We start from the raw sequence: 104,503 nt of genomic DNA on the forward strand, positions 1-104,503 counted from the left end.
AAGTAACAACGTGGTCAATCTGAAGTAAAACATAACTACATATCTTCCATGTTTTAGACAATAGCGAGAAAGGTACTCTCCAAGAACAATCTTTTTAACTTTGAGAAAAATGGTTGACCCTTGTGTGTACTTCTTCTAACTCTTGCGAGGTAGGAAATAAGGATGCCTCAAAGCATCAGCAACACAATCAAATCATCCTACAAAATACAAAAAATGCATTTCAAGCCCAAAAACATCATATTTACAATCAATTGTATACAACTCTTTTGTCAATAAACTAGTATTGAGAAACAAGTTAAAAGATAAATTGCACTAAAATTTTCCATTTTATAAGATACATTGCCACTTCATTTGTCATCCAGAGTCTGGACATGTACTCCATCAAACATCGTACCCGTTCAAGGAAGATATATAAAAGCATATGATGCTCAGAAACTGCCATCACTATCGAAAGACATTTCTCTAAAGAAGGTTGTAAGCACCACTCAACTACCTTGGCTAAAAATAACCATATCCTATTAGTATAATTTAAAACGATCGCATAAGAATATTAGAAAGAAATAATATGCATTTACAGATGAGATTATAGTTATCGAGAAATTTTTTTTTTTTTTATAAATCTCAGAACCATGAAACCGGCATTTATATGCTTGCGAAGATAAACAGATAGTGGAAAGTATTAGGCAAATGATACCATATACTAGTTTATTAACATAATATAATAACATCCAAAAAAGTAGACAAGATCATTAGGCTAATTAAACAAAATTCTTTTACTTATGGTTGGTACAACCTTCCAAGAAGGATGGACTCCTCGTGCTGCCAATATGCCAATTATCAAGTGGATGAATCCAACAAATCATAGTTGTATCCTTACAAAGTAATAGCAGTAAAATTATACATCACTGCCATATTCCCTCCCACCCCCAATCCACCCCGCTGGCAGTTTATATATCAAGAGCAATGACATTCACATGCACAGCTCTCATCCCAACCCCAACCCCCTGACGTTCAGCCCACGCCATAGAACCATACTCCTAACCCTACACCCACAAGAATAAATAATAATGGTTGATCTTAACATGATAGCGACTAGTTAAAAACAATGCACCAAATGCAAGGTAGAATTTACTTATGTAGAATGTGTCACTAATTTGTCAACAGGAAATTCAATATGTATAATAACAATTACCCAAATATAATAATAATCTAAGCCAATGGGACCAAAAAGTAAAGCTTGGACCCAGCAAAGGCAGTCGATCAATGTCTTAAAAAATATCCAAAGTTTCAATTCTTGACCATCTTTTTTTGTATTCTATTAATTGAATTTTGTTTAATTAAGACTAAGTTTCGTAAAAACCCCTCCTTCTTTAAAATATCATGAACCTATAGGTTAGGAGTGTAAATGATATATTAATATTCGCAAGTTACTCGGATTTGATTCAAAAAAAACTTGAATTCGGTTCGATTATTGTCGAGTCGAACTCGAGCTCGAGTAGCTCGACTTATCGATCGAACCGAATTCGAATATTCTTATATCTGACTCGAGTAGTTCGCGAGTCTAATCAAACTTTTATATTTAAATATATTTTTATTATTTTAATTAATAAAATATTTTGAATCTGAGTCCGAGTTCGAATTCGAGCATGAATAATCGAGCTCTTGTCGAATATACGAATCGAGCTTATTTTTACATATTAATCGAGCGAGTTCGAGTAGCTCGAATTCGATCACGAATCGAGTTCGAACTTGAAAAATAAAACTCGATCGAGCTCGAGCCGAGTATCGAACCTCGAGTTGTGAGTCGAGCTCGAGGTCGAACTTCTCATTATTCGGCTCGGCTCGTTTACACTCCTACTATAAGCTAAGTTCCTTTTTTAAGGAAATAAAAAATAGCGAGAATACTTAAATAGGTTTAATTATTTATGGATCATAAAAACTCACTTTTTTTAATCAAATATCAATTACGATAACGATTTATTAGAATATATATAGTTAAATAAGAAGTTTTTTCAAAAATAAAATCATGTATCTGTAGAATTATAATGCATATAATTAGAATGTCAAAAAATCTATAAACCCAACAAATCAATTAGACAAATCAAATAACTCTCGTACTCTCATACCTCAAGTCAAATAACTCTCAAAATACTAACAAAAAATAAAAATAAATCCTTAGGCATTCTTTTATTGAGTGGTCTCTAACCTTTTTTTTTTTATTATTTGTCTCGTTTAGAATCGATTTGGATTCTTCATTTTGATCCGAGACAATTGAAAAGGGTATTCAAACAAGGCATTGACATCCTCACCAGGTTTTATATCCCTGTGGGTAATATTACGATCATGACAGGACTTCAGTGCTACCAACTGAGGAAATGAGAAGAGAAGCATAAATGAAGACAGGGTTAAAACAAGATAACAAAAGAAAATATTGTATAGTGGAGGAGGGACATAATTGGTAGATGAGAAACTTCTGGAAGAAAACAAATATAAGCCACAATTTCTACCAAGTTAAGATTTGAAACAAGTTATATTAAAGCTTGAGTTACAAATACAAAGCACTGTTCACTAAGTCGAGCCAGGAATTGAGGATCAGGAGTTTAAAATGAATAAAAGGTTTCTAGTACCATATGACTTGACAAAGTTTGTGACGACAGAAAGAGAGAAAGAAACTTACCAGTTACTCCCCATTTTATTAAATGAAAGAAAAAGAAACAGAAAGACAGCTTAAATTTAGAGGTTAAAGTGACTATTCCTTTATCCCTAACATTAGTTCATTTCAGGGGAATTTTTGAAGGATTTCGAATGAATGATAACACTTTTAACTTGGTGGGTTATCAATAACAAAATCATTATAGTTTAGAACTTAAATCTGAAATCAGCCACTTACTATATGCATCAAACAAGCTGTAAGGCTAAAAAATGACGAACATATGCTTCAACCATTTCATACACAATTCAATGAGTTAATGTGTAATTAAACATGCATACCAACTTCAAAAAAGAAGCAAATTGAACAATTAAACAGTATTAATAAGATATGAACAACAATACATTCTAGTGGCAAAATTCTTATCCATACTTGAAATTCTTCTCAAATATCTCCCAGTCTCCTAGTCCTCGAAGCATATAACCATGTTCTCTTCCAATAAGTAATATGAAAAGCATACCAATTAGCACATTGAATAATTTTCTAAAAGTTAGATAGGAAAACTAAAGAAACAAAGGAATCATTATATATCATTTTATTCCTATGACTTGCAGATACGGATATAGAACGTTTGATACGGTAAATCCTAAAACTTTATGATGGTATTCAACATTTCAACCACGACCAAATCTTTTCTTTAGTACATACCTGATAAAAGAAAAGTACAAGAGTGTCATCATGGTAAAATGATAATAAAGAACCGCCACTTTTCTTTCCTTTTTTTAACCCTTTCTTTTCTGATTGTAGAAACCCCAATCACTGTAAACATAAAAAATTGCACTTAAGTTCAAAGTTATCTATTGTTTGGATTAAAGAGAATAAAATTTGATCTCTAGGGGATTTTCGAGGAAACTCAAAGGGTCCTTAGAGCAATATGCCAAAAAGAGATTCCAATTTCCTCCACTTATGTTCTCCTAAAACTTTTAGGGAACATTCGGTACCCATTGTCCTCGCAGATGGAGAAATCTAGTGATCCTACCAGTACTGATTTTCTATCAACCTGTTAGGAACAAAATATGAAGATCAGGCTATTATCCTTAAAAAAATTCCATACCTTCTTTTAATGAAAAAAAGTCTCTAAATTGATGTAAACCCATATGTACGTATATGTGAATAAAAATAAATAAATGACAATATGTATGCGCGTATATATGAATATAAACATGTAAATATCTATTCTTTTATATTACGTGTATTTACATTAATTAAGGGTAATTTTGTCCAAAAGCCACTGCCAATGAGGTGATTTAACATTATTAAAATTTTGGAGGTGATGATGCATCTAAAGTCATTGATGGATGCAGAAGATCACAAAGGTAAAGCCAAATGGGGGAGGAATAGACCTCGAGTCTGGCACTGGATAATCCTCTGCCCCTTAACTTGAATTAGTATTATGGAAGGGTATGGATTCAAGCAAACCGAGGGAACTTGCGAAGCCCTTGATTTACACATTGATCATTAGTTCCCTCAACAGTCATCCCAAAGTTTAAGCATAAACTCCGATCATTGTAAGCATTTTTAGAGGTCCACCTAACAAAAGGTTTAAAGAAATAAAAAGTTTCTCCTACTGCAATATTGCACTATTACTATAAGGAACATTATGGAAGTCAGTATGCTCCAGTTCCTACCAAACGAATCGAACAGAAAATAACAATGGATCAAAGGATTAACAACCCATCCATCCGCTAAAAAGAAGAGAAAGAAAGAGTATTACATACCAAAGGTTGTTCAAAGGCATTAGGTAAAACCTGGGGTAGGTCATGCACATACTATTCCTGATCTTCCTTTTGAGTTTGAATTGTATCATCCATATCGTCATCAAGCTTCTCCGATTAATAAAAACGGCCATAACTGCACTGTTTTCCATGAACCTAGGTGGTAAAAGGCAAATAAAATCTTATACACAAACATTTCCTACACTATGCTGCAAGCTCTGACAATGGTGTTTCTGCATCTCAATCAATTTCAATGACTAGAAAGTCAAATTTCCTTAATGCCACAGACAAAATACATCTAAAGTCTAACAGAACAATAATGGCTAATGACAACTAAAAGGGGATTTTTTCAAGCTTCAAACAACTTGTAAGAGACTAATATTATTACGAAGCAAACGAAAATCACAGTCAGAGTCATAATAATTAGACTTTGAAGAGGAAAACAGGAGGAACCTAACCTATAGTTGGGCACGGTTTGAAATTTTGATAAAATCATAAAAATTCTTCCTTGCAAACCCTACGAGAAAATAAGAGCTGGAAGCCCCTCACTGGAGAGGGAAAGAAACACCACAAAAAATGAGAATGCGTGCTTAGATCTAAGTAGAGTTTCCCAAGTTTCTATTTAATGTTCTTTTCTTTTCTTTTCATATAATATATTTCCTTTAAAATGGAACGGCCCCAGTTCTTGCCACTATGGAGAGTGAATGCCAATATCAGAGCTCATAGCCATCAAAAATAGGACAAACACTTGCAATTTGCCAACTCCATAATTAACGGTAGTTCAGGGTCTTCACAACATTTGACTTGAAACGCCATTCAACTGGAGTGCCTATAAAGTATAAACGCCATTCAACGGGAGTTAAGCGTCTATGTCATGGTTTCCCCTCAACAAAGCTTCCTTCAGTATGTCGAAGTGAAAAGATTTTCTGGGACTGAAAACTTAAATCGGTACAAGCATTTAGACTTGGGATTAGATATGACCAGCAATAATCAACAGCTATATCCACATTTCTAAAACAAGGAATTTAAACGTAAAGATGTCCCGAGTTACAGATGACTTCATGCCTTACATGTGCTTTCTTTTTTCTTTTCTTAAACTCTACAGAATTACTAGTAAAAAAACTTCAATGTGAAACCTAAAAGCCCTAAAACAGAAAAAGAGAGGAAAATAGAGATACTTGGGAAGGGAATGTGGAGATGGAGCATGCAGCGCGATTTTGGATGTGCTTTCTTCAACGTGCAGTGGTGGAGGCGGCGGCACGTTAACGGGAACCGGATCCGGAAGATTCCAGCGAGTGGAGATTGAAACACTGCTTCTTTGTACACTTAAACACCACCTTCCATTGTAAAACCCTAAAAGCTCAATAAGGAAGCGTGAAGACGAGAAAAAATTCAAAACAGAAGCAGAGAAGAATATAGAGAAGAGAGCGGGCAAGGGAATATGGAGATCGGGCATGCAGAGAGTGGGATCTTACCTGTGTACATTAACCGGAATCGAGATCCGGAAGCTTCGAGCGAGGGCATTGTGGGGATCAAACCACTGCAGGTGCTTTGTACACCGTCAAACAGGTTGAAACACCGCCTTCCTTGTGCACCGCGAAGATGAACATAGTCCAGAAAATCCAGGAGGGAGTTGCGCCTAACGGTAACTTTGACCAAGTCAGCATATTGAAGCTCTCTTTTCTTTTCTTTTTTTCTTTTGGGCTTTTTGGCCCTTTGACATGATCACGAGCATATTGAAACGATTTTCTAAAGGTCCAACTCGGTTCCAATTTCCGGGCGCCGACTGTGAAGTTCGGTACCATTTTCCTTAGCCCATAAATTTGAAGTTAGGTCCAATATCAACAAATTAAAAAAAATTCATCATACTCTTTGAAAAATTATCAAATTCAATGTCGTGAAAATTTTAGACTCATCATGCGGGTTAGTGAGATAAAATTAACATATATTTTTTTAAGATATATTAAAAATATATTAAAAAATTAATTAAAAATTTATATTGATAATGTGTCAATTTTGTTTAAATTTTTTATTGATATTTTATGAGATAAATATTAAAAACTAAATTTTTTAATTTTTAATGTCAAATTATTGCACCTTATATAAACATACACACAAGAGAAGAGGACTTCAAAACAAAACTTCTAAAAATAATTTTGAAATTATGAAGAGAAAATTTTAATATAAAATTTTGTATACCAAAAAGAAAATGTTAACTGTGTATTTTTTACCAATTAAAATTAAAATTTTAAATGCATGCTTTTTAGCTTTTGTAGCCAAATATATATTTTACCATATAACATCTCTTTGCAAGGACAATACATTTTCAAATAAAAAAGCTTATTAACGTTTTATACAAAATATTCATCTTAAAAAATATTGGTGACTCTGACCGTTAATCTTTAAAGCCCAATATTCAACCCATGTACTTGGTACGCCTAGGAGTTAAAATTAAATTTTGTACAAATTATAAGATCGGATTATTTTTATTAATATTTTTATTATTTACCTATATTTAAATTTATCAAAAATCAAATTTTTTTCATTAAAATTAAGAATCTAATATTTTATTAACAAACCATCGACACTATCAATTATGAACAGATTATTATATAATTTAAATATGGATGAAGGCAATGGAAAGATAAAAAAAAAAAAAAAAAAAAGAGAATTTCTATTTGCACCCGAGTTTTTATCTTCATAGCTTTTTTTTATTAATCATTTTTAAGTGAAATATATATTTTTAAGATCAAAATAGGATATGTAATTTTTTTTACGAACTTAAATTTCATCATTTTTTTAATAAGTATTTTTTCTTTTTATATCAATTATCAATTGTAATTCTCTCAAATTTTTATTTAACCAAAAACTTTAGAAGAGAAAAAATATTTTAATAATTGAAATATATTATAATATTTAAATAATCGGTACCAAAGAGAAACATATTTATTTAAGAAAATATAAAATTTAAACTTATAAAAAATGCGTTTATTATATTAGTCTTAGTTTAGTTAGGGTCTCATTACTTTAACTTTTTTTTAATCAAAATAGTAAAATCATTTTTTATTAATTTTAAATTTTATTATTTTCTTTTAAATAATAACATTTTTCATTATGCAAATTAAAATATTTTTAATAAAATTCCGTTTCTATAATTTTTCTTAAAAGTTTTAAAATTTAACTTATTGGATTTTTATATTTAGTAAATGTTATAAATATAAATATTCGAAAAAATTTTAAGGGTGAAAAAGATAATTAAATAATTTTATTTAAAGATAATTTTTAAAAAAATAAAGACATCGAGGCTTGTGTAACAGGAATGTCAAAATCGAAAGAAGAAACAACTCTGCTAGCGACACATGTATTTCCTAAACGGATTATGTGAAGTACTTAAATTTTGCTTTTCGGATTTACAATTAGTCAGCATTTGCAATTGCCTCACTTAACGTTTCTCTTCATCAAATCAGAAGAAACCTAGGACGCACACGTTTTACATTTAACGAACTTTTAATTTTTTTCTACAGATGCTGACGCGTTCAGTACTATCTGTAATGAATAAGTCGCAAAGCTCTGTTCGGTAGTATTTTTTAATTTGAATTATCCCACAAATTAAAAAAATAAATTTATTAATCTCTAGATAATTATCTTATCGTGCAAATTGTTTTTTTTTTTCCAGAACAATGTAGAATGTTCGACTTATAAAAAATAAATATTAGAAGTGACCTGGCCCTTATTTCTTGGCATTAGCGAGGTTCTTCTGTATGGCTTTTTCGATATAGCAGCAGGATAACACATTTTTATCTCGAAACCAATAAAATAAATGAAATATTTGCCTTGTTTTTTTCGGGATTATAAGAATTAATTAAAATAAGATCGACTGTTTGCAACAGAAGTAGCCACTTTTCTTGCTGGTGAGAGCCCACTTGTCACAGTCGCCATAGTCGAGGAATGTGAGACGTGTCGCGTTGTGCATGCCACCGTGTCCAACATATCTTGTCTTCTCATTTTTTTAGTCTGTCAATTATTTCTCTTACTAACAAAACAGAATCGTCATTCTTCGCAACAAAATTTTGAACTTAAATTTTATCGTTGATTATTTATTAAAATTATTTTTTATATATAATTTATAATAATTTATTTTAAATTATTAAATATGATATATTTTATTTTAATTTAAAATTTTAAATAATTTATTTATTTTCAAATTTGTTTTACTAAAAAAAAAAAGAGAATCACGAATTATTACTAAATTAGAATGAGATTAAATATTGATTTCAGTAATAGTTTATTAAGCAAATTTTTGTGTAAAAAAAATTGTTAACAGCAAACGTGATCTAAGTTCTTTTAAAAGTTGAATATATACTCTTAAAATGTACAGATAATTTCATTTATAATTTTTTAGTACATATTTATAATTTTTAATCACAATTCATAATTCAAAATTATATATAATAAAAAAAGTAAATTTATTTGCAAACACATTCTGACAATTCGGATTGTGAGAAGTCGACAGACTTACTCAAAAAAAAGTTTTTTTGTCAAAACTAAAAAATCTAATAGTGATTTTCCGATTGATTTAGACCCCAATTATAAGTGGGGTTTATCATCCAATGACTTATAATTTAGATTACAATGGGATCTATTATTTTAAAAGGAAAAATATATGTATTAAAAAATGGGTCCCGTACCATGCCTCCACCATGCTCTCCTTATCCTTGAATTTCCAGAACTTTCTAAGGACCACACTTTCCCCAAATGAAGAAAGAGCTACAAATAAAGGATTCTTTTAACTTTTAAAATAAAAAATATTTTTTAACATCTTATATAGTTTCACCAAAATAAAATAATGATTCCATTTTATACATCTAGAACTTTCTAAATGATTTTTTTAATAAAGAAACTCGCAGTATACATATAAAGTTTAAACCATTTATTTCCTGGCTTCTTTAAATATGGGCGTGGGCGTGGGCGTGGGCGTGACAAAACTACCAAACTCTACTATAACGGTATAAACGACCTTCCTAAAGAGGAAACCTCCCCAGCAAAAAAAAAAAAAAAATCCGAAGTCACTTTGTTCTTTTTTTTATTTTTCTTTTCCTAATTTTCTGTTTCGCTTTCTATTTATAGTTGTATTGATACTCTTTGGATTCAGGTTCAATTTTTTTTTCTTCTTTAACGTCTTTGAGATCTTAGCTTGGAGTATATGAAGCTTCCCCTGTTTTCAAATTCCCACCGTTTCCTTTACTTTCTTCATTTAACCACTGTGCATTTGATCAAAACAAATCTTCAACAATAAACTTAGAAATTGTCAAAGCAAGAAATTGGATTCAATAACGAATCAAATCACATCGTATTCAATTCATAGAAGAAAAAAATATAGCAGGGTTTTTGAGCCATGAATCCATATTTTCCGGTAAAGGAAGAGTACCCGAGTTCAAGTTATTCACAGTCTGAAGATGACCCGCCAGTGACGATGATGCCGCCACAGCCGATGGAGGGTCTCCACGATTCAGGGCCACCGCCATTCCTAACTAAGACCTTTGACATGGTGGATGATGCTAATACTAACAACATAGTTTCTTGGAGCAGAGGAGGCAGCAGCTTTGTTGTATGGGATCCTCACTCGTTCTCCACTAATCTCCTCCCTAGATATTTCAAGCACAATAATTTCTCTAGTTTTGTTAGACAGCTCAATACTTATGTAAGTGTTCTTATATCTTAAATTATGTTTTCAATTTTGAATTTTCTGTTTTCCCAATTACCACATTTCTGAAAGATTAAAACAGGGGTACTTTGAAAGTTTGGGAATGATTTTGAGTAAAATATTCTTTTGGGTTTCTCTTAATTTCCCCACTTTTAGTAAATTTTCATTTTTTTCTGAGCATATTTATTTCATTATTTATTACTTGACGCTTGAGATTGTTCTTGGATGTTCTGGAATGTCACATGGCTTACAGATCATAAAAAGCCTATAAATCCATGCAAGTATTTTTTTATTCCGTTTTGGCAGAATGTTCTTTGAATCACTTTTCCGGGCTTTCCTCTCCATTATTTTCTGCATTTTAACTTTTGAGCAATCGGTAAGTAGTAGCTTTTAGTTCCACTTGGTTTTATATTGTTCTTTCAGCCCCAATGGTTCTTTCTGGAAGTGGGACCTTGCTCAATTATTTTTTTGGTGGCAAGACTAAGAAATAAAATATTCAGTTTGTTGTCTGCATACTCTTTTATCAAGTGCTTGATCAATTGTTAACTCAATCTGTCTCCATCACCAATGAAATTAAAACAAATTATTAGTCTGTCTCAAGTTTTTGATTGGTTATTGTGTTGATTTCATCGAGTCTGAAATTTTGGTAGTTGATAAATGATGGTAATGAATATGGAATTTTCTTTTTCCCGTAGAGTTTTAGAAAGATTGATCCAGACAAATGGGAATTTGCGAATGAAGGGTTTCTCAGGGGCCAGAAGCACATCATGAAGAGCATCAGGAGAAGAAAGACAACATCTCTGCCCCCACCATCTCAAGAAGCTCTTGGTCCTTGTGTTGAAGTTGGCAGGTTTGGACTAGATGGAGAAGTTGATCGTTTGAGGCGTGACAAGCAGGTTCTAATGATGGAATTAGTGAAGCTAAGACAGCAACAACAGAATACTCGAATCAATCTTCAGGCCATGGAAGAAAAGCTGAAAGGCACAGAAAAGAAGCAGCAGCAAATGATGTCTTTCTTGGCTAGAGCAATGCAGAATCCAGCTTTTATCCAGCAGCTAATGCAACAAAATGAGAAAAGAAAGGAGCTTGAAGAAGCCATGTCTAAGAAAAGGAGGCGGCCAATTGATCAACGACCTGATGGTGTAGATGCAGGTGAATCAAGTCGAGGTAGCGAGCAAACGAATCCTGTTAAAACTAAACCTCTAGCATTTGGTGATTATGGATACCAAGTAACTGAGTTGGAAGCACTTGCGCTGGAAATGCAAGGCTGTGGTAGGGCAAGAAGGGAGCAAGAGGAAGCACAATATGAGCCCGAACATCGAGAGAGTCATGACAAAGAACTCGATGAAGGGTTTTGGGAAGAATTATTGAATGATAGATTTGAAGGAGAGTTGGATATACTGGGAACTGAAGGAGGTGAAGATGAAGATGAGAATGTATTGGCTGAGCGGTTGGGTTATTTGGGTTCAAGTCCAAAGTAGAGAAAGTGAACATCTAGATTGAAGATTCTATAGCATAGCTACTTGTAAGCAGCAGTTCAGCAATTTCACTTTGGTGGAACGTCTTTCGCCTAGCACGTTTTGTTGTATTAGTTTATCTCTAACTTTTCTGCAAATGGGTCTTCAAAAAACAGTTAGGCCATGGCCTTCACTTCGCTTTGATGCTTTCTTGTTATTGGCAGGACAAGGGAATTACCTACCAAGAACTGTATCCGTGGAAATCTCTCATGTTACTGGTGTTTCAGACCCTTTTTTCTTCATCTACCATTCCATTTTTTCCCTTTTGTAAATCATTGCCGCTTATCTTTCTCTGTCTTTTGTAAGGTTGCAGCTGTAGATCAGAACCTGTGGTATTCACCGTCATGACTTGTTTCAAGGTTCTTGTTTTTTTAACCCCTTGAACAACGCCCATTGTACTCTGCAAAATGTATTTAATTCACTAATTGGCTGCCCTCTTGTAATTCTTTTCTTGGCCTTAAATGAGTGTAGATTGTTCTAAAGCTCTTGAAAATGGACAACATGTAGCTGCAAGTTGCAAGAAAACGTATTGGATCCAAAGATCACTTGGTAGTTCTTAATTTTTTTTTGTCGGTTCAGTTTTTCCTGTACTTAAGTTTGTCTCTTTCTTTCTTGTGAGACAGTAGTAGGATCCGTGGTCGGTGATAATGAACAACCATGAAGTGTTACATTTGTACCATGAAGATATATTATTGGCCATGGCAACTGGATTCTCATAATTCGCTATCTCTTTCACCAATTGCAGAGCTACCAACCGGGAATGTGCCGCTCTGCAAAACCAAACAAATGATTTCGTTGCTTGTTTTTGTTGACATTGCTTTCATCGTTGTCCTCCAGATGATGAATTCAAGAATTCCCTGATAAGCACCAGAGATTTTTTATATTTTGGTTGCTGTCTATTTCTTCAAAATTTAGATTTATAGAGTGAAAGGACTTGGTTTTCATCGGAAGCTATGAACACGATCATAAACTCAAAGCGACATTCATGTAGTTGTCAAATTTTCTCATTTTGTGGGGGAAATGACATGGAGAATCAGATCTTGGTTACTTCACAAGTCCATTGGAAACCCTAATTTGTTGGCTCTTGGAACATGAAAATTGGCTAAACATGAAGAGAAAAATTACTCCTTGCAATAAAAGATGGAAAAGAAAGTGGGTTGAAACATTAACAGACGACAGTGAAAGATCATGGCCATGGCTTTCAGCTTACTACAGTGAGTTATTGGTTTTTCAAGATTTAGATTTATAGTAATTGGTCCTCAGTCCTCATAATTTATTTTGAAAATAATTTTTGGGACACACAACTTTAAGAAAAAAATTTTTGTTAGGTCAACTTGATAATTATCATTACATTTGAATCATGGAATGACCAATAACATATCTATTTTGAAGAATATATTTTTTCTGGGAATAAGTTTCATATGATTTTTTTTTTTTATAATTAAAAATATTAAAAATATTGAAATTTAAATCTCGCAATTCACATTAACTTTATTTTATCATAAAATATCTTTAAAGAAATGCAAAACTTGCAATTAAATTGAGATTCCGCGAGCCCAACCCAACTTCCTTGTTTAGAATTTGGTTAAGCAAACTACAACTAAGGTCCATTGAAATGGGCTTTCTGTCTACAAATCCAAATAGGAACAAAAACAACCTTCTGAAATTATCAGGTGTCTCATTTCAAATACTAGCTGCTGGTGAAAGGATAGATATTCCCACTGAAATTGCGTCACACTTTTCTCCTTGTTCCCCCCCTTTTCAAGATTCTGCGAAGATGCATAAACCATTTCGAGCAGGATTTTGTCAAATTAGGGTGAGTAACATCTCTCTATTAACTTTCCACATTCCTGTTCCGTTAGATGCTACACTTGTCGTAAATCCATGAACTTTGGAATAAACGTCATTTTGAATAGTTGAAAGCTCACTGGTTTAGATTTTTTTTTCTTTTTCGTAGAAATTCAGTTGATTAAGTCAATGGATCACGTATCTCTTTTATGCTAATGCTTAAAATCCGAGAATGAATTTGTTCATTTTTTTTTTCAATATTGTATATGAGTCGCGATGAATTATTTTAATTGTGTTTGGCTATTAACGTGGCTTAAAATAACCTATTTAAAGATGCTTGAAAAAAATGTAAAGTTAACATAAAGAAATCATTTGTAGCTTTATTGAAATTTAATACAAGTTTAAACTAATGATCTATGGCTCGTAGTTGATGTGGGTTTGGTCAATCAGGAACAGGTTGATTTTATTGTATTTTCAATTCTTTTTAATGTAACTTTCTGTTTCACTCGCTATTATTCTTATCAGACCACCACCCTTGGAGGTCATATTTCAATTAAAAAAGTTGTAAATCAAATGTATCTGACTTAAGCATTTTGTTTATGAATGCAGGCCAACATCTGCTTGGATGATGCTGAATAAGAACCCGTCTGCTTAGGTATTTGTAGACTGTAGTGGTGGTTAATGTTCTATTGACAAGTGGGGTAATGCCTTATGAATGAAGCATGGGGTTCAGTTGCAGGACCCATTAAAAATCCTGCCAGTTAAAAGGTAAGCTGTTATTTCTTGAAACAAGTAATGTTAGGGCCACTTCACACATAAAATGATGAGAAATACTTCTGATTAGATAGCAACGTTTAACTTGCCAAACATGTAATCATTTATCAAATACATAGAAAAAGGTAAAGACTAAAAACATGGTTTTTTTCTATCAGTTCACATTTGGGATAATTAAATTGGGTCAATATTTAAATGATTCTAATCTTGTCAATCACATTGTGTTAATGAGTATCTGTTTTATGTCTTATAATTTAAACAAGTGGGTGGCTATATGGCCAACATGAGATTAACAGATGCTTGGGAAGTGCGTTTTTCTTTGTTTATAATAAGACATTGTCATATGGAGATAAAAGTGGTGTTGTAGTAAAATAAATTTTGGCCTAAGTTTATACTTGATAATGGTCTATCCTTAAGAGAAATTGGAGGGAGGTAAACATCCATAGAATAGTCATGTTTAATGGTCTAGAATAAGGAACCAAAACACAAAAATGAAGTGATGAGAAATTTGTTAGTGCATGAGTGACTAGAAATAATGTCAAGATAAGCTGTCCTTGCACTAGGAATGGTTGAACATATCAGTGTAGCTGACTAGATCTATGGAGTCATTTCATGGGATGATCATGTATAACTGGGGGAAATGTTTGACATGATATCTAGTTTTGGCTATTCTAGCTATAGTGGAAAAGGGGAGGTCAAAAATTATGAGAGTGCAGTAAAGAGAAATTGGCAAAATGAATGACCAGCTTAGTGCATATCTGCAAAATATGAGTTGTTTCTCTTGGCATAGAAGAAGAAAATATTAGAAGTTCCATTTGACACGCTTCTGACTGTTATTTAATCTCGTGTTTCATGGAATTTTAATTTTGCAAGTACATTTCACATTCAATGCATGTGGATATTTTCTTTCCCTTTCTTTTTTGTTTTGTTTTTTTATACTTAGAAAAAAAAAGAATTTTTGGAGAGAAAAAAAAAGATCAGAGAGAGAAAATAGGCTTCACAGAAAAAGTGCTCACTTGCATACATTGGCTGTTCTTTGACTGTTTTGAGCATCATATATGTGAGAGTTTGCAGTTGTATCCCTCTAATATGTAAAATAGGTTTTTTCATTTATGGAAGTGGATTTCATACTTCAATTGTTTAACTACTACCTGGTTAAACCCCTAAACTATCACAAAAGAATAATGCCTGCCATTTCTTTTAAAAAGTTGACAAAAAATTGCTGACAATTAAAGGCAGTTTGCGATCCAACCTATGCAATAATTGTTTCTATTTGATGGTCATGCAAGGTTGATGTGGCCTTACATTGATGCAAGTGGTTGACTTTTTCAGTAATGTGACAAATAATAATGTTTCTTTTGCAATTTCTTGATTTAGGTGTTGTTATTCGTTTAGCTAACTTCCCTGGGGATTCTTTGATGGTCTACATGAAAGATTAATTGTGTTAATCTTTTCTTCTTTTTGTTTGTTTTCTATATTTGTAACTTGTTTCTTAGTACTTTCATTTTCTCCTCTTTAATCTTTTTGTTCTTTTTTGGCACACCAAAGTTGCTTTTCTTTTTATATATTGATAATGGGGGAGGGGTTTCTTGGATTCGTACCAAGCTTACACATGCCTTTACAGAGCTTCATGTTGTCACTAGGTCAAGAAGTGGAAGGCAGCTCTTAAAATGAGAAGGCTGCAATATTCAAGCATAATTTGAATTAAATTGGTCACTTAAATGCGTGGCAAAATTTCCTTGGTACATAGGAGTATTCGCATCATGGTAACACCTGTCAAATGATGCTTCTCATTGCATAGACAAATTTTTGAAACCTTTTGATGGGTTTTGGAGACAATAATGAATGGGGCCTACTGCTGCTCTAAAATGCAAAACAAATAAGTGTCCAAATATTTTGAAATAGATTATCTAAATTTTCAGTTGTTGGATATATCTGGTGGAGCATCATATGATTTGATTAAGAGTGATAAGCTGTTTTGTATTCATCTGTGCTAACATAAGGTTGGTTCTTGCCTTGGCTACATTTTACCATTATAACCATATCACATGCATGGAGTCTCCAAATTTTGTCCATTCTATTCTTGTTATGCGGGCATTGGACTTCCATGGTCTTTTGGCTCTTGCGAATCTTAACCGGACTTACAATGACAGAGTCGTGCAGGAAAGAAGATTTAGCATCTCCGATTGAAGTGGGATGGATTACTCAACTTTATGAAGTTCAGAGTAATGTAAGCAGTTTAGTTGCCCTTTTCTTAATTGTACTATAAATTTTGCTTACCTTTGTTAGTGTTTTCATCACTTTCTAGAAGAGAAATCCTTTATATGTTAGGTGTGCAAAGGGGTTCTGTTCCTAGGTGCAATGCACGACATGTGATTTTTGTCTGGTGGGCTACCATCTGACAAGGCAATGTTTTTCTATGTCCATTAACCTGCAGCTAAGTTAAGAGAAACTAAAGAAGACACTGAGTCAAGGGCAAGAGGACCTTAGACAGCAGAGCAGAACTGTATGATGGCATTAATCTTGAATTCTTGGCCCTAACCTCACTAAGCAAGCATGTCACAAGCTCTAGTTGTGGTAGTTTGCAACTTCCTCTTATTCATTTAAGGAATTTTTTCGTTTTGATATGAATCCGATGGTGTCATTGCTTACTTATGCCTAAATGCATAAGTTGCACTATGGCAGGGTAAAAGTAAATGTGTGGTTTCCCATGGTTCAAGTCATTTTGTGGAACCAACCACTGCAGGAAGGTTAATTCTTCCAGTCTTACAAAGAAGTATCAGTAGAACGGTTCTAAACTCTTTTGGAAATTATGGGTTGGAGGAAAGCAAATACAAGTCAATAGCAGCCATTGAAATAATGTTGACAGAGTCCCACTCCCACACTGTAGTAAGTCTGCTACAATACTTTGGCAATGGCAGGTCAACTTGATGTATAAAGTTGACTTGAGCTTGGTCTCTTGCATTTTAATTGTTCCCTTTTAATAATGGCAAGGTCCTGCTTCTGCTCTCTCTTCTTATCCTATTCTCATCCGTGACTCTCAGTCGCCGAACAGAATATTATTCAGCACACAATGATTAAAATCTTATGTAGGTACCCCTTTTTCACGGTGTGCCAAGTTTCGCAGTAATGAGCTGACCCTAACGCAAAAAGAAAGGTGGAAAATCTCTAATTTCATGGTCAAGACAAAACAAGTCATCATCGTAGTTCAATCACAAGATCATTTTTAATTTTATTTTTCTTCTAATTTTGTTCATTTTAAAATCTTTCCGGTGGGGCTGTCCACAGGGAATATAGCGTGTTATCCAGGACCCATCCCATTGTCCTTATTGGCTCTATCCCATTCTAACCAAAGAGTTGAAGACAGAGAGAGGAGATGAAGAGGAATGCGATTTTTAAAAATGATGATTGGTTTGAAAAGTTCAAAAGTTTTTATTAGTAAAACATAATACAAATATAAAAATTTTCACACAGGTTATTCTAATCTTTTGACAATGTTACAATCATTTATGCTTGTTTGTGAGAGAATTCTTTTATGGGTGGATAGGATTGAGAATGAGTAAAGTGAGGAATTGAGGAATTTTAATTAGATATATTTAATTCAGTCCGAGTCGAACTCAGTTCTCGCCCATTATCTCCTTAATTCAAAAGCCTAGCAGTAGTATAGGTAAGTTGTTGGAATTTGAAAGACGTTCAACTAGTAATATTCGTACCAAAGGATTTTGCACTTAATTCTAACCCAAAGAGATTAAGAAATGTATAACTTACTGTTTCTATGCTAAAACACAAGAGATGAATTATAATAACGGTTTATGAATCAGTTACTATCGACATTCACTGTCATCCTTAAAAACATGTTTTAATACCTCTGAACATGTTTGATAGGTGAAAGCAGGTGCCATCAATGTCGTTGCTAGACATGGTAATCATAGAACCAAGCTAGAGATGGCCTAATCAAGTTTGACTGGTTATAGCAAGACTGCAATTCAGAATAGGAGATTTGTTTTTTTTTTTTTTTTCTTTTTCTAACATTCTTATTTGAGTATCTCGTCCAACATATAACACTACTATGCCTTACGGGTAACAATGCTTGTGTGTTTTTTTTTTACACTTATTGGATAGTCAAATAAATAGCTGAGTTTGGGTAACAGAATCTTGATAAGATAAGAGGACACAGAAGAAAATGATAACAAAATTTCCCGCAAAACAAAGAAAATGACCCAAAAATTTGGTCCACCACTGCAAATAAATACTTTTTTTGTGGCCTTGCGGGGCAAGAGAGCCAAAACTGCATGCGAGAATCTAGTAATAGAAGAACCCGTGAATAAGGGCATGGGCCCCCTTGGAGGGTTAGCTATTCTTTCCCAATTCCCTCAACAGAGAAAAGAAAATACAGTAGTAAATCAGAATCAGCAACTTGCATTGCCAATTGAAAGACTGTAATTTGATGGCTAGCATAACTTTGCATTAGTACTTGAATAGCTTGAAAAGGTAAAATATTTGATATTTGTTTTGTTGGGATTTTGCCCAATGGCCATGAGCATGTGCCAATCCCAAATTGGTAGGATCTTTTTGTTTTCCGCTTAATTAAGACCAAAACACAGACTTTGAATTAGTCTAATTGGTTTGTTACCGGCATTAATGTTTTAAGGTACTTGTTTGCAGTCAAGATGTTAAAATCGAATCTTACATTCAAACAAAGTTAGGTTTGCAAAAGACTATGAACTAATTAATATTAGATCAGTGACCACCTCATTTAACTTTTTGTATTCTATCAGTTCACAATTTTATACAAGTCACCAAAATGGGGCTTCCATTTGTGTTTTTTTTTTTTATTATTATTATTATATATCTATCTATTTATCTTTTTTCTCGTTGAATTACCGGTCACAAAGCTCAAAGAGTAATCTTTCTTTCCTTATTTTTTTTTCTTCTTTTATTGTTTTATTACGACACGGAACTTTTTGGCCAACTTGCACAAAGAAAATCAAATCTTGATATATAACATGTGCTTGTTAATTTATATCTTACTAATTAAACAATTTTACGTCAGCCTAAAACTTGAGATAATCTTTCATATTTATTGCAACTGATTTATTATTATTATTTTTACAAAAAAAAATTGCACTCTGAAGATAAGTAAAGAGATTATGAATGTTTGAATTTGAATTTCAAATTTATTGAATATCATTTTTTAAGAATAATTATATAAATTAATTATGTTAAGTTTTAATTTAATTTATTTATTATTTAAGTTTGAATTTTTTGTTCATATGAAAATGTATTGGAATGGGGAGATGATATATAGTTTTTTGGTAAATGGTGGTAAAAGAATACACGTACGCCAAGCAACACGAAAGACTTTCCTGTCTTAAAGGGTGAATAAATGAAGCATAAATCTCATCTTATCCAAACAGAAAAGGAGTATGAATCTCACTCAAATGCCAAAATGATTCAATAGATTTTGGATTTCAGAACAACCCCGGCCCATCACATAGGATTCCAAAGTACTCACAATATTTGCAAGAACAACAACATAAATATTTAGGTGATATATATATATATATATATATATATCATATTGTTTGTTGTCCCAGAGGGTCTCTCCAAATGCAAAAATGGGTGTCCTTCTCTTTGCCCCCTTCAGCCCTCTGCATCATCAATCATCATCAGGCGTTAGGACTAAAGAGCTGCCAATGCCTTGCCCTCTAAAGAAAGGGAATCCCACTCATATTTTTACGTGCAATTACTATTATATCCATCAATGGTACAAAAAAACCTAAGAGACCAACTGATTTAGACAAATGAAGGGGGTAGAATCGTCAATTTGAGGCCATCTCCCCATGCTTTACATTTGGGTTTGGAATAAATAAAGTTATATAAAGAGGGGAGAAAAAGAAGAGAGGCCTTCCAAATTCCCCTTGGTGGGGTTTGCTTGAGCACTTTCACTACAGACTAGGGATGTGAGAGAATAATAATACTAACAAAAGAAAGAGAGACAGAAAGGGGATAAAAATCATCAAACACATGTATAGTGGAATGTAAAAGATGTTCATTAAGATTCCAAAACCCAATCCAAATTTTGAACGGACGACGTTAATAGCTACTATATTAACTAGAAGTTGTGTGTAATTTTAATCATCGAAAACTGATCATTTTTATTTTTTTTTTTGGTATTAATTGGTGGACATGATGCAAGAAACAGATACTTTAATTATGAATGTAAAAGAACATAATCTAAAGCTTAATAACATAAGACAAAAATATTGATAGATGAGTTGAAGATTGTTGGACAAGTAAAACCACATATTTCTCAAATAATGTAATGTTGGAACATCTTAGATTGCTTTTTTACATTTACCATTCAAGTAATCAATTAGCTTCTAATAATGTTTGGTTTTACAAGCTGATGAGAGTCAATCAATTGATCAATCATGGTAGTTGTGGGGGTGTTAGAAAAGGTTGAGAGACTCAAGAGAAGGGCTATATCTCTAACTAGGCCTTTGCCTTTACCACCCCCAAAAGCTTAATTTTTAAGCTTCTAATTCTTCAAAGTACTGATCATCTAGTGGTAAGCAAAGCAATCCCTACTTTTTATATTATCATTCCATTCAAAACAAAAGCCTTTTAGGGTTTGGGTGTTTTATAACAGGAACAAAGGAAAAGACAGAAAGTGCCAACGTCAGAGTTCAAAAGAAATTATTATTAAAATAATAATGGAGTGATTTTTTTTTTTTTCTGAATCAAGTGGGCCGGGATACTTCCTAGTTCTTGCTTTGAGCTTCGTCCTCTTACATTTGTAGAATTCCTAGTTTTTTATGTGGGTTTCTTAGCCTTTTTTCTCACCTGGAATTTTGTTTATTTATTTCAATTTTTTTTTAGGTCTAATTTACCACCCCTTCTCTCCTTAGTCTGCCATTGTAATCATCACCTTCTGTACTCTATTATCTACAGGGATACTGTTGCTGAAACCTTCTCTCTTCTCTCTCTCTCTCTCTCTGAATCTATCTGTGAATCTTGATATACATATAAATGGATAGAAAGGAGAGGGTTATTGGGTAGTGGAGAGGTTTAGAGAAAAAGCCATCTTATTGTCTGTATTTTCCTCATGTTTTGATTGCATGGGGGGAGAGCTTCTCACTTCTCACCTCTTGATGGTTTTCTAAGAGATAGATTGGAAAGATATATATATATATATATATATATATATGTGAATTGCGTTGCAGAGTTGTTCAGACAAGCAATCCATGGCTAGATAGCGACTTGGAGAATAACCCATCATCATCACCTCTTCACGAGATTTTGCTTTTGCATCCAATGAATGATGCCTTTCTGTATCTATATGTCACTGCCACCTGTTTATTAACAAAGCTGTGTTTAGTTTGTGTCTAGAGCCCTTTGCTACTCTCTTTCTTCTTGTTTCTTTCAAAGGTGCAAAGTGGTCACTCTTGAACAAGAGCTAATAATAAAGTGGAACAAGATATCAAACAAACAAAGAGAGATCGGACTAATCTTTTGGGGTTCTCTCTTGTTTTATTTTCTTGGAGTTTTCTTCTTCGCAGGCATGTTTCCTGCAGCTCTGTCCAATTCTAATTCTTTGTCCGAGGAAGCTAGTGTTTCTTCTGGCACAAGAGTTCGAGACTTTGGTGGCGTAAATCCTATCGTTTCAACCATTTCCCCTCAGCAGCAGCCACAAAAAATTAAGAAGAAGCGAAGCCTTCCTGGGAACCCAGGTTAGACTTTGTTCCCACCTCTTGCAAATTTCTATTAGATTATTCTAGTTTAATTTCAATTTTTTTGGTCTTTAACTGTTTGATGCTGTTACAGACCCAGATGCTGAAGTGATTGCTTTATCTCCAAAGACGCTATTGGCTACCAACAGATTTGTATGTGAGATCTGTAACAAAGGTTTCCAGAGAGATCAGAACCTTCAGCTTCATAAAAGAGGCCATAACCTTCCATGGAAGCTGAAGCAAAGAAACGGCAAAGAGGTCAAAAAGAAAGCCTATGTTTGCCCTGAGCCTACATGTGTCCACCACCATCCTTCAAGGGCTTTAGGTGATCTTACTGGCATCAAGAAACACTATAGCAGAAAACATGGAGAGAAAAAGTGGAAGTGTGAGAAATGCTCAAAGATCTATGCTGTTCAATCAGATTGGAAGGCTCACTCTAAGACCTGTGGAACAAGAGAATACAGATGTGATTGTGGTACCCTTTTCTCGAGGTAAATTTGGTTCCTTTCTTTTTCTCCTAAGAAAAAAATAATAATTGAGATGTTTGATCCTTTTTTTTATCTTTTCTATAGCTTTCTGTTTTGTCTCAGCTTTCCAACCTTCCCTTCTTTATAAATTTTGATGTTTCTTTTCTTTGCTATTCATCACTTTGGACTCTAATGGGGGATTAATAAACTCTTGGTTTTTAGTTCAAAGGGGGAAGCCTTGTGTCTTTAGGGCCGTTCTTGTTTTATGTTTAGTGGGGTTTTTGTTTTTAGTTGTTCTCTTACACAATAGTGGTAAGCTATGAATCGAATATATCTGGAACTTAAATGCAGTGACAGGTTTCGTTTCGTCCAATTGGACACCATTAATTCAAGTGTCTGTTACTGGTGAACTTGAGAAAGGAACTGAAAGCAATACCTCCGAAACCTGAACCAGCTGCCATGTTCATATCTGAAAAAAAATAATAATAATGATAATGAACAGTCATCATACTGTAGTTTTTTTTTTTTTAATACTTGAGACTGCCGGATCATTATGTAGTTTTTGATCGTATTGTTCACGATTCAATAGCTATTAAGCTTGATTGCTTTCTCTTGTCTTGCGTTATTATGCTAGCGTTTTGTACTTTTCTTTATCGTATTCTCCTTTTTTCCTCAACCTTTTGGGATTTTATATTTGGACAAAATTTTCATGCAATATATATGCCATTATTAAGTTACAGAGAATGCTGAAACTTCATCATGATATAAAAACTGATAAATCTGCAAAAATATCTGTGTCCGCTTTTGTCTTTCCTTTTTCCTCTCCATCAGTTAGATTTTTGTTTCAATTGCATATCTTTCTTACATGCATGAAGCTCAAGTTTCAAAAACTAACATTATCCTTCATAATTTACCAAATTCTTGAATATTCGAGCCATCTTTGCATGCATAGACATCAATTAACTGTCGTCATGCCTCTCTCTCTCTCTCTCTCTCTCTCTCTCCCCTTTACATTTGACCAACAAAGATATATAGTTTCTCCTTTGTTTTTCGTTTTTCTGGAAACTTTATGACATTATTAAGTCTATCCAATGCGAATATTGTTCCTTCCATGCATTCTCTCTTTAATTTGTCAAAATCCCACATTCATTGATTTCTTTTTGTTTCAATTTCAATATGAATTTTCTCAATTCCTTGCTTAATGCAATTAATTATTTAATTTGTAAACTTCCTTGTGAAACCAACAGGAAGGACAGCTTCATAACTCACAGAGCATTTTGCGATGCATTAGCTGAAGAAAGTGCAAGACTCTCAGCCAACCAACTTGCCTCCGCCGCCACAAATCCAGCTGTGATTCATCATTTACCTTCCCATCCCAACCCCAACCCCAACCTATCTTCTCTTTTCCCTTTCCAAACCCATCTCTCTCTCAACCCATGGGTCGGCCCTACTCAAACCTCTAACCCTAACCCTAATAACACTCTTCATGTCAAGCCTGAGTCTCACCATTTCTCACCATTCTTCCAAGAACCACCGCCCCCACCTCCGAAGGCCCTGATCACATCACCCTTCCAAAACCTCCACGTCAGCAACAATCCTCCCTCCAATGCTGCCACACCGGCCACTCCTCACTTGTCAGCCACTGCACTCCTTCAAAAGGCTGCCACCGTAGGTGCAACCGCCACGCAGATAAACAACAACAACAACATGGCAAGTCATGTCTCCCCGGATTTCTTGGGTTTCGCGGCTGGAAACCTGGTCACGTGGCAGAAGAGCAGCGATCATTTCACCAGGGACTTTCTAGGTTTGACGGGAGACCATCACCATCATGGTGGTGGCAATGGAAATGTTAACGTTAGCTTGAACGTGAGGGACGTGCTAACCTACGCCCAGGGAGTGGAGTTGCAGCACTTTGAGAGAGACCAGTCACTGTTGAAGCCCCAAGGTATTGGATTCACTGAGCCTGCCTCGGAAACATGGGGTGATTGTTGAAGGGAAATAAAAAAGGAAAAATGATAAAAAAAAAAAAAAAACTAGTGATTAAAAAGAGTAAAATAAAAATTTAGAGACACCTCTTTTACAATGACAACAATGCGCTTCTTTATATTAGCAAAAAAATGAAAGAAAATGTTGGAAGAAAACAGACAGAAGAGAGCTAGAAGGGCCATGATATAATCCTATAGAGTAGCTAGTCACCCTCTCCTCTTCACAATTTTTTTTTTTGTAATTTTAGTTTAAATTTCCAAAAAAAAAAAAGTAGTTTAGTAGTTTGCTTGCATTTTGTTTAAATTAATCTTGACTCTTTTAATTTTTGGAGTGGTGTCCAATGGTAGAAAGTCATGAGGAATTTTCCTAAGAGAAATTATATTTCCATTTTGGTTGTGCATATAAGTCTTCTTGACTTATAGCTATAGGTGAGAGGTGGATGGTAGTGGCATTGTTGTATTTTTGCAAAGGGAAAAAAGTCACATGCAAATCATATATATATATATATATATATATATATATGTAAGTACCTCTCAAATTTTCCCTTGTGGTAATTAATGTCCTATCTTTTTCATGAATCATGACCGCTATTTAACAAGAATTACAATTTTCTATTAAATACAATATAATTCGAGGGAAGTAATAAAGCTAAAAGATAATTTTCCCCCTTTTTTTATTTTTTTTAAATTACCACACTCTTTATTCTTTCATAATTAATTAAGTTGCATTGCTAGCTATATATGAGAGATGGACTCCTCGAAAGAATATATACCTAGTGGAGAAAAGGGAGAAATGGTTATGAATTACCCATGAAGAAGTTTGAACTTTGAGGTGTTTCTTTTACTATAAACAGAAAAAATTAAATGAATCTCCTCTCCTAATTAACCTCCCCTTTCTAACAGTATCTTTCTTTACACAGTTGATCCTAAGTTGACCGTTCCTACACATTGTCTTTGAAATTTTGAGATTAAAAAATTGGTTAATCCCCCTTCAGCCATGGATTTGAATGAAGGTCCCTCAAGCTTATTATATTCCAATTTCTTTGTAGCAACAAATAATTGTAATTTCTATTCAAGGCTTAACATGATCAGTGTTGTGGAATTATTATTAAATCCAAACTTCATTTATTCCAAGAGCAAGTTTTAAAGTTAGGGATTAAAATACTCTTCCATAAGGATGAATTATGAAGAAAGAAGAAAGATATGCCTTCTTTATTTAAGAAACCAAGGTTACTATTTACAAGCAATTTCTACTTTCATGGCCTATATATATGTACATGCAAATTCCCTCAAGTAGTCATAAATTTTCAAATCCAGATAAAGTGGAAAAGAAAAAATTAGAATCCAATAGGAAATATTCTTTAAAGCTCTTTGAGAGCAAGTGAAAGAATGGATTATAAACATGGTTTCTGAAATGCAGTGTATGTGCTCAAGGAGAAAAAGAGAGGAAGGGAAAGAATATTCATTCCTTCATGATCAGCCATTCAGTTTTGCTTTGCTGCTGCATGTGATGATGCGAGTATTCTCCTCTCAATGACGATGACCCTACACGTTTCGTGCTTGTCATGCAGGCAATAGAATTACCATTGTACCCTCGTTTGCACCAACGGAACTAACACGTGAACTAAACCAAAACATCTTCCATGGATGCTAATTGAAGGGCTGCTTCTGAAATTTCTAATTCTCTAATATAACGGCCTAAATGGATGTACACTTCCCTCTATTTTTAGTTTCGTTATTATAAATACAAAAGGAAAATGATCTTGAAGAAATCAAGCTACATCTTTAAAAAAACCCTATAAATGATGTAGTACCACTCAACATGAATCACAAGTACCAAGATATTTTAAAATTTTGAAGTGCCCGTGATTCTGAATATATATATACATATATATATATATGTATGTATGTAACTAATTAATTAATGCAGGTCTTCCACACATGTATGCGGTCCATCCTAAACTACTAATTTAGAAGCATGCATGGAATGATCAACAAATCTTATTAATAATATTTTACTTTCATGGAATGTTATTAATTTTTATAGAGTTTAATATTCCATTGTTCAAAAAAAAAAAAATCTTAACAATCACTATAATTCAAAACTCTCCCTCAAAAGTAAAATCAACACTCAGCAAGGTAAGAGCTCTTGTCTTTTTTTATTTTGGAAATTGCATTTGAAACGTTAGGGTCCGATTCCAAAGGAGGTCCAATGGAAGATCATCTACCTCTGGAGAAAAAGTTAAAGAAAGAGAACTCTAAAAGAGGGAAAATAAAATAAACTGCTCGCCATAATTGATCATTATCTATTCTCTTGACTAACACAAAATAAATTGAAACCCGAAAGAGAAACCCTTTTTTTTCCAATTTGAACATCATTGACAACCAGACCAGATCATATGATATGCGATAGTTTATTTACAAATTCAATCACATCACTTCTTTTTTCTTTCGAATTCCACCTAAAGATTGATGCGTAATCAATTTCCAAGAAATTCTTTTTCCCCAATCGCTTATCTTTTGGGATACTAAGCAAGAAATTGGATAATACTATATACCGAAGAAGTTATGTAGCCTTTTTCTAAAGAAAGTGGGGGAGGGGGAGGGGCGCTGTAATACCTGTTGTAAGCGTGAGTGAAAAGGCATAGTGAGTTGGCGGTGTCCGTGAAAATGTGCTGGTGTGTTGGTGGTCCATGATACATATATTATAGTGGTACTAAACCAAAAGGAAAAAGAGGAGCAAGAAAAAAAAAAGAACAGAGAAAAAATGTCAACGATTATGAAAATGATGCTGGACACAACTTTGAAATTTTGAATCAACAGCTCTTTTTTTTTTTTTTTTCTTGATGAGCCTTTTATCAATTTCTGTGCACGTCCCAATATTACGCCCAATTCCAAATAATACACCCAATCCATTCCATCAGCATGTTTGAAGGAGGTCTTACTTTTACAATCTGCTGTGTCTACACAAATAAGTTAGTATGAGTGAAGGGTAAGCATGAATGAAATTGATTAGGAGATCTAAATGCAGCAACTCAGTTTGAAAGAGAGTTGCTCAGCTCAACTTTGCTCAAGTAAAAAAAATGGTTTATGTGTCAATTGTTAGGAGATCAATCGAAGTCATTACCACCTTAGCTCTTAACAACTTTAACCAGCTAAAAAGAAAAAAGATTCCGATAAATCCTTGTTGGTATATGCAACGAGAGAGAGAGAGAAAGAGAAGGTAGCCTTGGGATTAATGAAAGTAGATGTTCAGTGCTCATGGGTATATCCAAGCTTTTAGAAAGTATGTGAGAGTTGCTGGGTTAAGGTACAATACATGATATACATGCCATTTGCCTACTAAAAAAGATTGCCTCTTTTTTATTATTATCTCCTGCACACAACCAGACAAACCAAAAGCTTCTCTTCTATTCCCTCTCTTTTCCCTTTCCTCTCTCAACAGCACTTGCATATTTCATCTTCCATCAGGGAATCTCATCTCAATAAACCTTACTTTTGCCCTCTTTTCTTCCCTTCCAATCCTAATAATTACCAAACCCTTCTTTTCTATGCTTTTCTTTTCTTTTACCTCCTGCTGCAAATCCCCATGGGAGCACCCTCTCTTCCACAAACAACCCCCCCCCCCCCCCCCCAGTATTAACATTCGCACTACAAATGAATAAATGAAATACATATTTTCATGGCTTCTGCATCCTAAATATTTTTAAAACAAACAAAGCATGTTTCTACCATGTTGTTTAAGCCAATAACTGTAAAAGCCCATTTTCATTAATACTTGCTATTTTCCTCTTTAAAAACTTTACAATTTAGTAATAGAAGCTTAGCAAAAGAAAGTTACAAGACACAGACTACAACAAAGAGATCAACAATCACGATATATAGATAGCATCCGCTATCCGCTATGAGTAGAACAGGTCCCCATTTACTCACCACTAATAGTCATTTCTAACAAAATCATAAAGGAAAGTCCCTAGCATCATGGCAATCTTAATGCCCATTTCAAACATCAAATAATGCAGGTTGGTGTTATTGTGTGCAGGTGGTTAACTTCTAGGAAGACTGCTGTCACCCTGCTTTTCTTCTCTTCAATGCACTTCAGGGTTCAATTAAGCACATATTTGTTTCAAGTTAATTATCATATCCCCATAATGCTTACCATTTTCATCTAGTTCATGTTCGAGATATTCTTTCCCTAAACATGTTTATGCTTGCCATATAGTCTTAATAAAACATTCAGGTAGGGCAATGGAAGAGCTTTGTAATTTAAATCATACAGCATCTAAGAATAACTGAGATATGCTGCACTATCCAAGGTTTGTAACGATTTATATTCTACAAAATTGTTGATAACACACATGTAAAAGCACTGATTGCGACAGAAAGCTTCTGAGATGAAACATGCATCAATTTACCATCTCCAGAACACCATGGGACCAATTCCTAAAGAAGAATGTGTCACAAGATGTCTCGCCCAACACACAGTTTTGGTACATTAAAATTCCCCCCCAAGTATTTATCCAACACATTTTTAAATGCCTGCAATATAAAAGTATAAGATTAAGAATGCAAAGTTTAGAAATTAATCTATGTTTTGAGTGTAATGCATCATAATTCAGCAAAAATTCATACATTTTGGATTGTCAATTTTCTCACAGCAAGATTCCAAAATCTTAAAAAGGATGCCCAGAAATATTATTGGGTAAGTTTGTAAAAATTTTACAGTCAACCTGCATGATGTTTATCTGTGCCCTTGTGCATACATAACCACAGTAAAACATGCTAAAGCAATGAAAATACATACCCACTGAGGAAATAATGATGGAAAAGAATAAAGAACAAAATGAAAAGAAGTGCAGCTATAAGGACAGTTAAAGACTCCTCTATTTTTTCTTTTTCTTTTTTTTTGGGGTGGGGGGGGGGGTGAAGGTCTTCAAAGGTGAACCGGATCAGAAAACTACAATGAAGTAATTTGAATTTTTAAATTGGATTCTTTCTGCACCTAAATAATACCTAATAGAATCGCAATTTTGATGACTAGGCATGGAAATAAACATTAACATGAATAGGCACAATGGTCCCAAGACCAACTTTATTTGAAATAATCCGAAGCAGTATAAGTTGAATCATGCAGTGGACAGGGTTTTCAACATTTTCCTCATAACTGAAAAAACTTAGCAAAAGAGATTACAGTTGCTGGAAGAATGGCAAGAATGAACCTATCTACTAACAAGTTTGAATCTCTTGCTGATGAAAAAAATGTGAAAACCAAAGAAAGAATATAATCAACCTTAAAAATAAATTTTTCATCCTTTGAGTAACTCCAATTAGGCCTGTCATAATAAACCACTGGATGTAAATTGATAGAATTTCCTACGACAAACCATTTAAAATTAAGCAAAATGTAGTTCAGGATGAAGATTGCATTTATTCCTCCAATCAGCTCAAACCACCCACCCCCTCTCTCCCACCAGCAGAAGAAAATTAAACTTAAGTATGTTGAACTTGAATTTGAACAGAAAGGCCTTTTTTTTTTTGTAGAAATATCTCATTGCAGATGACATCTCAAATCTCGGAAACCGTAAAATGATAACTACTTATATTCTGTTTTGAAAGAAAAGTTCTACAAGGTCAAAGCATCACCTGGCGTGCAAATGACTCTTTCCCATTTAGAATGGCATCCATCGCTGCAAATTGGTTATCAAATACACCATAGAAGACCTGGTAGAATTTGTTCCTGAAACCATGAATATGAATAACATAGTGACACCAAAAACCATTACATACATTAGAAAAGAAAAATCAAATCATAACCCAAGGAAAATTAAGAGGTACCGATGTTCTTCAGAGTTCTGCTTATCTATATCATCAAATTTTCGAGTAAGGACTTCTGCCCCCACTGGTGAAAGCAAGTGCAGTATTAAAGCTTCCAAAGTTCGGGGGAAGTTGTGCTGGAAAGTCATAGAACATGAATGGATAACTATTCCTTAATAAAAAAGTAAGAGATAAAAGAAAACAAGCAAAGAAAGCAAGGCAATTTAGAATAGTAAAAAGAACAACAGAAGGCGAGTCACAATAAAATTTGATAGGTAACCCATTCATCACGCTATTGTTTTAAGTTCATTCAAGCAGAATCCATTTCTCATATTTAATTTTCCACAACATGTGTTAGAATAGGACAGAAGGCTCACTTGAACAAGCACCAATTCAGTAGGTGACATTAAGATTCAACATAATTTCTTCAATTTTAAAATACAAATGCTAATATAGGAAGAATAGCTCAGGAAAATAGTTTTCAAGTTCAATAAAATTGAATATAGCATTAATAAAAAATCCAGGCACATACTTGAAAGTGTAATAATGTTTCAACAAGATTGCAAACTCACCGCCATGGCAAGAAACATATCCTGAAAGTTGCACGGTTCAAGGATCCAGAGAATTTTAGCTACTGGATCATCTTCTAAATGAAATATTTCAGTCATTAAAGTTTTATTTCGCTCATCTATCGCGTAACACATCAAACCATTTGTTGAAGTAGACAACACTGGTTTGTTCTGATCAGAAGCATTAACACGGTCTTGAACTAAAGCAACTAGTTTATGAAGAGCCTGGAGAGCATAAGGTTCCAATTCATGCAAAAGAAGGCTATGTTTTTGTTCCTTCCCTTTCAAATCCTTTCTCTGACTAGCCTGATCCAAGCTATGGTCTACTTGATCTGGTAAAAAAGTTATCAAGTTTAATTCACAAAGAATGGCTGCAAAACAATATCAACGGCATTCATTTCCTTATCAATTAAAAGAAAATCTAAAGGATAACGTGACCAAATAAAATATAAGATAGGTTTCTCAGCATATTTATCTTCTCTTGTTTTTGGTGAAAATTAGCATGCTTATCAGAAACTGACCTTTGTTACAAGGCAGCTCTGGTATATTCCTCTCCTGTCTCCACATAGCAGTAGAACCCTTGAGAAGTACTTGGTCCTGTCCTAGTTTCAAAAATTGAATACACAACACAGTGGTTGATGGACTTTTGGAAAATGAGGAGGGTAACAACTAAACAAGCAAAGACTATAGTACATTTCAATCCACAAAAACACAGAATAAGCGGTAAAACATAAGAATAATGCTGTTTATCGCATTAACCAAATTGCCTACTGCATCATCTATCCTGGTTCTAGTGCACACTAGTTCAAGGATCAATTTAGCAATAAGATATCAAAAGTTCACTGAAGATTTAACTTAAAAACTTTTATGAGGTAATTTGATATATGCCACTAAGAATTGATTAGATTAAAAAAAGTTCAGATATGCAGATGAAGAATTATATCTTCCACCAAAAACAATCCAGCTTCATTACAAGATATACCTACAAGATTTTCAACCCAAATTTCTACGAGAACAGTTTCTATTGAACTATTAATGCAAAGAAAAAGATCTGAAATTACAATTCCGGAGACTCATAAATAATAATTTGGATAGAAATCACAATCCAGAAAAAAGATTCACCAATAAGCATTTTTGTATCATAGAATGTTGAAATGACCAGACAAGAGAAGGAAATTTGGCCCAACCAAGAATTAAAAACATAACTGCAGCAAATAGCATAGCAGCATACATACCATTTCTCTGTCTGTCAATCTTCATATAACAGGTTCATTCCATGAGTAACAAAAACTCAAGTTAGCTTACAATATTAAAATTAGTGATTAACAAGTTCATTTTGATAGGCAGAAAGGATAATGATAAAAAAGCAGAAATATTTTAAAAGATGATGAACCACTATTACCTTCTAAGTATTCTGCGCAAATAATATGCATCCATGTGATCTGCCAGGCTGGACATTATGCTGGAGCACCACCAATAATTAACAGCAATTGTTAAATCATAGCTATCTACCTGGTGGAACCTGGCATCCATAGGAAACAAAAATCACCTATCACAATGCTGTACAAGAAACACCGTAGCCCCAACAAGAACATATTGTCATGAGGAAAAATAACTTCTAATGGTTAGTAAACCAAACAGGCAGTGAGGAACAATGCTAGCAACACTTAAGTTTTGACAGTGCAGTTACAAGTCAACCTGCACTCAATAAAATCATCAAAAAAAGACATTACCAGCTTCCCAAATCTTTTGTAAAGCCTAAAATTATCTTTCACAATATTTATTTTATCACTATGTCTTATGAACAGATGCCCTCACAGTATAAGTTTTGCTTGTTAACTACATCTTTTATGATTCACTAGAAAAGCTGTCAACAGAAAAGTCAACTGACACAGAAAGATACAGATATTGACTTGCACCACTGAACAACTTTGCTTTAAGGTTTGGTTTTCCTGTTTAAAATAGTGGCTATTGTCCAAAATCAAAGTGCTTAGGCATCAAAGTTTTCGGGTTGGTTCACCAATTCAACAATTCTCTTATGGACTGCAAATAATTTTCAAATGTGCAAACAACTGAAAGCAAGCAATTATCATAATATGGGGTACTCGGTCTTAAAAAATGAAACAATAGGAGAGGATGTTTTAAGTGACCCACAAGCCCGAGTTAACAGGAAAAAGCACATATCACATTTAGCTAGGAAGTATTGTTGAATGTACAGTCACTCACATCCTAGTCAGGATCACTCTTGCCTTCCATTTTCATTAAAAATTTATAAATTCCACATCAAATTCATTGCTGGAAATGTCTAACTTCTAGTCTCTAAATTCAAACTATAGATGCCAGACTGACAGCACTACATTGGATACATTCATAATCAAATCTAAGATCACAAAAGAACTTTAAAGAAGAGGGTAGATGCTCTCAGTAACTTATGACTAAGATGTATCAAACTTGAAGAGAGATAGAAATTACTTAGAGAAAGAAAGATAAAAAAAGAGAAAGTCAAGGGAAGCCTGCTAAAAATATTCTCATAAAAAAAAAGAGCTTAACCTTACCAGCCTTCAGGAATGAAAAGTGCATCACCTGCATGAAGAATAACCTTCTGAGAGTATTCCATGGAATATTGTGCTCTTGGATGAACTGAAAAATCAGGGTTTTCCAAAGCAACAGAACTGCCAAGAGAGTTTTATTTTTTGGTCAGAGCAAAGACAATTTTAAGGAAATCAAAAGTTTTCACATGCTAAGAATGTAAATTTGAAAGTCAATCATGTAGCCACCCAAGAATTGCAAAGTGTTTCTTTTCATAATCAGAATCACTCAAATGAAGAAAATAAAAGCAAAATTAGGTTTTTGATGCAGATAATGCAAAGTAGCATACCTATGGTTTGAGGCCTCCCCGTATATAGGCATGGGATATAACATGGGACTTGCAGAAGGGGGCCATAAAACAACTGCAAATCAGTATAATTCATCAAGAAACAACAACTGGTTAGGATGCTACTCATTGAATAAAGGCATGGATCAAGCAAGGAAGACAAGATCGGTTGAAGATCACAAACATGTTTTCTTATTTACAATCACAGACAAGTAAAGCGGACAACCAAGGAGACCAGAAAAAAAGAACCATCTCAGCTAGGGTTTATAGGTTTGTTGTATTTCTTTACAAAGTGAACCTAGAAATTACAAGTAAGAGAATGAAACTCAAAACACCAGCAAATATCCTCTATATGGCTGCGTTAAAAGGAATTGAAATTGTCACATCATCTTATGCCTTGCACACAAGCATTATTAATCTTTCCACTTTTCTGCCCAGAGTTATGCTTAAATTAAAATGAATTGAGTCTAGTCAAAACCCAAACATAAGCATTCATGATGTGGCTTGCAAAACTCCGTGGTGGAGATAACAAGATCAGACATAAGATGAAGGCTGTTTCTGATCAAATATCTTGATAGTTGAACACAAGAAATAAGAGCATTGGTGCAACATACAGATATGAAGAAGGATAACTAACTTATAGGATAAAAGAAGATCATGGATGTAAGAAACCTGAATTTTGCATCCAAAACCAATATATATCCAACTTCACATGATAAAGGGCAATTAAAATAGAGAAAACAGTTGCTAAGATGAAAGTTGCTCTCCAAGTTATGGACTAGATAAATACATCTCTCTCCACCAAAAATAAATAAATAAATCTGCTTAAAATCAATAAATTCATCTTGCTTCATGAAACAGATGAAAAGCATCAGTAAGGCATGAGGAAAAAGGTTCTTACACTTTCTTCCAAAATAATCCAAAAAAATAAAATTGAAAATTACAGCTGTCCTATATCCAAAGCTGAGAGTACATTGAGAGTTCAAATGTATACTGCAATGTATGATTTGATAAAAAGTATGATTCTACAGATTACATATGAGAACAACCATCCTAGAAAGCTGGCACAGAGATCCAAAATAACCAAGAAATCTATATATTTAATAGGTGAAAACAGAAAAGATAAAAAGATTCACCTTGTTTCCTTCCAGTAACTATACATAGGAGATTATGGTGAGGATCATAGTGAGCACTTGATCTAGCTTTGGCATTGTTCATCCACAAATTAATAGAAGATAGATTCTTTTCTTCCAAAATTGCAGGCTGCGCAAACCAAGCAATTGCAATCAGAATTTCCGTGCATAACTTGTTCTTGTTTAGTGAGCTAACTGGTAAACAACAAGTAGTGTTGGAAAGAAATAAGCAGACCAATTGCATGTCCTCCCTTAAAGTTTCCAGTTGAACCCTTTCTTCATTCTCAGCATTTATAATTGGAACCTGAACCAAGAATATCAAAATTCAAACATTACATTAATGCTTAAAAAGAAAAATGAAAATGAAGGATATGCAGTACCAAGTGAAAACCTATCTGATTTCAACAAATTAAATAAATGAAAACAAACAATCACAGAAAAAATACAAACAGAGATATCAGCAATCATAAAACTCTAGAGTTGCAACCTGTGCTAGGTAGATTTGTTGTGGAGCAGCATCTACAAATGGTGAACATCCTTGCTCTGTGTCAGATTCTCCTGGTTTATGCCCTTCCGAATTAGAATTAAAGCTGCAAGAATTGTCAACATTTTGCCTATGCTGTTTACAAAAGCCAATAAAAGTTGAAAATGGTAATGGAACCTGTAAACAAATGCAAAAACAAAAGGATCATGGTCCCGTCATCCAAGAGAGAAAACACATCATAGTACTCCATGTACAGAGAAAGTGAGAATTACCCTCTCATGGCTTCTAAGATCACCATAAAACACCGGTGCAGTTCTAGATAACATAGCCTCCACCATGAATGATCCTACCCGTTCCTATATTTATAACCATAAACAAGAAAAATAATAAAAGAAATAATTTAATTGAATAAATAAATTGCAAAATTCCACTCAGAAAAATAGAATCCAAAAAACTAAGTATCGAACATGTTTATCATGGTAATTCAAGAGCTCTTGCTTATTAATTAACTTATTTAAATGACTAATCATAGATGTAAATACAACAAATGTGAGATTATTGCCATTTTTTGGATTTTAAACCCACTTGCATCATTTTACACTAAACAATCTTTTAACTCGGAGGAAAATTAAAAAAACGAAACCAATATAAACAATTCCAGAGTTTTCTTAAAAGTTCATTACATAATTATAAAAGGAGAAGTAAGGGTTGAAGAGAAAACCTCCAAATAGTCGAGGCCGCCATTACAAGGATTCCACTTGGAAACAGCTTTCCAGTCCTTAACGCATCCAACGAACACCTTTAAAAACGAAAACAAATCAGTGAACTGCTATTGAATTTCAGCAAATGTCACTGTATAAATTAGCAAAAAATCAAACGGATGAAAAAAATGAAAGAGTTGAGAGAACAAAAGAGTACAGCGGGAACATTTCGAGATTCAATCTGAGAGGCAAACTGTGTAGCTGATGGAAGTTGATCGAATCTTTGGATTCGTAAAGAGTCTTCCATTTTTTCACTTTCTTGGTAAGAAACAAAACAAACTTTTTCACCCGAAGAAATCTCAAAGTTCGGCGTTACTAGCGTGAGCGGTGAACCGTTAGAGCTTTTGGGAGTCCAAGGGCTTTCTTCAGTATTTTACGTAAAAGGCGGCTCTATTTCAATGGGCTCACCAGATACGGCTTGTTAAAGACTTTCGGCTATTCTTTTTCTTAAAAAGGCCTCATTGGCCGAATCAGTTGCATGAAAATTTTTAATGGGCCGAATTGCAACTTTGATAGTACATTAAAATAGTATGTGAGTCCAAGATTACTTCATGAAGCTGTATACTTCTTCCTTCTCTCAAAGCTCTTGTGTCATCACTCTTGGATCTCGATTTATTTTTAAGCTTACCACACAATATCAACATAATCTATTGAAACCTATCTTAGATTTAGAGATTTAAAAAACGTTTTGGAGCTTCAAGTCTTTCAAAGCACCTAGCCCGGATGATCTCCACCCTTTTTTCTACCGTCATTACTGGAATATTGTGAAAGATAAGATTTGTGCCACTGTCAAACATATTTTCGAGGTGGCATCCATGCCAAAAAAGTTGAATGAGACATTGATCTCCTTGGTTCCCAAGTGTATTAATCCCGTTTGGATAGAGCAATTCAGGCCCATAAGCCTTTGTAACATACCTTATAAAGTTATCTCAAATATCATGGTTCAGAGACTAAGGCCTTTTTCTGGACAAGATGATTTCACTTTTCAAAGCTAGCTTTGTTTCTGGTAGAAACGGTTGTGATAACTGCATTATTATTCAGGAACTTGTCAACTCATTTAAAACTAAGAGAAGATGATTGGTACATATGATAGTCAAATTGGACCTAGAAAAAGCTTATGACAAGCTTGAATGGGGATTTATTAGGAAGGTGCTTACTCTTTTCAATCTACCAAAGTCCTGAATTTCCTTGATCATGAGTTGTGTCTCATCCTCATCTATTTTCATTTTGATGAATGGAGGAATGCTAAAAAAATTCAAGCCTTCAAGAGGTTTGGGACAAAGGGATCATTTATCCCTTTACCTCTTTATTTTATGTATGAAGTTTTTAAGTCTAAAAATTATTGAAGTTGTAGAATACCCTAAATGGCAACTTACTAAAAGTTCACAAAATGGCCATGTGCTTTCTCATGTCATATTTGCGGATGACATTATTATTCTAGGCAAAGCATAAGGAAAAACTACCAAGTCTACGCAGGAGGTTCTCATGGCATTCTGTGGTGAGTCTGGACAGACCATTAATCTGAAGAAATCTAGAGTTTTCTTTTCTGCCAACACTAGACAATACTATAAAAGGGATATTACTAACTTTTTGGGCATTAACGAAACCCTTGATCTCGAAAGATACTTGGGTTTCCCTATCCATAAAATGGAGAGTTAGTAAAAATGATTATGTTTTCATTGTTAACAAGGTTATAGCAAGGTTAGCTGGTTGGAAGACAAATCTATTTTCTCTTGCAAAAAGAATGGTGTTGATCAAGTCAACTATGAAAAGCATCCCCAGTTATTATATGCAATGTAGAGCCCTTCCAATTAGCATTTTAAATGAGTTGAACAGGGTTAACAGAGATTTTTTATGGAAGAAAATTGGGGATAATAAATGATTGCATCTACTTAACTGGAGTGAAGTGACCAAGAAAAAAAGTGAATGTGGACTGGGTTTGAGGGAGATTCGAGCTCAAAACCAAGCACAGTTAGCTAAGTTGGTTTGGAGATTTTTTCATCAAAATAATGATTTGTGGGTTAAAACACTGAAAAGGAAATATCTCCAAGAAAATGGCACTTTCAGAAAAGCTTCTAAAGTATCGACGACATGGAAAGCCATGAGATAGGCAGGTCCGATTATTGAAAAATGTATTGGCTGGGTCATTGGTGATGGCTCTTCTACGAGCTTTTGGCATGATAATTGGTTGGGGTATGGGAGTTTACGAAATACTGTTCACGGCCCTCTTAATTGGCTAAGGATGAAATTTTAACGAGCTAGTGTCCGAATGCATTAAAAAACAATCAACCTATTCCAATTTTTTTCAAACTCAATGCTGATGTTCTGGATAAGATAAATGCTATCCCTACTCAATTGGTGGGACAGGGATAAGATAGTATATACTGGTCTGCATCCTCTAGTGGGGTATTTCACTACCCGATTTGCTTATGACCTTGTTATAGGAACAAGTCTGAACGAGAATAAAGGTTAATGGGAATGGATTTGAAAGTTGCCTGCTTTGCTAAAAATTAAGTTTTTCATTTGGCAATGCATGCACTGTATCTTGCCTACATATAATGAGCTTGCTAGAAGAGGGTTTAACGTTCTGATTACTTGTGTGTTCTACATGCATGACCGAGAGAATTTGGAACACCTATTTTATAATTGCCAGTGGACCAGAAACATATGGGCTGCCTTACGAGGAGCCTCTTTGCCTTTATCCCATCAAATCCTAGACTATAGATAATAGATCAAACAAAATACTTTAAACAAGCACCGATCCATGCATAGTATCCCCTAGTACCTGTTGTTTATCCATATTCTAGAAAGATTTGGCTTGAAAGAAATAGAAGAAATTTTAGACTGAATGGTGAGACTGCTGACTTGGTGAAATTGACGACTGTGAAAGCTGCTGAATTCTTTGCAATGAACTAGAGAGGAGTTTGGACTCCGTTGCAATCCTTTGTGTCCATTAAATAGAACCCTCTGAATGAATGATGGTATAAATTAAACACAGATGGCTTGACATTGGGTAACTCTGGGAAAGCATGAGCTAGAGCCATTATTCGAGACAGTGAAGGAAAATGAATTTCTAGTTCCTTTAGATATATTTGGGTGTGTTCAAATATTTTGGTTGAATTGTGAGCTCTCAAATATTGATTATTTTTGGCAAAAAGATTCAATATCCACAAGTTGAAAATTGAACTCAATTCCACAACTGTTATCTCTATGATTAAGAATCATCAGGTGACTGATCCTGTGATACTCCCTCTGATCTCTGATTGCAGAAAGTTAATGGAATATCTTGAAGATTAACGCATGCTTCATGTGTTTAAGGAAGGGAATAGGTGTGCTGACGCCCTTGCCCAATTTCGTAGTAGCAATTGTTATAATAGTTTTAGTCATTACAAGGCTAATTATGTGGTGTTTAGTGAACCTCCTTCATTTGTTAAAGATTTAATCATCGCTAATGAAATTGGACAGACTATGTATCATACCATTTTATAATTAATTCATTCATGTTTCTTACAAAAAAAATAGTCTTTACTTTATATATTATCCTTTTCATTGAATAAATTTCACAAATAAATAATGTTTAGATGTTTACTGGATTGTTTATAAATTTATATTTGATCATTATTAATTTTATATATTTCTTTATATTTAGTCTATTATGTTTTAATCTGAAACTTACCTCAATTAATGCATTATTAATTTTATATTTTTTTCTTTATATTCAAAGTGTTTATGTTATAACTACCTCGAGATCACCCAACATTAATGCCAACGGAAACAAAAAATAATGATTTAAGTCTATGATAATTATGCCCTGCACGTGATTCAAACAAGTATTGCATCCTTTAGCAGTTGATGCAGCAAAAAACGCAGAGAAAATGCCACGTTACACATGACTTTTTTATGCTGATGACATCCACGGTCCACTAGAAGTTGGGCCTACCGGACAACAAATGCAGCTAACGAATGTTAGTAACTGCACTGAGACCACATCTTTTTTAATCATTTTAGTATAGTAACATTCAAAAAAATTTTTTTTTTACAAATTTATGTGAAAAAGAAATCGTATTCATATTCATATTCATATTCAAATCAAGTGTGAAACGAAACTGCATTATCAAAATCACTTCAAGGCTTCCTTAAATAAGTGTTGGTGGCCCAAATCGCAGGGCCCACCTATGTCAACTTTTTTCCTCTCAGGTTTATATGAATGCAATTAGTCAATGACATACCGATTAGCAAATAGCTCATTAGATAGATGGTGCCATGGTATTGGTACGTAGCAATAGAAATACAGCCAAATAGATTATGGTCAAATATGAAAATGTCAATCGAGATGTCATCATTTTGTTGATAAAATTAAAGAGCTAAAGGTAGGCCAATTCAAATACAAACATCATCTAATTTAAAAATTTGAATCTTTCAAGCCACCAGATTTGGAATTTGCGCAAATAATCAAAGAGGAATTGGAAAAAAAAACCAAAGTATGGAACATTCAAAACTCGAAGAAAAGTCAACAAGTGTGAAAAAGCTAAGAGCTAGTTTCTTGCTTCCTTTCCTCCGTATTGATACGCCTGCGACCTCGCGCTATCTCGTGTTCCAAAAATCAAACTCGTGGGCTCCACTTCCACGCGCTTTGTGATGTGGTGGGTTCTCCACACAGATATCTTTTTTCCTTCTAATAATATTTTTTTATTCAAATTTTGCCCCATCCATCATAATCTCCACGACGCAGATCCTTCTGTTTTTATTAGTATTCTATCTCGTTATGATTATTAAGGGTTTCATATTTATCTTTAAAACTTGAATTTATGTCATAGACAATAAAAATTCGACTAAAAAGGAAAGCTATAAAAAAAAATCATATTCATTGCCCGTGACCTACACGTGAATGTGGGTGCAATTGGGGGTAAATGACCTAATTCTAGCAAATATTTTTAATTCTTAAGTAGGACACAACCATGGGACTGGCCGGAGATTAGAATTCTGGAATTCATGCAATGAGCTGCGGGAAGACATGCTTTGTCTTAAGATTACTCGGTCCATTAAAAGAACGCCACATTTCCTCTCTAACACTTTAATTATTGATTTATTCAATGAGAAAAAAATGGGGAGGCCGCACTTCCTCTTAATTCATCGAATACATGCAACTTCTTTTGAAATATTAGTATCGTTGAACATTTTCTTATGAAATTTTAGAATATTTAACAAATTTTAGCAACTTCTTTTGAAAGATGAGTATCGTTGAACCTTTCCTCATGAAATTCTAGAATATTTAATATATTTTTAAGTAATACTTTTTAATACCATAATCTTGCATTGTTATTTTATTTTTTTATAGTTGATTGTTTGTTGTTATTAGATCCGTCTTAAATAATCTAAAACGTTAAGGTTTGAATTTTCTTTTTTTACCTCTTTATATGCACCAACAAAATTTTATGTGTATATATATAATTCTATATACATATATTTATATATGTTTTTTTCTTTTTGAGAAATATATATTTTTCATATTAATTATGTGATAGTAGTAATTTTAGATAAAATTAATGTTATGAATAATCTTAATTATAATTAAATATTTAATATAATATTTGAATTTTAAATTTTTATAGTGTGATGTATAAATTATAAATTTATTAATTAATATAATGTTTAAAATATCTGCCTTTCATGTATAATTATTTAAAATTAAATATAATATTAAATATTTTATTAATATTTCAAGTACCATTCATAATTTATCACTTTTAAATACTGACATTGGGTGTTATTTATGGTGGGCTATTGTTTAAATGCACTTCCGTGCGCTGCAAAAACCCAAACTGTTCGATTTTATTGAAATTTGGAGCTTTGAATGCTATACTTTGAACTAGTCTACGTGGCAAAAACTTGTTTCAACCGGGAACCGTTTTAATCTGTTGTTTTCTAATTTTGATTTTTCATTTATGCTTTTTAAACCTTAGAAACGAAAATAGAAAAAAAAATTAATTTTTTCAAATCACAATTATTAATTTACCTTAAATTCTTAAATTAAATTTCATTTTCAACCAAGAAAAAAAAAGATATTGCTGCATTAATTTGACTATACATACCTAACACGACAAGTAAGTTAGCAATATGAAAAAATACCTGAAATTTATCCCTTTTCTTTCGGGATTTCACATTGGTCTGAGTTTGGCACTCATCCTAGTCTTGAATCGCCATCATATTTTCCTTGAATACATAAAAGGTAATTGCGATCTTATTTGACAGATTCTGGATTAAAAAAAGGACTGATTCTTAAAGCTCACCAACCTTTCTTCTGTTCACTTTAGTGAGAATTAAGAAAAAACAACATAGGATGAAATAGATGGACTTATCCATATTTTCTAATACACTCTACCATTTAAAAGGGTGATTATTTTCACTTGCTACCATCCGTTCTCTGTCGGATTTCAATTCACCTAATTTTATTTTCTCATTTATGTTTTATATGCGAGTAAGAATGTTCATTTGTAAAAATAATGTACAAAATTATAGTTTATTTCTTTTTTTTTTTTTAATTCTGATGTATTTATCTCACGAGAAACGTGAAGAACATATGCAATGAGCGAGTTTTAAAAGCCACAACAGTAAAGGCATTGCAGTGTTTATGAATATACATACATATATTTATAATCTTGGGTAATGAGAAAAAGGACAACCATTTATGGAGCATGCAGGCTGAACATGAATTTAATAAATTATACTTTTTTTTCCTAGTAAGTTAAAAAAAAAATACATGTTTGGTTAGTATATAAATAAAAGAGGTATAATTGGTCTATTTCTTTTTATTGGAGAATAGAGAAATTTGAATATAGTTTTTGAGACTTTACACTAGCAGCAGCTTATAGTAACAACTACGTTGTTTTTTTTATATTGATAATTGTTAAGATTTAAATTTTAATTATTAAATTATATATACAAATTAATAAATTACGTGACTAATGACAGTAACAAGTAACAACTACATTACTTTAGGTTTATAAGCAGAGTGGATGCAACGGAAAGTAAATTTCAATCTTCAAATTCAGTTTTATCCATGCATTAATCATTTTAATATTAGTATTAATTAATTAGCTTTTCTTAGTTAACGACAAAAGCATGCCCTAGATTTCTAAGATGAGCTGCTTAATCTTACTTTTTGGAGAAAGCTACCCCTGAATCCCTGATATGCCTTTGCCTCCGTGGAATGCGACGAAGCCATATATATATAATTAGATTTTGATGAAAAAAGTTATTTGATAAGTTGAATGAGTATTTTTTATATAATACGTGAACTAAAAAAATTATTTTTTATTTGTATATTATTATTATTATTGTTTTGTTTTACTTTTAATTAATTTTATCAATTAAAATGGTGATAGAAATTTTAAGAATAATATAGGTTTAAGATAAAAGTTTATGTGACGTGAAAAGAATCAAACAGGTAAAAAAATATCGGATTAGCCAATAAATTAGCATATTATTTAAGAATGTTAAATTTACTTCAATGAAAAATTCAAATTTTCATTTGAATGGAGGTGAAAATAAGTATTAAATTTTAAAGATGAAAATGTATATAATTTTTAATCTTTTTAAGTATAAAAATTGATAATATAATACCCTTTTTGTATTTATATCAATATAAATTTAGTAAATATATTTTTTTTATTAAATAATATAAAATTTTATTTTAAATTAATTATAATTAATGTTTATCTATTAAAAATATATATATTTTGATGTGCCGTCAATAAATAAACATTATATATTGTCAATAAATCAGATGATGTCATCTCATTAATGAGATAAATAAAATGATATCAATTCATTAATTAATAAGTTAAAAAAATATTAATTTTTATATATTTATTTTAAAGATTGATATTTATTTATCAATGAAGTGATATTTTTGATTCACTGATAATATATAAAATATATATTAATAATATATTAAATATAATTTTTTAATATATATTTATAAAAATTTACATAAATTTATAAGATAAAAATTAAAAACATAAAAATTTGCTTTAAAAAAAATTATGAATACAAAATTATTTATATCCATTAAATATTCAAAAAAATAATAATAAAAATAAAATTCATATACCTATTAAATATGTATTCAACAATTGTACTCGATGAAAATACTTGGACGAAGAAATTCGATGAGTGCTTGATTCAGCATACGCTGAGGGATAGTAATGCAACAACAAACGGCTTAACTAAAAGTAGTTTGACAATACCAGAAGATTTGTATTGGTTAGAGGAAATTTAAAATGTTATCAATTCTTTTGTACTCGTGGACATTTCTAACATTGATTTTTGAATGCAATGATAATTTCATTTGAAAAAATAGTATAATATAAAAATTTAAAAATAAAATAAAAAATATTATATTAACTCGTATTTTACCTATTAACATTTTTAATATCATTTTATCCTTCTCGTTTCATTCGGGGATCAAATGAAAACGAAGCGACGCCATCACGCCTCGTCCATTAATCTTCGTGCATTTGTAGTTGTAGCAATTGGGGATCTCAGGCTGATGCGGGTCGAGTAAAAAGCAGTAGTATATAGAAGAGTAAATTTGATCTAGGTTTTTTAGTTCTAAACATAATTTAATATAAATGTATTTGTTTAAAAAATGGACAAATCGTATCGAAATTTTTAATTTTACCAGATAAATAAATAATTTATTTTTTCACCTGTTAGTTATTCCTTTAAAAATTTTATTTAAAGATTATTTTACTCATAAAAAATTAATATTCTTAAATTCTTACATAAAGTAATATTTTATGATAATAAATTATTTTTATTTTTTTCAAAAATATAAAATCTATTAATAATAAAAAAATTTAGATGTAACATATATAAAAATGCAACTTCTAATATGTAAATATATATATAACAAAATTTACACCAAAAAAATATATAACAAAATAAATACATTAAATATGTAATATATAATAATAAACTTATTCATTTTAAAATAAAAATTATTTAAAATAAGTAAACTCGAATTAAAGAATTATAATATTTAAATAAAGATAATTTTTATTATTATATATCTAATAACTATATAAAATGAAGAATAATATATTTACATATATATATAAATACAATAAATTTAGACACAAGAGATAATTTTATCATTGTTTAAATTATGTTAAAAAGGTTAAGAAATTTAGATTGAATTGTTCAATTTTCAATCAATGGAGTTGTGCTAAATTATGCTTATTAAAACTAAAGGACTTTATATGGAATTTGGTTTATATAAAAATAGTCGTACTAATAGTCTAATAAATATTTTGGTCATAATATATTTTATTTTTCATTAAAGAAAAAAGAATTCATCTAAAAAAAAAAGTCTGAAGAGAAGGAAAGATATAGAGCGAGAAACAAGGCGCGGAGTGGCCGTCCAAAAACAGCAGAAGAGAGAGAAAGCGAGAGAGAGTCATCTTGAGTGTTGATGATCATCATTTTATTTTTTCTTAAACGAAGTCGCGTTTTGTTATTAGCCCTCCTCTATTTTAGGGTTCGAAAAAAATACACATTTTCTTAAAGAAAAAACAATCGACTAGAAATTTGAAAAATAGAAAAAAATTAAGACGACAAAAAGGAAAAACAGGGAAAAAAAGGACAGATTAATCGCAGATCCCCTTCTGCTTTGAAGCTTCACCCTAATTCTGATCGATCCATTAATTACATTTTCCAGCTGTAATCACACGGTTTCTTTTAAATCTCTAATTTATATTATTTTCTTTTTTTTGGTTTGGGGTTGTTGTTTTGAAATTCCTTTGTTGGTTGGGGAAATAATCGAAGGTGGAATGCAATCCTTCTAGACGAGGTTTCTAGAAGGTCGGGATCTGGGATCTGGTTCTTTGAGACGTCGGCGTCGGATGAGAGTGGGGAGGCACATGTAAATGTTTCAAGGATCGAAAGGGAAAACGATGAAATGGGTATCATTTCTTAAGGACATCAAGGAAAAGGTCGGTTTTGCCCAACCTTCTACTGCTACCACTGTTTCTTCATCTTCTTCTTCGTCTTCTTCTGCCTTTTCCTCTTCCAATCGCGATGCCAATGCTTCCTCAACTCGCTACGACTTCGCTTCCTCTCCTTCGAGGTTAGATTTATTATTTTCACTTTTTTCTTATTTTTCAATAATTTATTTTAATTTTTTCTCTGTTCGCATTTCCATCAGTTAACGATGATTAAATTTATGAGTTGAACTGGTTGAATCATAGTTGCACACTTTATTTGTTTCCATTTAATTTTTTTTTTCTTCTATCTTTCTTGCTTGCAATTGACTGCTTTTAACGTCTTTGATTTATTGATGAGCAAAGTTGTAGTGAAAGTCTTGTTAAGGTCTTGTTAATGTAATGGGAAGAGCAATAAGAATTTAGTTGGCAATTATAGAAAATAGGATGAGTACGAATTGACCATTAACTGATTGGGGGATTTTTTTATTTTGGTCTTTCAAATCCTTGAGCATCTGAATTTTTGTCGTGTCTGTGCTTTATTTCTGCTTTTGAAATGTTTCTCTTACTCCTGTGATCCATATACCTGAACTCCATTCCCTGGCATTTTGAGATGAGTTGACACCTTTGGCGTAGTGATCTAAATGGGAGGTAATTTTGAGATCAGTCTTAGGTGTGAGCTTGCTTTTACACCTTGGAGTAGTGTCGATGATTGGTTTATCAGTGCATAGATTTTTATTTTTTTTTTGCTGAAATTTTAGGTTTGGACAGCAATAAAATAGCATATTAATATCATCTATCATGGGAATCAAGGATGTTGGGATACTCTTCAGTTACAAATAAGTCCTGCAATTTGTACTTTTTCTCCTTTTTGCAAAATTTCGTTGTTCTGCCATGGAATCTATGTGTGACAGTGCAAGATTCTTTTCTGTGCTACTGCTTCCTGTTCTCTTTAAACTGGGGAGTTGATAATCATGTAATGCTAATATGCCTCTTTGTTAGTCCCATTACGCCAATGTGTAGAGTATGAGATTATGCAAAATATTTGGTGTTTAAAATTAGGTTTCAGTTTTCAATTACTGTACTATACCTTTTGTTTTTTTTTTTTATTGTGCAGTATCTAATCATATGATTATGCTCATAATTCCCATGTGTTTTATTGTGATTTAAGTGTCTACATTTGTTCTTTTATGTTTGCTTTATTAAATTACATTTTAAACTTAAAAACCGTGGCAAAGTGCCTTCTTTTTTCTGTTTCCCTTTCTTTCTTTCTATGGATGTGATGTTTCTTTCTAAATCGACTTTACTTTTTTCTTGTTACGTCAGTGACAAACATGAATTGGAATTGGACTTTAAGAGATTTTGGGAAGAGTTCCGCTCATCCAATTCTGAAAAGGTTCTTTCTCATTTATATTTTAATTCCTGGCACTCTTTTATGTACCATCTCGATTTCCCTTATGTTTCTATTGTCTTTGCAGGAGAAAGAAGCGGCCTTGAATTTGACTATAGATGCCTTTTGTAGATTAGTCAAGCAGCATGCTAATGTAGCTCAATTAGTCACCCTGTATGAATGCTCATCCTCCCGTCTATTTTCTTAATATTGCATAGTTTTTTTGCCTAAATTATTTTTATCAACAATTTTACCTTTTTCTGATCATTGAGAAAGTTTCCTACCCTTTCATGTTGTTAAGCACTGCTGCCTTTGGTTGCTCTGTACTGTCCAATACTCACCAACTTGTTTGAGTTGTTGAGAAACTCAACTTCAGTACCATTATAAGTTTACATGTTCCATCAGAAACTATTTTGAAGTGGAGTTAGTCATACTCTACAAAGTTTGTATCTAAATTCATGCTCTTGATATTTATTTCTCCACATCTCCTGATATTTATTCATATTTTACTATTCATTCTTGTTGTGACTTGATCTGGTTGCGGTTAGAATGATTATGTTCTTTATGTTCTCTTCTTTGATTTATAGGCTGGCTTTAATTATTAGCTAGGACCCATACTATGCAATTTAATACAACATTTGATTGTTCAGACTATATAAACACTGGTTTTTTAGTTGATACAGTTTTCTCCTTCCAAAATCCTAACTTCTCATGAGGATTGTTTATTAAAGTTAGTTATTTGTAATATTTTAAGTTTTCATGAGCTTTTGCTTCAAATCTCATAAAGAAATAGTTAATTAATAAATTTCTTTGCACCATTTGAATAGAATTAATCATTTTTGTATTTCTTCTTAGAGAATGGTTGTATTGTTTCTGTGTGTACCGTTTGTGGATTAGTTAGTAGCTCAGTATTTTACATCTCCGGTGGTATGAATTGTTTGTCTTTATTTTAATGATATTGCTGCGAACTTTTTCCACCTGTGAGCATGTTGACCAATATTAAGAGCTCTAATTCATTACAGGTTAGTAGAAACGCATATATTCTCTTTTGTTGTGGGAAGAGCCTTTGTAACAGATATTGAAAAGTTAAAAATTAGCAGCAAAACAAGATCTTTGGATGTATCGAAAGTTTTACAGTTTTTCTCTGAAGTTACCAAGGTTTGGTTTTGGGATCCAAGTGCCTTATATCTCAATATATTTATTATCCATATTGTTTGTGGGTGTCTCTTTCGGAGTTTCATTCATGTGTGCTGACCTGCAGGATGGCTTCAGTCCTGGTTCAAATTTGTTGACTGCTGTTGAAGTCCTTGTGTGTCGGGTATATCTCATTATCTTTAATAGCATAATTTAATGTTCTATAGGTGGAATCATGTCATTAAATTTCTTGCTTGCTACAAATTTGTGTTATAACTGCCACCAGAAGATAGATACTCCAACCTTTAATGATATTTGAATTAAGTTGTCGAAAACTAACCAATGCACTTCTGATCTTTTGAAGTGATGCGATTGATTTGGAGTGGTACTTGTTATAATTTTGCATCACACTGGTTATCCTGAATTCTGTTCTTTCTGATATTTAGAAACCATTCATTGTTATTATTATTTCTGTTGTTTGCAGCCTATTGATAAACAATCCCTCCTTGATTCTGGGATATTTTGCTGTCTCATACATATCCTGAATGCTCTTTTGAGTCCCGATGAGGCTAATCAGAGGCCAAAAATTACTGATTCTGAGGAATCATTGCTAGCTGAAAAGGATTCAGTTGCTAAAGTTGGGCAAGCCCGCCGACTTGAGGTAGTTTTTTTATCTACTGTACTTTCTTGTACATAAGTTGAATATTTTGAACAGAGATGACTTGGATAATGCCTTTTGGTTTGACTTTAAACTTATTGCTTCAGGTAGAGGGAAGCGTTGTGCATATTATGAAAGCATTAGCCAGCCATCCTTCAGCAGCACAGAGTTTAATCGAGGATGATTCTCTGATGTTGCTATTTCAGATGGTTGCCAATGGATCTTTAACTGTCTTCTCTAGGTATAAGGAAGGTCTTGTTTCACTGCACACCATACAACTTCATAGACATGCTATGCAGGTAAACTTGTTGTGCTTTACCATATAAATGTTCATAACCCATAAGAAGAAGGTTTATATGAGCTTCATGTGCCAATTTTTAACTGTTCTTATAATTTGCTTGTTCTATCAGATCCTTGGACTTCTTTTGGTCAATGATAATGGAAGCACAGCCAAATACTTACACAGACATCATCTGGTATGCCTTCATGGAAATTTTTAAGGGCATATTTGAAGAACATGGGTTGCTTGCTGAATGCCATTTCTTTTCTTTTCTTCATTTAAATATAGTTTACTATGCTTTAAAGGATCTTTAGTTATTGGATATGTTTTTGTCTTTACATTTAAGGCTTGTTTATATTTGATTTGTGGTGGAATAATGAGGAATTATATAGGCAGTCAGATAGGAATTATTCATCAATTTGGGGATTTTCTTGAGCAATTTAGGCAAAAATTTGGAATGTAGTGGAGTCCATGATTTAAGTGAGGGTAGAATCCTTTGTTAACTAAGTGGAAAAGTTGAGGTGACTTTTTTTGAAAGTTTGATGGATGGTGCTGGTGTTAAAATCATGTGGAACTGTATATAAAACTGGAAGATGCTTCCTTTAGTCTCTATGTCTGGGCATCGACTTAAGTCCGGTGATGATGGTAACTCAGTTGACTGGCTACTTCATTGTTATAGAGTTTAAGCTTTGTTGTTAGTTGGCTTCTTTTCAGTATAATGGTTGCTAAGACATTGATTCATTGGAAAGAAAGATCTGGGTGAGCAAAATAACAATGTTAGTTGGTGTCATGTCCCATTATTGTTGACTTGGTCTATCTAAAGACAAAAAGTTAGCAGAAACCCTTAAGGAGTTAAACCTGCATTACCTATTTGAAATGTTCTTTTCTCTTAAGAAGATCATACAGTTGGAGGGCTATTTCTTCCTCTTATATCACTTCCGTTCTGAATATTTAGTACATAGTTTCAATATAGTGCTTACATGTCGTTCTCTTATTCCCTACTTACTGTTTTATAGCTGTACATTGTTGTGTGAATTTTATTAAATACTATTTTGAAGGAATTTTTGATTGTAATATCTTTGATGTTGGCTTTGACAACAGCTCCTCTTGTTCCTGTGTTCTGCATTTGAATTGAGAGAGATAGTAAAGCTTTTGTTAAGATGCAGTGGGTGACTTGTGAGAGATTGAGATTTTTGTTTTGAGGAACCTTTATGCTGTCTGTCATGTGTCTTCTCTCTGTCTGGTTCCCTTTCTGCATTATGTGGATTCTTTTTATGTGACTATAGACTGAATCTGTCGATATTCATCTCACCTGGGGCAGGCCCGCCACAGGTGTATATCATCTGCCTTTCAGCATTTGAGACACTAGCAGAGGCATGTCTTCTGAAGCATAATTTTTACCTTTGGTTTCCAATTACATCTCTTATTCTCACCATACAACCAAGTGTTGACTGTTAATTTTGTTTTTTCATAATCTGTTTCTTTCAGCAGTATTCTTATTTATATGTTTCTCTAGTATGCATTTGGTCTATTACTTCCATGTTTCCTTATAATTCATTAAATATGTCCTTCTACATGTGTTTCACATTTTTTTTTTGTGCAGATAAAAGTTCTTCTAATGGCTGTCAAAGATTTTAATCCAGATTGTGGGGATCCTGCCTACACTGTTGGTATTGTGGACTTGTTACTTGAGTGTGTGGAATTGTCACATAGACCAGGTAAGTGGTTCGTAATTTTCCCTTGTTGAATTGTTTAAGAAGACTATGGTTAGTGTATGGATTTTGTTAATGTATCGTAAAGTTCTGTGGTCTTGGCTTTTTGAAAGGATAATGTTTAAGCTGTTCTTGTGTTTGATGATTCTTATTTGAGATTTTCCATGTCTTTGGTTATTGCTGATATCATGTAACTTTGACTTGTAGAGGCTGGTGGTGTCAGGCTTAGGGAAGATATACATAATGCCCATGGTTATCACTTCCTTGTTCAGTTTGCTCTAGTTCTGTCCCAGAATCAAGGCATTGAATCTATTTATTTGAAGCCTCGGGCTGACAAAGATGGCGGCTTGGATAGTGCTCATGCTTTTGATGATGTAGCCGGAAAGGATTTCATAGGAAAAGAGGACCCTTCTTCTGAACATCTCTCACCCACTTTGAGTAGGCTTCTTGATGTTCTTGTTAACCTGGCTCAAACAGGTCCTGCTGAATGCAAAGGATCCAAATATTCTCCCAGAAGTCGAACTGACAGGCTTGGTGATGAAATTTGGGAAGAGGGAAATAATAAAGTCAAAGACCTTGAAGCTGTCCAGATGTTGCAAGACATTTTTCTCAAGGCAGACAGCAGGGTTCTGCAGGCAGAAGTATTAAACAGAATGTTTAAAATATTTTCAAGTCATCTTGAAAACTATAAGTTGTGTCAACAACTGAGGACTGTTCCTCTGTTGATCTTAAATATGGCTGGATTTCCTTTATCATTGCAAGAGATAATCTTGAAAATTCTTGAATATGCTGTGACTGTAGTGAATTGTGTTCCTGAGCAAGAACTGCTGTCTCTATGTTGCTTATTACAGCAACCGATTACATCAGAGTTAAAGCTCACCATCCTTTCTTTTTTTGTAAAGCTCCTATCCTTTGATCAACAATACAAGAAAGTCTTACGAGAAGTAGGTTTGCTGGAAGCCCTGTTGGATGATTTGAAGCAACATAAGTTTCTTTTGGGTCCAGACCAACATGATGGTAATGCCAATCGGTTGGAGAGAAAATCCAGCTCCAGTAGCTTCAAGAAACACTTGGACAGTAAGGATCTTATAATTACTTCACCCAAGCTCATGGAATCTGGTTCTGGGAAATTTCCTATTTTTGATGTTGAGGATATTGTTACTATTGCCTGGGATTGTATGGTTTCATTAGTAAAGAAAGCTGAAGCCAGCCAAGCTTCATTCCGATCGGCCAATGGTGTGAGTACTGTTCTCCCCTTCCTGGTGTCCGATATTCATCGTTCTGGGGTCCTCCGGACATTATCATGTTTGATAACTGAAGACACCATGCAGGTCTGTTAAGATGTATGTTTTTCTGTTTGATAGATTTTAAATTTGGATAGATCTTGCATTCAAGTAGATTGTTCTTTTCCCCTTTTTGCCTTTTTTATTTTCCTATCTTAATGAGCATCTTTGATCTTCACTTCCTATTGGTGTAATGTTAAATGTCCTTGTTCCCTTGCATGCTTTCATGCATGAGTGAACTGCATGTACAGCTGTTAACATCAAATTGGATACTTTTTCTTTTCCAGAGTCATCCTGAAGAATTAGGAGCACTTGTTGAAGTTTTAAAGAGTGGAATGGTTACAAGTGTTTCAGGACATCAATACAAGCTTGAAAGTGATGCAAAATGTGATACAATGGGAGCCTTGTGGCGCATTCTGGGAGTAAATAGTGCAGCTCAGAGAGTCTTTGGTGAAGCCACTGGATTTTCTCTTCTGCTGACCACCCTCCACAGTTTTCAGGGTGAGGAAGGACGCTCAGAAGAATCTTCTTTGTTAGTTTACATCAAAGTGTTCACATATTTATTGCGCCTTATGACAGCTGGGGTGTGTGGTAATGCCATTAATAGGACAAAGTTGCATGGCATCATATCATCACAAACTTTTTATGATCTTCTCTCTGAGTCTCACTTGCTGAGTATGGATTATGAGAAGCAAGTGATTCAGCTGTTGTTGGAACTTGCTCTTGAAATTGCCCTTCCACCTTTCATGACACCAGAGAGTGCTACATCAGCAGATATGGCTGAAACTGGATTCACTAGTTTTCTTTTGACCACTCCATCTGGTTTGGTTAATCCTGATAAGGAACGAGTATACAATGCTGGTGCTGTTAGAGTTCTAATCCGATCATTGTTGCTTTTTACTCCTAAGGTGCAGTTAGAAGTGCTGAACCTTTTTGAGAAGCTTGCTCGTTCTGGCCCCTTCAATCAGGAAAATCTCACCTCTGTAGGTGAGATAGAATCTTCTATTTCCTTTATGGTCTTCTATATTAGACATTAATTTCTTACTATTTGCTTTTCCATTATTTAGGTTGTGTGGAACTTCTACTGGAGACAATTTACCCCTTCCTTTCAGGCTCATCACCATTACTCTCTTATGCTTTGAAGATAGTAGAGGTTCTAGGGGCATATAGGTAGGCCTTGTAATCATGTCTAGGAATCATTACATTTGCTCAATTTATTTGATTTTTCTTTATCTTATATTATTTCTGAAATGAGTTTTGTATTTCTGTGATAGGTTGTCTGCATCTGAACTCCGAACACTTGTAAGATATATTCTGCATATGAGGCTGATGAAATCAGGTCGCACAATTGTTGATATGATGGAGAGGTTAATTCTCATGGAAGATATGGCCTTGGAAAATGTTTCTTTGGCTCCATTTGTTGAAATGGACATGAGCAAGGTTGGGCATGCTTCTGTTCAGGTGTCTCTGGGAGAAAGATCTTGGCCTCCTGCTGCTGGTTATTCATTTGTTTGTTGGTTTCAGTTTCAAAACTTTTTGATAACACAAGCAAAAGAAACTGAGTGTGCGAAATCTGGTCTTTCCAAGAGGAAAAGTGGCTCAAATGGGCAGCATAATGACCGGCGTGTTCTCCGGATATTTTCTGTTGGTGCCGTAAATAATGAGAATACTTTCTATGCTGAACTTTATCTTCAAGAGGATGGTGTTCTTACCCTTGCCACTAGCAACTCTTGTTCCTTGTCATTTTCTGGATTAGAGCTGGAAGTAGGTCGGTGGCATCACCTTGCTGTTGTTCATAGCAAACCAAATGCTCTTGCTGGACTATTCCAAGCTAGCGTTGCTTATGTTTATCTTGATGGGAAGCTAAGGCACACAGGAAAATTAGGATACTCACCCTCTCCCATTGGAAAACCTTTGCAGGTAACTATTGGGACTCCAGTTTCTTGTGCATGGGTTAGTGACTTGAGATGGAGACTCCGCTCTTGCTATCTTTTTGAGGAAGTGCTCACGCCAGGTTGTATATGTTTCATGTACATCCTTGGTAGAGGATATAGAGGGCTTTTCCAAGATGCAGATCTTCTCCGTTTTGTCCCCAACCAGGCTTGTGGTGGTGGTAGCATGGCTATCTTAGACTCATTAGATGCTGACTTGTCTGTAACTCCTGGAACACAGAAGCTTGACAGTGCAAGTAAGCAGGGAGACTCTAAGGCAGATGGAAGTGGAATTGTTTGGGATTTGGATAGATTAGGAAACCTTTCATTCCAGCTATCTGGTAAAAAGCTCATATTTGCGTTTGATGGTACATGTACGGAGGCTGTCCGAGCATCTGGGACATCTTTCATGCTCAATCTGGTTGATCCCCTGTCAGCTGCCGCTTCTCCCATTGGAGGTGAATGACCATTTTCTCCCTTTTATATGTAATCATCATGAAGATTGATCTTATCTGAATTGTTCCTTCTTTGGTTGTCTATGCAGGTATACCACGGTTTGGGCGTCTTCATGGGGATATCTATATCTGTAGGCAATGTGTGATTGGTGATACCATCCACCCTGTTGGTGGGATGTCTGTCATTTTGGCCCTTGTTGAGGCTGCTGAGACTAGGGATATGCTCCATATGGCCCTTTCCTTTCTTGCCTGTGCACTTCATCACAATCCTCAAAACATAAGAGACATGCAAACATACAGAGGATACCATTTACTAGCTCTATTTCTGCGTCAAAGGTTGTCATTATTTGATATGCAGTGTCTTGAGATATTTTTCCAGATTGCCGCATGTGAAGCTTCTTTTTCTGAACCAAATAAATTGCAACGCATTCAAAGTTTTATATCACCTACTGCAACTATTGATGAAACTAGCCTTGAGGATCTTAATTTCTCAAAATTCCATGATATAACATCTTCAGTTGGATCTCATGTTGACATGGATGATTTTTTTGCCCCAAAGGATTCGTTCAGTCATGTTTCAGAGCTAGAAAATGCTGATATGCCAGTTGAAACTTCGAACTGCATTGTCTTGTCAAATGCGGATATGGTAGAACATGTTTTGCTTGACTGGACCCTGTGGGTAACTGCCCCAGTTTCCATTCAAATTGCACTGTTAAATTTTCTAGAGCATCTTGTGTCAATGCATTGGTATAGGAATCACAACCTTACAGTTCTTCGTCGAATCAACCTTGTCCAACATTTACTGGTGACTTTGCAGCGTGGTGATGTTGAAGTTCCTGTTTTGGAGAAATTAGTCGTGCTCCTGGGGGTCATACTGGAAGATGGGTTCCTGTCATCTGAACTTGAAAACGTGGTTAGGTTTGTTATTATGACATTTGATCCACCTGAGTTGAAACCACAGCATCAACTAATGCGTGAGTCCATGGGAAAGCACGTTATCGTTAGGAATATGCTTTTGGAGATGCTAATCGATCTTCAAGTAACCATCAAATCAGAAGAGATGCTTGAGCAGTGGCATAAAATTGTCTCTTCTAAATTAATAACATATTTTCTTGATGAAGCTGTTCATCCTACTAGCATGAGATGGATCATGACTCTTCTTGGTGTATGTCTGGCTGCTTCTCCCACTTTTGCTCTTAAATTTCGCACAAGTGGAGGTTATCATGGTCTGATGCGTGTGCTTCCTAGTTTCTATGATTCTCCTGATATATATTATATCTTGTTCTGCCTCATATTTGGGAAGCCTGTTTATCCAAGATTGCCAGAAGTCCGTATGCTGGACTTTCATGCACTAATTCCAAGTGATGGAGGCCATGTGGAGTTGAAATTTGTAGAACTATTGGAATCTATAATTGCAATGGCAAAATCCACCTTTGATAGGCTGACCATGCAGTCAATACTTGCCCGCCAAACTGGAAATCTTTCCCAACTTGTGGCAGAATTGGTGGAGGAAAATGCAGACATGGCTGGGGAGCTTCAGGGTGAAGCTCTCATGCACAAGACATATGCTGCACGCCTAATGGGTGGGGAGGCATCTGCTCCTGCTGCTGCAACCTCAGTTCTGAGATTCATGGTTGATTTGGCAAAGATGTGCCCTCCCTTCTCTGCTGTTTGCAGACGAGCAGAGTTTCTAGAAAGCTGTGTTGACCTCTATTTTTCTTGTGTTAGGTTTGTCTTGAGATACATTCTTCTTTTATACTTTTACTGTTTTACATTTTGCTTTGCATTAATTGCATATCTAATATTTATTATAATGTAATATGATGCTTACATGATCTCTAATCTGACTCATAAGTAATCTTGTTTTGGTTTGTATTTTGTCTTTCAGGTCTGCTCATGCGGTGAAGATGGCAGGAGAGCTCTCTGCAAAGACGGAAGAGAAGAATTTGAATGATTGTGATGATGCTAGTTCACAAAATACATTCTCTAGCTTGCCTTTGGATCAGGAACAGTCTGCCAAGACTTCTATTAGTGCTGGAAGCTTCCCTCAAGCACAGGTCAGTTCAAGTTCTGAAGAAATGCCTGTCTCTTCAAATTTCACGGCTGAAGATAAAGAAGGGATGAAGCCTACCACATCCCAGGAGGAATTGAACAAATCATTGCAGGAAGATGTACAAGCTATTCAGAATGTAGATGGTGTTAGTGTTGATCAGGTTTCTGCCACCTCAAGCACAAATGAGTTCAGCTTGCATAGCATCAAAGACAATCTGGCAATTCAACCACCAGATTCCCAGAGTTCTGTATCTCAGGCTATTCCAGATTCTCCTATTTTATCTGAGAAATCCAATTCCAAAATCCCCCTTATGCCCTCTTCATCTCCCATTATTGCTCTGACTTCGTGGATAAGTGCAAACCATAATGAATCCAAAAATCCCATAATTGCCACACCTTCCATGGAGTCTTCTATGTCCATTGGTGATATTGATCAATCCTCAAGCTTGAAGTCTGGTTCTCAAGGGCCAACCGCTGCAAATATGACATTTTCTGTTACACCAAAGCTTCTTCTGGCAATGGATGATTCTGGCTATGGTGGTGGCCCTTGTTCTGCTGGGTCAACTGCTATGTTGGATTTTATTGCAGAAGTACTGGCTGACTTTTTAACAGAACAAATAAAAGTAGCACAAGTTGTGGAGAGCATCTTGGAAATGGTTCCACTATATGTTGAAGCTGAATCTATGTTGGTTTTCCAAGGCTTATTTCTTAGCAGACTAATGAACTTTGTTGAAAGGCGTCTCTTGCGTGATGATGAAGAAGACGAGAAAAAGCTAGATAAGACTAAATGGTCCTCAAACTTAGATGCTTTATGTTGGATGATTGTTGATCGTGTTTACATGGGTGCTTTCCCCCAACCTACTGGTGTACTGAAAACTCTAGAATTCTTGTTATCAATGTTGCAATTAGCAAACAAAGATGGTCGAATTGAAGAAGCAGCTCCTACCGGCAGGGGTCTTTTGTCTATTAAAAGAGGATGCAGACAACTTGATGCTTATGTACATTCAATTCTTAAGAATACAAATAGGATGATACTGTACTGCTTCTTACCGTCATTCCTGATCACCATAGGGGAAGATGATCTCCTTTCATCCTTGGGTCTGCTTATGGAACCTAAGAAAAGATCACCCACAAACTCTTCACAAGAAGATCCAGGAATTGATATCTGCACGGTTTTGCAGTTATTAGTTGCTCACCGGCGCATAATATTCTGTCCAACCAATCTTGATACTGATCTAAATTGCTGTCTTTGTGTAAATTTAATTTCTCTTCTTCATGACCAAAGGCGAAATGTACAGAACATGGCAATTGATGTTGTCAAGTATTTACTGGTTCATCGAAGAGCTTCTCTTGAAGACTTGCTTGTCTCTAAACCTAACCAAGGACAGTACCTAGATGTACTGCATGGTGGTTTTGACAAATTGTTGACTGAAAGTTTATCTGCTTTCTTTGACTGGCTTCAGAGCTCTGAACAGATGGTAAATAAAGTACTGGAGCAATGTGCAGCAATAATGTGGGTGCAGTATATTGCTGGCTCAGCAAAATTTCCTGGAGTAAGAATTAAAGGCATGGAGGGTCGTCGTAAGAGGGAAATGGGAAGAAGATCACGAGAGGCTGCAAAGTTTGACCTAAAACACTGGGATCAAGTGAATGAAAGGAGATATGCATTGGAGGTGCTTCGTGATACAATGTCTACTGAGTTGAGAGTTGTTCGTCAGGATAAGTATGGATGGGTTCTCCATGCTGAGAGCGAATGGCAAACTCATCTCCAACAACTTGTACATGAACGAGGAGTATTCCCAATTCGTAAATCCTCTTTGCCTGAAGATCCTGAATGGCAACTTTGCCCCATTGAGGGTCCATACAGGATGCGCAAAAAGCTTGAGCGCTGTAAATTAAGAATTGATAGTATCCAAAATGTTCTTAATGGGCAGTTGGAATTAGGTGAGACGGAGCTCTCCAAAGTCAAACATGAGGATGGTCCAGATATTTCTGGTTCTGATTCCAAAGCAATTTTCAATTTTTTGAATGATAGTGTTAAACAGAATAGTGCTGACAGTGAGTTATATGACGAATCATTGTATAAGGAGTCAGATGATGTGAAGGATGTAACTTCTGTTAGAAATGGCTGGAATGATGACAGAGCTAGCAGTGTAAATGAAGCTAGTCTTCACTCAGCCCTTGAGGATGGTGGGAAATCTAGTGCAGTCTCTGTCCCTATATCAGAGAGTATATTAGGAAAATCTGAAGCTGAATCTCCTAGGCAGTCATCGTCTGTTAAAATTGATGAAGTCAAAGTTACAGATGATAAATTAGATAAGGAACTACATGATAATGGTGAATATTTAATCAGACCTTATCTGGAACCTCAGGAAAAGATACGAGTCAGATATAACTGTGAGCGTGTAGTTGGTCTGGACAAACATGATGGTATATTTCTGATAGGAGAACTTTGTTTATATGTAATAGAGAACTTTTATGTTAACGATTCTGGCTGCATATGTGAGAAGGAATGTGAAGATGAGCTCTCTGTTATTGATCAGGCATTGGGTGTTAAGAAGGATGTTACTGGCAGTGTGGATTTCCAGTCAAAATCAACTATATCCTGGGGCACAACACTGAAAACATTGGTAGGGGGAAGGGCCTGGGCCTACAATGGTGGTGCATGGGGAAAGGAGAAAGTGGTTAGCAGTGGTAATTTACCTCACCCTTGGCATATGTGGAAGCTTGATAGCGTTCATGAGATTTTGAAGCGTGATTACCAGCTCCGTCCTGTTGCTGTTGAGTTGTTTAGCATGGATGGATGTAATGATCTCCTGGTGTTTCACAAAAGAGAAAGAGATGAAGTGTTCAAAAATCTGGTTGCAATGAATCTTCCAAGGAACAGCATGTATGTAACCTGGAACTCATTTATTCTCTCTCTCTCTCTCTCTCTCTCTCTCTCTTTTCTTTTTTTTTATGGTAGCTTTATGATGTGGTATTAGCTGCTTCCCAAAAATGAGCTGCAATATCACCGTACAGAAAAGACATATCTACTTGTCTTTCTGTTTTTCTGTTTACCCTTTCCTTTATCATCTAACTTTTGGCGAATTATTTTTTCTTTTCATATACTATTCTTTGCTATGTTTATTTTTCATTACTTGAGTGTTTGTTTTTCTTCCTTATCTTTTGAATCTTGAAAAACATTGTTGACTTTGTAATTCTTTTCCTTGCATCAGGTTAGACACAACCATTTCGGGATCAACAAAACAGGAAAGCAATGAGGGTGGCCGTCTTTTTAAAATAATGGCTAAATCTTTCTCAAAGAGATGGCAAAATGGAGAAATCAGCAATTTTCAGTACCTCATGCATCTCAATACCTTGGCTGGACGTGGTTATAGTGATCTTACTCAATACCCAGTCTTTCCATGGGTTCTTGCTGATTATGACAGCGAAAATCTGGACTTGTCAGATCCCAAAACCTTTCGCAAACTTGACAAACCAATGGGCTGTCAGACATCAGAAGGGGAAGAGGAATTTAAGAAAAGGTCAATCCGAATATTTATTCAAGATCCTTTTTTTAATTAAAAGAACAAACTATTTAATAAATATCTATCTTTGTCACACGTGGTGTGCACCATTCAGATGAGTAATTGCACTGTGATATCCACTGCTATATGAATGATCATACCATGTGATGTATGTTTGTTACTTTGTTTAACATGGTCTTTAAAATGTATGCATTAAGTTGTATATATATGTCATGCTTACCTTTCAAATTCTCTTTTATTTTTCAGATATGATAGCTGGGATGACCCAGAGGTCCCAAAATTTCATTATGGTTCTCATTATTCTAGTGCTGGCATTGTTCTCTTTTATCTTCTTCGCTTGCCACCATTTAGTGTGGAAAATCAGAAGCTACAGGGTGGCCAGTTCGATCATGCTGATCGTCTTTTCAATAGCATAAGAGACACTTGGTTGAGTGCTGCTGGGAAAGGTAACACATCAGATGTGAAAGAACTGATTCCTGAATTCTTCTACTTGCCTGAGTTTTTGGAAAATTGCTTCAGTCTTGACTTGGGCGAGAAACAATCAGGGGAAAAGGTCTGTCTTGTTTAAATTTTTTAACTTTGAGTTGTATAGTATGATCTTTATTTTCTTCTTTGATAATGTGCCAAATTTAGCTTTCTTGAAGACTCACAAATTTCTCATTTTCTGTTGTTTCTGTTCTTCGTATTCCCCAGGTGGGTGATGTTCTCCTACCTCCTTGGGCTAAAGGCAGTGCTAGGGAGTTTATCCGGAAGCATAGAGAGGCCCTAGAATCTGATTTTGTTTCAGAAAATCTGCACCATTGGATAGACCTCATTTTTGGATATAAACAAAGGGGAAAGGTGGGTATTGGCATTCTTTGTGAAAGCATATTTTGACCCCTATTTCCTGAATTTTCTAAAAATTGCAACACATTTTAACACTCAACACATACTTGAGAAAGATGTTGAAAATTCTTAGGTTTTCAGTCATGACATTCCTGCTGAAATAATTTGCCTTAATCCTTTTGGATTGCTCTGAAGTTGTACTGGATGAGCTGTTATAGCTGGGGGGAACTATTTTTAATTTGAAAAAAACTAAAAAAAATTTCTTTTTTTGGGCAATATTCTCTTTCTTTTCTACCCCTCTTTCATTTTCCTACTTTGACTTCATGTACTGCCCCTTATATAATCAATTCGATATCTATGTCATTCCAAGATTATATTTCTTAAATCTTCTCATTGTTTTGCTTGTAATTCTTTATATTGTTGTTACAACTGACAGGCGGCTGAAGAAGCTGTTAATGTTTTCTACCACTACACATATGAGGGGAGTGTGGATATAGACTCAGTTACAGATCCTTCAATGAAAGCCTCCATTCTAGCTCAGATCAATCATTTTGGACAAACACCTAAGCAACTTTTCCTCAAACCCCATGTGAAAAGGAGGTCTGAGAGAAAGCTTCCTCCTCATCCGCTGAAGCATTCAACTCTTCTTGTTCCACATCAAATACGGAAAAACTCTTCTTCCATTACTCAGATTGTCACTTTACATGACAAAATTCTTGTTGCCGGGGCAAACACTTTGCTCAAACCTAGTATGTATGCCAAATATGTTGCATGGGGTTTTCCTGATCGCAGCTTGAGATTTATAAGCTATGACCAAGATCGACTCCTTTCAACACATGAGAATCTTCATGGAGGAAACCAGATTCAGTGTGCTGGTGTTAGTCATGATGGTCACATTTTGGTCACTGGTGCTGATGATGGCTTAGTTTCTGTTTGGAGAACTGGCAAGGATGGTCCGCGTGCCTCAAGTCGGTTGCTGTTGGAGAAAGTGCTTTGCGCTCACACAGCCAAAATCACATGTCTTCATGTCAGTCAGCCTTACATGCTGATTGTGAGTGGATCGGATGACTGCACTGTTATCATATGGGACCTCAGCTCCTTAGGATTCGTTAGGCAGCTTCCTGAGTTCCCAGCACCAGTTTCTGCAGTCTATGTGAATGATTTAACTGGGGAAATTGTGACAGCTGCTGGAATTCTGCTTGCTGTTTGGAGCATCAATGGGGGCTGTCTAGCAGTAATTAGCACATCGCAGCTGCCATCTGATTCTATACTCTCTGTGACAAGTTGTACCTTCTCTGATTGGCTGGACACAAACTGGTATGTAACGGGTCACCAAAGTGGGGCTGTTAAGGTCTGGCAAATGGTTCACTGCACTGACCGCGAGAGCACCATAAGCAAGTCAACTAGCATTGGAACAGGAGGGTTGGATTTGGTTAAGTCACCAGAATACAGATTGGTCCTCTACAAGGTACTGAAGTGTCATAAGCACCCGGTTACTGCCCTTCACTTAACTAGTGACTTGAAGCAGTTGCTAACTGGTGATTCTGGTGGGCATTTGCTGTCTTGGACGCTACCAGATGAGAGCCTGAAATCTTCTTTCAATCAGGGCTGATAATGTTAAAATAACAATTGTGATTTTCTGTTCAGCTATAGGATCAGCTCCTGGTTTTAAACCCTCAACGGTTCTGTGCAAGCATTTGTTGTGAGAGAAGCAGTGACTCTTTGTTCATCATAACAGGAAAAGGGAAAGCAAGACAACAGGGCTGGCCGGGTATTAACTGGACAAGCTGGGATAATTTATAGAGATGAGGAAGGGAAATTTCTTCAACCTTCCATATAAATGTTGAAAATTGCAAGCATTAAGGCTATTACAATGCATTTGGCTGGTGGCTTGAGCACTTCATTGTGAGAAGGTGGAATGATGGGACGCTTTTGTTGTATTTTTGACAAGTGGGGGATATTGCTTTTGAAAATATCGCTCTACTGGTTTTTGAATGTAAATAGATGGAATTGCTAACAGTGTGTAATCAAAGTTGTATAGAAGAAAAAAGTGCATTGGGATTGGATTGTTTGGTGGAATTGGTCTGGTTAGTATGGACGATGGGATGGTTTTTAGGATCTGAGTGTATTTTTGCATAGTGCAATTAGGCGGTTACTGTCCATTTTTATTGTGATTCACTTTCAATTTTTTGAGTAGTTGATTAGTGTTTTCCCTTAATCTTCATCTGCAATGTGCATATATGCTGGTATCAGCTGAGGTGAGTTTCTTCGGCCGTTAGCTACCCAAAATTTTCAGAGCTTTCCTTAACAGGCATTAATTCCTTTTCTGGTGGCTTATGCCACTGCAGCATACAAAGAGAAACCATCAATGAATGAACAGTTGTACTTGTATATCAGCTTATCTCTGCAAATTGCACGTACATTTAATAGACAAAATGCAAATAGGGAAATATCTGATCCTTAAACCTTTCTAACAAGACATGGTTTTATTAGTTATTATCAAAAAGTCCTGATCATGCGCCGGCGGTCTTATCCTACACCATGCCTCGTCTTCTCATGCACGTACTCACTAATGCCTACTCCTTTCGCTCACTTCTACACTAACAATTCCTCTTCAATGTCGGCCCATCTCCTCTGTTAATCCAGACCCAAATAAACTCACCTCTTAAAATCCCTACTCTTCCTCATAAACCTCAAGGAAACTTAGCTTTTCAATTACTCACGGTTTCGTTTCATAATTACCAAGATGAGACTTATGCCCCGGTTTTTGAGTGCTGATAAGAAAGCTCTTTTTCAAGGACAACAAACTCATGCCCACATGATAAAATCTTGTTCTGTGTCTTAATCCGTGTTTCTAGGAACTAGCTTGTTTTTTGGTATATGAAATGCGGGTCAGTTCAGAATGCTGGGAAAGTGTTTGATAAGATGGGTCAACGAAGTATTTTTACTTGGAATTCTATGATTGGAGCTTATAATGGGGAACCTTTGGAAGTTCTTCAAGCCAATAAAGAAATGCGGGTTTTGGGATTCTCTTGATGCTTATGGTTTTCCTTCTCTGCTTAAAGCTAGTGGTTTGCTTAGAAATCGTTGTTTAGCGGCTGAAATTCATGGCCTGGCTGTCTAGTTTGGGTAGGATTCTACTGTTTGTGTTGCCAATACATTAGTTGTTATGCATACAAAATGTGATGATATTTGTGGAGCAAGGAGATTATTTGAGAGAACAGCTCAAAAAATGATGTTTTGTCATGGAATTCTGTAATTTCAGCATACTCTGCAAATAGGAAATCTAGGGAAGCATTGGAACTTTTCAGGGAAATGCAAAAGGCTGGTCTTGACACAAATACTTGACACTTTTGTAACTTGTCTTCAGGCTTGTGAAGATTATTCCTTTAGGAAATTAGATAAGGAGAGACATGCTGCTGTTTTGAAATCAAGTCAGCTTCTTGATGCTTATGTTGTTGGTGCTTTGGTTGACATGTATGTTAGGTGTTGTAAGATGAGTGAGGCTGTGAGAACTTTTAAGGAATTGTATGATAAGGATAAAGTAGCGTGGAATTCTATGCTTATAGGATTTATCCAAAACGGTATGTACAGTAAAGGGTTGAATTTATTCCATGATTTTCAGAATGCTGTCAAAAACCTGACCAGGTTACGATAATAAGCAACCTAGTAGCGTGTGGGAGATTGGGTTACTTACTGAATGGAATGGAATTGCATGCTCATGCAATAAAAAAAGAGTTTGATTTAGGTTTGCAGGTTGGAAATAATCTTATAGATATGTATGCAATGTGTTATTGTGTGAACTACATGGGCCATGCTTTTAATAGGATAAACATCAAATATTTAAGTCTATTCGAAGTAAAGGTTTAGTCCTTTGTACAAGTATAATAAATGCATATGGAATGGATGGCCGTGGAAAAGCAGCCATTGATTTAATCAATAAGATGAAGGAAAACTTCACTCCAGATCTTGTAATGTTTTTGTCAGTTCTATATGCTTGCAGTCATTCAGGATTGATTGATGAAGGTAGACAATTTTTTGAGATCATGAAATATGAATATCAATTGGAATCATGGCCAGAGCACCATGCTTGTCAGGTTGATCTCCTTGGTTGGGCAAATTTTTTGGAAGAGGCATATGAATTTCTGAAGAGCATGCAGATAGAACCTACACTGAAATTTGGTGCGTACGCCTTCGGGGTCAATGATTTAATCATTGGATGTAACATTCGCCAGAAATCCCCACAAGAATAAACTCCATTCTCAAAATGATGAAATCTATTGGCATCCCTCCCAACAAATTCCCATCCGAAGAGTTTTGAAACTAGCTTACAGAAAGTATGGCAATCACCAGAGACATGAAGATTCTTTGTAACCTGAACGAGGGTTCCCTCAGCAGTTATAAGTAGACCATACGCAATGGCCAACCTTTCACTGTGCCCATATAGCATCATAAATTTCTCATTTTCCTCCACATTGTGCAAAACAAACTTTGTTTGAGCCACATAACCTCCTTCCTTCTCCAGTTTCCTGTGATTTGATACAATTTTTTGTGTATCTGGAGACACTCTGGATAAGACTTGTCTCTTGCCATGAAAGTAAGAATCCTGTTCCACACCTCAATCCAACTACATCCAGGATTTCTCTTCAGACCTCTCTCTTTCATTCTCATTCTAATTTCGTCAGCAACTTTACATCTTCCTTTTGCTGCAAAGACATCGTTGCTGCTGCTGGTATTGGAATCACTCTCCAATGATCGAGCCATGGTTATTTACATAACCCCTTCTGGTTCAATTCTGCTAAGAGTGAACAGAATTTTTGTCAATGCTCCAGTGGCTGTGGCTCAATTCTAAGCCCGAGATGCCAAAGCTGCTAACAGGATCGCCACTTAATGATTCAATTGCTAGAAGGCATTGATAGAACCCTGATTCTGACGGAAATTGAGTGTGCCATGCTACAAGAAGTGCGTAAAAAATGGATGAATGTGTAACTATATGGGTTCGCATTTTTGTTCATGACATTGACACGGCTGATTCACAATTGTACATTATGATTTTAAGTCAACTGAAAACGATGATGAACTAATAAAGATTGTAGATATTGTCAGAGTCTTGTTTCACCTAATGTATTAATTAAAACCTTAACATAATTTGCCGTATGAAAATGCAGTGACAGTTTCTGGTAAGCATCCAATTAATCTCCATTGCTCTGCTGTGTGGCAGGTGAACACTTGTGCTAAATGGAAAGTGATGATGGATTATGAAGATGATCATACTAATGGATTGGCTGAGTTGTTCTGAAAGTGAGGGCCTTCGATATATGATAAAGTTAATATAATTCATTTTGAATGTCAATTCTGCATGTAAAGCCCCTAAGAAAATCATTTCTTTCTTGGTGCATGTGTTGTCTACTAGGATGTTTCTTAGAGGGAAAACGGTCTCTCTTTCAGTAAGTTCACATTCTACCCAGATTTGAATGCAGTGTTGAACATCCTGCACTTTGTCTCTGTTTCATATTGAGGTGAAACTAACCTATTTTGTGCTGTTGCAATGATGAATATAGTGTCTTATCATTCCAGGAGTAGACGAGATTTGCCGACCCTATCTACATCAAACACTTAATGTACCAAGGGACAATGGTGAAAGCCACAGGGACCACCCTATGGAATTCACACTTATTAGGACCACAGAAATTCTGCCTTCTTCAGACAGTCAGATACAGATGCATAGCTAGCTACTGCATTTATAAGCAAAGGGCTAACAGAAAAAGGATGACATGGTAATTGGTGTATTTGATATAAAATATTATTTTATTTATTTATATTGCATTGTATAGTAAAATTATGTAAAATAAAAAATATTTTTTTATTTTATTAATTTTATATATAATTTTTGTTAAAATTTTAAATTATTAGTTTTATATTATATCATTATATTATATTTTAAACTGATAAGTCAATGCAAAAAAAACAAAAACTTAAACCACGGCAAAACATAGCTATTTACAAGAACATCCTTAGTTTCTTTGTTGGGGTTCTTGTGTTCATTATGATTGGAACCATATTCAACTTTAAAATGTTTACATCCTTAGTTTCTTTCAAGCCATAGTATTAAGATTATGATCATAATATATGATCTTTGTTTAAAATTCCATCCAGGCAACTACTTGAGCTAAGGGCTTATAGTCTTTAGATTTAGTCAGCTTTGGTTCAATGGATATACATGTAAGAACATAAATTCACTTACAGGGGATTTGGCTATTCATCAACAGTTTCAAAATTAGAATCCTAAAAGAATTTCCAGTAAGAAAAATTTAGCTTTATTAAATCTCAAAAGCAATAGATACTTTAATAAAGTCTTATGAATATCATTTAGGTTTTCCTTGAGGCTTGCATGTTTGTAATCTTAAAACAAATGTGGCTTAACCTAGTGATCCGAGCATGGGATTTAGAGTGAATACATAAGGGGAAATAAATTTGTATGGAATTTTTGGATTCATCAGTAAAACATTTAGAATTGTTAATAAAGTAATATGGATATGGAGTTGGCATTAAGAGTACAGAGTGGAAATACTGTGTGCAAGTAAGTTGTTAATTCAGGCATGTGACGAGCTGGGCCAGGCCTGGTCAAAGAACTGATTCTCCTATACCCATGTGCTCAAATTTCAGGGATAATGGGAAAAGGTCTATATTAATCCCTCACAGAAAAAACTGATAATTTTAATTAATACTGTAATTGATTGAGTTTAAATTGATATAATATTAAGTTTGAATCTTAATTTGATTTAAAATTTAAGACTTAAAATTTAATTTAAATTCAATTAAATTTTATTTTTTTAATTCAAATTTAACTCAAAATAAAAATTAAATTATTCAAATTTATTCTATTAACATATAAAAATAAATTTAAAATTTATATTCAATAAATATTTAATTATTTATACTCAAATTAAATTTAAATTTAAGATATTTTATTAATTAAAATATATTAAAAATAAAAATTTAATTACATTATAAATTATTTGAATTAAATATAAAAGTATTCAAACTTAATTTATTCTATAAATTAATTTATTCAAATTCAATTCTATAATAATCAAATCAAATTTAAATTAAATTTAAATAACTTATAAATACTAATCTACTATTTACGCTCGTAATAAACATAAAAAGAAAGGAGAAGTACCCTAGAAAACTGGGTAGTTCATATGGAACGAGAACCCTAGAAAACTACATACTCCAGTAGTTAGAATTGAACAGGATGTAGGAGTAGGACTTGCGCCTTGAATACTGAATAATCGAAAGCATTGGGCATATGCACTGAAGAGTCAGAGGAAAGAAAAGCTAAAGCCAGGAAGCCAACCATTACATTGCTAACACGTACCAAACTTCACTAATCACTCCACTCTGATCTTCTCATCGTCTGCTTTTAATTCACTCCTCAGTTCTGTCATCCCTGTCTCTTCTCTCTCACTCACATGATTTCCTTAACCTCCTTTCAGCTCAAACTTCTTGGTAATACGCAGCCACTGTAAAATTCATTTGTTTTCCTGTGCTAAAACTAACGTCGAGAAGTGGAAAGAGATAAAAGTTATATTATCCGACGTTTAATATTTTATAATTTTATATTTAGATTAAAACTTTTTTTGTTTATAATTAATTAATTTTAAATTAAATATTTAAGATAATATTAGAATCAAGAGTTATTTTTGTTTTTTTTTTAATTTGTCGTATGAAAAAAATTATTTTTATTTATATAAAATAAAAATTTGTTAAAAGATATTATTTTATATTTAATAAAATTTTAATATTTTAATATTTTATATTTAAATTAAAATTTTTTAATTATAATAAATTAATTTTAAATTAATATTTAACAAATTATAAACCTCAAAATTTGTTGGGGTTTGGTTATCAATTTATCTTTTGCCTCGATGGACGGGAAGTAGCATTAGAATCACCAGCAAACATGAATTGACAACTGAACTCTGAACACAGCTTCGAAAGAAAGAAAAAAATAATCAGATGAGAAAAAGACACAAATGAACTTGTTTGGGATGACCACCCCAATTGTCCAAAATAACGCATTGAAATTCTAAAAGAAAATAAGCTACTCTATTATAAATAATTTTTTTCTTTTTTTGAAATGGATCCCAATAATTGCAAGGCAGTGCCCTTCTGCATCTGTCCCTGATGAGGAACACTCAATTAGCAATGAGGTACGAACCTATGTTCCTCTACTAGACAGTCTATGCTTACTGCAGCGTTGGTAGCCAGAAATGAGCTCGGAAGCCCCCACCAGACATGCCATGCCGCCCTATTTTTCTACCACCTGTTACCCCTTATGATACATCTATGTCCATAGCCTTTGTTGGCTTTCTCTCTCTTAGCTGTCCGTATGATGCTTCTTTTTTACTTCACTGTTCTGCGAGGTGGGTTATCTGACTTATGTCTGTATGAAACTCTCTTCAACGCCATCTACCCTCTCTCTTTTCATAAACGTTAACATCAGCCCCTCTCACCCCTTATAAATAATTACAGTGCCTGCCGCTACTTAACCTATACCAATATCATCTCCATTCTACACGGTCAACACCTCTTTTTTTTTTTTTTTGGGTTTCCTTCTTTCTTTCTTTGGTGCAATAAAAAAGGGTTGGTTCTTTTTTTTCTCATCTTTCCCTTTTTTTTATTGTACGAAGTCTAATCTTTCATGTCTTTTGTTTCTAATCTTTCTTTTCTGCCTATTATATGGTTGATCTTCTTCAGCCTCTCAACCAGATAAGCTTTGTTTCGTTCTTTTTCTGAACTCTTTGTAAAATATATATATTCATAGCTTTGTCCATTTTATATTTCTCCATATTATGTTTCTGATCTTCTTTCTTTCTTACTATTTCATAAACCCTATTCTCTTCTGCTACAAAATATTTGCCTCTTTAAGAGCTTTTCAGTCTTTTTTTTTTTTTTTTTTTTCATATTTTCAAGTTCTACTAAGACATAAGATTCAACCTTTTTCATAAAGCTTTCAAACTATAACCTACGTGGCATACACATGGCCAGAGATTTCCTATTTACTTTTTTTTTGGGGAAATGCTTCTTGATCATTGGAGGCCCGCAGCAGCACATGAAACTTCACTTTCTTGTGTGTGTTTTTTTTCTTTTTTCTAAACCCTTATCATCATGAAGAATATCCCAACAAGTTTCTATTCGTAATTACAGATGAGTTGACCATTTCTTTTTAATGCAAGTCTTAAGGGAGAAGTCTACGAGGAAAAAGTGAAGCTGCCAGCATGATCTATCTTTGGTTAGTGAATAAGTAAAAGAGATGCTAATGCTATTGTTGTTAACCCTAGCTAGGTCATGCTCTGACAGCTTCATTCCTTCCTACATGTGGACCCAATAGATTCCAAACATTCTTCACATATCAAATCCCTTCCCCACTTCCCCCCCCCCCCCAAAAAAAAAAAAAAGAAAATAAATAATAGGAATTGAGAATGTCAAAATTTTTTCTACTGTTACGCTTGATTTATAGATTCAAAGATTAAGCATGTTTTTCTTTCGGACGTGGGATCATGCTCTTGTTGTTGTACCTATAGCTGTACTATTCTCGAGGAAGTTCATAAAGACCCTGGGAAATCGAAAGCCAGAAAAATTGTACTGTCTCGTATATCTTGATAAACTGAAGGGAGTAAAGAATGGGTACCCTTTTCTTTTTTTGGTCTTATTTCTCCTGTCATGCATTAAAGATAAAGAAACAAAGCGTTAACTGTTTATTGAACTGTAAAACTTGAAGTTTTGCTTGTCAAAAGCATGCTTGAAATGCTCATTTTTTTATATTGCTAGGTTTTACTCTTCACCAAAGGCTTTTTAATTAGATGGTAAAATGTTATATTGTCTGAAAGGAGAAACGTTTTTTTTTTTTTTATACATGTGTTACTGTTCAGAATCATTCATTCCATTCTATACAAGAAAAGTGAAATCAAAGTCCACAAATGATAGAGGTAAACTTCAAGTTATTTCGTTAAGAACTAACATTTGGTTTAATTATCGATTGTTGTTTCTCCTTACTATGATTGAACTGATTGAATTTCTTCAAATGTATGAAAAAAAAAAAAAGAACCGAGTCATTTGGCCTAATGCTTTGTCTAATCCCCTTCAAAGAGTCAGGTATCGAATAAAATATTGCCATCTTCTTTTCACTCGGATACAAATAGGACCATTTTAATTTTGAGTCAGTTACATAGTTTATGTTCCATCATTTTACTTCATTTAGAATCTGTCCTTTTACCATCAAAGAAAAGACCATAGCCAATGATAATAGCAGGGTCTTGAGAGAGATGGGTGGTTATCATCCTTACAATGATGAAGAATAATATATGAAGGTTCTAGGTCGGGTACAAGTTAATACTTATTTTATAACATATTTGATTTATTTTTTCAAAAAATAAGATTATAAGGGAATTAATCATTTTTTTTTGTATAAAATGATTTAATAATCTTAAAAGATTATAAGGGGAATTAAATTTATATGTTTTATTATATTTTTAAAAATAATATTAATAATTTAAATTATGTAAAATTTGAGGAAGGTTGATTTTGATCATTGAATAAAATTATTTCATTTTAATTTATATATATATATTAAACATAAGATAATATGATATTATTTAATTTAATTTATAATATTATTTTATTTTATTTTATTATAATTTTGTACACTAAATATAACTAAATGTATTAATATAGCAAAGTTTGAGGACATCTTAGGGAAGCAATTGATGTTAGACACCACCGCCCACCAATGATTTCAAAATTAAGGACCATAATTAATTTAACTAAGTTCCAATTGGGTTCTTTGTTACTTTTAATGAAAAAAGTAACGTGTGGATCGTTTTCTCAAGAAGAGAAGAAAGCATGTCAAATGCTAAAAAAAACATTTTAAGTTTTTTTTTTTTTTGAAGTTAAAACATTTAAGTAGTTAATTATATGCAAATGGTAAATTGAATGATGTCAAGTGTCGGCCACTAACTTCTTTAATCTATACCTTCTCATAGAAGCAAAGAATGAAAGAACAAGAAAAGCCAGAATTGAAGGAGGCCAATTTGACTACTGGAATCAATTATGAAAATGATACAACTACTCAATGGGGACTCGAAAATCAGCCAAAGTTGCTTGGTGGGAAAAAATGGTTGATCAAGCAAGGAAATTCTTGAACAGGGATGATTATTATTACCTAAAGATTGCATGTTGGGAAGTGGAAGTTTGTTAATATGTGCTTCATATATGTTTCTCAGAAATTGTTTCACTTTTGTTTAATTTTGTCAAGAAAATTTATATACACATAAATGAGAGTGCTCTAATTGCCCTACAACTAGTTTGGCTCTTTTTATCATTGGACTTATTATCCATCCAAACATACCTTAAATAAAACCCTCTAGGAAGCTTGGGTTTCCCAATTTGATTGAATTTCCTCTTATTAAAATTTTTTTCTAGTTAATCCTCCTTTGTTTTTTACAGTGGACAGAAAGAAAATCATTCTTTTGCTATTGGGACCGGCTGATCAATTGTCAAATATGCATCTGAAAGTGGTAATGTTACTATCTTTTTAAATATTTATTTATTTATTTTTATGTTAACTTGTAGGATTTCGAATAATGTTGTCAAAACTGTAGATGTCTAGCTATTAATAATACAAGAAAGCAAACAACATAAAAACCAGGTGGCCCATGTCCGCTGGTTCCTCTTTCTAAATTATCCCATCGAATCTAAACTATGTTGGGTGTTAATGCCAATCTTAGTCTAACAGTTGAACTAATCACACTGAATATGCTTTCCAACTCAACAAATTAACAGTAATTTACCATGCATTAAAAATCAAACACATCTATGAAAAGGAAAAAAAATGATCATTAAAAAAGGACTCGTGTTCAAGTAATAAAAATATAGATACAAAAATTATATAAATTCGCTCGTAGCATTTTTTTTTGTAATACTTGACCAAATTGGAGAATATGCGTAATATATACAATTCAAAATATGTATATGCATTAACATATATACATTTTTTCACACACACACACAAAAAAAAAAAAGAAAAAATGAGTAAAAATTGTCAATAGTCCTTCGTGATTTGTTCACACCCCATTTGAGCCAAATTCTAAGGAACTTTTGCTTTGGAATATGATCATCTTCCATATTTTGGATACCTTTGTATGGTGATGACTCTGGCATGCAAATAGTATGATAAAGCAACCAAAGGGATCAAAACAAATCATAAAGAAACAGAATGTCAAAATTAGTACATTACAAGCTTTATCAGACTACTGTTTACTTGATTACATTCTTAAGTGCCTTGTTAATCAAAGATTATGTCTCTTAAGCCTTCATTTTTTTTTTTTTTTGGGTTCAATCCTTTTAACAAGTAGCTGACACCAATTGGATGCAAACAGGAGCAAGCCTCTGACAAATGGCATCTCATGTTTTATAAAGGTGGAATTAATTATTAAGGTCTTCACCCCAAAACAAAAGGATATATAGATGCTTAAATGGAAGGAAAGAAGGTACCCATCAAAGTCATCGGTGAAGATTCCAGTGAAAAGATAGAAAGAGAGAGTCACGTGACATTGTTGATTAAGAGTTGCTAACCTTTTTTTTGTTTAATACTTTCTTCCACCCAAAAGTACATAATAGTATATATTGTTATATATTATGTTTACAATGTAGTGAGGTTAGACTTTTTTTTTTTTTAATTTTTATTTTACCTTTTATTGAAAACCTATTAGTATTAGTTAAAATAATAAAAAAAGCTATAATCTTCAAAAAAATCAAAATGCTTTCATGTTGTTTTTTATAATTTGATCTCCAACATGTAAAAAAAATTGCTTGAATCCATTACATGCATGAGATGCAACGTTGAATTTTAAATTAAATTAAATTAATTAATATAATTATTTTTAAAATATAATATTTAATAATTTTAAAATTTAAATTTCAACTGTAATTTTTTGTTTTATTCCTAATAGTTGAACAATTTGCCATGATAATTAGCTAGGTTTTTTCTTGGTCACCAAAGAAGCTAGCTTAGTGATTAAGTTTATAGCTAGATGTGTATTTACCGTCTAATTAACTAATCCGTGTGGGGTCACGATGTTGTCATATGTATTTCCTTTGTTTAACATATCTAAGAGGCAATGTAAATGGTACCCTTCAAGCTTAATCGTGCTTGACATTTCTTATTATTTGGTGGGGGGTTGAATATTGTTGATGGAAGATGGTTGAAAATGATAATGAAAGAGATACCCACATAAAGTTGATAAAGGCAGCATGCTCTATTCAAGTTGAAACTTCTCACTTTGGACCACTACATGCCTAGCCAAAGCCATGATCTGTTTTAATTATTTGTTTCTTAATTTAATATTCTCTTCCTATTTTTCATAAGCTTTTTCATCAGACTATTACTTTTATAATCAAAACAATGAAATCACCAATTAAAAGCACTCATATCCGTCTATATATATGTCCCCTTTCTCTCCTCTTCTCTTACTACCTTATAATTTGAAGGATAATTGCTCAGATCAGATTATTAGATAAATCTCTTTCCTTCTTCTCTCTCTCTCTGAGGATCAAGCAGCTGGATGATTACAGGCTACGAAGCCGTGCACCCACTAGCAGTTGAAGCTGCCAGCATGATCTAAACTTCCTTCTCTGCGGAGGATGGATCGGATCATGTGGTAGCTTCACCTGTTGTTGGGATCACGATCGAACAAAACAACCCCTTAACCTGCTCTCAAGTCTCAACTGCATTCATTGATAATACCCACAACTTCAATTCCTGTTTCTCCCACATAGGTGAAACTAAAGAATCGGATCATCTTCAATTGCAGCCTAATGCATTTTCCTTGTTAATTTCTTTCTTTCCATTTTAACTCTTGTTTTTTTGTAACTTTTCCAAGGTTTTGACTATCTCTTTTTGCTTTCATGTAAGTCTCAATTTGGTGCAACTACAGCAACCGGTTGCAGGTATCAGTCCACATCTTCTAGAAAGTTGAGTGAGTTTTTTCCAATAAGCAAATAAAAAAATCAAGAGTCTTTGAGCCATGCAACTGGACCAAATATACATATGTACTGGCAAAGCATATTCCCATTCACTTTTTTTTTTTTTTTGGATTTTTCTTTGGGGTGTCTGAATGCTGTTGGGGGAACCTCAAAAGCCCCAAAGAAGTTACTGTTAGGGTTTTAAGTGGCAAAATTTCTCTCATCTCTAAAACCTAGTTGGTTCTTTTGAGATCCCGCCTTATCCCTTCATGCGTACAGCCTCGATCTACATTTCCTTTTTGCCTGGTTTTTGACCATTTTCATTGGCCGCTTTACCATTTGTTTTATGTGTTTTTGGTTTATCGACTTCGACAAAGTATAATATCAGCCTGCCAACATAACACTTGGGCATATAAAACCATTGAAAAAGAGAAAAGAAAAAAGAGAACCACAGTATAATATAAACCTTGTTGGTAGTTTTTTGTACATTTTGAACAAAAATTTTCAGGATTTTTTTTTATTCGTAGGAATCATGAAACTGGCCATGGAAATATAATGAGAGTTGCAGCTATAAAGCTGCAGAATAAATTGATTCTGGAAAACTAGTACTGTAATATTAATTAATTAATTAATATATATGAACAAGACCTGTCTTACATACTGTCATTCATTCATTTGAGGATGCTTAAATTAATATTGCGTTCATTCGAGGTAGACAAGTTTCAAATAATACCTTCTTTTTTTTTTTTAATAAAAGAGGTCATAACTTGCACTAAAAATAATAATTCAGAACGTTTGCTAATAAAATGAGTACTTATTTCAGTTTTCGAAAGATCATTCAAGGACAACATATTGAAAAATTTTCTGTGACATATCATTAGTTTCAATTAGGCAAACGAGGTGAGCTTTCAATTTCTTATAAACATAAACTTAAAAAAAATAGAACACAATTATTATATTTATTAAAATTAGAAAGTGAAATTCAAAGTAAATGAACATTAATTACTATTAATTAATGAAACAACTTCTTTTAACAAAAGACAGAGATTGGAAATTCTTGCAACCTTAAGGCCTGGACCACAATTTGAACATGTAACTCTTTTTCCAGATCAGCATGATGCAGGGTTGGGTATTTTTCTCTTTCTTTTTTAAGAAGTAGAAAAGCTTGATTCTCTATGGATTAGAATTTGTTCATTTGTAGCAACTCCTCGACATGCATGCACCTTGGCTACTTGTTTGGAAGCTTCATTTGGCCAGCACTCCCATGCCTTTTTATGATTCTATGGGAACACGCCGAATCTCTAAATATATTATACCTAGTAACTGATCTGTTCTGATTCTCTTTCAACCTTTTTTGGCTCTTCAACAGTCTTCCTCCCTCTTTTCATTGAGAGTTTAATACATGCCATTAGTGGGAAATATTCCATATTCGTTCGTACTCCCTCGCTTTGGAACTTTTTTCCATATCTTTTCTATCTTTTTTGACTCCATTCTCATGACATGAGAATTGGACTAGACTAACATTAAATCATGAGTTTCAGTTTAATGAATTAATGTTCAAACTTTAAGATAATTAAGTGATTAGTGAGGAAGAATAGTAACTCCTTAACTACTAAATTTTTATATAAAAATCAGAACACATTTTTTATTTAACAAATTCATTTTCATTTCTCATAGATTCTTTGCTTCAAGTATATATGTATATCTGAAAATAGTCTAATAATTCTTCATCATTGTACTCTAACAAGTATGCTTAAAAATTATTTGAAGGGAAAAAATATGTCCAACAAAGAAAAGAAAGGAAGAAAGAAGGTGCAAAATTAACAATTCCAAAATTTGTTTCAGGTTTTCATTCATTTTCAGAAGGCTATCATTATCGTCATCCTTGCAAACTCCTCATATATAGCTGACTACTCCATCGACGTCTAAGTCAGCTTCTCTGATCATCTGTTCTGCTTCTTCCACTGTTAGTCTTTCTCCCAAATTCATCATTACTTGTCTCAACCGCACTCCAAAGATGGGATTTGGTTAAGTCGATGGATAAAGATTAATTAATTCCCCCACATTTAACTGAATCAGATCATTGAGATCATATGTAGAATCTAGAAACAGACAAAGGTGTGCAGCACATCGCACCAGCCATTTCTGAATGTGAAAAAGGACTCTCATATGTAGGAGAAAATCAGAAAAGCCCTATTAACTAAATGTGGAACAAAGCCAAAAATTGTTGTACGTGCTGTCTGTCAAGTTCATGTGACAATTGAGGAGATCAATTCAGCGCAAACATAGGCAAGAAAACCGATGCTATTAATTTTTTTTATTATTATTTTAGGTCAGAGTTCTACTATTTGACTTTTTACACTGGTTCAAACCTCAAAATATCTTAGGGAGTTAAAGACTAGTAGGGAGAAATAAAAGAGTGAAAACGATGTTGAAAATTGATCATGAGTTGCCAAATAACAGAATCAAATAGCCTTGCATGCTTGATAGATCTAATTGGCAGTACGGCCTATTACTTGTACAGTTCTTCTATTATATAGCACCCCTTTGATCTTGTTTATTTTGAATTATGTTCAATCCAAATATTGCAACAGAATTGTCAGCAGGCCTATATATGTTATTTTTTAATTTCTTGCCATAATCTTTAACAACTCTTCAAAATCAATGGTCTCATTTCCTTTAACATCAACCTCTTTAGTCATGTTTTGAACTTCCCATCTAATGTCTGGATCACTGACGCCAACTCTTCCATGGTAACGAAGCCTACATTTTAGATCAATGTATATGTTCAGAGAAGAAGCCGGAGGAAGATGCTTAAGAAATGCAAACTTAATCCTGCTAACTATGAAAAATGATAGTACATATGCCATCTGAATCTTTATCAATCAGGCAAAAGGCGGGCTTCAGCTTATAATTTGGAGCTGGCTATAAGTTATAACTCTATAGCAACATTAATGAAACCCTATCTAATTGATGAATGAAAGCTAAAGGATGTCGTGCTGCCTTCAATGTAAGATCACGTATGAGAAGGGCGTTGGTAAGGAATCATTGAATTAATGAGGCCTTGAATCGAATCCCAAAAAGGGGTTTTAAAATTTCAATGAAAATCTTTGGCCTAGACTTGGCATTCCATGTTGGAGTCAGCTAGACCATGACTTTTTATCTTAACAGGTTCATTTAGTTTGATTGAAGTGGATGAACGTAACAATCTCTGATTAAAATAAACTAAGACTAAAAAAAAAAAAAAAACTCAGAATATATATTTGGTTTAATGATCATTTCATCTTTTTTTTTAAAGAATTAAATTTGAATTCCTCCATTCACTAATATATATTAAAAATTTAACAAAAAATGGTGTTTCAACAAATTCTAGTCAAAGGGGTTATAGTTTAAAGATTTTTCTAGCATAGGATTAGGACAGATGCAAATCCCATTGTCAAAATAATCTTGATTTTCCTTCATAAAAAAATATTAATAATCTTGATTTTCCTTTCCTTAAAATAATGGGTATTTGACAAAAAAAAGTAGCAGCCAACCATTGAACAAACATTAAACCGATTTCATACGAAACAAGCATAGGGTAGAAAATTGGCATGGAAGATTTTCAAATGCCTTCAATTTGCAACCCAAATATTAGACTAATACCATAAAATCCAGGAAAAGATTAATTTATGTTTGAAAAAAAAAGTGTTTTTGGTAGATGGAATGCTGTAGAACTCAATTCTATTGACCAATGACCATCATGTGGGTTGAAAAACTTAAAATTCATTAATTTAAGGCTAATAATCTTGTTCTTCTGATTATTTTTTTTGTTGCGCTCAATTTTATTTATTTATTTTTTTTATCTTTGTTTACTTCTTACTCCTTTCAAACAAAAATACGCTTCTAGAGCCCAGACGTTTTTTTTTTAATTTTTTATTTTAGCCTTTTTTTTTTTAAAGGCTTTTTATTTTGTCATAAGTGGATGTAAAGAACTGATTAAAAAGTGAAATAAAAAAATGACAAGCAAACTAAACTATAAATATTTCATTTTGAAATTAAAATTATACATTATTTTATCATAAAAATTAGAATTTTAATAGTTTTATATAAAAAGAAAAAAAGAAAAAAAGTAATAATTCCATAACCGTGGAAGCTCATTAATTTTTTTTCATTTATACTGTTCTTAAAAATAAATTCATTTCTTGGTTTTATGGATGTATTGATTTTGCTAATTTAAAAAATTAAAAAAATAATTTTGAAAAAATTAAAAAAAAAAATTCATATGATGCAAAGATAGTTCGATCCCTGTAGGTATTGAGTCTTCCTTCTAAGGGTAGGCCATACAGGCCCACAGCAAGCCAGCATGTAAGTGGGCGTGGACCATGCTTTAACATTTCAGTATTTAAGACAACTCGGTCCAAATGATTAGTAGTAATACTTTTTTTTTTTAATTTTGTAAATGAATGTCTTAGAAATAGTTTTTAAAATTATTTCAAAAAAATTATTTTATCTAAACATAAAAAAATTAAATATAATACAGTAGACATTTGAAAACATTATAAAATATTAGTAATGTTTATTATTATTATTATTATTTACTCTTCCACTTATTAAAATATAGTTTTTTAATTCAATAATAATAATAATAATAATAATAATAATAATAATATATTTTAATTTTTATCTATTTAACTCACAAGAAAATATCATGCGAAAAAATCTTATCGAGCATATCATCTTCAAAAATTTCACTAGAATTCATACCATTTAATTTAATACTAAATTTATATATTAATTACCGCTAATAAAAGCGTTTAGAAAACAAAACGAGACGACAAGAGATTAGATCAAACTCAAATCTAGGATATTTACGGAATTGACATCACCCAAAAGGAAAAACGAAAAACGAAAAAAGAAAAAATAAATGAAATGCTAGACTAATAGAACGCTAGGTAAAGTTTCTCAACAAAGGAGCGAAGCTTAAGGAAGCAGGCAGCAGCGCAGCGCGCTAACGCTCTCTTCGGTGAGCCGGCAACTATCGCCGCCAATTCTAGCTCGAGTTGCGGCTCTCCCCAGCATTGCCTTTCTCTAATCCTCTGTATCTTTTTTTTGGGCCTTTTTTTTCCCTACCAATTCGATCCATTTTTGTTTTCTGAACAGTTAATAGCAATCTTTTCTGTTATAAGTTAAAACGTTTTAGTTAAATTTCAAGCTTCTTTTCTCCTAAAAGAAGAAAAGAAAGAGTTTGAATGTGAAATTAGGGTTTAGGGTTTTGTGGTTTCCGTACGTTTGTTGTGATGCGTTAAATAAATTCTCAAACGAGACATTATTTAGTCGTAATTTAGACTCCTTTTATAAAAGCGTGGATGCGAATGCATGTCATATTCGTAGATTTCTATGTAGGGCACGCAGCATTGGTTTGTTTTAGAGAATATAGATCGCTTGTAGCTTGCGAGGGTGTTTGGTGAATTAATCTGTGTTCCTTTTTGGCTGAGTAATAATTCAAAAACAGTTTTCTTGTTGGTACTTAGGATGTGACTTGGAGTTTCCGCTTTAAATTTTAAGGCTCCTTTTAACTCTGGGCAATTTTATTCGTAAAATTATTGAAAGAATTGTGCTTGAAAGCTTGTGAATGTGTGATATGCGAGAATGAAGTAGGTGTGCCCCGCGCGTCATAAAGTGGAAGACTTTTGTTATGTGTTACTCTATTAGATTATTTACGCACTAACTTTAAGGTGTTATTTTGACATTTTGTAGTTTGAGGAGAGATGAGTAAGAAAAAGAACCCTTTGGTATTCTTAGATGTTTCGATTGGTGGAGATCCAGTGGAAAGAATTTTTATTGAGGTAAGCCAAAAGCCAGCTGCTGTATATTTTTTTCTATTCTTTGTGGGAAGAAATTTGAAACTTACCTGATACTAACACTTAACATAAAGGATAAAGATAAAGCTTTTTGTTTTTTTTTTCCAAATTGACAGCTTCTTGCAGATGTTGTTCCTAAGACAGTTGAAAATTTTCGGGCACTCTGTACAGGTATCCTTGAAAATTTTCGATATTCATATAATAATTACATTTAATCTGTGAGCGCAGTTTCGGTGAATTTTGTGCTTGCACTGGTTGTCATATTTTTGTTACAGTGAATCAGTATTGATAAACCCTTTATCAATCATTTGTTTGAGGCCTTTATAGGTTCCTTATATTGTCTCCAGGATTGTAGTCTATGGATACAATATTTAATCATCTCGAAATCTTTTCTTTGACTATGACAAATCACATAAAGCTTGTTTCAAAGTTCCTCTTCTGATAAACTATTTACCTGCATTTACTACCAGATGGATTAACTTCACATTTTTTTCTTGAATTTTCTTTACAAACAAGTGTGGTAGGCTTTGCTTATTCTGAACTGTGTCAAACTGTAGGTGAAAAGGGCATTGGCAAATCTACTGGGAAACCCTTGCACTATAAAGGATCTTTTCTTCATCGAATAATCAAAGGATTCATGGCCCAAGTATGTTACTTTTTCTTTCTATAAATCATTTTCAAAATCAGAGGAATGTTTGTTATGAGGATTGTCCCTTCATTTTTTTGTAGAATATATATCCTAAAAGTTCCTACTTTTTTTACTGATGTCTTACTAGTGATGCGATATTTTAGTTTTAATGACTTATAATTCTAGTTTGCTTCGCATTTTACTATTTCTATCCTAATGTCTTATTTCTGCCAATAGGATGCTGATTTCGTATACCTGCAGTGTGCTAAACATGTATCTTTTTGGTCTAATCTTATATAAGCATTTTAAAATGAACTTTGTCCTTAGGACTTAAACTTAGCTGCCCATTAATCATTAGAAAATATTTCACAGATCTCTAATTTAGTAATTTCTTTGCTGAATATTAATTAATAGATCATAGTGCTATAACCTGATTATTTGAGCCTTGTTTTCAACACTTTGGTGCTTGTTGTTGCTGGTGATTAAATTGGTTAGTAGTCTGGGTGTCTGCAGAGTGACTGAATTTAGAGAAAAACTTGTATTCTCTTTTCTTTGCTTTGTAGGGAAGGTGAGGAGGTGAGTTAATATCAATTAATTTTACCTGTAAAAGTTTGTACCTGACGGCACTAAAGTTGTCCTTTTTTTTTTCTGTTTTATGTTGTTTCTACAGGGTGGTGACTTTTCAAAGGGAAATGGTATGCTCGCACATTCCATTGCATGGAAAGTTTGTTTTATTTGTTTGAGTGAATACAGATCCTTTACTTGACATCTAAATGTATGCCCAGACTTGTAAGGAAAGACCTTTAATTGGTTTGCAGGCACTGGTGGAGAAAGTATTTATGGAGGAAAGTTTGCTGGTAGGCCTTTGCGCATGAGCACCCAAGCGTCGTATGACAGATTAAATTAAAATTTAATCATCAAAGTTCATGTTTCCTTGCAGATGAGAATTTTAAACTGGCTCATGATGGACCTGGTGTTCTCTCTATGGCAAACAGTGGTCCAAACACAAATGGGTCTCAATTCTTTATAACCTTCAAGCGCCAACCCCATCTTGATGGGTATTTAACCTTTGCTTGTTACTTATTTACCTGTTACAACTGGAAAGACGAAACTTATCTATGTTGCTTAGCAATGGATCTCTCATTTAGTTAATGCTTGCAGGAAGCATGTTGTTTTCGGAAAGGTAGTTAAGGGAATGGATGTTTTGAAGAAAATTGAGCTATTTGGAACAGGTGATGGAAAGCCTTCCCAACCTGTAAAAATATCAGACTGTGGTGAAACCTCTGAAAGTAAAATTCAGGATGCTGTTGGGAAAGCAAAAGGTACTACTGTGCTGTCTTAAGCACTAATGTAGTGATTTCTGGATCCGTTGCCAACCTTTCATTAAGTTATTTTCACTGTGGTTTTTCTTTTTCAGGGAAAGGGAAGAAATCAGGAAAAGCTCCTTCTTCAGACAGTTCTGATGAGCAAGCTAGAGGAAGCAGAATGTCTTTGAAGGATAGAAGGAAAAAAAGAAAGAGGAGATATTCTTCATCTGATTCATACACCTCTGACTCTGATTCCGATTCCTATTCTTCAGATTCAGATTCAGATTCTGATGTCTCTGCATCTGAGACAAGTCCCTCTAGTGATGGAAGAAGACATAGGAGAAGGAGGTTAGCAAAAAGAGACAAGCATCAAAGGGGGAAAAAGCAGAAGAATGGGCGAAGAGAGAGGAAAAAAGGTTGGCAAGAAAAAAGATCAAAGCGCAAATCCAAATGGTCTGGTTAAAACCTAGTTTCAAGGACAATCCTCCAAAATTTTGCTCCTCTTGCATGTTATTTTGTTGTTTTGTTGATAGTGGCTTTATTTCAGGAGTTCAGATAGTTCAACTGACAGTGAAAGTGAGAGTACAAGCACTAGCAGTGTCAGTGATGATGGAAAGGCTGGTTCTCGTCGCGTTTCTACTCGTAGCAATCGTATCTCCAAACTTGCTGAAAATGAATCTCTGCAGAATATTGGTATTTCCATCCTTTATTGTTTTAGCCTCTAATTTTTTCCATTTCTTTACTCTAGCTTTCTGCACACTCTCATGCTTGAGTCCAGTGACACTTGAATTTGGGCATTGGCTTTTGAGCAACACAAACTCCTTTAAATGGGGATTTGTTACACTTTTACCCAAATCCTTGCTCTTGTTCACCGATCGTGTAAAGATACCTCAGCCTCTAATTTTTTTCCAATTCTATACTATTTATTAGTATAGGTGACATGCAACAGAAAAAAATGCTTAAATGAGAGTGGTATTGTCAATAGATTCTGTGGGCATCCTAACATTGTTACTGTGGGAAAACTAACAGCATATTGTGATGTTATAGATGTGGAGAAACCTGTGCCAAGCCAACTTTCTGGAAAAGATGGTAACGAAGGACTACAAAGGAATAAGTTAAAGGTAGCTGAGGACAACTTACATGAAGTAGGTGAATTGTCAGCAAAAAGTGATGAGCTTCCCAACAATGGTCATGGCAATAAGGCTGCCAACCAACACAATGATGTAGATGGTTCAGACAGATCAAGGTTTATGTTTTTATTATTTTGACTTTTATGTTTGCTGAAATATGCTTTGTAATTTCATCAACAATGTTTCTTTTACCATATGCTTCACAGAAGTGTAAGTCCAACCCGTAAACCGAGGCCAAACAACAGCCGTAGAAGCAGCCAAAGCATGGGTCCTCCGAAGGATGATGTTAGAAGCCCTCCCAGGAAATCTGGCATGCCGAATCAGGGTAGGACTTCACGTAGCTCAATGAGTAGTCCTGCAAGGAAAGCCCCTGCATCTAACCAAGGGCGTGTTTCCTCAAGAAGTCCATCTCCAGGTGGCACGTCAAAGCGCGTAAGAAAAGGTCGTGGCTTCACCGACCGCTATTCCTTTGCACGTCGATACCGTACACCTTCTCCTGAGTGTTCCCCACCCAGATCCTACCGATATGGTGGAAGAAACATTCCAGAAAGAAACCATGATAGGTAATCCCAGTCTGTAATTTGACTAAAAGGATGCCATTGTTCCCCATTTCTTAAATTTTAATGTCATTTTTTTTTTGGTGAAGATATTCAAGTTATAGAAATCATTCTGATCAATCAACCCGTAGACGTTATAGAAGCCCGCCAAGAGACCGTAGTCCCCCCAGGTTCTCTCTCTCTCTCTCATGTATTATGCATACCTTGTCAAAATAGTCTTGCATAGCTGTAAAGTTTGTCTACTTTCAGTGCATTACACATCGATTCATTCTGAGATGGAATTTGTTATCTGCAAGCAGCCATTGCTCTAGTCATTGTCTACCTATTGTTTTGCATTATTATTCATTACAAGACTCAAATCTGTTTGCATCTATTGGTCATTGCTTCATCTTGATTCTTGCATAACTATTCCAGTATATAATATTCATAACTTTTGATATAAGCTTTAGTTACTCGAAAATACTTTCAAAACTAAAATATATACTCAGACAAATTAGTTATCAGCTTCTAAATTTGGGTTATGATGTGTGATTTTTCTATCAAAAGTTTCCTAATTTATGCTTGAGCCATCCAACTTCTATTTATTTTATCTAAGGGACACATCATTATGGAATAACATTTATTCCATTAATTTCTGTGTGAATTCACTAGTTGATGCGAAGTGGAAAAGAATGCTAAATTTAAGAGCAAACTTTTAAATCACACAATGTAAAAGATGAGGAATACTATTTATAAACTCAAAAAAAAAAAATCCAAGAAATAAATGTCAAATTGATATGATTTATAAAGCTATAATTGTAAAGAACAATATAGAAAAAGAAAAAAATGGGAAAAAAAGTGAAATGCATATCCATATCATCACATGAATTATGAGCTGAATAAGTTAAAATGTTGGACCATCCATTAATAATCTAAGTTTGTATATTTCAGATCTGCAATTGATATTGTTCTTTGTCCTCTATGATTTCTTAAATTTTCTAGTGAGTGAATATGTTGTATTTGACTGGGAAATAATTTATATAGTTTTCTTTTCGTTTGCAGATATGAACGCAGAAGGAGTAGGAGCCTTTCTGGCAGCCCAGTTCGTTATGAGGGAAGATACAGAGATCGTAGACAGAGGCAGAGTCCTATTCGAAGTCCTAGTCCTAGAGATAAACGACCTGCCATAAGTGAGGGGTTAAAATCTCGTCTTCGTCCTCAAATTGATGATCAACGCTCCCCACACAAAGACAAATCAGGGTTCAGGTCCTCTAGGTCAGGGAGTCGTGGGTCTTTACATTCAAGATCTCCTGGTATCTCCCCACCAATAGATCGCCGCAGAAATTCTCCGTCTCCTAACATGTCAAAATCAAGCTCACCCTCTGGACAGGGAGGATTGGTGTCTTATGGAGATTAAATCCATGCCTCTCATTTACATTTAATCCATCAGGGTAAGAAGCATAACTAGTTGCCTTGATTGTGTTTGGTTTGCAACTCAAGTGGGAAGAGTTTGGGAGGGCATACAATTTTTATGCAGTTATCAACTTTGAGATGTGATTAGATTGTCGATTCGGGATTGCAAAATAGTTCAAGTTTTTGTTTGGCCAGCTACTTAAGACTTCTATAGCTTATCTGAAACAGCAAGAGACTCATACTTGGCGTTACATATGCTAAGAAGGCTTCAAACTTTAGCAATGCTTATCTGCAGTGCAATTGTTTTCTATTGTGATTTCCAGTGCCAGTGGCTGTCAAAGATAGAACAGAAATAGTCACTGTTTGGCATGATAACATGAATCTTGATAAAGCTGCCTATCAATCCTGTTTGCACCAGAAATTTTCCGACGGACGATCCTTTCCACGAGCAGAAATAAAGTACATTGCAAACAATTTAGAGCGACTAAGGTCTCAGTCCAAGGTCTCATTTAGACGTGCATTGAGGTGGATTGCGGTGAAATTAAAAAAAATAATAATAATAATTATAATTATGATTGAAAGAAAATTTCAATGAAAAATTTTTACTAACGAATATTATTGAAATTAATATTTGAATTTAATTGATAATGTAACGAGATTAATTGCATCACACTGAATCACGGTAAAATCCAAATGGACATTAAGAAAACTCTGGTAATCCATTAGAAGCAAAATATTAAAACCCAGAAAATTTTGGGAGCCAAATAATGCAAGCGCAACAATTCTACGTGGCCAACTTGGGGATGAGACACCAGCTTCACTTCGAAATAGCGAAAGAAACAGACAATGAAAATGCCTTTGCAGACACAACCATTTTGCCAATTATCCTCTAGTTTGTTGCAGAAAGTTAATTCGGTACATGAAAATAAGCTTAAAGACCAGAGTAGGAAAAGGGTAAATTACTTGATAAAAGTAGGTTTATTTAAGAAATGCAAAACGCCCATGTAGCTAGAAGTTGTCTAACAAATGATACAACCAAAGAAGGCAACTTGGCAGAACAGCAGCTCCAATCTCTCTTAGATCGGTTGACCTTCTGGTACAATTTGATCTTTGACCCACATGTAGATAGGTACCAGTACATAATACGTTGCTGCCATGGCACCCAACATGAAGCGCAGGAGAAATACAAATGGATTTACCGGCTTGGATACATCCTCTGCCTTTGGACCAAGCTGCACAAGAGTACACGGTCATTAGGAAAGAACTCATATCCTGATGACAAGCTAAAATTAATTAAATACAAGAAAGATTTAAATGATAAATGCCTCGTGAATTCCTTTTCACCAGTCAGGACCAAATTCAAAAGGATACAACATGAATTTGTCGTAAAAAGAATTATTTCAATTAAAATGTCATGCCATAACTCAATGTTGACAGTTATAAATATATTACAGAGGTTATATTGGAGGCAGTAATGAACTTATTAGCTACAGAAAAATGGAGTGCGTGAGCCCTCAAATTAACCAAGATATCTGTCTATACTAAAATTGACAGTCTATAATCCAATATCAGTGATATTGGACTATGGGTGTAATTGAGCCGAGTCGAATCGATACAGTGAGAAGCTCGAGCTTGACTCCTAACTCGTGGCTCGATACTTGGCTCGAACTCGATCAAATTTTATTTTCTTAGCTCGAGCTCGATTCGTAATCAAAATTGAGCTACTCGAGCTCACTCGATTAAGCTCGATTAATATATAAAAATAAATTCGATTTGTATACTCGACAAGAATTCGATTATTTATACTCGAATTCGAAATATTTTATAAATTAAAATAATAAAAATATATTTAAATGTAAAAACTCGATTAGGCTTACGAGCTACTCGAGTTGGGTATAAAAATACTCGAACTCGACTCGATCGATGTAATAGTTGAACTGAATTCGAATTTTATTCGAATCGAATTCGAGTAGTTTGCGAGTACTAATGTATCATTTACACCCCTATACTGGACCAAGAAAAGACTTAATATAGCAGACACAAATCTGCACAGTTGATTATGGAATCAGCTCCGTACGTCTATAGCTCTGCAGAATGATGCAGCATTCCTTCTGTTCACTTAATAAGATAATCTTATGGACTAATGAAATCAGTTCCATACTTCTATAGCTCTGAAGAATAACATTGCATTCTTTCCATTCCCTAAATCAAGCATCAATTAAAATATTTTGAGTGCCATGAAAATAAAAGGATTTATTTTAAAAATTGGATATCTAAGACCTGCATTAACAACCCTCATACCACTTATAATTATTCATGATCAGGACTCCCTAAATGGCAGCAAGTATAGTTTCTGTCTTAAAATAATTACTAGCATAGATTATTAATGTCAGAATCACTTTTATAGCTATTGCTAAATAGGTTACTAGTACCGCATTTTTGTTTTTCAAGTGAACTTGTAAGTTCATTCTTCATATTAAAAAAAAGATAAGTAACATGCAAAATTGAACAAAGCATAAAAGAATAATTATATGCTTTTAACTAACATGATCGCACACATAAACAGACATGCAGAGAGTAATTTACAATGACTTCATATCATGAAAGACAGATGGGGGAAGGGGAGTGAGTGATGGTTACAAGCACTATCGGAAAAAGTATATCCATTACGTGCCAATGTAAATTAATTTACTTATTGTTGATGGGTGACTGAGAGTTTATTCTGAGGAAACAAACAAGGGAGAGACAGAAGTTCAACAATCTGGGAGAAAAGGAAATTGAGGCTGTTCCAATGAGTAACCGTAGCTTGTGACTATGAGTCCTTAAACTGAAGGCTAACATAGTTATCTAACAAAATTTGAGGGGAACCATATACAGTACCTTACCCCAGATTTTGAATCCTTCGCTCATAATTCTGAAACTATGAGATACAATACAAGCAAACATGAGTCTATGGCCAACAAACAGAGCTTATAACTGCATCTCTATGTAACCTTGAACATGAAAAAACCTATAAATAGGGGGGAAAAATTAACTGAATGATGCAGTGACCAATTCAAAAAGTAATTACCTGTAAAGGAGAGTCCCCAGATGCAGGTTTAACACCGGTTACAGAGCACCCCATGATCAACCCATGTCTGCGAACTCCACGATACCATTTAGGGCCAATCCTTTTGAGTTGCACATCCTTAAATCCAGCCTTTTGAAACCACTCGATGTACTCTTCCTCCTTAGGAAAAAGCATCCAAACATCTGCAAAGAAGCGTGACAACCAAAATGTAGGGTACACAGGACCAATTAAGCACGCTTTTCCTCCTAGTTTCAACACCCTGTATGCTTCCTTGATGCCCCGTTGTGGTTCTGGCCAGTACTCTATGCTGAAAGACATAATAGCATATTCCCAGGCAGAGATATTATCAAGTTACTATCACCTCCATTCTCCCTTTTCTCAAAATTCAAAACAAATCATCCATGCAAAACAGCTAGGAAATTTTGCATACTTTTATTCATGTAGATTGTACTCTGAGATGCCCCAATGGAGAGTATCTTTTAAAATCATTTAGTTGGAAATTTATAGAATTATGACTACCGATAAAGGTGGATAAAACGGACATGAACCAAGAGAAAAAGAAAAAAGAAGCATTCATGCACTAACATTTACTTTCATCTATATTTGCTTTGATACCATTAGCATGTCAATTGTCAACAACATATCAAAGAAGAAAGAAAAATAAAAGTAATCTATAATGCAAAAACCAATTAAGCTATCCTGCATAACAAGGAGCGTCATCCTACCATAAAATAACCAAAATTTTATATCTTATTGTGAAAACATATACTTAGTGCATTTCAAGTAAACAAATAGTTCCATATACCAAAAGGGTCGGAAAAAAAATACCTCCCAGCTGACACATATCTATCAGCATAATCAGTAGGAAAGGGGAGATCTTCTGCATCACCTTCAATTATCTTGCACTCCTTCAGAGGCTCCTTCTGCTTAGCCTTGGCAAGCTGATGCGGAGATTGGTCGAGAATTGTAACATTCTTAGCATCCACATGCTTAACAATACCCAAAGTAGTGAAACCAGTTCCACCACCAACATCTACAACTATCATGTTTCTGTTATTGAGATCAGCTGGCTCAAGTGCATCATCTCTCATGTCTTCAGTCCAATGACCTGGGTTTATCACATGGTCATAAACAATTGATAGGAATCTGTAGAACCAAAAAGCCTCTTTTTTGTGTTGTATGAATCTTTGTTGTGAAGCTGGCCTTGACGCTGATAAGCTGCACTTCGGAGTCATCGTTGTTCCTGGCCTGGAGATTTTTGCACTAGAGACTAAACCCACATTGGAAAAGTGTTTCCCATGAAAATCTAACCCCAAAAAACCAATCTTTTTTGGAGTTACCCCTCTGATGAGAGTGAAGTTTTCTGCTCCATTCAGCATAGAAGAAGCCATTGATTAGGCAACCAAAAGTTACCCACAAATTAAAAAGTTGCAATCTTTAATGGGAGTTGAAAGATTTGAGCAAATACCAACTATTAAAACAAATATCCACCAGACAAATCTAGCTGTTGGTTCTGTAATGGATTGGGTTTAGCCTATTGATCAGTTGAAGAGAAGAATCAGCTAGAAACAACGTAGGTAAATATCTGAACGAGATTGGACCTAGGCACTAAGTTTTTTGGGCTAGCCACTAGCCTAGTAGGTTTTGCTAGTTTCTGGTTTTCTGCAACTTTGGTTGAGACTTGAAACTTGAGTTGAGAGCCACATGTTAACGGACACCACAGGATTTGGACTGGACTCTGGTCTCTGGCGCATTCAGTCCAAAGAATTACAAAACTGTTTTTTTTTTTACTGTAATTCTTTTTTTGGTTTATTATTCTGCCTGAATTATGTATTATGTTTGTGACTAGGAATTAATGATTAAAAAGCTTTGAGAAATGAGAAACAAAAATAATAAAAAAAAGACAGCGTACACTTCAAGGAAATCAGTATTGCCATTAAAAAAACATAACAAACTTTGTCTTTTGTCAATAGGGCCCCTTACTTTCATCTTTTAATTGCCAGCCGTCTCACCACCACACATTAAATTTTGTTATGATGCAATACTGACTAAATAATTGATTCGGTAAATTATGTATTTGTATTATATAAAATAATAATTTATATATTTATATTATATTTTATATAAAAATTACCTATCATATTTTATGTTAATATAAAAATATGAAATATATTTTTATATTATTAAATTTATTTATAATTTTTATTAAAATTTTAAATTATATTATTTTCGTATATTTTATTTATATCATTTTTATTTCATGTCATTTATTAAATAGTAACTAAAATCCATTACATTTTTCTTTCATGCGTATTTGTATTATATAAAATATTAATAATCTATATAATTATATTATGTTTTATATAAAAATTATATGTTATATTTTACATTGATATTAAAATATGAAAAAAAAATTTTATTTGATTAAATTTATTTATAATTTTTATTAAAATTTTAAATTATATCATTTTTATATTTTTTATTCTTATTATTTTTATATTATTTCATTAATTATATTTAAAATTATCAAATCTAATAAAATAGAACTAAAATCCATTGCATTTCCCCTTCATGCTTTCAAATATATACATAAATATATATATATATTCTTTTATCTAAATACTTTTCTTCTTTTTAATGGGAAGAGAATATAAGAAAGAAATATTATGAATTTTCAACCTTTCATCTTCACGGTATTCGATTCTTTTGCATAAAAGTTTGAATAAAAATTAAAAAAAAAAAGACTTATTTAACTAAGCAAGAAATATGATTAATGATTTTATGGTTTAACTTTTTTTCTTCAGTTTCATTTTTTATTCTTCAAATTAATCACTACTAAAGAGAAAAAAAATTAAAATTAATTAATCAAAAGATAAATCAACCTACAAACAAATTAATAAAAAAGATAAATCTAATATAAAATTAGATTAAATTCGCAAATGATAAAACTTGAATCTAATATTTTTCTTATTCTAAAATCTTCTCCTTACTAAAATTTGATTTCATGGCTTCTTTTATATTTTCTTTCGCCTTCCAATTTCAGTCTATCAATGTAAAGTTAGTTAAGATTTTAAATTCAAGTGCAAGTATTTTCTATAAGATAACAATTAAGCAAATTATAGGTTTTGCCATCTTTCATTTTTTTTCTCTCTCTCTTTGGTGTTAATAGCTATTCAATTTGTATTTTATAGACAGATCGTTCCTCTCTAAATTTTAAGGCCACTATTCATTTTAATATAAAAAACATTTTTCCAGTGAAAATGTAATAAAACATTTTTCCAGTGAAAATGTTATAAATGTAAACAGAAATTGAAATTTCTTGTTTTTAACAATTTCCAAAGCACAAGAATTTCCTCTAGTTTGGATTTGGGAAGGCAAAGACTCAAGGGCCATGAGACCATGGCGTGAGCCTTATAACTTAAATTAAATTGACTAATCAAGCCCGAACGGGGTAAAGACAATCCCTTTTATCAAGAAAAATATTGAATATTTTCCTTCTTCATTCATTCCCAACAGGGTGTGCATTGTTTTTGTCTACGCTCAAGAATCATCGCAGCTAATCCCCCTCTTGGCATGGCAAAGACAAGGCAAACCCTCATCTTTGAAGAGGTTGATGATGCCTCTAATAAATGATTTGTTAGAATTATGCCTCTAATATTTCACTGCTATTTAGATCCTCTAGCCACTACTATTATGGTTCATCAAGCCATAGGAATCCCCCTATGTCATGCATAGAACATAGCTCCCCACCCTAACGACATACTAATATTTTATTTTGTTATTGTTTGGCCAATAAAAACATGTTCTAATTGTCTAATTTAGGCATAATTTACAAGTATAAAAGACGCAGCCAAATAGTCATGACATGTGTTTAATGGTAATAATGTAATGGGAAACGTGTATATAAGTTATAGTCCTTTTATACTAGCAGAGATAATGTCTTTTTTTGGGGTAAAAAGGTGAATCATGTGACATTTTTCTATATGTAATTTCAAAGAAAAAAAATCCTTGACTCTCTCTCTATTACCTTATTCTTTTTTTTTTTTATTGAATGCGAAATACTAGGCATGCATCCAAATCCTAGGCCTAATTTCATTGTTTGCTCTCCTACAGATTATCCAAACCTAACATTGGCCGGCATTTGCAGCTCAACACTGTTCATTTCAATTTTCAAGATTCCCAATACATCTTTTCTCTCTTCCATTTTAGTTTTGTCTTCAGTATCTCAATTTGTCAATGATTTGTTGAAAAAGGGGGGCGTGGGATTTTGATCCACATTTTTGTTACTCATTTAGATAACGCCAAAGTTCATTGAAAGCAACATATATAATATTCTAAACGCAAATAATGTCAAATTAATTTTCTCATATGGTGCCTTTGAAAGTATCATACAAGCCCGAATAAGCTCCAATCAAATTTCGTCAGGAATTCCATTGCTCAGACTTGCAACTGTTGGATTCCCCGCCGTATCATGAAAAACTAGAAAAAAGAAACAACTCACATCTTAACTTCTTCTATTGAGACTTTTATGAATCTCATTCTCTTACTCGCCCTAAAAATGGCACATTTAGCCCTTAAACAGCGAAGTCCACATGCCCAAAGACATAAACACACCAAGTTCATAGAAGTGTTTTTGCAACCCTGCCGGCTTATACGACAAATTTACAAAGAAAAGGACATTATCCAGGCATGATACAGCAAGTTTTGAAACCTCTCCGCCCACAAAGTTGCTCTATATAAACACTTTGTTGCTGCTCCTCTTCTCTTCAATCCTGATTGTGCTTTGCATCTAGATATTAATTGCTGTCAAACCGGACTCCGTCCAACATAAATGTCTCTGCCGGAGAACTTGCAGCCTGATCCGGCAAGCCCAGGCTGGTTGAACAAAGGTGACAATTCTTGGCAACTCACTGCAGCTACCCTGGTGGGCCTCCAAAGCGTTCCAGGCCTCGTAATCCTATACGGGAGCATAGTGAAAAAGAAATGGGCTGTTAACTCGGCCTTCATGGCCCTTTACGCCTTTGCTGCGGTCCTTGTTTGTTGGGTGGGGTGGGGATACCGAATGTCTTTCGGGGACAAGTTCATTTATGTCCTAGGGATGCCCAATGTTTCATTGGACGCACAGTATCTCATCGAGCAGGCCTTTCTTGGCTATTTACCAAATGCAACCATGGTCTACTTCCAGTTTGTGTTTGCAGCTATCACCTTGATTCTGATAGCTGGGGCATTGCTTGGAAGGATGAATTTTCTTGCATGGATGTTGTTTGTGCCACTCTGGTTGACATTTTCCTACACTATAACTGCCTACAGTATTTGGTGCCCTGATGGGTGGCTGTCTAAGAAAGGCATTATTGATTATTCTGGAGGATATGTCATTCATTTATCTTCTGGTGTAGCTGGTTTCACTGCAGCTTACTGGGTAATTACCATAGTATACAATTACTCAAGGATTAATTTAAAAAAAAAAAAAGCTAGTAATTTAGTACTGTTTGATTACTTGGGTTTAAAATTTTATTTGACTAATTGAGTCAATTGTGGTATATATTGGTGAAGGTTGGACCAAGGACCACAAGGGACAGGGAGAGATTCCCACCAAACAACATCCTGCTGATGCTAGCAGGGGCCGGACTACTTTGGATGGGATGGACTGGTTTCAACGGGGGTGATCCGTATACTGTCAGCACGGATGCATCGTTAGCCGTCCTTAACACCCACGTCTGCACTGCCACAAGCTTATTGACGTGGCTCATGCTTGACATTATTTTCTTCGGAAAGCCCTCCGTTATCGGAGCCACACAGGGCATGATCACTGGTTTAGTTTGTATCACCCCTGCAGCAGGTACAACCATAAATCATAGTGATATTTACAATATTATCGCATCAATATATTTTAATTGACAATGTATTTATTATCTCTATTTACCAAAAAATCATCTGCCTGTTTAACAAAGTGCAATGCAAGTATTACCTAGGAAAAATTTTGTGATCAAGAAAATTAGAACTTTATATATAATAAAGTCAAATTGCTAATGATGAGAAACCTGCTTAATGCTTTCAGTCTTATGCAATTTTTTGTCTTGATTAGGAGTGGTTCAAGGTTGGGCAGCAATATTGATGGGAATAATATCTGGTAGCATCCCATGGTACAGCATGATGGTCCTGCACAAGAAGATATGGCTCCTCAAGCAAGTTGATGACACAATGGCAGTGTTCCATACGCACGCTGTAGCGGGCAGCCTAGGAGGCATCCTGACCGGCTTGTTCGCGGTGCCTAAGCTCAACCGACTTTTCTACATGGTAGATGAATGGGAGCACTACATCGGTCTTTTCTACGGATTCCATGAAGGGCGCTTCAAAGCAGGGCTCAAGCAGTTGGGTATTCAATTGCTAGGAATCTTATTTGTAGTGACCCTCAACATAATCACGACTAGTGTGATATGTTTTTTGATCAATCTGGTCGTTCCACTAAGATTAGCTGAGGATGAATTGCAAACTGGGGATGATGCAATCCATGGAGAGGAAGCTTACGCACTGTGGGGAGATGGGGAGAAATATGAATCTAAGCTGAATTCTGTTTGTGAGGAATTCCCACCACCCGCAAAAGCTGGTGAGGTTCAAATGGTTTGATTTGATGGTGCTTATTAAAGACATTGTGGGGGATTGAACATGTTGTAGAGGGTCTAAAGCATTGGCGCCCAAAGCTTAACTTGTCTAAATGTTTGTTTCCACTTTCTTTCCGTTTTGTTCTTTGTCCTTTCCCTTTCGCAATGATTAGACTACACACAAATGGGAGGAACCAGAAAGGTGAAGAAGGGAGGAATTATATAACTTGCAGATGATGGGAAGATGAATTTGATCAATGTACACTCATCGATAGAAATAAGAACCTTATACCACTCTTCACTCTTGTGCTTGATGAATGCAATCATTTTAGTGACATTTCAACTTTGCAATTGTTGTTCGGCTTTTGGCTTGGATTTTGCTAGTCAATTCCCTTTCCTATTCAACACTACTACCTAAGCAATATTTTTCGGCTATAGTCCAAAAATACCATACCTCTATATCTTGACATTTGTCTGTAACACCAAATTGTTTCATTCTTACTTGAAGAAACAACGAAAAAAAAAATACAGAGTTCCTCCAAAAATTTTCTTGTTATCTTTTGAACTTCCCAACCTGATTCCAAACAAAAAATTTAAGATCATTTAAGAAATTGATTAAAAAATTGTTACCATACCAAAAAATACATTTTATGATTAAAACGAATGGATACTTGACATGTTTGCCCATTAATTAGATAACTTAATAGGTAAATGGTAATAAAACATAGATGAAACTTGGACTTACAAAAATTGATGTAAGCATTGATCCTTTTCTACAGCAAAGCATACTCTAATTTATCATCTATATTATGGCTGACGTGATAAATTTAATCTATATGATAATAATTTATTCCTTTGAGAAGTTATGAAAATTGTTTTAGCTTTTGTAGCAGTATCGAAGAAATTACAATGAAGCTAAAGGAAGACATTGAGATGTGGGGGAAAGAGAGAAAAATGTGAAGAATAGGGGGAAACAAAAGCCGAAAGGAATGGTAATGCAGGTGATGTACGACGGTCTGTATGAGTGGATGATGTTAGTAGGACAATCGAAAAAGATGGCAGTGAAAAGGCACTTTGCCAAAATGGGTTGGACAGACCATAAAGCTAACAAACCCCATTTTCTTTTTTTTTTTTGGGTAAGAACAAACCCCATTTTCATTTTTGCTTTTGCTGTTCCTCTAAAAATTCACCATCTTTCCTTCTGCTGGCCGCCTACCACAATTTCTTCAGCGTTTTCACGCAATAGCAATAAGTAAATAATTATTATATTGTTATAATAATTCTACGCACACTCACTTATTTGACCAAAACGATGAGGAAAAGAGGAGGGAGAAGGTAAATGATGGAAATGGACATAGTAAACACAGATAGGAAAACAAAATGTGACATGATTTGAGGTTAGAATGGTCTTTTCAAGTTACAAATATTTATTTATTTTTTTTTTTGAGAGGGGGCAGAGAAATCGAAATCAGGAAAAAGAACAGCTTTCGAAGAAAACGGTAAGGAAAGTCGTTTACTCGTTTCCTTTTCAGAGTTTTTAGAGAGAAAGAAAAAAAATAAATACAAAAAAAGATCAAAGCTTTGTACGGAAAGCTTCAGATCTAAAGGTTTAAAAGAGTTGGCTGCTTTAATGCAGTGGAAATTTGAAATTCCAAAAGAAGAAGGATAAATAAAATGCAGGAAAGAACAGAAATGAAATGATCTGGAATAAGTAAGTGGCATTGAATTTGAATATTTTCCAGCCAGGCCAGCGCGTACAAATGGAGTCAGAAACGGCTTCGTCGGCAAATGAACACCAAGCGGCTGGTTCAGTAGCTGATACCAGAAGCAAGCATCGGATTCTTGCTGAACTCAAGCGTGTCGAACAAGAATCCAGGTTCCTCGAGGTTGTTTTTTTTTTTCCTTTTCCTTTTACTGTTTCCTGTTCTTTCTAGATTTTGTTTGTTTTAAGTTATGTTTTGATCTTTAATTCCTTTAGAAATACAGTTAAAAGATTTCACCACCGGTTGTATTTTGATAAATTTAAGAATAGATCGAGAATAAAAAAGCGGAGCTTGAATCTACCTTGGAAAAAGTCTTAGACTTTGCTTTCCTTTTACAAGCTGTTCATTAGCTTTTCTTTAAAAAATAATAATTATGATTCCTATATCCAAAATGGAAGCAAAATTTTCGAGGTTCTTTTAAAGTTTTATCTTTTATGTCAAGTGAGATTATTTGGGCAATCCATGTAGTTGGTGAGTTGAGCTAAGTAGGCGAAGGAGGTGGTGGCGTAGAGCCATTGGAAGAGAATGCTAAGATCTTGATGCTGAAACGATTCAAGGCGGATCTTAAAATTGGGTGGTTAATACTTTTCTTACCATTAGGTGGAATCCCAATTTAATGGACTTTTTGGATGCTATGCTGGAATATGTTTTTTTTTTTTTTGGGCAAAATTGTAAATCTTGGACTTGCAAGAATCCGCCAGGAATGTTGAAGATATGCCCCGTTCATCAGGCTATACTGATGTTTAGAAAATCTCTATTGGAGGCAGGACGAAGTTCTTGATCAGTCATGTTATGGCCTCTCTGTATGGGATGTGCTAAACTTTCTTTCTTTGTTTCTTTTTTTCTTTTCATTAAATTTACTGATGAGATCACCTTGAGTTAGTCTTTTTGGCATCATAAACACCATGAGCAGAATGTTGTCAATCTTGATTGCTTCCATATGTCATTATGAAGAATTAAGGCAATATTCATTGTTCAAGTGCTAGTGGAATCTCTATGTCATGACAAAGAGCATTTTGAATTAGTATTTGACTTGCCGGTCTTGCTAAGGTTCACTTTGATTCGTCATGCTTTCCATGAGTTAAATAAAGAAGCTTTTAGCAATGTTTTGCACTTGCACCACATAAAACCTCTCTATGGTGGGAGCTATTTGCCTTTGATTACATTATCCATTAGCCCTTCATAGAAAGAGAGTTGAATATAGAATCTATGAGTATCACTTCATGCATTCACTTGGGACAAAATTTAGTAATGCTCTTTTGCTTCTAGGTTGTTTGGTATTTAAATGCTGTGTACTATATCTAGGCTCGTCTAGAAATTCCTAACTAGTAACTAGCAAGCATGTTTGCTGATTTGGAAATTCATGACTAGTCCCACAACGGAGTTGTAGGGCATTGGCTCATAGAGATAGGTTTTTGTCCCTTCCCATTTTTGCCTATCTTTACTGCTATCTTAGGCAGATTATGATTTCACTATTTATGTCAATGAGATTTGTTTACTTTAAGCAATGTCATATTTAGTGATTCAAAAAGTTGCTGTTCTGCTGAAAGGTACCATATTGCAGTTTAGTATGTCTTATTCTTTCTCTCTGCATGTATTTTTTCCAGGAAGAGATGGAAGAGCTTGAGAAAACAGATAATGTGTCAACACTGTGTGAGGAGTAAGTTTGAGAACTAAGTTTTTCTTTCCCATGAAGTTGCAAAAGTAGAAAGTAGGACGGGCAGGGTGGGAGGGGGTGTTGGAATCTAAGGGATCGTCATTTATTATTATATTTGCAAAATCCATGAAGAGGAGATCCAAAAATCCTTCTCTTTCTGCAGTCATGCTATTTGGGATTTCTTGATCTAATTTATTAGCTCGTTTAGCTGTCAGCATGCTTATCACAGTTTTGTCACTCACATATTAGTGTGTTGGGCATGATGCTTTACACCTAAGTTGTATGGTATCGTGTTTGATCCAGACTAATATCTGCCTTTTTTCCCTCAGGTTGCTGCTTAGCATGGAGACAATACCTGATCCACTACTTCCATTGTAATTACAATAACTTGGATCGTTCTCATATTTTCTGTTTTAGATCGACTTGCTTTTACCTCTAATGCTTGGATTTATTCTGATTACAGAACAAATGGTCCTATAAACCCATCATGGGATAGATGGTTTGAAGGGCTTCAAGACTCGCAAGGTTGCGGATGCCAGATTCTCTGATTTGTTGCCAAGATATGTTATATAATATACATGTTAACATTTTAAAGCTCAATTGTTATCTTAATAAATATTGAATTGACTCTTTCCACAGTGTGTAATACCAAAATTTTTTTATGGCTTTAATTGAATGTATAATTCACCTTTATGTTCGGATGAAATTTGTATATCAGATACATCTACTGCAGATATTAGCTTCCAAACAATCATGCTTGTGTTTGTTTTTCCCTTCTATTTTCATTTTGGGTGTAGTCCCTCCCCGAAGTATGGATGTAAATAAATGCATATGTATCTTCTGAATCATTAAATGAAAATCTATCGTATTAACTTCCACAATTTCAACTCATTTATGTAGTCATTTCAATTGAAGCTGCTTTCTGCTCACACGAATAGTAAGAAAGCGTAAAGTAGGAGCACTCTACTCTGTTCTGTAACTTGTAAGTTGTAATAAGAAATGGCAAGATTACTTTTATATGCATCAGAGAATTCGGGCATCAGTGAGCTGGGAGTGAATTATCAAAAACTCACAATGCGAGAGTTGTTTCTACATATGATCGATTTTACAAGAACAAAATGAAATTCAAAAATTTATTCAGTCAATGAATTCCTGTTATTGGTTCTAAGCTTCAACAAGTAAAACTTGATTCCTCGAAATAATTTACATGTTATATACACTCGGAAGGTTAAGCTGCCGCCTGCAAGAGATTTAGCTGCAATAGCTCACAGATCTCAAAACTGTCATTGGTTGAGCGGCAAGGCACAGAGACATGAACAAGATCATAGAACTTGAGCAGACAAAAGGTGTCTCAGCTGGAGTAGGTGTTCCTCGTCTGAAATGTTAAGGGAGAGGCGGAGATTTGTTAACAGGGACTCCTGCTCCCAAGTTAAAGGACCTGAAGCATACAATGCCTCCACTGTTGACTTGTAAGCATGAAGCTCTAGTTCATGGATATCGACTACTTTGTCAACGGGGGACAGGAGCAAGTCTCTTTTGCCATAAAATGAAGGGAATGATGACTCAGCATCAGAATTACTAGGTGTGTTTTTCAATGATTTATGAGAAATTTGGCCAGCATAGTCAGCAACACCGTTAAAACTACAGCTAGCAACAGAGCATTGGTCACTATCTTCGGTAGACCGAACAGGCCTAGAAGAATCATATAAAGAGTGAGGAGTTGTGTCCTCCATTCTGTTATTCCTGTTAGTTGATCGCTTGATGAATTTTTCATCAACCCCTACATGTGGGCAAGAAATATCATCTACCTGGTTAAATAAAGGGAGTGTTCTCTTAAGAGTTTCATCACAGCCTCTATAACACGGAGGTGATTTCCTTTTCTTGAGGGTTCCTCCAAAGAGCGGGTCCATATTGCATTCTTCAGATTGATGGGCGTAGCCTTTACTTGTGGCTCTCATGGACAGGCACATGGTGACATTATCAGACCCACCCTTTTGTTGTCCCTCTATATCTTTCTGTCTAGATTGCAAAGTTTTGCTCAAATGTAGTGAAGTCCTGAAAAGCAAGCCACCAGCACGGCATGGAATTTTTGGTGTACACTTGTTGGCCAAGTCTCTACCTTGAGCAACCTGCAATCGCATGTCATCTGGTTTAGAAATAGTGGTAGGTTCAACACCTCAGAGATGACTTCATATATGAAGTTTGTTCTTTCATTTTGTAATAATATCAAATCGTAGAAACTAAAAAGATTATTATAAGAATAGCATTAAGGGTAAACTTATCCAAGTAATAAATAGATAGATTGAAGGCAACAAGAATATATTGTCTCAAATATATTCAGAAGGAAAAAGAGTTTATAGCAAAAGCATGATGACTATAAGCCATTACCATCCCGATCACCATCCACTTGTTGTCATGCCAAGCCTGCCTAATCCTTAGGCTTGATGCATAAAATTCCTTAAGTTGGATCGATCCAAAGAACTTAATGACAAATCGATTATTGTTCTTTAGCACCTTTGCGACCTTTCCTACCCTCCAACACTGGATATCAAACACCTCAGCTATATCACCAATTGCCCAACTCTTCCCGTTTACACTTGGAGGCAGGGGTCTAACATCCTTCCCTTGCACCTTCTCCACCACTTGTTTTCCTTCATGGTCCGTAACCAGTTTGTACCTAACAGTATAGTTGTCACCATCTGCTGAAAGTATATTAGCAGTAAACCAGGAGCCACATGAATCATGTTCTCTTCGTAACACCTCCACCGAGTTCCCTTTTCTGAACTTCATATTTGCCAAACTCTAATATGCTTAATCCTGGATAACAAGCGTAAAAAGGAAACCAATGTTAATACGAAGATATCTGAAGGTGTTAACATAAGGATCAAGATAGATGCCTGCAAATCTATGGCGTGACTCATTAAAAGAGCTAAAAAGATTTAAATTTTGAAATTTATCCACTCGATTCAGCTATAAGAGATGGTACCTTCATTTTAAAAGATGAAATCAGTAATCTTCAAGAACTCCATGTATCAGGGAAATGAAGGTAATTAACAGAGATATAATCAGATCTAATTAAATTCATTAAAAACAAGTATCCAAACGTAGAATATATATGTCATTCTGGGCGCTTAAAAATAAGATTGATGCTACAAACAGGGTCATTCCACACCAAACTCAGATGAACTCATGAAAACCAGTTTTTCGTGACAGAGTTGGTCAATCAGCAAACAGATTTAGAGCTACTGAAAACATCAATCAACCCATGTTTTATCAATCCTCAAAAACACCCAGACACTAAATTCAATTTCTTTTTCCTTTTTCTTCATCCTTTTAAAAAATAAAACACAAACGATACCAAAAAGACAACACTTACCCAGAATTTAAAAATCTTATAATCATAAACTATACTAAAACAAAAATAGAGTAACCCGTACAGAAATTACAATCAACACCGAATTCCATTCAATTCAAAACTGACCTGAGAGTAAAAGAGAAGAAATGATAACGAACAGGACGCTGTTCTGTTGCGGTCATGACCACATCTTTACGCAAAAATGGCTGATTGCTCTGTCTTTTGATTATTTTTTTAAGTACTCCAAAATTAAAAATTACTGCCGATTACTAAAAAGGATTATGACCTTGGTTTTTGATAGTAACTTAAACCCGTTTTCAAAAATTCGGTACTCATTACGGAATCGGTCATTTTTGGAGTCTTGCCTAATTGCAATTATGGGGACCAGTCATTTTTTTCATAATCTATTTAATATTATCCCTGCTCCGTCTAATGGTTAATGGTCCCTTTGCGCTTCATAGTATAGTTCCATCGTTTTGGACAAAATCTTTGCCATGTCGGACCTTAAGACTCCATTACAACCTCAGAATCCATGTGATTTATCTAACACGGTAAAACATGTCAAGTCCTAACCTTGTCCTTGTATAGAGTAGTAGGGAGGTTTCAAATCTTCATTTTCTAAAAAAAAATATATATATTTTTTTTTAGTTGCAAAAGTTAATGACGAGATTCTTATAAAAATCATTAACTATCCATACAAATTTTATTTGTTTGACAATTTTAAATGACTCATAGTTTCCCTTGCGAATTTGCCATTTGCAAACGAACATCAAACACTTTGATTTTTCCATGGCTATTTTTTTGTTTTATTAAAATTAAACTAATTCGATAACTTGCAATTAATTACTCTTTGATGAATAATTATCGATAGCCAAACTTAATAGGAGGATTTGGTGAAATCCTACTTCCTATAAGAAAGAAGAAAGAATCCTCTTCAACGGAATTGTTACTACTAATTTAAATCTAATTTGCATCATCGACTAACCCAATAAAATTACAAAAAAAAAAAAATTGTTAAGGAGTTTTGATGTCATAAATTTAAATTCGTGAACATTATCATGAAATCTTAATGTAATTTAATTATAAAGATAACTCATTTCAAAAATCAAATGACCAATAACATTAAAAAACCCATATGTAACATCATTTTTGTTTTTTTTTTTAAATTGATAGATTAGGAACATGAAATCAAAAATAGGGAGGGGCCCATTCTTCTCTTTCGAGTTGATTGCTCTACTTTGACTTGTTAATTTAAAATTACTTAAAAGGCCTTTTTTTATAATTAGTTTTATAGAAAAGTACAAGTGTCATGGATTAAGATTTAAATTTTGATTCATATGATTTTAAGATTTAAATATTTATTTTTTTGATATTTTGAATTATTCTGATCGTTAAGATTTATATCATTATGAGGTATTATTTATTCTGATTCTCCTGAACTCATAATTTTATTTTATAAAAAATATCTTACAAGACAGAAATGATGTAAATCTTTATATATTTCAATAACATTTTTTTTATGTTTGATGTGAGATTCAAGACTATTTTTTATATCCGTGACACACGTACTCCCTAATAAAAAAACTTTAGATTATTTTACTTAGGATATAAGCATCAATTAAGGATATATTTGACTGAAAGTTTGAAATTTTGATGAAATTAAAAATAAAATAATGTGATTAAAATTAGTAATATGATATATATTTGAATAAAAAAAATAATGATGTGTTGAGGTGAGAATCAAAATGATTATTAAAAATATTATTCTAAAAATTTTTGATAAAATTATTTATATATATTTTTAATGTCATTTATATCATTTTAAATCTTAAATTTTTATTTTCAGTTAAAATATTAATACGTATTATTTATTAATTTACCATATAATAATAAAATTTATGTATTTATT

General features: G+C 34.1%; 10 protein-coding genes, 1 long non-coding RNA gene and 1 pseudogene across 29 annotated transcripts; 8 read left to right on the plus strand and 4 right to left on the minus strand.

Moving 5' to 3' along the window:
• The first annotated feature begins 9,079 nt into the window (after positions 1-9,079).
• On the plus strand, positions 9,080-12,963 carry LOC111314261 (heat stress transcription factor A-7a-like). Of its 2 annotated transcripts, XM_089752764.1 has the most exons (3): positions 9,080-10,126; positions 10,825-11,654; positions 11,811-12,963. In XM_089752764.1, exons 1-2 carry the CDS (start codon positions 9,821-9,823, stop codon positions 11,608-11,610), a joined length of 1,092 nt encoding a protein of 363 aa, XP_089608890.1. In that variant the 5' UTR covers positions 9,080-9,820; the 3' UTR covers positions 11,611-11,654; positions 11,811-12,963. The 2 variants fall into 2 exon arrangements, with proteins under 2 accessions (XP_089608890.1, XP_022771156.1); XM_022915421.2 differs by lacking the exon at positions 11,811-12,963 and having other exon boundaries at positions 9,081-10,126; positions 10,825-11,801.
• A 190-nt stretch (positions 12,964-13,153) lies between these two features.
• Positions 13,154-17,228, plus strand: LOC111313429 (uncharacterized). 7 transcript variants are annotated; one of them, XR_016332792.1, is made up of 4 exons: positions 13,154-13,462; positions 14,044-14,202; positions 15,833-16,438; positions 16,646-17,228. It is a non-coding gene; the product is annotated as an uncharacterized LOC111313429 (long non-coding RNA). The 7 variants fall into 7 exon arrangements; XR_016332795.1 differs by having other exon boundaries at positions 13,189-13,462; positions 16,372-16,438; XR_016332793.1 differs by having other exon boundaries at positions 13,191-13,462; positions 16,362-16,438; positions 16,540-17,228.
• A 3,655-nt stretch (positions 17,229-20,883) lies between these two features.
• LOC111314263 (protein indeterminate-domain 12-like) lies at positions 20,884-24,441 on the plus strand. Its single transcript, XM_022915423.2, has 3 exons — positions 20,884-21,941; positions 22,036-22,432; positions 23,656-24,441. The coding sequence occupies exons 1-3, from the start codon at positions 21,773-21,775 to the stop codon at positions 24,398-24,400; spliced, it is 1,311 nt and encodes a 436-aa protein (XP_022771158.1). The 5' UTR covers positions 20,884-21,772; the 3' UTR covers positions 24,401-24,441.
• Positions 24,442-28,634: 4,193 nt separating this feature from the next.
• On the minus strand, positions 28,635-36,421 carry LOC111314264 (2-oxoglutarate (2OG) and Fe(II)-dependent oxygenase superfamily protein). 6 transcript variants are annotated; one of them, XM_022915425.2, is made up of 15 exons: positions 36,187-36,421; positions 35,990-36,067; positions 35,541-35,624; positions 35,272-35,445; positions 35,020-35,088; positions 34,788-34,914; positions 33,655-33,727; positions 33,332-33,448; positions 32,179-32,298; positions 32,012-32,030; positions 31,298-31,373; positions 30,780-31,108; positions 30,229-30,344; positions 30,037-30,130; positions 28,635-28,932 (listed from the first exon to the last, which is right to left on the minus strand). In XM_022915425.2, exons 1-15 carry the CDS (start codon positions 36,274-36,276, stop codon positions 28,852-28,854), a joined length of 1,647 nt encoding a protein of 548 aa, XP_022771160.1. In that variant the 5' UTR covers positions 36,277-36,421; the 3' UTR covers positions 28,635-28,851. The 6 variants fall into 6 exon arrangements, with proteins under 6 accessions (XP_022771160.1, XP_022771159.1, XP_022771162.1 ...); XM_022915424.2 differs by having other exon boundaries at positions 30,780-31,147; XM_022915426.2 differs by lacking the exon at positions 28,635-28,932 and adding an exon at positions 28,939-29,726 and having other exon boundaries at positions 30,780-31,147.
• An 8,920-nt stretch (positions 36,422-45,341) lies between these two features.
• Positions 45,342-63,480, plus strand: LOC111314265 (protein SPIRRIG-like). 2 transcript variants are annotated; one of them, XM_022915430.2, is made up of 20 exons: positions 45,342-45,752; positions 45,858-46,158; positions 47,339-47,408; positions 47,491-47,576; positions 48,425-48,560; positions 48,664-48,720; positions 49,021-49,197; positions 49,302-49,493; positions 49,605-49,670; positions 51,078-51,192; positions 51,394-52,517; positions 52,757-53,456; positions 53,537-53,639; positions 53,744-54,858; positions 54,945-56,583; positions 56,744-59,797; positions 60,126-60,434; positions 60,684-60,990; positions 61,131-61,277; positions 61,699-63,480. In XM_022915430.2, the coding sequence occupies exons 2-20, from the start codon at positions 45,959-45,961 to the stop codon at positions 62,872-62,874; spliced, it is 10,773 nt and encodes a 3,590-aa protein (XP_022771165.2). In that variant the 5' UTR covers positions 45,342-45,752; positions 45,858-45,958; the 3' UTR covers positions 62,875-63,480. The 2 variants fall into 2 exon arrangements, with proteins under 2 accessions (XP_022771165.2, XP_022771166.2); XM_022915431.2 differs by having other exon boundaries at positions 45,342-46,158.
• A 141-nt stretch (positions 63,481-63,621) lies between these two features.
• LOC111314267 (pentatricopeptide repeat-containing protein At3g63370, chloroplastic pseudogene) lies at positions 63,622-65,766 on the plus strand (annotated as a pseudogene).
• Positions 65,586-66,026, minus strand: LOC149512139 (pentatricopeptide repeat-containing protein At3g63370, chloroplastic-like). The gene is made up of 3 exons (XM_089752196.1): positions 65,842-66,026; positions 65,690-65,791; positions 65,586-65,637 (listed from the first exon to the last, which is right to left on the minus strand). The coding sequence occupies exons 1-3, from the start codon at positions 66,024-66,026 to the stop codon at positions 65,586-65,588; spliced, it is 339 nt and encodes a 112-aa protein (XP_089608322.1).
• Positions 66,027-80,222: 14,196 nt separating this feature from the next.
• Positions 80,223-86,455, plus strand: LOC111314268 (peptidyl-prolyl cis-trans isomerase CYP63-like). Of its 5 annotated transcripts, none has more exons than XM_022915433.2 (14): positions 80,223-80,370; positions 81,030-81,118; positions 81,250-81,304; positions 81,691-81,779; positions 82,432-82,456; positions 82,580-82,618; positions 82,702-82,819; positions 82,923-83,083; positions 83,179-83,521; positions 83,616-83,761; positions 84,116-84,314; positions 84,405-84,761; positions 84,845-84,925; positions 85,797-86,455. In XM_022915433.2, exons 2-14 carry the CDS (start codon positions 81,041-81,043, stop codon positions 86,149-86,151), a joined length of 2,046 nt encoding a protein of 681 aa, XP_022771168.1. In that variant the 5' UTR covers positions 80,223-80,370; positions 81,030-81,040; the 3' UTR covers positions 86,152-86,455. The 5 variants fall into 5 exon arrangements, with proteins under 5 accessions (XP_022771168.1, XP_022771171.1, XP_022771172.1 ...); XM_022915436.2 differs by having other exon boundaries at positions 80,223-80,331; XM_022915437.2 differs by having other exon boundaries at positions 80,223-80,303.
• A 534-nt stretch (positions 86,456-86,989) lies between these two features.
• Positions 86,990-90,957, minus strand: LOC111314269 (2-methyl-6-phytyl-1,4-hydroquinone methyltransferase, chloroplastic). 2 transcript variants are annotated; one of them, XR_016332599.1, is made up of 4 exons: positions 90,046-90,743; positions 89,218-89,524; positions 89,028-89,140; positions 87,240-87,379 (listed from the first exon to the last, which is right to left on the minus strand). XR_016332599.1 is itself a non-coding variant. In XM_022915443.2 (3 exons), exons 1-3 carry the CDS (start codon positions 90,606-90,608, stop codon positions 87,224-87,226), a joined length of 1,026 nt encoding a protein of 341 aa, XP_022771178.2. In that variant the 5' UTR covers positions 90,609-90,957; the 3' UTR covers positions 86,990-87,223. The 2 variants fall into 2 exon arrangements, 1 of the variants encoding a protein (XP_022771178.2); XM_022915443.2 differs by lacking the exon at positions 89,028-89,140 and having other exon boundaries at positions 86,990-87,379; positions 90,046-90,957.
• A 3,021-nt stretch (positions 90,958-93,978) lies between these two features.
• LOC111313430 (ammonium transporter 2 member 5-like) lies at positions 93,979-96,155 on the plus strand. The gene is made up of 3 exons (XM_022914108.2): positions 93,979-94,636; positions 94,771-95,056; positions 95,303-96,155. Exons 1-3 carry the CDS (start codon positions 94,049-94,051, stop codon positions 95,842-95,844), a joined length of 1,416 nt encoding a protein of 471 aa, XP_022769843.1. The 5' UTR covers positions 93,979-94,048; the 3' UTR covers positions 95,845-96,155.
• Positions 96,156-97,283: 1,128 nt separating this feature from the next.
• On the plus strand, positions 97,284-100,018 carry LOC111314271 (guanine nucleotide-binding protein subunit gamma 2-like). Its single transcript, XM_089752633.1, has 4 exons — positions 97,284-97,705; positions 99,190-99,242; positions 99,569-99,613; positions 99,703-100,018. Exons 1-4 carry the CDS (start codon positions 97,580-97,582, stop codon positions 99,785-99,787), a joined length of 309 nt encoding a protein of 102 aa, XP_089608759.1. The 5' UTR covers positions 97,284-97,579; the 3' UTR covers positions 99,788-100,018.
• A 324-nt stretch (positions 100,019-100,342) lies between these two features.
• On the minus strand, positions 100,343-102,973 carry LOC111314270 (uncharacterized). The gene is made up of 3 exons (XM_022915446.2): positions 102,721-102,973; positions 101,628-102,056; positions 100,343-101,368 (listed from the first exon to the last, which is right to left on the minus strand). The coding sequence occupies exons 2-3, from the start codon at positions 102,027-102,029 to the stop codon at positions 100,562-100,564; spliced, it is 1,209 nt and encodes a 402-aa protein (XP_022771181.2). The 5' UTR covers positions 102,030-102,056; positions 102,721-102,973; the 3' UTR covers positions 100,343-100,561.
• Positions 102,974-104,503: the final 1,530 nt, after the last annotated feature.

This window comes from Durio zibethinus, chromosome 23 (genome assembly GCF_047325235.1).
Source record: "Durio zibethinus cultivar Kanyao isolate XHJ-2024 chromosome 23, ASM4732523v1, whole genome shotgun sequence".
NCBI lineage: Eukaryota > Viridiplantae > Streptophyta > Magnoliopsida > Malvales > Malvaceae > Durio > Durio zibethinus.

Excerpts from the sequence above, each read along its gene's own strand:
- LOC149512139 (XM_089752196.1), bottom strand. The coding sequence starts at position 66,026 with ATGGCTCGATCATTGGAGAGTGATTCCAATACCAGCAGCAGCAACGAT. Across the intron at positions 65,792-65,841 it reads ACTTTCATGGCAAGAGACAA|GAAACTGGAGAAGGAAGGAG; the intron begins GTCTTATCCAGA and ends ATCAAATCACAG. Across the intron at positions 65,638-65,689 it reads CTATATGGGCACAGTGAAAG|GTTACAAAGAATCTTCATGT; the intron begins GTTGGCCATTGC and ends ACCCTCGTTCAG.
- LOC111314270 (XM_022915446.2), bottom strand. The coding sequence starts at position 102,029 with ATGAAGTTCAGAAAAGGGAACTCGGTGGAGGTGTTACGAAGAGAACAT. Across the intron at positions 101,369-101,627 it reads AGTGGATGGTGATCGGGATG|GTTGCTCAAGGTAGAGACTT; the intron begins GTAATGGCTTAT and ends ATGCGATTGCAG.
- LOC111314263 (XM_022915423.2), top strand. The coding sequence starts at position 21,773 with ATGTTTCCTGCAGCTCTGTCCAATTCTAATTCTTTGTCCGAGGAAGCT. Across the intron at positions 21,942-22,035 it reads AAGCCTTCCTGGGAACCCAG|ACCCAGATGCTGAAGTGATT; the intron begins GTTAGACTTTGT and ends ATGCTGTTACAG. Across the intron at positions 22,433-23,655 it reads TGTGGTACCCTTTTCTCGAG|GAAGGACAGCTTCATAACTC; the intron begins GTAAATTTGGTT and ends TGAAACCAACAG.
- LOC111314269 (XM_022915443.2), bottom strand. The coding sequence starts at position 90,608 with ATGGCTTCTTCTATGCTGAATGGAGCAGAAAACTTCACTCTCATCAGA. Across the intron at positions 89,525-90,045 it reads AGATATGTGTCAGCTGGGAG|CATAGAGTACTGGCCAGAAC; the intron begins GTATTTTTTTTC and ends TATGTCTTTCAG. Across the intron at positions 87,380-89,217 it reads CTGGGGACTCTCCTTTACAG|CTTGGTCCAAAGGCAGAGGA; the intron begins GTAATTACTTTT and ends ACTCTTGTGCAG.
- LOC111314261 (XM_089752764.1), top strand. The coding sequence starts at position 9,821 with ATGAATCCATATTTTCCGGTAAAGGAAGAGTACCCGAGTTCAAGTTAT. Across the intron at positions 10,127-10,824 it reads TTAGACAGCTCAATACTTAT|AGTTTTAGAAAGATTGATCC; the intron begins GTAAGTGTTCTT and ends TTTTTCCCGTAG.
- LOC111314265 (XM_022915431.2), top strand. The coding sequence starts at position 45,959 with ATGTTTCAAGGATCGAAAGGGAAAACGATGAAATGGGTATCATTTCTT. Across the intron at positions 48,721-49,020 it reads TTGAAGTCCTTGTGTGTCGG|CCTATTGATAAACAATCCCT; the intron begins GTATATCTCATT and ends TGTTGTTTGCAG. Across the intron at positions 52,518-52,756 it reads TAACTGAAGACACCATGCAG|AGTCATCCTGAAGAATTAGG; the intron begins GTCTGTTAAGAT and ends TTTCTTTTCCAG.
- LOC111314264 (XM_022915424.2), bottom strand. The coding sequence starts at position 36,276 with ATGGAAGACTCTTTACGAATCCAAAGATTCGATCAACTTCCATCAGCT. Across the intron at positions 35,446-35,540 it reads ATCTTAGAAGCCATGAGAGG|GTTCCATTACCATTTTCAAC; the intron begins GTAATTCTCACT and ends ATTTGTTTACAG. Across the intron at positions 35,089-35,271 it reads AACAAATCTACCTAGCACAG|GTTCCAATTATAAATGCTGA; the intron begins GTTGCAACTCTA and ends TTCTTGGTTCAG.
- LOC111314268 (XM_022915433.2), top strand. The coding sequence starts at position 81,041 with ATGAGTAAGAAAAAGAACCCTTTGGTATTCTTAGATGTTTCGATTGGT. Across the intron at positions 81,780-82,431 it reads TCAAAGGATTCATGGCCCAA|GGTGGTGACTTTTCAAAGGG; the intron begins GTATGTTACTTT and ends TTGTTTCTACAG. Across the intron at positions 84,926-85,796 it reads AGAGACCGTAGTCCCCCCAG|ATATGAACGCAGAAGGAGTA; the intron begins GTTCTCTCTCTC and ends TTTCGTTTGCAG.
- LOC111313430 (XM_022914108.2), top strand. The coding sequence starts at position 94,049 with ATGTCTCTGCCGGAGAACTTGCAGCCTGATCCGGCAAGCCCAGGCTGG. Across the intron at positions 94,637-94,770 it reads GTTTCACTGCAGCTTACTGG|GTTGGACCAAGGACCACAAG; the intron begins GTAATTACCATA and ends ATATTGGTGAAG. Across the intron at positions 95,057-95,302 it reads TTGTATCACCCCTGCAGCAG|GAGTGGTTCAAGGTTGGGCA; the intron begins GTACAACCATAA and ends TGTCTTGATTAG.
- LOC111314271 (XM_089752633.1), top strand. The coding sequence starts at position 97,580 with ATGGAGTCAGAAACGGCTTCGTCGGCAAATGAACACCAAGCGGCTGGT. Across the intron at positions 97,706-99,189 it reads AAGAATCCAGGTTCCTCGAG|GAAGAGATGGAAGAGCTTGA; the intron begins GTTGTTTTTTTT and ends TATTTTTTCCAG. Across the intron at positions 99,614-99,702 it reads CCTGATCCACTACTTCCATT|AACAAATGGTCCTATAAACC; the intron begins GTAATTACAATA and ends TTCTGATTACAG.